The sequence below is a fragment of the Canis lupus genome, chromosome 17, assembly GCF_011100685.1.
Source record: "Canis lupus familiaris isolate Mischka breed German Shepherd chromosome 17, alternate assembly UU_Cfam_GSD_1.0, whole genome shotgun sequence".
NCBI lineage: Eukaryota > Metazoa > Chordata > Mammalia > Carnivora > Canidae > Canis > Canis lupus.
The window spans coordinates 48,208,991-48,353,169 of record NC_049238.1 but is presented as its reverse complement, the minus strand read 5'-3'; the positions used below and the strand labels follow the sequence as shown (position 1 = coordinate 48,353,169).

The 144,179-nt window shown below is 43.4% G+C and overlaps 1 protein-coding gene, 1 long non-coding RNA gene and 1 other non-coding gene across 10 annotated transcripts; 1 reads left to right on the top strand and 2 right to left on the bottom strand.

Moving 5' to 3' along the window:
• Positions 1-29,616: 29,616 nt before the first annotated feature.
• Positions 29,617-78,300, bottom strand: EVA1A (eva-1 homolog A, regulator of programmed cell death). Of its 6 annotated transcripts, none has more exons than XM_038561628.1 (4): positions 78,164-78,300; positions 54,096-54,218; positions 45,881-46,050; positions 29,617-30,872 (listed from the first exon to the last, which is right to left on the bottom strand). In XM_038561628.1, exons 3-4 carry the CDS (start codon positions 45,924-45,926, stop codon positions 30,499-30,501), a joined length of 420 nt encoding a protein of 139 aa, XP_038417556.1. In that variant the 5' UTR covers positions 45,927-46,050; positions 54,096-54,218; positions 78,164-78,300; the 3' UTR covers positions 29,617-30,498. The 6 variants fall into 6 exon arrangements, with proteins under 6 accessions (XP_038417556.1, XP_038417558.1, XP_038417559.1 ...); XM_038561630.1 differs by lacking the exon at positions 78,164-78,300 and adding an exon at positions 77,548-77,648; XM_038561631.1 differs by lacking the exon at positions 78,164-78,300 and adding an exon at positions 70,927-71,328.
• On the top strand, positions 75,264-131,864 carry LOC111090645. 3 transcript variants are annotated; one of them, XR_005372528.1, is made up of 8 exons: positions 75,264-75,724; positions 91,356-92,417; positions 96,185-96,406; positions 107,562-107,665; positions 108,682-108,788; positions 121,028-121,187; positions 131,160-131,240; positions 131,639-131,864. It is a non-coding gene; the product is annotated as an uncharacterized LOC111090645 (transcript). The 3 variants fall into 3 exon arrangements; XR_005372529.1 differs by lacking the exons at positions 75,264-75,724; positions 91,356-92,417; positions 96,185-96,406; positions 107,562-107,665; positions 108,682-108,788 and adding exons at positions 110,259-114,933; positions 115,441-117,893; positions 119,677-119,877; XR_005372530.1 differs by lacking the exons at positions 75,264-75,724; positions 91,356-92,417; positions 96,185-96,406; positions 107,562-107,665; positions 108,682-108,788 and adding exons at positions 110,259-114,933; positions 115,427-117,893; positions 119,677-119,877.
• Positions 100,308-105,577, bottom strand: LOC119869710. The gene is made up of 3 exons (XR_005372531.1): positions 105,444-105,577; positions 103,257-103,415; positions 100,308-101,475 (listed from the first exon to the last, which is right to left on the bottom strand). It is a non-coding gene; the product is annotated as an uncharacterized LOC119869710 (long non-coding RNA).
• Positions 131,865-144,179: the final 12,315 nt, after the last annotated feature.

Sequence of the window (144,179 nt, the reverse complement as noted above, 5' to 3'; positions counted from 1 at the left end):
CAGGAGATTTATGCTCCTAACCATTTACCATTCTTTCTTTTTCTTTTTTCTTTCATTGTGTTCAGTTTTCTGATTTGAATTTTTGAGGTACTTTGTTTTGTTTCTTTTTTGTTATTATTTTGTTGTCTTAGCTTGCTTCATTTAACTTTTTTTTCTTTATGAGGACACTTGATTAATGTGACTGATGACCCATGACAAGGTAGGTCTCTATAAGCCCTTCCTCTTCTTCAGGAGACTTGGGACAGAAATGTGCCAAGGAGGAGAGATTCTCAGCGATTAAGGAATAGAGCTAGGCTAGTATCTTTGTCATCTTGGGCTACCAAAACAAAATACCATAGACTGAGTGGCTTAAACAACAGAAATTTATTTATTTATTTTTTATGATTCTGGAGGCTGGAAGCCTAAGATCTAGGTGCCCTCTTGATTGGTTTCTGGTGAGAGCTCTTTTCCAGCTTGTAAACAGCCACCTTCTCCTTTGTGTCTTTTCTTTTAGTACACTAATCCCATCATGGGAGCCCCACCCTCATGACCTCATCTGAACCTAATCACCTCCCAAAGGCCCCATCTCCAAATACTATCACATTGGGGTTATGGCTTCAGTGTATGAGTTTGGGGGTGGAGGGAACATAATTCAGTCCTTAGCAGCCAGTAAAATCCTTCACCCAAAGGCCAATTTTTCTCATGCTGTTGCTGGGGCTGATGGCCTGGGTGTTTATTATGTAGAGGCCACATGGGCTATGAAGTCTACCACAGAGATGCTATAGCCAAATTCATCATTATACTAGAAAATAGGCTTCTAAGGTGGTTGTGAGGGCAATAACAGACCCAGCATCAGAGGTGGAAGAGTGCTTATCACTCTAAAACTTCACTGTGGCATAGCCCAGGTGGCTCAGCGGTTTAGCGCCACCTTCAGCCCAGGGCGTGATCCTGGAGACCTGGGATTAAGTCCCACGTCAGGCTCCCTGAATGAAGCCTGCTTCTCCCTCTACCTGTGTCTCTGCCTTTTTCTCTCTGTGTGTATAAATTCTCTCATGAATAAATAAATAAAATATTTTTAAATAAATAAATAAATAAATAAATAAATAAATAAAACCACATTGTCACCTGGGACACCCTTCTGATGCTTGCTTTAGAGATCTTGTTAGTGTTTCCTTTTCAACTCAGAGAGGTCAACCTCTTCCCACGGCCTTGGCAGGACTAGTGGATGTAAGGATGGTGTTCTAGGCAGTATCCTAGCCATCATGCCAGTTTTCCAAAGGAGCTAACTAAAGCTTTCTATATGGCAGTAATAGCATGAACATGATTAAGAACCTCCCACTCTCAGGTACCAATGTCATCATGATCACCTGGGCCAGGAAGGCCAAGAGTTGGTGCAGGAGGCATTGCTGACAATCTTCTCAAGATTGTAATAAGTGGTCATACTTCTCATGGTTCACGGCCAGTAAAACCATGGCAGCATCAGCAGAAGGGGCAGAGATGATTGCCCTTTGGAGTCTACCCTTTAAGTGAGTCCAGGTTTCTATAAGGTAGTAAAGACACTAGTGGACTCCAAAACATATTTAACACCAATATCATCCTCATTTGGTGTTGTAAGGTGGAGGCATTTTTCCCATTGATCACAAGCTTCCCAGTCTCAGCTTATAAAGTGCCATTAAATTTGCATACACTAGAGCCACAGATCACGTGTTTGAGGTCAAAGATGATGACAATGTTGCTTTGCCAATGTTGAATGCAACTCTCTCTGGTGATCAAGCATCTAATATGGCCCAATCTGTTTATTCTGACCTTCAACACCATGTCTGAGAGATGCAGTTGGCACTTCATAAAAATGCACAGCTGACTGTTGAGTGAGAATGAGTTTTTCTTAAAGAGGCAAAGATGGCAACATGATTCCATGTACCTAATATAACTTTTCTCACATTTTCAATGAAATAACCAGAGAGGAAATCAACTGTATTAGCACTGAAGCCCAGTGATGTGTGCCAACACATGCTAGATATCTGAAGGAATTACTCAGACTTATTGTGCAGAAGGAGTCCTTGGGGACTGACAGGAGACCCTCAAAGCAAATGTAGGGGAGTTCACTGGGGAAAGAAGTTCCCTGAGCCAGAGCAAGCGGCCCCTTGTGGCTCACAAGAAGAGTGCTTCACCTGTCCGTTGAAGCCACTGAAAGGTTTTAACCAAAAAAAGTGATGAATTGGATTCCTATTTTTAAGAGACTTAGAGACTGGTTAAGGAACTGAACTAGAATGGTGGCAGTAGAAATGGAATAAAGGCATAGATTTTCCAAATACATTAAAGGTACAGCGATAGGATTTGGTGTTGGAATGGATGGTAAAAGTAGCTGGGTGGTGGAACTGAAAGATAATTGTTAGTCACCTCTTTTTCTCTTTGTATACATCTTATAATTTTTTACAGTGAACACTGATTGCATTAACAACTTTTTAAAAACTGAAAAAAAAAAGAAAGAAAATCTTCCTGAATACACCAAAAAGGGATAACTAGATTATGTCCCAGATAGCTCCCAGAGAATCAACTTCCAAATAAGAAAAGTCGTCAAAAGAAAAGCAAAACAGATGAAACAGGAACAAGACTGCTAGCACACACATGTGGGAGGGCTCTCGGTATCCCTGTGTTTGCCGGGGAGTGATTGTTAGATTTTATTTTTCAGCACTGGAATCCTTTCTTCTAATAAAAAGAACCTTGCATATAACAGAGATCACCAGAGCATTGCTCTGGTTAAAGGCATAGGAGGCCCTGAGCCCCACCTGCTGCATTGACGCCTGAGGTCATCCGCCCTTACACCCCTTCCTCCCGAACAAAGGCCCATGAAAGCAACTACTATTTGGCTTTTTCTTTTCATTTCCCTGGCTTTAGGGATTGAAGCAGAGGCAGCTCTGTTTGATCCACGTGATATGTGGGTGACAGACAAAGCTGAGTGGAAGCCGGGTTTCAACCTGCAGCCTGTCACAGCTGCATTACTGCATTACTGTGCACAGGCTAGAATAAATGTATTTTAAAGGCAGTGCAGCACTGATTAGAAAGATGCCCTAAATGGGAAAGCAAGAAAAAGAAACCTTTTGTCTTTCAGAGAAAGAAAAGACAAATGAGAGATGAGAACATGACTTGGAAGCAAAATGTCTGCCCTAGGTTGGGTTTAAACTATGTTTCTTTAATCTTCTGGGTTTTTTTGTTGTTTTGTTTTGTTTTGTTTTAAGATTTTATTTACTTATTCATGAGAGACAGAGACAGAGAGGCAGAGACACAGGCAGAGGGAGAAGCAGGCTCCAGTGCAGGGAGCCCGACTTGGGACTCTATCCAGGCATTCCAGGATCACACCCTGAGCTGAGGGCAGCGGCCCAACCGCTGAGCCACCCAGGGGTCCCCTTAATCTCCTGTTTGAATCCTTACCATGACAAAGGACATCCAACAAGTCACAGCACTGAAAGAGGAGGCCAGTGCAGAGAAGCTTTACCGGCCGGGCCACCCACCCCATTGGGAATCATTACGCTGCCCGTCTGTCACTACCCAGACAATGAAGGGACATAATTGTTCCCACCACATGGAGTTTGCAGCCCACTCTGAGGGCTTATGAAGAAGGCTGGGAAACCATATGTTTCAGATCGATGTATCAGGGAAGAGAGGAAGAAGAAATTCATGTGAGCACAAGTTAGGAATGGGCTATTTCATCATCACTCACTCCTCTCCTTCTCCAACCCCAGGTTTCTATGGCAGTTGTTCTGCTCTCCATGACTGCACTCCTGGCCAGAGACGATGCCCTAGCAGGGCCACGCGCAGACTCAAACGGCTGATCCTAACACCTTATCCTCACTCCCAGCTGATTTCTCCAGGGATGGCAGTCCAACCTTTGCCAGGCCTCCAAATGCCTCGCAGGGGTTTATGGACTTGAAACTAATAACATCAGCTAATCTTTTTCAGGCAGCTAAAGAGGTAAGTGTTAAGACTTTATCTCACTCTTCAGTAGGTGGATGGATAAACAAACCCTGGTACATCCATGCAATGGAATGCTGCACAACTATAAAAAGGAAGAAACTAATGATGAACACATCCACTTGAGCTCTTCTCAAAGACATCATGCTGATGGAGGGAAGCCAGGCCCAGAAAGTTGCAATCTGTAGGATTCTATTTATACAACATTCTCAAAAAGATAAATTACAGTGATGAACACACTAGAGGCTGCCAGGGGTTATTATGGGTGGAGGGAGGAGATGGCTACAAAGCAAAGAGCCTGAGGCAGTTTTGAGGACCAAGAACATGTTTGTGTTCTGATCATGTGAGGGGTTACACAAATTTCTATGTGGGGGATCCCTGGGTGGCTCAGCGGTTTAGTGCTTGCCTTTGGTCCAGGGCATGATTCTGGAGACCCGGGATAGAGTTCCCACATCTGGCTCCCTGCATGGAGCCTGCTTCTCCCTCTGCCTGTGTCTCTGCCTCTCTCTCTCTCTCAGTCTGTGCCTCTCATGAATAAATAAATAAAATATTTTAAAAAATTCTATGTGTTTCAAATTTTGCCAAAATTCATAAATATTTTTCAAAAGAAAAAATCAGTTCGTGTGGTCCTTTTGAAAACAAAAGTTTTAACTGCTAAAAAAAAAAACTTTCTTATTTGCAAGGAGAGATGGCTGATCCACAAAAGGTAGAAAGTAGAAAATATTAAAATTACTCATAGGCAAAAAGGTATAAGAAAGAAATCAGAGTCCTTTTGGGTCCAGTTCTTCTAGCATCTGTGTTTTTATTCTTGGCTTCCATGAGACACACTTACATTCTTATCATAAATTGTTTTGTATTTCAGCTCGTTGAGTTAGGCTGTTCCATTAACAATCTGGAATCCTAACTAATTTAGTAAGAATCACTGGTTCAATGTCTCATTGGTTGTTCTGGAGCTAGTGGGTAGCCTCCCTCGCTACTAGCCTCACAGTAAACAGATACCTACTTTATGGACAACGTCACCTCAGCAATTATAAGCTTTACTACATTGATAATAAAACCCACATTCCAAATTGCTGACTCATTAAGCCCTAACCCTTGCCCAAAAGCCTCTCTCCCTAAGGTTGCCACATAATGCTGCGAGGGCCATTAAGTCTGAGACATTTTTAAGAGACATTTACTGTTATACACAGTTTAGCTGACCTTATGGGGATAATTTCCACAAAGCATGCCAGGAAAAGTCCCATGGTACTAGCCTGCTGGTGGAGTTTCCTTCCAGAGTGAAGGTGGAGTGAGGGAAGCCCAGTGTTCATACAGACCAACTGTTCTTTTCTAATACCCAGAAGTAACAGATACCTGGGGTATCCAACCAGCTTAATTTATGCCTCATGGAGATCTATTCTACCCTGCCTTGAATTCCACTAGAGAATATTATTCTCTAGATATGCAGTGAACGTATCCATTATTCAGGACTGCAGTTTTCCCCAGTAGTACAAAGGAGAAAAGGGAACTCTGCTAGGAGCATTCATTTGCATGTTTATTAGATAACTTATACACTAACTGTTAATACAGTAAGTGTATAAGGTAAGGTCAGGTAGAAATGAGAAATATTGAATTCAAAAGGAAAAAAAAATGTTTTTGTTTTCTTCAGTGTAGCCAGCACTTTGCTAGGAAACTAAGATGAATGAAACAATGGCCAAGGAGTTCATGGCCATATGGGGAAACAGACTTGCTGATAATATCTGCACATTGGAGGCAGACTAGTATTCCAAAGTGACACCTGGGAAGGAGGGAAGAACAGAGGTGGTACAGGGCAGCTGCTGGAGAAAGTGACACACGGATTTTAATGGATGAGTAGGAGTTTGCCCTGCTTGGAAGTAGGGAAGGGCTCTCTAGACTGAGGGAACACACAGAGTGCAAGTTGCATGAAACCGTGCGGTGGCGTTGGGAAACCCAAGGAGTCTGGAACATGCAGAGGTGCGAGAGAGGCAGGAGTCCCAGCAGGAACTGGGACTTTGTTCTCCAGGGAATGTGAGGCCGAGTGGGGTTTTACATACACAGGTGATATACACATTTTTGCATTTTTAGAGATATCACTCTGGCAGCAATGTGGATGACTGATGAAAGATGGGCTGAATCTAATGAGAAGAGAGTCAACTTTCTATAAGATATAATCCGAGTGAAAGAATGAGGGAGGGCAAAGTTAAGAGGATATATAGGCAGAGAGAATTGAATAGGTGGTGACAAATAGAGTCTAGAGTTTAAAGAAGAGAGACCAAGATGCCACTCATATTTATGATTAGGGATCACAGGCAGCTGGGGTATGATGGTGTCAAGGAGCAAGAGGAAAGATAGGAGGAGGAATGAAGCTGGGTAAGGTCAGGTGGATATGAGAAATAACTGAATTCAAAAGGAATGCTGTTTCTCTCCTCTACTGAGACAAAATAAATAAATCAGTAGGGAGGTCTGTCACTGGGATAGTTATTTTATTTTGTCTACATAGCAATGCACTGTGCATCTCTTTTATCCCTTGTAATTCATGTAGAAGAAACAAAGAAAGAGGAGCTCGAAGAGGCAGAATGAGGAACCCAGGGAATTTTTAGCAGACTGGGAAATAAAGCTTTCTTGTCTGAAACACTCCTGGCCAGCCATTAAGAGAGAGAGACAAAGCCACTTTGATATGAGCAACCCACCAGGTTGGACACAAGTTGCTAAAAGAGACCAATGATGAGAAGCTCAAAGGAGTGATTTTAAAATGCAGCAATCAAATCACTGTGCATAAGATGCGGTTTGGAAAAGTTCAAAACATTTCAGAAACAGTAGGCAAAGGCAAGTTCCTATTGACTATGAAATTTGTTCTTGGTCATCAAGATTTAGTGTAACCTTACAATCACTATTTTAACACGAAATTCTATTTTTCATTTGAAAATTTAAAAAAATATTGACTCGTATATGCCTTTTTGCTCCTGTAATAAGCAGAAAGATAAGAATAGCCACTCTGACAGATGGAGAGGCAAACATTTTATTTTAAAAGCTGATTTTGCAAAACAGAATTTAGGACTTAAAAACAAGTATTAGGGATGCCCGGTGGCTCAGCAGTTGAGTGTCTGCCTTTGGCCCAGGGCGTGATCCTGGAGTCCCCGGATCGAGTCCCACATGGGCTCCCTGCAGGGAGCCTCATCTCCCTCTGCTTGTGTCTATGCCTCTCTCTCTCTGTGTCTTTCATGAATAAATAAATAAATAAAATCTTTTAAAAAAAAACCAAATATCACTATATTTATATTCATAAGATTTATATTACAGTAGAAGCTCTCTTAAACAATCTCAGCAAATCAATAGCTAGACCAATATTCCCCATTCTCTTTGTAAAACACTCTAGCTCATACTCAGGCTGCCCCATTACTCTGTAAAATGCCCCACCCTTTGAGGTGTGAACTTACCACCCATCTTTGTTCCTCACCTAACTCCACTTGTTATTTTCTATCTACTATAATGAAATATTCCATAATCTGATAAAATATGATTTCAAAAAGAAAAAGTTGAATGCTTTAGAAAGATTCCATAAAGAAAAATGGCTTTAGAAAATTAATTCGGGGCAGCCCCGGTAGCACAGCGGTTTAGCGCCGCCTGCAGCCTGGGGCGTGATCTGGAGACCCTGGATCGAGTCCCATGTCAGGCTCTCTGCATGGAGCCTGCTTCTCCCTCTGCCTGTGTCTCTGCCTCTCTCTCTCTCTGCATCTCTATGAATAAATAAATAAAATCTTAAAAAAAAAAAAAAAGAAAATTAATTCGGTTGACTGAGACCACCATGAATAAGCAAAAGGAGAAATGAACACCTAGAGAGAATATATACAAAGCTTTTTTGCAAGTGTTTCTTGGTTCTCATTCCACTTTATAGAAACTTAAAACTGGAAATCCCAGGTGGTTCATTCAAAGTATGACCTAAGCAAAAAAATCACATAGAATTCTAATTACTGGACCTAAATGTTTTAAAAGCCACAATTTATTTATTTTTTTTAAGTAAGCTCCACACCCAATGTGGGGCTTGAACTCATAACCCTGAGATCAAGAGTCACATGCTCCACAGACTGAGCCAACCAGGCACCCCTAAAAGCCATAATATTATATCAAAGATTGCCAGGTAAATACATTTGCATTTTAAGTTAATCTAAAATATTTGACTATTTACATACAAACGTGACCTTTTTGTCCTTTACTTTAACCGAAATTTTGACTACCTGTCCATGTGTTGGTCCCCATGACAACTGATGAGAGAGCATCCTTGTATACAGCTTCAGTTATCATCAAATGTTGATGACGTCTCCCAAATCTCCTACTTTAGGACCCATTTATGACAGTTCTTACTGGATATTTCCATTTGGGTGTACAAAAAATAAACTCAGTATCCCAAACCATATTCACCCCCAGCTCCCCACCTCGAGCCTGCTCGCCCTCCTGTGTCTCTTATCTCAGTGGGCCCAACCCAGCAGACTTCATTCCTTATTTCTTCTTAGCCCATCATCACTAATCAATCCCTGAAGGACATGTGCTTGTATGAGAGAGACGGAAGACTCTTAAGAACCCCTCACATCTACATCATTTTCTCTAGCCACACTGCCCTTCTTTTACTCCAGGCCACTGTCAATTTTCTCCTTGATTAGGGCATCAGGCTCCTAATTGATCCCTCTGCTTCAAGTCTGCTCCAGTTCATTCCTTCTCCTTCCCTCAAAGTGACCTTTCTAAAATGTAAGTGTGATCATGTGAATCCCTTGATGAGTTTCTTGATTAAAATTCTATGGCTTCTCTTTGTTCTTATGTTAAAGTGCAAACTCCTTAACATGGTTACAAGGCCCTGCGGGGTCTATCCTCTAATTATGGCTCCAAACTGAGATATTACCACTTCACTTTCACACTCTAAACTCCAAGTAGAATAAACTCCTTTCCCTTCTAGGGACATACTAAGTTTGCTTTCTCTCCTCCTGGGCTTCAAGTAAACTTTTCTTGGTACTCTTCCCTCCCCATCCTGCCCCATCCCCCAAAGAAGTATGTTCTCCTGGATTACTTCCAATCACCTAATAATTATCCATATAGGCATCACATCCACAAAACACCCTCAGGACTCCCATTCCATGTTCCTAAGAGTTTCCCAAACACCCTGTACCTTCCCATCGAAGCACTTGTTACTCTGTCTTGTGATTATCTGCTTATGAGGACCAGAGTGATGTCTTTTTCACTGCTCTAGTCCCAGCACCCAATAAAGAGAACTTTTTTCATAAAGGATATTGAATGAGTGATTGAAGAAAAGTGCCCCCACAAAGTGGCCGTGGTCTAACAATGGAACCTCCATTTTTGAAGAATAATGTCCCTCACTTTCCTTGGAAGCTTTACTTTCTTTATTGCTCCTAGTACTTACGACTCTAGTGCTTAGTGCTCTAGTAGTGAGAATCTATTCCCAAGGCCTACAAAGGCTACATATCCTGAAATTTTCCCTCATCATCTACTCTTTTCCTCACATAAAAATAACAGGCTTCAGCATCCTCTTTTGGCATATATTCAAGTCAGCCATGAGCTGGAAATGTCAAGTTTTTATTTTATAGCCCTATAATAAAGCTATCTGCTATCAATTATGGAGGGCATAGGATTTCATCTAATCCAGCGGATTGTATTTTCTGTGAGAGGAAATGAAACATTCTTGCATTCATTTATTTATTGCAAGTGAACTAAATACCTACTGTATGCATAGTGATTGGCCCACAATCAGATAATAAATGGGTCTGTCATAAACACTAAACTTACTTCTATGGGTTAGACAAGGCATATTGTGGAGGAGCTTAATAGCTTTTTGCCAGGTTAGGAACTCAACACTCATCATTCTGAGAATTTTCTGTAAAGGGAACTAACCAGGTAATGACGACTCCAGGGACAAACAAACAGAGATGGGTTTGCTCTCATTGACCAAATCTTGGTCCAGGCTCTCAGCAGTTGTCTATTCCATGATCTTACTAACTTGTTTCACAAGGTAGCCTAAATTAAGGGTTTTAAAAAATTAATGGCCCAAATTTTTAAATACAGATTAACTTGGGGGAAGAAATGATTGTGGTTAGCCTTCCTCTCTGAATGGGTTGGTTTCTTGCCTGTCGCCACTCAGGTATTTTGGTCACTTTCAGATCTATCTATTCCCTGAAGGCTTTTAAGATTGTGACCCGTTGTTTCAAGATAAAGTCTAAAGTTGGCATCACAGACCTATTCAACCTCTCCCCGGCTCACCACTCCATCATCATCACATCTGTATCCCAGTGTTCTAATTTCTCTGAGTTAATGGAAAACAGCCACAACAGACCCTGCTTCCTCCTATCTCTCAACTCAGGAACATGCTGCCCCATCTGCCCAGCCAGCACCTGTTTACTAAGAATGAACAAAGAGGGCGCCTGGGTGGCTCAGTCAGTTGAGCGTGGGACTCTTGGTTTCAGCCCAGGTTATGATCCCTGAATCAGGTTCTGGCAATCTGCAAAGAGTCTGCTCGGGATTCATTCTCTCTTCTCCCTCTGTCCTTCCCCCCACTTGTGCACAAACACAGGTGTCCGTGCACGCAGTCACAATCTCCCTCTCAAAATAAATACATAAATAAAATCTTTAAAAAAGAATGAATGAATGAACAAAGGATTTGCGGGGTGGGGGTGGGGGGAGAGAAGCTATGAGAACCAGCTGTAGAAAGGCTACAGAATTTCTCCCCAGATAAGGCATTAGGAACCCTGCATTAGGAAGCCACAGAACATAGTACCTATCTGTGTCAAACCCGTGTATAGCCTGAATCTACAGCAGAATTGGCTTTAGAATAAACTTCTCCAATACAGGACGAGGTTAAAGGTACTTTGGCTTTGCCTACTGGCTTTGCATCAGTTTTTCAAATTGCTGCATTGGAAAAGCTGGCGACAGCCTGGTGTTTCAGTCAGGTCACAGCAACACTCAGCTCCTCTGGGCAAAGGACAAAGGAAAGCAGAAGGGGCAGAGACTTGGTGACAATTCATTCTAGGTCAAACCGGCTCAAGATCAATTGCATTATTAAACTTTTTTTTTTTTAACCAAAGATAAAAATTATTTTCTTTCTCAGTATATAATGTGAAGATTAGTATTACTCATTGTAAGTCTGGGCAGCAGTTGTGTGTCTGCCCAGTAGAGGGAAGTCTCTCCCCAATTTAGAAAGACAGTATTCATTATGTAGTAATGCTCAGATTTGGTGGTGGTGGGGGGGGGGATGAGAATAGAACTTATAAAATGGTTTGATATAAAATCATGCCAACCAAGGTTATGGGTGGTTTGAAGTCCGCCTAAATATAACAGACAGAAAAGGGAAACAGAACAACACAGCAACTGAGCTCCTTGAGATTCTTGCAAAGTTCTCTTCCATCCAGGCTATCTGGATTGCAAAAAAGATACACCTAGCCCAGTCCAAGAATAGAATGGTTAGCAAACGATACAGTGAATCTACCCTAAGAAGTTTAAGCTAGTTAGATGTGGAGGATTTCTACATTCAGGAATAGTGGTGGCCAATTGCATTATTTTACTATAGAATATATCTTTAAATAAACATTTTGAGTAATGATGCCTTGGCTAGTACCCAGGACTTTGAACCCATGCAACCTTCAGCACACCACATCCAATATGAAGAAGAGGCCTGACAAAGACAGGCCTCCTCTACTCTAAAATTATATGACCCCTTTAACACTGTCTCCTAATGAGTTAAGCTGACTTCATGAAGTCCCAAACTAAGGTTTGGCACCAAAACAGGCTTAGTGGTTTTCCTGGTCCTCTTTCCCAAAAGACTTAACTCTAAATTTAGTTTTCTAGGTCTTGTTTCTCTGACAGCAAATGAAGGTAGGCCAAACAAAAGGTAAGCCCAAGGACCAGAATAGCAGGGAGGTGGCTGCCCCCTAAAGATGGTGGGGCTTGTCTAAATCATTAAGAGCTATAGAGATAGTGCTTGAAGCCTAATGGATTTCCAAGTGTTTATTTTTTTTAAGTGCTTGAGAATCAACCTAAAATGGTATAGCCTATTTTATTTAATAGTAATATCAGCAAACACCCATATAGCACTTGCTATGCCCCAGGCTCTGTTCTGAGCACTTCTCTCATACTAACTCATGTGTTGCTCAGCATCCCTCTGGTACTACACCAATCTCCATGCTATGACTGAGGATACTGAGGCACATAGTAGTCACTCTGCTAGTAAGTAGTAGGGCCATGATTTGAACCCAAACATCTGGTTCCTAAGTCCTCTATTCTGGATCTCTAAGCCAGGACACCTCTCTAAATAGTACATCTTTAATTTAATATCTACAAAACATAACATCCTGTCAACTAGAAAATTGCTTTCCAACTTAACTTTTATGATTGTTCGTAAATTACATTTATTGAGGGATATACAGTTGACTCTTGAACAACACAGATGTGAATGGCACAGGTCCACTTATATGTAGATTTTTTACAGTACAGTACTGTAAATGTGTTTTCTCTATGATTTTCTTAATAGCATTTTCTTTCCTCTACCTTCCCTTATTGTAAGAATATAGCATATAATCTATATAATATACAAAATATGTGTTGACTATATATTATCAGTAAGGCTTTCAAAAGTAGGCTATTTGTAGTTATGTTTTGGGGGAGTCAAAAGGCATGTGTGGCTTTTCTACTGTGTGGGGGGGTCAGCACCCCTAAACCCTGCATTGTTCAGTGGATCAACATTTTAGTAAAGTTTGATGTAGCAGAGGAGGAGCTGGAACCTTCCAAGGTCTTAAAGTGGCTCTGGCCTCAGGCCCCAATAGCCTCAGTGAAGCCCTGGAGAATAAAGTGACAGAGAGTCACAGGAGAGAACTCTGCTCATGCTTAGGGCTTCTGCACAAGTGCCATTCTTGTCTCCTTGGCCCAGTAATATCCTTGCTGATCATCCTAGACTAAAGGCTGGCAAAATATTTCTGCAAAGGGCCAAAGAATAAAATATTCCAGGCTCTAATAAGAATGACAGAGACAATTTTGAAGAAGAAAAAAAAAACTGACAATATTTATCTACCAGATCTCAAAAGTGATTATAAAGCTATGTTAATTAAGACTGTGATAGTAGTGTGGGGTTAGATCAATGGGATAAAATAAGAAGAAAAACATTCCTGCTAAATAACATAGATGGCCTTGCAGAGCAGGGGGAGAAAGAATGGACTAGTTAATAAATGATACCAGGACAATTGGTTATCCCTGGGGGGAAAATAAAGTTAGGTCTCTAACTCATCTCAGCAATAAAAATCAATTTGACATGAGGAAAAAGCAGGAAGAACAAAATTTTTAAACTTTTAGAAGAAAATAAAAGAATATCTTTTTGCTCTCAGGGTAAAGGAAGGAATCTTAAATAAGACATGAATAAAGCACAAATCATAAGGGGAAAGACTGACAAAACTGACTCCAGCAAAATAAAAATTTATGTTCGACAGGAGACACCAACAACAAAATTAAAATTCAAGCCACAGACAGGAGATTTACAAAGCATATAGCCAACAAAGGGTGATATCCAGAATGTGTAAAGAACTCCCACAACTCAACGAGTGTAAAAACCAACCCAGTAGGGAAAAGGGGGAAGGAATATGAGTATTTCACAGGAGGGGAACCCTACAGGGCTAATAAATATGTGAAAAGATGATCACCATCACTAATAATCAGGGACATGCGATTTAATAAACCAAGTACTATTTCAGATACCAGAGTGACAAAAATACTACAGCTGATAGTACTATGTGTTGGCAAGGATGGGGAGAAAGGGGAGCTTTTCTGTGCAGATTCTGAGAGTATAAGCTGGCACAATCACTTTAGAGAAGAATTTAGCAAGATCTACTTAAGTTGAAGAGGCATAAAACTATGACCCCAAATTCAACTTCTAGGAATATACCTTTAAAAAACTCTAATCCATATTCCCGAAGAAAATATATAGAGGAATTTTTATTGCAGCATGGTTTGTAATAGCCAAAAATTGCATGTACATAAATGTACATGAATAGGAGAATGGATGCCTAAGTCGTGGTCTGCTGGAATGGACTTTGACACAGTGTTAAAAGTGAATGAAGTAGATTGAGATGTACCTAAAAACATAATGTCAGTGAGAACAGGCATACTGTGGAATAACACATACAGTTTTAAGATAGGGAGAACAGGACACCTGGGTGGCTCAGTCAGTTAAGCATCCGACTCTTGATTTCAGCTCGGGTTATGATCTCAGGACCCTGAGGTCAAGTCCCATGTCAGGCTTTGTACTGGGCATGGAGCTTGCTTAAGATTCTCTTTCTCCCTCTACTTTTACTCCTCTCCACCCCCTGCTTGTATGCATGCACTCTCACTCTCTCTAAAAAAAAAATAATAAATAAAATACAGAGAACATGCCAGATGTTATTTGTGGATTCATGCCTATGCAATAAAGTAAAAAACATGCAGATGAATAATACATTCAGGAATGCTACTTCAGGATGGTGGTTCTCTGGTGAAGGAAGGAGGGATGGCAAGGGGAAGGGAATATGAGGAGTCCTGCCTGTATCTGTTAGACATCTGATAAGGGTGGATGCTGTTTATCATATAATGTCCTTTTGTGTCTGGGGGAAATATATTGTAATAATAAAGAGGATTTAAAAGAAAACTAAGGTAAGATGTAAGGCCACAAACCTTCAATCGAGCACCAGAATGTCCAAAGATTTTGTAGTGGGTGGAGGAGGAAGAAGTTTCAGACAAATTTTGTCACTAATCAACAGATCCAAGGAACAAGGGTCTGTCAAGTGGTGGTAGGAGCTTAGTGAGAAATAATAGGATTGAAATACATCAATCAGGGTTTGCCTCAGACAGTCCCAATATATGCCTATTGTCCGGAGTGATTATTAATAGTGCCCCCCTTTCATTTTCAAAAGATCAATGATATGTTCGCCTAATAATACAGCACCTTCAGCTAGCTGCTATGCCTGCCAGATGATGGGTACCAGGTACGGGCCTTGCCTGGTAAGGTCACAAGGGCTCAATAGATGAATGATGAGCTGAACAGAAGCAAAACTCAAAAGAACAATAATAGTAGCCAGTCTTCAATGGATCTTTTATCTGAAAACTGAAGACCCCAAGGTTCTTTAGAATCATGTCAGATTAGAACATTGGTCTGTAGTCTTCTAATCTCAGAGACGTGGCTGATAGAGTAAAAAGGCCTATAGAGTTAGCTTACAGACTAGCAGAGCAAAAATTACCTGAATAGTTTTGAAAAATAGAGATCCCTAGGTTCCAATACCAGATTGATGATTTGAGATCTTTAGAGTTGTGGCCACAGAATCCATATTTTTTCCACTCTTCAGATAACTCTAGTACACAGATCCACAGAATTTTTGTCATGAAGATCAGGGCTCTAACAATTGTGCTACTTTAAATAGCTTCCTGATAACTAGTCTTATATACTCAATTTAAATCCACAGGTACCTGTCATAACGCATCCTCATCTCTTGTCTTAATGTAATGATTTTCCAGTCTTGTTATATACAACTTGCAACCAGTCCCTTCTTGTGGATGGATCTCCATATTCAGATTTAAAAGGGCTGAGACTCAGGGAAGAAGCATGCTGGCCATGTTTTCTCCTAGTCTTTATGAGAAGGCCTCCAGGAGTGCACTGGAGACAATGCCAGGTCAAGGAACACTTCCTTATTACCTTAGTCCAAACCCTCATGTCAAACTCCCACCTTGGTCATTGGGTAGAGGTATCCTGCTGTCTGGACGAGGCAGACCAAAGTGGACTCATTTCCCAAGACCTCATACTAGTTCCTATTGGGTTTCTAAGAGGGTAAGCTAGAAATTGCAGACCGAAAATTTACCCAAGCTGCAGCAAAATTTATTGAGAAGTACTATATAATTTTTTAAATATTTTTTTGCTTTTAATTTTTTTATTTGATTTGGTTTCATTTGTTTTTTTTTTATTTAGTTTGATATTTCTTTTTGAAAAGCATCCTCAGATTTTGCCAACGGTTTCCAGATTCCCTTTTGCATGTATTGAAGGCTATCTGAATATAGGAAGAATGTGGTTGTTAGCTGGATGTGCTAGTCAGCAATGGAAGATGCACACCGCTGGGATATCAGCTGAGCCTGACTGGTTGCCTTTTCAGTTTGAATTTTTAATTCATTGGCATTGGATTCTTGAGGAACCAGGTGATATAGTATAAGATACATGGACTCTTAGAAATTGTTCTCATCTAATTGGGGAATTTAAGAGCAATGTCAGATGTATCTCTATGATGATTTTAGATACTTAATTTGTTGGATAGTCTCATTTCCCTGTTTGGCACTTTTTTATTGTTTGAGGATTGGGAGAATGGTAAACTATAAGTACCTTATTTCTCAAAGGCCTCTGAGAATTGGGTCAGGCTAGGAATCTATTAGAAGACACATCATGTCCTAAGAGAAACCTTTTTTCACTGGCCTGATCCAAACTGACTGATTATCTCTTAGAGGTGTGGTCTTCAACCTCCAGTGAACACTGAATCACCTTGTGGAATATCTGAACAACATTGATAACCTACCCCCCACCCCAAGCTAATTAAAAGATATTGTCTGGAGATGGGCCTTCAACATCAGTGTTTTTATAAAGTTCCCAGGTGTAGTAGGGTGACTAATTATCCCAGGACGCCTGAGATTGAGGGAATTTGGTACTAAATCCAAGATAGTCCTGGGAAAAACCCTGATGAAGGGTCACCCTTGATGAAACCAAACTGCCATTGTGACCATGGGTCCTCAGTATCTGCTCTGTGGTACCCAAGACAGACTTTTCAGATCTTTCTCACTAATGGGATTCAGAACTCCTGGAGATGAGATTAGGACCTGGATGCTGTTAACTGTAACCTAACAAAACAATATGAACAAGATGTTGGTAGATGCAATAAACCTGGCCTAAGGAGGAGAAAAGAGTGGGTCTACGCTACCTGTGACAAAAGGCAGATCAATGGGAAATTATTTGAGATTACATGAAAAGAAAAGTGGTAGGAAGGGATATTTTTCAAATAATGTTTTTTTTCTTAACCTTGTTTTTTCTGATTGCTTTTTATTAAGAGATTAATAAATCTCCCTTTGCAAATCTGATATTCTGGGCTATTCCTCATCTTGGGAGAGCTGGGTTTCTTTTGTTTCAGGTGTTCTGTTTGGGTATGTTCTGTGTGAGTCAGCCAGTAAGAACATCCTTGTGCATGTGATAGCCCTGGCACCATCCCCACACCTGGGCTCCACGATTTGTGCCTACCTGTGGTTCACTTTGGTCTTCCCTGAAGCCAAGTCGGAGCATTTGGGATTTATTGCACTTCAATGTAAAGGGCATCTCGGCATACAGAAGAGAAAGCCCGAGTCTTTTAATAGGAAAACAAACTGCAAATATTAGGTAGATTTATAGAAAATGCAGATGCATTTGGAGTGAAGGCGAGCTAGATTAGGTATCTGCAACGAGGGCTGAAGCTTCTGCACTTGATAGCTAGTGCCTGCCTAGGACTGCATATCCCCAACACTTAGAACAGAGTCTCTGTGATGGTTTGTTCGCCATGCACCATGTTCTCCTCTCGTGACTCTCCTTTCAGATAGATTTTTCTAATACTAGCATTTCCTAGGCACTGGGAAAGGAATCTCCTTGCTACAGAGACATTAGAATTCCTTGGACCCACCACATGGATTTCCCAGCACTCATGAGCAGGTTCTCTATGCCACAAAGTGCCCAAATTACACCCCTGAGGGCAAACAATTCTGAATCAGAGCAAAGATTACATTTATAGACACAACTCCCACTTTTCTCTAAAGTGCTTCTTCCAGTTATTAAGGGATATGAGTTGTTAACTAAACTGGAATTAAAATGTAAAACTTAATAAAAATAAACTTAAAAAAAAGAAGGGATATGAGTTGTTAGTAATAGGCAAAGATTAAACTGGGAGGAGATTAGGCAATGGGGAGGGAGGTTATGAGCTACACAAACTTCTGTGCAAATTTCTCTTGACCTGGACTTGAAACATCACATTGCCTACTTCTATGATAAGTACAGGCATTAATGAAGTGTCCTCGTATTCTATGAACATGACCCATCTCTGGAAACCTACACTCGTAGTGAGAGGAGGAGTCCTGGAAATAATTAAAGGAGAAGATAAGCAATATTTCTTGAGTTTGTATCATATTCTAGACTTTATTCTTATTCTCCTATGCATTAACTCATTTGACTCTCATAATAGCCCTACAAAGTAAATGTTATCACCCTTATTTTACAGAAGGAAGGTGAAGCACAGAGAAGGAAATTAAAAAAATATTTTGTCCGATGCTATATAACCAAGAAGCAGAGGGCCCAGGTTCAGAGCGCGGCAGCTCCTACTCCTGATCTCCACTGGTTCCTGCTAGATTCCAGGGCCCTACCTCACAGCATAGCGTAAACTCAACTGCCGTACTGTTTATGTGAAGGGAGGGGGTGACCAGTCTGCTAAATGTTTGAAATTCTGAAATTGGAGAACTGAGAGAGAGAGAGAGAGGTTGACAACTAGTCAATTTTGGTGCAGCACTTGGGAACAATGCTTTGTACAAGCACCGTTCTACACATGTGGATGATTTTGGTTTTTCATCAGGGGCCTATATATTAGAACAAAAAAGATAAACAATTGGGTTTCTCCAGACTGGTACCCAGCCAGATGACATATAGCTCAAAGGTGACAGGACTTCTTGCCTGTCGTACGCTTCATGGGACTTGGGGGAACAAGCACCCTCCAGTCCAGAGAGCTGCAGGGAGAAGTGATACATAGATAGAAGTCAGGTTTCTATTAAAACAAGATATTGAAGGAAACCCTCAGGAAAGAGGTGGATAACATAGGATAATCTTTTTTTCTTTTTTTCCCCTTATAATGCATCCACAAGGTGGAGTAGAAAGGTTTGGAAATAAGAGGAAAGAAAGCAAGGAGTGTGCAGGATCCAGATGCCAGGAGAGGGTAGCCCACCGGAGAGCTTTAGAGGCATTTGGTGTTCCACAGATGCCCTGGGGCCAGAGCACGGTTTGGTCCTGGCTAGTTTAGGTTGAGGTTGCAGGTGCTGGCATCAGGCCTGCAAAAGCTAAGGCAGGAGCTGGCCAGGTCAGCAGGGGATGCTTCCATCCTCATTTCCAACATACCTTCTTTCCAAGAACTGCAGGAAGGATTGAGGGTGAGACAGGGAAATTGTGTGAAGTAGAGAAAGCCCAGGGGGGAAATGGTGCCTTTAGGCTGCCCGCCCACATGCCTCAATTCCAAAAAAATGTGACCAGCAAGAAAATAGATTTGCCCTCTACTCACTGTCATATACATGAGTAAAAACCAGACGATTTGAGCCAGAAGCTAGTGGGTACACCCCGGCCTCTCAGTAAAATATGGCACAGGTCTCTTTCCTTGTCCTCCCAGATCCTTCCCTGATACCTGGGGTCTTTATGCCAGCAAAGGGGTGCTGCAGGTCTTATTTTGGTTAATGCCTCAGGGCAGGATGTGCTGTGCTGATTTAGGGCAGAAGTCAGCTAACTAGGTTTTCACCTGTGATAAAAGACAGCCTCGCCTGCTTTTATTATTTTTTGTAAACTGTTCCACAATTTGATGCTCTGTTGAGAATGTCACTTTTGACTCAACTGTGGGACCTGACCCCTCACTGATCAATATTCTGCTCTGAGTTTCGGCCACCAGGAGGCCAGGCAAGATGAGAGAGCCCCTGCCCCCGCCAGCCTCGCGCCCCCTAGAGCCAGGGGGAATCTCTGTTTTCAGTGCGCTCTCAGGCACATTCCGGTTGGAGAACCACTGTCGGAATGTCCTGACCCCTTCTGTGGCTCTTTAATCGACGACTCCTTATCTTCTCCAAGGCCATTAGTAATTCACGTCTCAAAACCCATGCGAACGTAAGATCTGCAAGGAAAAGCCATTTGTCTGTCTGTTTACGAGTGTATCCCAGAACGTGCCACTTGTATAGTAGTCGCTTAATAAATATGTGTTAAGTAAATGAGATGTTTCTTGAATGCTCATGCTGTGTCAGACCCCGGCTAAGTGCTGGGCAGGCCACAGCACACCAGACCAGCACAGCCTGGCCCTCTCCCTCTCTGTTCACGGCTTCTGGGTAGGGGGAGGTCGGAGACTAAACAAGCAACTACAATAAAGTGTAAAGAGTATCATGATAAGGGGTGGTGAGAATAATAGCAGGGTTTGTAGATGTGACTCGGGGACAGCAAGGTCCAACAGTCCTCCTCTATCCTTCAGGTACAGGTGGCTCCCTTCCCCTCGCCCGACGCCTGAGAGCTCACACAGCCAGTCAGACCTGAAGGGACCCAGAGGCCAGGGACGGAGAAGGTGGGGGGCAGGTTGGGTGCCCCCTGTGGGAATGAAAAGAGATACAATAGGGTGTGGAAGAGCTCTGGGATGCGTTGGTGAGGACACAAGTCTGTTGCAATGTCAGCAGGAGGTGGGAAACTTTCCCAGTCCCTGCGACATCTGAAGCCTCACCCAAAGTAATAGTAAAAGCCAGAAAGTGAAAGAAGAGGGTGGGCTTGTTTAGAGCATAGCAAGAAGGGGCTGAGAAGCTTACATTCGCCCCCCTGGTGCCACAAGCAGGTAGGCAGGTGGAAAGAAGACGGACAGTGGGTGAGAATCTCACGGCCAGAAGTCAGCGTGGCTGTGGAGCCAGCAGGAGAGGGAGAAAGAGACCCAAGCCTTGTGGTCCTGTCCACCTCATCTTCAGTTTCTCCCTCTGCTTTTCACTCGGTACTCCATCTCTTCCTACAGGCAGGTTCTGTTCTCTTTGTTTTGAATAAAAAAGAAAACTGGAATTTGATCCTGCTTTCTTTCCTTTGGCTGCCTGTTATGAAAATTGTCCTCTTCTTTTTCTTGGCTACTAGGAAATTCAGAGCTAAAGTCAAAGTCCAATTAAAACAACCAGACTTCTCACTCAGTAAATTTGTTTCCTGTTACTTCTCCTTTTTAAAAAAGATTTCTCTATTCTATTTTAACAGCTGCACTGCAATTGTTTCTATTCTTGAAAGCTGCCTTAAATTTTTTGGAAATTTTATGCAGACACAAATTATAAATAAATCAAGCACATGTGTCCGTTTTCTCCCACACAGCAATCCCTTAACGTTCGCTCTATGTTGCCTCTTCTCTGGCCTTTCCGCAGTCCTCATAATAATCTCTAGTCACTCTTCACCGCAGACACCAACATGTCCCTGGAACTTCTCATTCCCTTCATATTTGTCTTGATTTCCACTTGCTGGCCTTGCTTCTGGCTCCCACCTCTGCCCTGACTCCTAAGTTAGCGTTCATTACTCTTCCCTGGCTCTGAGGCCTCACTCTGCCTCCCAGATCCTGACCACCATGACACCCATTCCACTGGAGGGGATTCAGAGCCATATTCCTTTTCACAAAGGTTTCCCCCAGGGAAATCGAGTATTCACTGGGGGACCCAAGTGGGACTTGGTTCAAGGTTTCTAACGTTCTGGCCCCAAATCCCAAACAGTGAAATAACTTAAGCAAGGTCTCCCTTTGTTTATTTCCATCCTGCTGTTTGGTAAATGTGTGCTCATTCATTCACAACTAAGGCTTTCAAGCCCAGCCACACTCATCCCACTGTTTGACAGTTGTGCTTCCCAAACCCTTTGAATCTTAAATTAGTGTCACTACAATGTTATGATTCATTGCTTTCTCGCTCAAGATTGTGACTGTTTCTTTTAAGCAGCTCTTCCATTAAGGTGGAAGAGCCAGCATAGAACACACACATATGTCAGCCCAAAGCCCCAGCTCTGTGGGTGGTCCCAGCCTAGTGTTCCAAATACAGCCTCTAAGAAGCAGAGGAAAGGAAGGTTATGCTTGTTTATCTTTTCTGAAAATTTAGCTCTCAGTGGATGTCTGTGCTTGTACACATGGGTTATAAGGATTCTACTCTCCTTTCCTTTCACTAAAAGACAGTAAAAAAAAAAAAAAACAATTGAAAGAGGTGCAATTGTCTGTATGTGATACTATCTCTGAGTACTCCAGTCCCAAAAATGAACTTTATCTCAGTCCAGTTTGACTAACATAGAGCGTGAAAACCATTCATTCATTCAATAAATGTTTGTTGAGGACACTGTCTTAGGAGCTGGAAATACAGCAGTGAAATCCTTGTGGATCTTACAATCCAGTGAAGAGAAGATAGACAGTACAACGTGAAAAATGATGTGATATTGGATTGTGCTAAGTGTTATAAAGAAAAATAAGACAATTTTAGATAGAATAAGCAAGAAAGGCCCTTCTGAGGTGTCATTTGAGCAGATATCTGAATGAAATGGAGATTTCCCCCCTTCTCTTGCCCATGGCAGACATCAATAATCAATCAGAGCCATCAACACTTTTCTGTGGAGCCATATGATCCTCTAAGCAGTCCAACCTATCACTGCCATTTGGTTGGTATTAACATGGATGCTTAGTCCTGTTTGCCATCCTGTTCTAAAAATACCTTCCTTTTCTAGAGAAAGGAGGAAAATGTAAGATAGAGAATGAATCTAGGGACCAGGTTTTGCCCGTCTTTAAGAACCTAATGATATAAGATCGATTATCTTCTTCCATTTTCTTGTCATAAATACAAGATGTTTCCATCCTTTTGCAATGTTTACTTTGTATGTTTCAGTTTATAACTCAAGTCTCCAGTGTTTTATGACCCATTCACAGTCATAGGGCTCTGCAGCTACCTAGCCTGATTTCACTGATTTCAGTGAAATCCTTCACAAGGATTTCACTGCTGTATTTCCAGCCTGATCCTATGTGCCACCCTTAATTTGTGAATGCTGTTATGCTAAAGGAACATTCTCAGACTTCAACGTGAAGCAATTGTAAATAACATGTTTTCCCTGACAAAAATCTGTTTCCTAAATAAAAGTGCTCTATACATACATTGGCCAATTTTAGTTTTATTTATTGAGCACCCACTGGGTGTCAAGCACAGAATGGATAAGATACATAATGTCTTACTGAAATGTACAAATGCCATTGGAAGATAAAGCAAAGTACTGTATGGGGGAAATCCAAATCTTATCCTCTCATAACCTTTTTAAAGACCCATGACCTTACAGATCACTACCTAGTGATAGCCAGTGACTTCTAGTTGCCAGTCCAGTGACAGTCTTCATTCTGCTTAACTTCTACTTAAACCTGAGGACCATTCTTTTTTTCTCTACAATTCTGTCTCTCAGTTCCTATGACTAAGCATTGTTCTGCCCTCTGTTCCCTCCCATCTTTCTCCTGGGGACCTCAGTCACTACCAGAGATTTAACAGTGCTTCATACAGGTGAGTTTCAAATACGTATCTCTGGTTACAGCTTCTCTTCGGAGTTACAGTCCACCAAGATATCATTCTGGAACCTAGGATTCTATATGTTTGAAGTCAAACACATCATCGCTGCATTCACTAGGGTCTTGTCTTTTGTGAGCGACAGAAATCCAACTTAAAGTAGCTGAAACAGGGAAAAGAGGAACATATTTCTCTATGTAACCATACAAGTCCTGAGCTAGATCCAGGAACTCAGGGTTGTCGATAATTTAAGCTCATCCTCTTTTCTTCTGCTTCCCTTCGCTTTTCTCCCGTCTTCCCTCTCTCCCTCCTTTCCTCCCTTTCTCAGTCCGTGTCTCTATCTCTTGTTTATGCATGTGTATGTGTTCACTTCCTCCTTTCTAAATCAGGCTCTCTCTATCAAAATATGTTCATATTATGGTTGCCATAAGCACCAGGCTTACTTTGATTACCTTAGCAAACCTAGAGAAAGAAGGAACTTCTCTTTCCCAATAATTCCATCAAAAATCCTACTATTCATTTTATTGAGCTAACTTGGGACACTGACCATCCTATAGCCAATTGCATGACTGAAATGTAGAGATATGCTAACTATTGATCTAAGTCCTTGGAAGCTATGGATTGGCTTCAATCACATGAATGGTAGTCTTTTATAGACAAGAAGAGAAAAAGGAGAAAGTATGCTGGATAGGCAAAAGCGACAGATGTCAACTACTCCCTCTAAAAATAAGTTTTCCCCACTGACTCGCTTTTTCTGTTAAAAGAGATTATATATGTAAAAACAGTATTTAAACTGTATTCCTTAAATGACATTAATCTTACTATTTTAATGCTATCACAAGTTTACATAATTCAGATTTCAACCCTCAGATCCCTCTTAGACTTCATATTTTTTTCTCCCTTGTCCCCCATCAACACTTAATCAGTGGTCAGATATTCTTGATTCTGTAATGAAACTATTAGTCTTCTACCTAAACACCTTTCCACAAGACTCTACCTTCTCCAATTCAGATTAATTTTTTTGAAGTATGTGTTGATCATATAACCTTCTGGTTCATAAATCTTTCCTTGATTTCCATTGCGTAAACAAATGACCAGTCTTAGCCAGTTCTCAAAGTCCAACTTTCCAGAAATTAGATCTAACCTACCTTTTAGGACTGAATCCCCACCACTTCCCTAAGTATGTCTCATGCCTCCAACTAAATGCAGCTACTCACTGCCCCTCATTCTGCCTCTGAAGCTTTCTCTGGCAATAATCTACAACCAGGATGCTGTCCCTCCCCTTCTTTGCCCATGCCCTCACCACTTTTCAGGCCCAACATCAGGACCTCTGTGGATGTTCAGAAAGGAACATTCTCCCTAAGACTGAATGCTTCAGAGAAATAAAGGCAGCACCCTCTTACCCAGTTGTCTATAGGACTAGCACTTTGTGTCTTTTCAGTCTTACTTTCATCATATTGTTACCTCATCATTTCTTACCTCCCCTGCAGACTGAGTTAGAAGACACAATTCTCATGGTGTCTTGAACTTAAGTACTCAGTAAATGCTTGCTGAATTGATACCAGTGGAAAGTCTAGAATTCATGCCAAAGAATCTCAGTGGTAAAAGAAAAAAAGTGCTTTATAAACGTTCTATTCTTTCATAGATTTTCCTCATATTAATAAACTCTTCAGATATAATCAGAAGTTATTTTATTTATTTGTTCATTTTTACCAAAAGAACAAATTTTCCCCTATTGGCAGACCGAGTAATCTGGCAGAAAATAACAATCAACACAATTAGTATTGCCACCTGATATAGCAACAGCAATATGCCTAAATTGCCTCTGAATTTCAAAAGAGCTTCAGGATGCCAAAAAACTTAGCATTCAGTCATTCATTCAGTGTACGTTTACTGAGCACATACTAAGGCATGGCATTGTGCTAGAAATACTGAAAAGACAGATTTATTGACCTCATAAAACCCAGAATCTAGGAGGAGACAGACAATTAAATAAGAAATTACCTGCCAAATACCTTTTAAGCACTGAGTATGTAAAAGCAGTTAACTCAAGAACAAACAGCCTGCCTCTTTATTGCAATATGTCCAGATTGATCCTTGGGGCTCCAATTCAAATTCAACTAGGGAACATCAGCATTTTTATAATTTTCCACACTTTTAGGTTAGGCAAAAGGGCAGAGTTGGACATCCTGAATTTCAAGGGCAGCTTTAGCAGCCTGTGCTGCCTTCCTGGTCCCTAGAGAAATCTTGCAATGGTTCCCCTCACCTAGAAGGAACTGGGGAGTTGTGGGCTACAGGCATCTTGGGGAAGGACACATTGTGGGCCACTGCACTCACATGCAAGTTGGACCAGAAAAGCTTAAAAACTACTCAGATATTTGAGGAGACAATCCAAAAGTAGCTTTGGATTTTCATGCTTTTATAGTCATATGGTTAATAAAAAATTTTGAATAGTAGCATCTATTTCAGTATGGACCCAAGTGTCTGAGAAAGCCTCAGGAATTCTATGTACTGGTGGCTCTTCAAAGGCCTGGAATACAAGCAGGAACTCACTCCAAATTTCAGTTATTGTTGTTTTTGAAGATTTTATTTACTTATTAGAGAGAGAGAGTGCGCACAAGCAGGGGCAGAGGGAGAAGCCAACTCCTCACTGAACAGGGAGCCTGATGTGCGGCTCCATCCTAGGACCCCCAGATCATGACCTGAGCCAAAGGCAGACATTTAAATGACTGAGCCACCCAGACACCCCAAATTTCAGTTTTAACCTGTGTTTTGCATTCAGCTTTATCGATTTAAAGGAGGTGCTTCCGAAAGTGTGTTCTATGCACCCCTAGTCCCAAGGAGCGGTGATTGGTGAGCTTCAGGACATAATATGAGAACTCTTAACAGATAATTGGTGTGTTTAGTGAATAGTTTTTGAAACAAGGACCCAATTTTGAACTCTAAGGGCTGTATCTGCAACAAATGACTGGTTGCTAAGGATATCATTGTGTGCAAATTACAAAAAAAACATAATGAACAGATGGATTCTTGGAGGGAGAAGAATTGATCTGAACGTAAGAGGCAGGTGGAGATAAATATTCTGATTGGAAGAGAAGTCACAGAGTTTACACGGCTGACATAAAAATACATCCTCATCATTTTAAAGGGCTTCCATCCTTTATCTTCTTCTGCCAGTGGAGACACCATTAGATTTCAGACAGATACCTGGCTGGAGGCCATGTGAAACCTGAGGCTAGCTAATGTAACTATGTCTCATCTCCCAGGCCTGCCATTTACCTCCCCCTGACTTCCAGTCACATTGCCTTCAGCAGTTCTTCCTTCCCTGATTACAGTTGAGCTCTTCCTTGGGTGCCTTTTCCAAATGCTCTCTAAAATCTCAATCTGCAATCAGCTACATGTTCTGCACTCCAAACTTCCTTTTCAACTTCTCCTCTGCCTCTTACCCAGTTGCCTATAGGAATTTCCTAAATTTTCTGAGACTCTGTGGTGAAGTCTATGATTCTTCTACAACCCAAGGAACACAGGGTTGATAAACATATTGTTTCCTATTATTCCTATTGCTGCTATAACAAATCACCACAAATTCAGTGGCTTAAAACAACACACATTTATTATCTTATGAGTTCTGAAGCTCAGAAGTCCAAAATGAGTCATAGGGCTAAAATCAACGTGTTGGCAGGGCTGCTTCCATCTGAAGATTCCCGTGGAGAATCTGCTCTTTTTCCAGCATCTAGAGGTTGCTCATGTTTTTTGGTTCATGGTTGCATCACTGGGAACTCTGCTTCTGTCATCACATATTCTGACTCAAATCCTGCTGCCTCCCTCTTATAAGGACCTGTGACATTGGGTGTACCCAGATAATACAGAATAATCTTCTATCTCAGTAATATCCTTAATTTAATCACATTTAAGTCCCTTTTGTCATGTCAGGTAACATTCTTGCAGGCTCCAAGGATTTGGACATAGATATCTTTCAAGAGTCATTATTCAGCCTGCCACAGTTGAGGAGGGGATAGAATTCTGCATTTTTCCTATTCTTTATTGATCTTTCCAGACCATTTCTTTACAATAGTGTCAGCAAACTTTCCATAAAAAGCCAAATGGTAAATATTTTAGACTTCCTGGTCAAAGCAAAATCAAGGATATTATGTAGGTACTTATGTAACTTATCATTTAAAATGTAACTATTTTAAGAGGTAAAAACCATTCTTAACTTGTAGGTGGTACAAAAACAGGTGGTAGGCTGGATTTGGCCATGAGCTGAAGTTTGCAAAATTCTGCTTTTATGATTTTTTATAAAGTACTTCCTTAGAGGCTCATGCTATTCAGCTAAATCACTTCTACTTTATCCTGCCTCTGTCACTTACAGATATCTTGGTCACTCTTCAAATACCCACTGATGAATTGCCCATCTAGAGAAGTATTCAAAAAGGTAGGAATAGCTACTTGAGTCTTGGATATGTGAAAGTCTAATTCTGCAAAATAATAGTAATATCACAAAGAGAAAATACCTTTCCGTTTATATATCTCTCCTTCCCATCAAAAGTTCCTGGTTCAGAAATGCATTCTTTCCATTTGAGTAATTCGCTAGGGTATATCCACATATGATACTGAGTAAGAACATTTTTTTTTTCATTCTAAAGACATATATAAGACTTGATGTCATAAACAGTATAAGGCATCAAATATTATCCATGAAAAGACCTGAGACTAGGGATAAAAACACAAATTGGGGGGAGTACAAAGGACAGATTTTAGTTCATCAACCTGTCTTTGACTATGTGGAGCTGGTTGCACAATTCTGATTCTGAACAGATTCCCAAAGAAGGGGTCTGGCCCCAGGCCCAGAGAAATCTTTCTTCTTAGAGCCTCAGAAGTTCCTTGTGTTCTTCAGATGGGAGCTGGAAGGAAAGGTCATTTTTAATTTCATTGATTCTGCTGGTAGGCCCTGATCTCTGCCTACTGCTGAAAGAAAGAAAACAAATAGGAACGGAGAGCTAGGAAAAGAGACTTTTGCATGGCTCTTCCCTCTCTCAGGGACTGTCCAAATGATGTTTTTTCCTGTAGAAAGGAGATTTTAAAATGCATCTGAGGATCAAGTGGCTCACATCAAGTGAGGCCAAGATGATCTTGAAAATAGGAACAATGAAGGATAGATGGTATCATGCTTTTGGAGGCACAAGAGGCACACCCCCAGTAGTTAAGCCTAATTTACAAGTTTTTCTTTATTTGGTTCAAGTCTGAGGGACTGGATCATTGGTCATCAATGAGGTTAAGAATAGCCATTGCAATTTCAAGAAGGAATACTCATTCCTTATAAACCTGTAAAAAAAATTTAAGACTCGGGGCTGGATTAAACTTGGAAAATGCCCTGAAAGCCCAACCACTTGGTCACATCTGAGTTAATGTAAAAGAAGATGAGAGAGTCTAAAGTTGAAAGAGACAAGAAAATGATTAACAGTAAGAGGAAAGAATAAATGAAGGCAAATAAAACAGACCTCCATAAACTTAGGAAAAATCATCTTTGTTGCAAACAGTTAAGGCTTTGAAGCTCTGTAGAACAGCATACTGCAATTAGCCCTATTTCCCATTCTCTGAGGCTTTCTGTTATTTCATTAATTCAAACGTTATCTAATGAGAAGCTACAGTGACACATGTCCTGCATGCACACTGAGAATATCGAGGTAAGGTATACGATTGTTCCCTTCTTAAGACAGCCTTCCAAGCCCTTGTCACATACGGTGGGTTACTAAAGCAATAGAGACCCAGCAGAGGAAGTCTCCCAACCATCTTTTCAGGCATGGTGACGACTGGTGATGATGCCAATGGACACCAATGGTGCCAATGGACACCAATGGAGATACTCTCAGTAGGAAGTATCAGGAGCGTCTAGACAGACTAAGGAACCCACTGCATGTCAAGAGAAGGGATCCAACAGAAATAGAACTCACTATTCTTGTCTATAAGGCTGGAGGGGGCTGCTTCCTGTTTGTACTCCATTTCTAAATGTGGTTCAGACTTGCTCTCTTTCTTCCCTGCGGACTTCCTCTCTCCATATGGGGCCACCATTGTATTTCTTGCCTTGGCAACCACTGCTACATTTTAAGTCTATCATCTGCTTAGCAACTACTCAGCTGCATTGTAACTATAACATGCAACATACAGCAAATGAAAAGTCCTTAGTCACACAGGGGCCATTTCTTTATTCTCTAGTTTCTCCATTTCTCCCAATTCTCCAGTTGTTGATAGGGCCTGGCACAAGACCGTAGCTACCTATGTAAAAGGGCTGCCATTTAAGGTAAATATGACCACAGAGATAGACATGAAACAAAAAAGATTTTATGTAATATTTATTATTTTTTAAATCTCATCCTAATTTTGGCTTTATTCCTCCTCTCCCATTCCCATTCTTTTCTTGGAAATCCAAACTTTTTTTAAAAAAACAAAATGTTTAAAATCATAATTATCTAGAGTCATAACAAAATGTCTTCTTTCCGAAAGGGGTGAAAACAATTTTTATTCTTATGCAGCATCTTCAGATACGCGTGTTAATATATATTTTATAAACTATTTAAAATAAAACCCTTCATCCTTTGAGGTTATTGATATTTTCTAGCTCACTGACACATCTCCCATAATACATTAATTCTACCCATTTTCATGAATGAGGTGGGAACTCTACTAAAAAATAGGATTTTAATCCCTGAGGTGCCAGTTAAAATGGACAAGGTTGCCGTCGCAACACAAGATTGTCAAAAATCAGCCTTAAATAATAATCATAAATCACGCTAGCCGGATGAGAATCACCTCCGTAGCATGGGGTCGTTTAGAAAATTGCATTTACGGGGTTAAGTTCACCCTGCTATTCCTAGCCCTCATGCCATGATACTCTTCCTTTTGTAAAGGAATAACACACAGCAAGGAAGTCTGCAGAAACCTCTGAGATCCTCAGAAATCAAGAGAAACCACAGTCCCGTTTCTCTAATTCTCCATCCACGTAGTTGGAGAGGGGTCTTCAGCACCATTCCGCGACCTGGAAAGGTTGATGAACTGACTTGGGTTTTCTACTTCTGCATACATCTAGTCGGGAAGGGAAGCTCAGGCCCCCCGTCCCCCGGCTGCAAAAGTAGCTCTGCTCCAGGCCTTCAGCAGAAGCGCGTTCAGCCGACGGACGCCCGCGCGCTGCGGAGCCTGGCGGGGGCGGCCCGGGCGCCGCTAGTAGTAGCGGTTCAGGCTCCTGGTGCCGGGGCCGTCGGGCTGGCCGTTCATCCAGATCTCCCGGATGATGCGCTCCCGCTCCTCCAGCCGCTGCGCGCGCTCCAGCTCCTCGGCCGAGGTGAACACGTTCTTGTTCAAAGTCCTTTCGAAGCGGCGGTGTCTCCGGACCGAGATGTCGGACGCGGTGTCTGAGCTGCCATCCTCGCTGTCGCTGCTGTCGCTGCTGCTCCCCCGGTCCTGCAGGAACTTCTTGCGGGGACGCGGCCGGCAGTCGGTGCGGCAGGAGAGCCTCATCACCAGGGCCGCCAGCGTGAGCACCAGCCCGATGCACACGCCGGAGACGAAGTACAGAGCGGCTCGCTCGGGGTTTTCTGCAGGAGGAGGAAGAAGAGGCATTTGAGACAGGACGACTCCACGCGCGGGGAGCAAATAGGGCCCCCCTTGCACCCCCCTCACCCCCCTCAAAGCCCCGATGGTTACAAACATTGCCTTCCCAAGTGAAAGCTGCATCGTGTATTCAAAACCTCAATGTCAATAAATGGTGAATGTGGGTACAGGGCTAACTGGGATTCTTTTCCTATATTCTTGCAACTTTAAATTTGAAATGATTTCAAAATGGGAAAAAAAAATGAAAGAAAAGTATTATTTAGGCTGTATTATAAGCAAGCAACTATACTTAGATGTCATTTGCTTAAGAGATTGTATGTGTTTAAGGCCTACTTTCACCTATAGGGGAAGATTCTTGGCTTCTGAATTTGCTCCTGCAATGCCTGAATAAACCTTTTAATCGCAGATGTAAGCAGCTTTTTTTTTTTTTTCCCAACAAATTTATAAATAAAACCAAGGACCAATGCCTCCTTTATTCTAACTATGCCATCATAGGCCTAAGTCAACAAATGTAGTCAGCTTCTAAGCTGTCCCCCACCTCTTAGTATGCAGACTCTTACACAAGCCCCTCCCTTTGAGGGCGGACCTAGTGGGCTGGACGCAGGAACCTATTTCTAAAAAACAATATGGATGAGTGATGGATGAGTCTAAGATTAAGTTACATAAGACTGACTTCCCACTTGCTTATGCCCTCTCTTTGGCTTTTCTCATTCACTTGCTCTGATGAAGCCAGATGCTACAGAGGGGCCCACATAGCAAGGAAGCAAGAGTAGCTTGTGGCGAGCTGCCTGCAAAGAACTGAATCATGCCAATGGCCATGGGAGTGAGTCCGGACGTGAATCGTGCCCTCCTGTTGCGGCCCTGGCCTTGCAGCTAAGCCAATCTCTGATTCCTGACCCTCAGAAATGACAAAATAAAGTGTTGTTTTGAGTCAATAAGTTTTGAGGTAATTTGCTCTGCAGCAATTGATAACATACAATCAAAGATGGAAAACCAGTGTAGGTATTTTGTGATGACCTTATCAGATGACTCTGGGGAGAAATGTGAGGTTTTCCTTGGTGAGAAAATAAAAGAATCATTCTGTTGATGTGCAATATGCTTAGTGGTCCCAGTGATGATCCCTGTATGATGTGCTCAACAGGATGAGAGCCTGTAGGTGAACAGCCTTCCCTTTGTGGGTAAGTACCAGATCATAGGGGCACGCCTGGACTTGGCTCCCAGGGCATGCTCAACCTGACAGGACTCAAGATGGCCATCAGCAAATTAGTCTTCCATAATCTATATTCACTGGTTAGTATGCATCAGAACACATATTGTTTTGTGGGTTTTTAAAGAATATAAGTGGGATCAAATATAATACATGTCCATTTTTTTTAATTTAAGAATATTTCTTAGAGAGATTTCCAGATATGCCAACAGCATTCTTTTTGACTGCTGTATAGACATATCAAAGTCTATTTAACCACTATCTTGTTACTATCACATAAATGGTTTACAATTTTTCACTATTATGAGCAATGCTAACATTGACATGCTTGTATCCTTGTACACATCTCTTTATATACATGTAGAATTATTTCTACAGGTTAGTTATCTAGCAACAGAACAATTGCATCAAAGGGCATGATAATTTTGAAGTTTTATGCATTCTAAAAAAAAAAAAATGTACCCAAGAAAGGTCTATCGGTCTAAACACAGCATATTGAATGCATGTGTTAACGATACCTCCTTCCCTCTGAAACTCCTTCCAAAATGACAGTGATGTGAATACAACAGATATAAATTTTAGGTACAAAGAGGAGAGGATAGAAGAAATAAAAGACACTAATAGCAGATACAAGAGTAGTCAACAAACAATGTAAATGTGGTGAAAGGGGAGTGATATCAATATCATAGCCGTGTAAAATATCCCTACTTTTTGTGTCCTTTTTTTTTAATAGTTAATTAAGCACCCATCCACAAACAAAAATGTCTCTGTGGGAGTCTTTGATCCAACAACATTGGCCAAGGAACCCAGGAGGAGTCTCGCCCACCCGCCCACTAGATCATCCAGTAATAGACCACAGACAGACTTTGGTTTGGACTGGGGAACTAGCAATCCCAACCACAACCCCTCCCAGCTGTGTTTGGGGAAAATTTTGAAAAGTGTTGACTTGGGCAAATAACCGTGGAAACAGAATTCCAGCACATAGCTGAAGGAAACAAACAAACAAAACAAGTTTCAAGGAACTTTTCCAGCAGTGCCCCTCCCCCCAGTAGACAGCACAGAACTGAACTATCCTGTGGCACCTCTCTGTGAGGGAAAAGGACAGCAGTGTGTGAGTGCCTGGCTACCCTAGCTTTGCCTGGATGCTGCATGGGAAACTTATTTCCCTCCAGCAACATCCAGAGTACTAAAGTGGGACCTCCATGACTGAGAGGGAAGATATTGGAAAAGAGGCAAGATAAGAATATTAAACGACATTATAAAGGGACATAGTTCATGCTGACTGTGCTCAGGATGTCTGGAGAAAGTCTACCTGCAAGTCTCTGGGAGAACCTCAGCCAAGGATCTTACTACCAGCTGGCAGACACTCCTAACACCTCAGGTGCTAAATTCATATCTTCCCTCACTCTAAGGTGGCTCCTTTCTCATGCTCCAATATTGGCAGCAAAAGTAACTTGGGTAAAGTGGAGTGCTATCAGAAAAACAGACCTGGATCTGTGGGCAAGAGAAAACACAAACTTGAGCTGTAGCACCATCTTCTGGAAAACAAAAGAGAGGTTCCTAGCAGCCAGCCAGGTGAGCTGTAAGATCCAGAGAAGACATAAAAGCTTAAGAATTCCGCCACAAGAGGGAGCAAGAAGTGTGGAGCAGGTGTATAAATACAAGGTCAGAGAGAACCCCAGATAAAACAGGATCAACAAACCATATATCACAACTAAAAACAACTAGTAAAGAGCTGAGGAGGTGTCTTTTACTTCAAAGGCAAAGCAGCAACACAAAACTACAAGGAACATGGAGAATCAAGAAGACGTGTCATCATCAAAAGATAATAATCCTTCAATGAAGATTTCAGAGACATGAAATCTTCTGCACTAGTGGATAAAAAAATTCAAAATAACTGTATCGGGGCAGCCCTGGTGGCCAACAGTTTAGTGCCACCTTTCATCCCCGGGTGTGATCCTGGAGACCCGGGATCGAATCCCATGTCAGGTTCCCTGCATGGAGCCTGCTTCTCCCTCTGCCTGTGTCTCTGCCTCTCTCTCTCTCTGTGTCTCTCATGAATAAATAAGTAAAATATTAAAAAAAACAACAAAATAACTGTTTCAAAGAAACAACGGGCTACAAAGAAACACAGGAGACACTTCAATGAAATCAGGAAAAAAAATACATGAACAAAATGAGAAATTTAGCAACGAGAAGAAACCATGAAAAGGAACCAGACAGAAATTCTGGAGCTGAAGAATTCAGTGATTAAAATGAAAAGTACAATAGAGAGAATCTGCAGCACAGTAGATCAAATGGAAGACAAAATAAGTGACCTAGAAGACAGTGCTTTTCAAATAACCCAGTCCAAGGCAAACAGAGAAAAAAGAATGACAAAGAGCAAAGAAAGCCTACATGATCTATGGGATTCAGTCAAATGTATAAATACTAGCATAATCAGTGTTCCAGATGGAGAAGAGAGGAGGAAGGGGCCATAAAGTCTGTTTAAAAATAATAGCTGAGGATTTCCCAAAACTGAGGAGAGACTTTGACATCCAAGTTCACAAAGCTAATGGATCACCCTATTATCTCATTGCAAAAAGACCTCCAAGCTACATTATAATGAAACTGTCAAAAATAAAAAAAAGAATCCTAAATGTATCTAGAAAAGAAAACTTATAGCAAAGGAACCCCTATTAGTGTATCAGTGGCTTTCTCAGAAACCCCACAGGCCAGGAGAGAGTGGAATGACAGAGTCAAAATATTGAAGAAAAAGTTGCCAACCAAGAATACTCTATATGGCAAAGTTATCCTTCAGATATGAAGAAGAAATAAAGACTTTCTCAGTGAAACCAAAGCTGAAGGAATCCTGCTTTACAAGAAATGCTGAAAGGAGTTTATCAAACTGAAGTGAAAAGATACTTATTAGTGACATGAAAACATCTGAAAGTATACAACACAGTGGTAAACCTAAGTATGCAGTCAGATTTAGAAGACTCTAATTCTGTAGTAGAATGGTATGTTAACCTCTAAACTATAGTATAAAGATTAAAGGAAAATATTGCTAAAAATAACTATTATAATCTGTTAATGAACACAATATATAAAAAGAGGTAAATGATGACATCAAAACTATAAAGGGGTATAAAAGGGTGGAGCTTTTATTTTTTTATTCTTTTAAGATTTTATTTATTTATTCAAGAGAGACACAGAGAGAGAGAGAGAGGCAGAGACACAGGCAGAGGGAGAAACAGGCTCCATGCTGGGACATGGGACTCGATCCTGGGTCTCCAGGATCACGCCATTGGCTGAAGGCAGCGCTAACCCGGGCTGCCCAGGGTGGAGCTTTTATATGCAGTTGAGCAGCTTTCAATATTTTACCAATGAGCATGATGTTAGTTGTGCATTTGTCATGTATGGCCCTTATTATATTGAGGTATGTTCCTTTTATACCAAATTTATTGAGAGTTTTATCATGAAAGGATGTTGTATTTTGTCAAATGCTTTTTTTGCATCTAAAAAATGCATGATTTTTTTGCATGATTAAGGAAACATATGGAGATGACATCACTAATCTTAAGAGATATCTGCACTCCCTTGTTCATAGGAGCATTATTCACAATAACCAAGACATGGAAACAACCTAAGTGTCCATCCACAGATGAATGGATAAAGAAAATGTGTTGTGACCTTAAGTACATTATGCTAATTGAGATTAAATCAAAGTAAGACAAATATTATATGATATCACTAATATGTGGAATCTAAAAAAGCCCTCCTTATAAAACAAACAGGGCATAGTTGAATAAGGGCTAGAGAGTGAGAGAATTGAGGATGTGTTATTTGAGGCTATAAATTTGCAACCAGTAGATAAATAAGTCCTGGAGATTTAGTGCACAGCATAGTGACTATAGAAAACAATATTGTATTAAAGACTTCAAAGTTGCTAAGAGACTAGATCATAATTGTTCTCACCATGAAAAACAAGATAATTAGATGATGTGAAAGACACTGTAGCTAATATTATGACGGTAATCATACTGCAATATATGAATGTATCAAGTCAACACCTTGTCACTTTAAATCTACACAATGTTATATGTCAGTTATATCTCAATAAATAATTAATTGATTACTTGATTTAAATGAATAAATAAATGTGCAGTTAAGGAGGATGAAACTGAACTCTGTCTAGCTGATATCCAGTAAGCACTGAGAGGATTGAGGGAGCTCTTGCTTTGAGGAGATTAACAGTTCAGCCAGGAAGCAGATCTACCCAGTCCAGTACTAAAGGGAAGAGCTTCTATAGAAGCATGAAGAGGGATCTCTGGAAACACAAAAGTGAGTGGAAAAGCTCAAGTTCAGATATGGGGATCTGAGAAGGCTTTCTAGAAAATATACCCAAATCCATGCTTTTACCAGGATGGAAAACCATGGGGCAGGCCTGCATCAATTTGAAACCTCATCTCCGTCATCTTTTAAACACTACTTACCTACCCTGCTGAATTGTGGTAAAGGTTAAAGGTATTACAGATGACCAGCATAAAGGGATTACCCAAGACCTTGGCAAAGATCGGCATTCAATAGATGATAATTCTATTTATTTATTTATTTTCTTCCTTCCTCCCTCTATCCCTTTCTTCCTTCCTTCCACATTCTCTCTCTCCCTTCCACCCATCCCTCCCTCCATCTAATCTGTTTTCCTTCCTCTTCCCTTCCTCCCTCATTCCTTCCTTCCTTTCTCATCCCACTGTTTCTTCCCTGTGAGTGTGTCTCCATGTTTTTCACACCCTGCCATCACCACTCCCCCATTACATAGGTTGACTTTGAAGATAGTTACCCTGCTTTATCTTGGGAACCACTATTCTCCCTCTAGCTTAACTAGTGCATCCTATCCTGCTACTCCAACCAGAAAACATACTCTTTTACCTACAACTTTCTCAGACATGGATTCCCAGAAGAGCCCAGTAAAAGCAATGAGAGAGGGCAAGGGAGTTTAGTGGGCCTCAATGGTTCCTGAAGAGATGACTCAGGGCTGATTTTCACTGGCTGATATAATTTGTTTTGTTTTTCTTCATCAAGCTTTTGCAAAAATCGAAACTGTAGCTCTACCGTGGTTGTTTTTTCTAGTCTCTGCTCCAGGTCACTTCCTCTTGGCCAGTGATCCAACCCTGGTTTTAGCCAAATCCAGACAGCTGTTAATTGCCCAGGAAATAGAGTGGGGAGGGCTATTGTCCGTTGTTTTCCCTCAGTAAATAAAAATAAATGTATTGCTGTATCTTGCTTCCTGCAGGTCATTGTTTTCATGCGCAGGAAGAGGCTCTCTGTGGAGGTCCTGGGGCTAATTTCATTTGCACCCTCAGAGGTCAGATCATGCCCAGCAGACTCTATAGGAGAGGAGTAGCGCCAGCCCAGGCCAGATCAGCAGGTCTCTTTGCAAGTATAACTGGTTTCCCTGCTTAGACTCTTGGCCTCAAAGCTTGCAATCCCTTGACTGGAAAGAAAAATGTTTGACAAATAGATTTTAAAGAGAGTAATGAGACTTTTGTAGAATCAGGAAGTATTCAGAGTATAATCTCTTCTCTGAACTCTTAAAGCACCGCAAGGATTCCTCTTTATAGGATTCTTCCCATCCTCATAGAAAAGCAAAGAGTCCCAGCAACACTTCTGTCCTCTCTGAAATGCTGGAGAAAGCTGCCCTCCTCTTCCATCTCGGACTTGTTCTTCCTAAGGAAGAGGGAGTGTGGGACAGTCGCTGCCCTCGGAGGCTGGCTCTGAAGTATACTCCTTGGCTTTTACCTCTTTCATCTTCCTTTACCCGTTCAGGCCATAGGCACTCCCAAAGGAGGCCTTCCTTTACCTTACCCATCAGCCACCCTGCTCACCCTCCTTCATCTACAGCAGGAAAGACCTATGGTCCTATGGCCCTAGAACTAAGGGGAGCTAGGGAGAAGGCCCTGAACATTCTTGGCTCTGGCTTAATGAATGCTGCAGTTGATACTCTATTCTGATGCTTTTCTGGCTCCTTGAGTCTGGAAGGGAGAAAGAATGTGACCAAGTAGCCCCTCAGATCTAAGCTGAACTTTATGTAGTTGTGTTATAATTAGTTATGTCATGACTATCTTTCCCATACAACAGTGAGAGATTTGAGGGCAGACTACCTAATTCACTATGGATTTCAAGAACATCCAGCACATTGTCTTGTTCAAGGTGTGTATCTCACGAATATTTATTAAATTACATCATGAACACACAATTTATAAAAGTCCAGTTAATAAACGTATTATACGTGGATTAAATATGTATAATTTGTGTGCACACATATAAATGTATACATGTATGTGTGTGTATAATGGTACAACTTCGAAAGAGTAAGGGATGAAAATATAAATCACCATAAGCTCACAACCTGAATATAGCTAGTGTGTCATGTAGTGAAGTGAATTTTCTTCTGTTCCTTCTTCCTATCATGTATGTATATATTTATTTATATTTACTTGGTTATGTTTATACAATTGGTATATTTTTATCTGCATACTTTTTAAACTTTTCTTGAAGACTTTTTAAGAGCAGTTTTAGATTCGCAGCAAAATTGAGAGGGAAGTACAGAGATTTCCCACATCCCCCCCAGCCCCCACATACCCAGAGCCTTTTGCCTTATTAACATCCCCCACCAGAGCAGTACATTTGTTATAATTCATGGACCTACCCTGACACATCATAATCACATAAGGTCCATAATCACACAAGGTCTAGGTGCTGTACATTCCATAGGTTTGGACAAATGTATAGTCAGAGTACTTTTGTGTGTAATGCTACTTCCTTTCTTGCTTGTTTGTTTCATGTGTTGCCTTATAATGCATTCTCAGAAAAGGAATCTTTGTGTTGGGAGGGGATAGATATTTTTATATCTCTTGATAAATACTGCCAAATGGCTTTTCAAAAGTAGTACATTAAGTTTTCTTGCCATCAGCTACATATGAAAGTACTTCTTTTACTAAACCCTCCCCAGGAGGGTTTAGTCCAACTGTTAAAATGCGTTCTAATATTATAGGTCAATAAATGGTTACTTTATTCCACAAACATTTACTGTTAGTCTACAGTGACTTTGGGGTCTAAAAACACAAAGGTTCTCGACTCTCATAGGATTTCCAGTATAAAGGAAAACAGAAACTACTTTCTCCAAACTCCAAACTGAGTTATGGTGGGTTAGGCTCTCTTCAGAAGTGGTGCTAAGAGACTACCTCTCTCAAGGCAATCTCATAGGAAAAGTGATTCAAATTCTGGTTAACTACTACATAGTTCTCATACCACTGTACTTACACATTCAAAGAATATTGGTTAAATGAAAAAAAAAATGATTCCCCCAAAACAGCTGCATTGAAAAAATTACTGTAAACAAAGTTAAAAGACAAATGCCAAAATTATGAAAAATATTTGAACTATGCCACTGAGACGAGGAGCTAGTATATAAAGAACACCTAGAAAGGCCGTTAAGAAAAAAGACCAAAAACCAATAAAGAAAATGGACAAAAGATATGAACAGTTCACAGAAAAAGAAATACAAATGGCCCTTCAATATATGAAAAGATACTCACCCAAAACAAGACTTGGCAGACTGTGGCTCATAAGCCAAACCTGATCACCATCTGTTTTGTTGTTGGCACACAGCTGTGCCCATTCATCTATGCTTTGTCTATATCTACTTTCATGCTAACAACACAGGAGTTGAATAGTTCAAACAGAGACTGTATGACTCACATAGCCAAAAATATTTATTATCTGACCCTTTCCAGAAAAAGTTTGCTGACCTGTGACCTAAAGAAACAGAAATTATTTTTTTTAGAGATTTTATTTATTTATTCATGAGAGACACAGAGAGAGACAAAGGCAGAGACACAGGCAGAGGGAAAAGCAGGCTTCACACAGGGAGCCCGATGTGGGACTCGATCCTGGGACTCCAGGATCACGCCCTGGGCTGAAGGCAGGGGTTAAACCACTGAGCCACCCAGGGATCCCCAAGAAATAGAAATTAAATGACATTGAGGTATTACTTTTCACTTTTCAGATTGTCAAAAATCTAACAGTTTGAAAATAGTGTTGCAGGACCTTCTTACGCATCTTAAAAAGAGTAAATTGGTAAAACTCCTTCAGGGGCACTTTGGTAATACTGACCTTAACTAATAATTTATACACACTTTGATCCAACAATTCCACTTTTGGGAACTTATTCTATAAATGCACTTGAACATCTATGTATGCCCACAGTTATTTTTATTGCAACTCTGCTGCCCCATTTGAAAAGATCTGAACCAGTCCCACTAGCCAACAGAGGACTGGTTAAATTATGGTTCGTATGTACAAATGAATAGTATATAGTCATCCAAAAGAATGAGGAAGCTCTCTATACACTGATATAACACATCTTCATGATAACATTGGTGGAAAAAGCAAGTACAAAAGAGTATGTATGATATGCTACCTGTGTATATAAGGGAAGAGGATGAGACTGTATGTTCATATTTTCTTACCTGTGCACAAAGAATTCTGGGAGAATGTAGAAAGACTTGATGATGGCTCAAACATTGAGACTGGTTGGAGGATGGGGCAGTTCTGGGATAAGACTTCTCACTATACACCTTTTTCTATTATTTGATCACTGAGCCATGTTTATTCACTGATTAGTTGAATACCTAACAAATACCAGACACTATTCTAGAGGCTGAGGAAAGAAACAAAAATCTCAGTGTTCCTGGGAGCTGATATTCTACTAGGATAGACAGTAAATAAACAAGGTAAATGAATAAAACAGATTTATGTTAGATGGTAATAAGGTGATGTAGAGAAGAAAACAGTAAAAATAGGAAGGAGGTATGAAGTGTCAGACGTGTGCTAGAGGGGAGCAAGCAATTGGAGTAACCGATGGGAATCTGAGAAGGTGACTTTTAAGGAAGAAACTAAAGGAAATGGAAGAGTGATCAGGAGAATGGATTATTAATTCAAAACATTAAATTTAAAGAGCAATTATTCCACTTAATCTTGCTAACAACCCTATTGGAAGTTATTTATGAGGTTATTACTATTAATGAGATTATTATCCTCATCATAAATTATTATATTATGATATCAAGGGGTTGCTTGCACAGAGTTGAAACAAGAAGTGTTAGCTGCTCCAATCCAATGCTGAGACAGAGGGAAACAAAATGTGTGAGTACATGGAAGGGCACCTAAGCCAAGGTGGGGGAGTGTGGAGAGAGGATGCAGACCCTGCAGACTGTGAGGGAGTTAGCCAGTGCAGGATTGAACAGCAGAACTCTTAGAAAAGGAAATGGCTGCAAAAAGCAGAGGTAAGAAAAGGCATAGCAAATGGTTTAGGGTAATTGCAGTAAGGTCTTGGTCAAGGAGTTCTACAACTAAAAAGAACACTGAGAAGTCAAGTTCAGACACTAAAAGCCCTGATAAGCCAAATAAAAAAACTGTGGGTTGGAGAACTCACACTATCCCTATATCTCTTCTCCCTTGCTTGCCTCTACACCATGTTTTCCAACCTCAGCACTATTGACTTCTTGGACCAGTTAATTATTTGTCATGGGGATTGTCTTGTGCATTGTAGGATGTTTTTCCGTTGCTAGATGCTAATAGCAGCACCTCCCAACCCAGTTTTGACAACTAAAAGTGTTTCCAGATATTTCCTGAAGTCCCCTTTAGGGCAAAATCATCCCTGGTTATAAACCACTGGTCTAAAGGTTAAAGGTTAGTCTTTGTCATTTTTTTTTTCAGTTAGATGGTCGGGTAACACAGTTTTGGCCAAAGAAATGTGAAATCTACTGGAACGCCTTTCCTTTTGTCAACCATCTTGAATGACAGCAGGAGCAAGAGTAGCCATGTTGCAGCCATGAGATGACAAGCATAAAAGAAAAGACATGAGAATCACAGAGATGCTGGTCCCTACATCTTTGAGCCAATGGACTACCTACCTCCAGACTTCTTGTTATGAAGGTAAGATAACTCCTATGTGTTTAGGCCACCAAGTTGAGGTTTTCTGTTATTTGCAGCTGAAAACAATCCTAAGTATTATACAATAGTGTTTGGATTTCATCCTAGAGATAATGAGGATCCACTACAATATTCTTTTTTTTTTCCACTACAGTATTCTAAAAGATAAAGAAGAATTATATCATCAGACCTACAGTTTGGAAAGATCATTTTGCTACAAAACATAATCTTTGCTATGAAGCAAGATTGAAGGCAGATAGACCATGGAAAATGCTATTATGGCAAGATAAGCAAAAACAGAATAGAATTTGGATCAATTCAATGATGGTGAGAATAAAATGGAGGGGATCCATCGGAGAAACATTGAGAGACAAAATGGTCTGATCCTAAGCAATTGGATATGGGCAGTGAGTAAGATACACCAAAGGCTAGACATCATACTTCTGGTGTAGGTGATGTCCTACATGATACACAAAAGAAAGAGCAATTGACAAAGAAGGACAATATTTCACTGCAGGCCAGGTTGAATTTGAAATGCTTATGATACCCACTCAAGTTGTAATGTTCAGGGCATTTAGATACACAGATCTAGAAGTCAGAAAAGAATAAGGGAGTGGTAATTTTTAAAATACACGTATGATATAATTCTAAATTTTAAATTCCAATAAAATAATATTACTTTTTACAAAAGTGGTATCAATGAAGTATAGAATACTTAAACATACAGCTAAGCAAAATAAAATTTAAAATATACACACTCATAAAATTGCAGCATCCAGATATAATTTGCAATAAAATGTACTGTCATACACATATGTGAATGTACAAACATAAATGGCCTTATACTGTAGATGCACTATGGTAACAGGCTTTATTCACATAACAACACATCATAAACATCTTTCTACTTTAATTAATATTCACCCGTTTTTCTAATTTTTTACTATTATAAACAGTTCTGAGATTAACTGTCCCCATAGTAAGATTTTTGCCCATCTCCTTAGTTATTTCCTTAGGATAAATTACTAAATGTGGAATGCTGGCTAAATGGTATACATGTTTTTAAGGGCTTTTGACAGATGTTCCTAAATCGCTCTCTAAAGGGGTTGTAGCAATTTACAATCCCATAACACTGTGAGTACTCACTTCCCCACACTTTCTCCAAAACTAAAATTATATACATAACCACTCAAATCTTTGAGAGTTTTACAAAATAAAAATGTTAACCTCATTGCTGTTTTTATTTGGCATTCGTTTCATTGCTAGAACTTGGGCCGTGTATGTTTTATCAGCAATTTCTATTTTTTCTTTGGCAAACTGCTAATCCTTGTTCTTTGTCTACTATTCTTTGGGACGCTGATCTTTTATTGTTTGGTGAGAGCTCTTTATCTGTTATAAACTTTAACCCTTCTTCATTAGTGCTGCATTTTTCTCTTAGTTTGCATTTGCCATTTAATTTTAGGGTACATTTGGATAAACAGGTATTTGAAATTATTAGAATTATCAGGTTTGAAATGGCTACTCTGAAGAATGGGAACAAGATGTTTCCAAAAGCAAATACTTGAAAGGTTCAGCTGAGGTTTGATACCATGAATTTCTAATGGCTTCGATCTGCAAAGATATAGCAGCATTTGATTACTTCAGTGCAGAGGGTGAAAGAGAAAGCAGGATTTGCTTAGAGTTAGTGTTTTGCCTGTTGTTTTAATCAGAAGGGAGTTGTGTGCATTAGCAAATATGCTGCTGAAGTGATGGGCCACATGGACAAAATAAGAGGCAACTGATGCTCTGGAAGAAATCAGGAGGATCAGGGGCCCCTGTGTAGTTGAAGACCAGATACAGCTGAGTGAGAACATGAGAGAGCTACAAGATTTGGACATTTTCTACAATTTCCTTCTAACATACTTTTTATTATTGCTTCCAATCCATTTGTTCTATTTTCTTCTTTTAAAATAATTATTTTTGTATTTGTTGTAATCACCTTCATATTTTAAATTCTCTTAACTCATTTTTCTTTACAGCCAGGGATTGTTCCCCGTCACACTCCAAATTAATTTTTAAGCCAGCAAGTCTATTTACTGGATCTAACACATTTTATTTTAGCCATTTTACTTTCCATTTCTTTGCATTTTCTTTTTACTTCAGCCTGTATTTATTTAAAAGGAATGTTATCTTCCAGTGTCCCAAACAATATTTAATTCCAGAATATAGGGTGGGAAGAAGAAAGGTTGCAAGGGAAAGAAAAACAGGGCCATGCCCTCTTTCAACCCTAGCAAGATCACAAGACACATGGTAAACACTAGACCATTCAATGAGTTACCACGTTCAGTGGGCCCAACTCAGGGTCATGCTGGCCAAAATGGAAAACCTCCAGGTACCTCCTGTGCCAAGCAGAGCTCCAAAGTCCAGTAGCCTGTATCTCTCCCCTGAGATATGTTCTTGCAACAGCTGATTCGTAAGTGTCCATGGAGGCCTTGGAACCTCTGGGCCCTCCCTGCCACCACCCACTTCATTTGGGGGATGTCTCACTATAGACTTAAGAGGATCATCATTCAATTGCTTGTGAAACATGATTCTAAGGTTTCAAACATCTCTTTTCCAACCTAGTGCCCTTGCTCCCCAATACACCTTCAAGAAAGAGCAAAGCTGAGATTCCTCTGATGTGCGGTGCCCAGGGAAGGAGGTCCCAGGGACCAGACTTTCTTAGGGAGGTGAGAAGCTAACCACTGACCTGGTTCTTTGCTGACTCAGGAAGGGAGAACCCTAGCCTTGAGGCCTGTGCAGACTATATGCTGCATCTTGTCACCTCTGAGAAGTCCTCCTTTCTAAAATCAGGTTGCATGTCATCTAAGATCCTTCCTCAAAGAGAGGCCATGAGCTTCCATTACCCTCAACCATGGCCTAGATTTGCCATTGTAAGAAGAAAGGTCAGGTTTTACATCTGAACTCTGAGGCCACCACACATCAACCCTGACTAGAGAACCAGAAAGTAAAATCAGTCCTCTGATTAGAGGAATTCTAATCAGAACCTCAGCCCCTTCCTTTTTATACAACATCCTGAGACAACAGGCAAAACAAAACATTGTGAAAACAAACTATCAAAAAAATTGTAAAACTCACTCAAGCAGCAGAAAATTGGTTTGGTCATTGAAACCATTGAGCATTTTCATGTATTTTTTTATTTTCAGCTTGGTTGAGGTATACTTTCAAGTATTTTTAAATGGCTCCTCTTACATGAATAGCATCTATTCTCAAGAAGGGATCTTGAGGAGACAGAAAGCCAACTTGCTAAGAGTATAACTTTGAATTAAGGACAGGACAAATATCAGGCTCTCTCAGACTCACACGCTTTGTGTCCTTGTGTCTCGTAGGAGGTTATCACACACGTCACACAGCCCCACAAGCACAGATCCCACACACACATACACGGGTGGGACTGAGAACCACTGCATAGAAACAGCAGGCAGGGGATACTCCATGAGCCTCTCTCACATGGAGTCAAATGCATAATGACAAGTAGACAATAGCCCTAGGCTACTTCATTCACTCACTTGAGCCCAAAGGAAACCAAACATTTTTAGCAAGATAAAGCTTTTAGTGTTCCACCCCACCAACACCGCCTGCCAAATTAGAGAATGCCAAGTTTGGCTTTCAAACCAGAAGATCTTTGATCTCACAATTCAGCACAACAGAGTCCCTCTGCTACGACTACGACTACGTAGCCTTTCTCTCCTAAGAATAAGGCCACTGATGGCCACCCAGGAGATAGCCTCAGCCCTCAGCCCTGGCCCAGCCAAGACTGGAAACTACCTGAGACAAAGGAATAGGCCGCTAGGATGTTGCTGAGCAAAGCCATGTCCACACACTCGGCAATCACCAGCTCCGTGCTACAGCAGAAGGGCAGCCGCGATGTGGCATCCGGAGGAAGCCTCCTGGAAATGCTTCAGCTGGATCAAGGTGGCACCTCCCTCTCTTCTCCTCTGTTTGGGAACACAAAGTGAGTGATGAGAACACATTCTACTTTCCTGAGGCCATGTTCCAGGTAGACTGAACTCAACAACAAAGATCCAGTCTCCTAAATGCCAGCCAGCCTTCCCAGACAGGGGTCTGGATCCTTGTCCCCTTTGTTCTAGTGAGTTTCTTGGCTTTCAAGGAAGCAGCAACTCCTTACATTTCTGTTTTTCCTAGACTTGCTCCTTTCTCTTCCCCATCTCCTCCCCAGTTCCCTTTTAACACTTTCCCCTCACCTTCCCTGGAACTTTTTATTGCATTCTGTCTGGCTCGCCTTGGAGGCACAGCCCATCATCACTTCAGTCACTCACTGTAACCCCAAGCGGCAGCCCACTCCTTACCTAGCTCTGCTTTTTCCTTCACTGACGGTCCTGGTGTACTTTGATCATTGTCTCATTGCACAGGTCATCAAATGTGTGTCTTTGGCAAGGGGTCAGAGCTGGCTGTCCCAAAACTGCCAAAGTGGTTCCAGTTCTAAAATGCCCACAAGAATTGGGAATTTGAGCCCACTCTCTGTCCCCAGTTCCAAGACTCCACCTGTGACCATGATGGGCCAACCACACATGCACACACACAACTGCCACAGCCTGCCCACCAGCATAACTGTCCCACAAAGGTTCAGAGTAGGGGCTTGGGATCTCAGTGTTAAGTGGCTTAGCCTCCGGCCGATGGAGCACATCCTCTCCCTATATGCTGCTGCTGCTGTGGCTCAGACCTGGCATTATCATTACCAAGTACAGTCAGTGAAGCTCTTGCTGAGATGAAAGGAGAAAAAAGTGGCAAAGACCCTGACAATTCTTATGCAATGCCGTTTAAGCTGAGGGCAGGAACTGAGTCACCATGGCTGAAAAGATGTCAGGTTGGGGAAAGCTAAAGAAGCAAAAGACTCCAGTCCTTGGAGAAGAAACAGGTTCCCAGGTGGGTCAGGGTCTCAGTAACATGTACCACACAAGAGGGTCTGGGGAGCTGCAATTCTGCAGGTGGAGGGAATGGGTCATAACAGAGAAGACAACTCACATTCTGGTGGATTCCAACAGGGTCAGGGAAAACCAAAGCAAGGGAAAAAAAGCCCAATCCACAGGTAAGAGAGAAATGACTGCAAGGTCCTTGGAGCAACCAGAGGCCCGAGAGTAGCAGGATGAGGAGCTGGAGCCTCAGGGGATCTGAGAAGGGGCCAGCTACTGCTGAGGGACTCTGCATCTCTGAGCCAGAGCCCTCGGCCTTCTTCAACAGCCATTTGAGTTCTTAAAAGGTCACAACCATATGACACAGGTGAAGAGTCGGAACCACCACTCTGAGCTCAGAGACTGTTCTACAGATGTGAGGACTTCAGGACCCAGGAAGAGAGTGAAGTCACTGGAAAATGTCTGAATGTGTAGTGGCACAAAGCTACTTCAGATCCATTCCCTCCTGTCTCCCCACTAATTCTACCATGGCACAAGTCTCACCATTTCATTTCTGAGAGTTTCTGAAGTAGTTTCTTCCTAATCCTTCTGCTAAACCCTTCTTTTGGCTCAGTCTAGCATACAATCTCACCAACAGGGTCATCTTTATAAAGTACAAATCTAATCACTTCACTCCACAGCCTAACCCTTTAACTAATCCCCATTCAACTTCTTAGCACAATACACAACCGTTTCCACAATATCTGACCCTTACCTTCGTAATTCACCTCCTACTTGAGTCTACACCCATACACATATACACAGAACTGTAGCCATGCCTAATGTCCAACATTACCAGCTTATTTTTAGTTCCCCAAACATACCACGTCCTTTTATCTTTTCATGTATTTGATCACACTTTTCCTTTTGCCTAAAATGCCTCCTCCTCCCCTTATCTGTCTAGCAAATGTTTCCTTTAAAGGAGAATTCGAAAGTCCTACAGCAAACTCAAAATCCCAGTGACTTTTTTTTCAGAAATAGAAAAATCCATACTAAAAGTTCATATGGAATCTCAAGGAATTTCAAATACCCAAAAGAATCTTGAAGAAAGAACTAAATTGGAAGTCTTAGACTTTCTGATTTCAAAATTTATTACAAAAATACAATAAGCAAAACAGTGTGGTACGGGCATAAAGACAGTATATGGACAGTAGAATAGAACAGAGAGCTGAGAAATAAACCCTTACCCCTTGTCAAATGATTTTCAACAAGGATGCCAAGACTATTCAATGAGGAAAGAACAGTCTTTTCAACAAATGGTGCTGAGAAAACTGAGTATCCACATGCAAAAGAATGAAGTTGAACCCTTACCTTCTATCATATTAAAATTTTAACTTGAAATAGGTCAGAGACCAAAATGTAACAGCTAAAATTATAAAACTCTTAGAAGAAAACACAGGAAAAAGGCTTTATGACATTGGATTTGAAAACGATTTCTTAGATATGACACCAAAAACACCAGCAACAAAAGTTAAAATAGATAAATTGGACGATATCAAAATTTAAAACGTCCATGCATCAAAGGACTCAGTCAAACAAAGTGAAAAGGCAACCCATAAAATGGAAGAAAATATTTGCAAATCATATATCTGATTGGGGGTTAATATCCAGATTATATAAAGAGCTCCTAGAAACTCAACAACAAAAAAACAACCTGATTAAAAAAACAGGCAACAGACCTGAACAGACATTACTCCAAAGAGGATACACAAATGATCAATAAGCTCATGAAAAGATGTTCAACATTATTAATCACTAAGGAATTGCAAATAAAAATCACAAATGAGATACCACCTCCTACCCATTGGGATAGCTAGCATTAAAAAAATAAATGAAGGAAGGAAAGTAGGCAGGGAGAGAGACAGAGACAAGGAAGGAAGGAAAGAAAAGAAAAAGAATGACAAGTGTTGGAGAGGATTTACAGAAATTGGAACCCTTGTATTGTGGGAGAGTAAAATGATGGAGACAGTATGGAAATAGGGTGGCAGTTCCTCAAAAAATGAAAACTAGAATCACCATAAGATCAAGCAATTTTTTGGGTATATACTCAAAAGAATTGAAAGCAAGGACTCAAACAGATATTTGTACACCACTTATTATAAGCATTATTCACAGTAGGCTGAAGGTAGAAGCAATTGAAATATTATCCACAGGTGAATGGATAAACAAAATTTTTTTAATAATAAATTAATTTTTTATTGGTGTTCAATTTGCCAACATACAGAATAACACCCAGTGCTCATCCCGTCAAGTGCCCCCCTCAGTGCCCGTCACCCACTCACCCCCACCCCCCACCCTCTTCCCCTTCCACCACCCCTAGTTCGTTTCCCAGAGTTAGGAGTCCATATGTTCTGTCTCCCTTTCTGATATTTCCTACCCATTTCTTCTCCCTTCCCTTCTATTCCCTTTCACTATTATTTATATTCCCCAAATGAATGAGACCATATAATGTTTGTCCCTCTCCGATTGACTTATTTCACTCAGCGTAACACCCTCCAGTTCCATCCACGTCGAAGCAAATGGTGAGTATTTGTCATTTCTAATGGCTGAGTAATATTCCATTGTATACATAAACCACATCTTCTTTATCCATTCATCTTTCGATGGACACCAAGGCTCCCAAAGATACAGATGCAATGAAACGCCGGGATACCCCGATGTTTCTAGCAGCAATGTCCACAATAGCCAAACTGTGGACAGAGCCTCGATAAACAAAATTTGGTGTTTATACACACACACACACACACACACACACACACACACAAATGGAGTATTACTCATACCCTTAAAAGGAAGGAATTTGTGATACATGCTACAACATTGATGAACCTTGAGGACATTATAAGTGAAATAATCCAGTCACAAAAGAACTGTAATGAACTGGAATACTCTGGGATACCACATGTATGAAATACCTAGAGTAGTCTTTTTCATAGAGACAGAAAGTAGAGTGAGGGTTGTCAGGGGCTGGGGGAAGGGAGGAATTAGAAGTTATTGTTTAGTGGGTACAGGATACAAAGTTTCAATTTTGCAAGATTGCAAGATTGAAAAGTATTCTGGAAATGGATGGTTGCACAACAATGTAAATGCACTTAATGCCATTGAACTAGAAGTTTAAAATGGTTAAGCTGATAAATGTGTGTTATGTGTATTTTGGCATAATTTTAAAATAATAAAAAATGTTATTGAGGTTCAGGAGTGAATTCTGAAAGTTGCTCCAATCAGAGGATCTGGCAATCAAGTTTTGGTTTTAAGCTAACAAGAATGGTAGCAGAATTATTTTATACTGAAAATTGAAGTCAATAAAATTATAATTTATTTCACACTATTAATATAGCTTAATTTTTTTCTTTTTTTTTAAAGATCTTATTTATTTGTTCATGAGAGACACAGAGAGAGAGGCAGAGACACAGGCAGAGGGAGAAGCAGGCTCCATCCCGGGAGTCCGATGTGGGACTCGATCCCGGGTCTCCAGCATCACGCCCTGGGCTGAAGGCGGCGCTAAACTGCTGAGCCACCCAGGCTGCCCAATATAGCTTAATTTTAAGTAAAAGATGTTATTTCACTTATTAAAAAAACAGATAGTAAATCATTGTAATTCATATTTAGAGATAAGAGGAAAAGCATATATCACATCAGTAGATGCAAAATTGTGTTTGTGTAATAGTCAATAAAAAATCATGATTGAGGGGGAAAAAAGAAAGGTCCACTTCAGTGAAGCTCCAATCAGACCCTTTTCTTTGGTTATCAAAGTATCCAGATATTTTTCTAATATTGCACCTATGATTTTGTAATTGGAATGATCGGTTCACAAGTTTTCTCCTAGATTGAAAAGGCATCTGCTGTATCTCTTGTCACCTAAAAATCTAGCATGGTACCTGATGAAAGGAGATTCTCAGTAAATGCTGGCTGGCTGAAAAACAAATAGAGTGTTCTGTGTAATATTCTAGGCATCAGTCTTTGAAGGGTGTTTCCAAACAGATCTGAAGGTGAGCTACCTAGAAAACCAGAGGATACCAGGGCTGACTGGCTCTGAGTGGGGTTCCAGGCAGGACACTTTGTCAGAACTATGAAAGGTTCACATACAAGAAGGAAGCTTTACTGTAGCAAAGAAATTCTTCCCACAGGTCTCCTTACACCCCAGGCACTAATGGGGAGGGTTGCAGGAGCTAGAAGCAAGAGGGATAAAAAAAGACAGGCCAAGGGTTAGGAAAGACAACCTCTGAATGGCCCATCCAAAAGAGCAACCGGGAAGATCCTCCACGGTCCACGTGGCACAAGTCAACCTAGAGCAGAGGTCAGTGCATCTTTATCTTTACCGTAAGGGGGCAGAGAGTAACTATTTCAAGCTTCAGGGACCATGTGGTCTGTTTCAACTACTCAACTTTGTCACTGTGGTACAAAAGCTACCAGAGACAATATGTAAATGAACAAGCGTGGCTGTGTTCCAACAGAACTCTATTGGCAAAAATAGGTGGTGGACCCAATTTGAGCCATGGGCCATAGTTTGCAGACCTCTGGTCTAAAGTCTTCCTACTTAATGGAGGTCCAAGGACCAGCAGCAGTGACATCACACGGGAGCTTGTTGGATCCATATAATCTCGGACAGCACCCAAGATCTTTGGAATCAAATTCCCATTTTATAAAATGCCCAGCAGAGTTTGCAAAGTGCTCTACCTAACCTCTGAGATCCCCTTCATCCTGAGCGCTAAGACTCTACAAAAGCACAAGCCCAGGAGGCACTTAGTGCCTTCTTCATAAATCTGACCCAGGGTACAAGGGCAAGTCCTCGCTGGCCCTGCACACAGGCAGTTCTCTGGGCAGTTACAGCACACCTTAGAGAGGACACCAAGACAGAGGGCACAACTCGGCCGAGGAGATTCTGCTCCGGACAGCTGCCAATGAGACATGGACTGCAGAAGCTAGAGAAGTGATGAACCCCAGAGCCGAACTGTAAATCCAAACCCTTCTCCCTGACTCTCCCTCAACAGGGATGGAACACCCCAGGTAGCTCCCAACACCTCCCACTGGTGATTTGCCCTATCATTAAAACTTTCCTGCATCTCCTATTGTGGTGGTGAATTTTATGAGTCAATATGACAAGCCATGGGGTGCCCAGATGAAACATCATTTGTAAGTGTCTCCAGACCAGGTTAGCACTCGAATCCATGGACTCACAAAAGTAGACCACTCTCCCCAATGTGGGTTGGCATCATCCAGTCTGTTCAGGGCCTAACAGAATGAAAGGTGGAGGGAGGAGGCATTTGCCCCCCTTTTTCCTGTCTTACTGCTTGAGGTGAGACATCTCATTTCATCTTATCCAGCCTCAGTTTGGACTTTCACTACTGGCTCCCCTGGTTCTCAGGCCTTCAGACTTGAACTGAATGATACTACAGGCTCTCCTGGGTCTCTAGCTTGCAGTTGAAAGATCCTGAGACTTCTCAGCCTCCATAATCACATATATATCTCCTACTGGTCGGATATATATATCCTCCTGGTTCTGTTTCTCTGGAGAACCCTGATCAATACACCTACCAATATAATATAAAAGTAAGCAGCATGAAGCATTCATCCACCCCCAAGTACAATTTTGTGCTCTGTTCCTCAAGGAAGTCCCTTACCACTGGTTAGCTCCTAGAATCGGTGACTCTCAACTTCGGGCAGTTTGCCCCCATAGGGGACATCTGGCTGTGTAGAAACATTTTTGGTTGTTGCAATTGCAGTGAGGGATGATACTGGCACCTAGTGGGTAGGAGGGAAGGCTATGCTAAACAGCCTATGGTGCACAGAACAGTCCCTCACAACAAAGAACTATCTGGCCCCAAAAGTGAATATATCAAGGCTGAGAGAGACCCTATTCTAAAACAAACATAACCAGAAGTGAATGGGTTCCAGGAGAACACCTCACTTTAATGAAGCCCTCAAGAGAACACATCAACCAATAGCAGTTTTATTAATTCATAACTGGAGAGTCAGCTGGCACAAGAGCTGAGTCAGGTCCCCTTCTAGACAAGTGGATCCTGAGGATTATCTTGGCAAGGACAAAATTACAACTACAGAGCTGCATATTTTCAAATCCAGGGCTTTCTCCTGATGATAACCCATTGCATTAACTGTATTCTAGGGGAAATTATGTTTAGAGGACACTCTAGGGCCAGTCAACCAGCATTACAGTACACTCTCTTTGAACATATCTCACCAATTCTTATAAATCTTACTGACAGCTTTCTCTCATCCCTGACTCAAAGCTCTTTTAATTAATTACCAACAAACTACAATACAATTGAAAAAACACAGCTGCTGGGATGCCTGTGTGGCTCAGTGGTTGAGCGTCTGCCTTTGGCTCAGGACATGATCCTGAAGTTCAGGGATCGGGTCCTGCATCGGGCTCCCCACAGGGAGCCTGCTTCTCCTCCCTCTTCCTATGTCTCTGCCTCTGTCTCTGTGTCTCTCATGAATGAATAAATAAAATCTTAAAAAAAAAAGAACATAGCTGCTGTCCATCACTTACGTCTTATAATTTTGTCTCCCTAAACACATGCCGGTTTCTTGATGTAGAAGACAGCCTGTCTATGAGCACTGTCTCTTAGACTGAGTGGCTAATTATATGCATTGCATGCTATCTTCACTGGCTTTCATTTTATTTTTTTTTAAGATTTTATTTACTTATTCATGAGAGACATAGAGAGAGGGGCAGACACAGGCAGAGGGAGAAGCAGGCTCCCCACAGGGAGCTCAATGTGGGGCTCGATCCCAGAACCCCGGGATCATGACCTGAGCCAAAGGCAGATGCTCAACCACTGAGCCAGCCAGGTACCCCACTGGCTTCCATTTTAGAGGTAACCTCATTCCCAGGGCTGCGGAATCATATTCTCTGGAACCTTGATTCCACTCATTTATATTGAGTATAATCACTGAATGTATAAAATGAAATGTGCCAAGGGATGATAGATTTCATCTTATACTTCAGTAGCAGCGGTGACTAAGCCGTGGTGTGTAAGCCGCTGGGCAGATGACTCTCTCATTACATAGTGTGCAGGGTGGTAAAAACTCATTATCCCCTTAGCTACCTGGGGAGAGACGTGCTGTCAGGGACACAGGATTATCTGGCAAAAATAGTTCATCCCTGGTGATGTTGGTGCCAAGCAGTAGAGGTTCTGAAACTTGGTTGGCCTCAGTTGGATTCTCAGGCTCTGAAAGAAAAGAGAAATGGCACCAAAAAAACATCAGAAAACCATCATATGCTCAAGACATCACATCATGCCATCACATCATCACATCATGCCTTAGACATCACGTCATGAACCTAGCAGAAAAACCCTGGTGATGTTTTCCTGGACCTCTGAAAAGATGGAAGAGCGTCTCCTGAGAGGATAAAACTCACTGCCAGAGTTTAATATGGAATTGGAGCCAGACGGCCAGAGAAACCAAACTCCCAAGTTCATAGCAGAAAGGGAAGCAAGGGGTAAAAGATCAGAGATGCATGCTTCCTCTTCCCTCTTGCAGCCAAAGCCCACAGAACAGCTAGAGTGGGATGTGTCCACATGGCCCCGTCATCAGTGAAGTTCTCTGGAACAGGAAGGGAGGAAATTTGGTTCCCAGATAGCAGTGCCCAGATGGGCCATGAAATGAGTCTCATGCAGCACTGTGTAGGCACAAAAAACCTGGAAGTGCTGATATGTGGATTCCTACAGCCAGAAGTCTTAAGGCCTTGAGCTAGGTTCAACCCAGCTAGGGAGGCCAGCAGGGGCCTCTGAAAGACTAGATCCCACACAGCCTCTTTATGTTGTGAGCTTCACTGAAAAGCGTGTAGAAGGAATGAAATCTGTCCTAGAGCACTAAAGCAGTCCCCTGTTCTACACAGACATGTGTGTGCATGTGTCGGCATCACTTCCTGCCGACTTCTGCAGCATCTGACTTCTGCTCGTTTATTTACGTCTTATAGATACTTATCCTAGCCACCTCAGCCTCCCATAGAATTTGTGGTACCTTTCTATCTCCATTTTCCTGGTGAAGAAATTAAAGGAAGAAGGAAAAGGAAACTTGAAGCACAAGATTGACAGATCTTTAGAGACTCAGGCACCAAAGTGTGGAAATAGATCTTTGAGACCCACTCACCCCCACCCCAAACACTAGTAAAAAACACACATGAACTGACCCCAGTGTGGCCACATGGCATCTGAGATGCAAAGGCTTGAATGGAAAAAGAGCTCCCATACCTCAGGATAGGAAGAGGATACACATGGTCCCAGAGAAATCACCGAGTAGAAAGAAATCTGCTTTTCTCTACAGGACTGATAAACACCAGTGGGTGACATACCTAACATGCTAACACGCCAGCCACTTGGCATAGTTTGCTCCACCAAACTTCCCCTCCAACCTACTGTAGCAAACCATTTTCAGGGACACATCCTGGACCTTACTGTCACCTGGAAAGGCGCCACTTCTGAAATCTGGGCTGCGAGTTCCTTAGGGGCAAGGATTATGTCTTCCTTCTGCAACTTGTTCCCAGGGCCTCCCACAGTTAAGAGTACAGAGCCAATGTTGAGTGACCGTGGGTGACTCACTCACACTCAGAAATCTCACTCTCCAACCAGAACCTTCTATCTTCTACTTCTCTCACCCCTGGAATCAAAGTAACTTCTCTGAGACCTCAGACTTCTTATAAAGAAAATCTTTGGGATCTAGGACCAGGCAAACAAATCTTAGCCTTGAATCCAAAATCACATTACAAAACAGATAATTGATAATTTGGGCATCATGAAAATGAAAAAGATTTCTTCTGTGTTAAGAGGATGAAAAGAAAAACTATAGTGTGGGGAGAGAGGATATATTTGCAAATCATTTATCTGCCCAATGGAATAGTATCTAGAATATATAAAGAACCTTCAAAAATAGTGACAACACCAAATGTGGACAAGGATGTGGAAAAAATGGATCACTCATACATTGATCATGGGAATGTAAAATGAAACAGACACTACGGAAAACAATTTGGCAGTTTCTTAAAAAACTGGGTATGAAATTATCATGTAACCCAGCAACTGCGTTGCTCCTGGGCACTGATCTCAAGAGACATGAAGACTTAGTTTCACACAAAACCCACGTAGAGCTTTATATTTACAGCTTTATTTGTAATAGCCCCAAATTGGAAATAATCCAAGTTTCCTTCAGTGGGTGAATGTTTAAACAAACTGTGGTACATCCATGACCAGGAATACTACTCAAAACAACAACAAAAAAAAGACAAACTTTAACTCATGCAACAACCTGGATGAATCTTCAAAAAAAATATACTGAGTGAAAAAACTCAATCTTGAGAAACCTGGGTGGCTCAGTGATTGAGCATCTGCGTTTGACTCGGGTTGTGATCCTGGGGTCCTGGGATTGAGTCCTGCATCAGGCTCCTCGTGGGGAGCCTTCTTCTCCCTCAGCCTGTGTCTCTGCCTCTCTCTCTGTGTCTGTCATGAATAAATAAATAAAGTCTTAAAAAAAAAAAACCTCAATCAGAAGGTTGCGTATTATATGATTTCATTTGTGCAACATTCTTGAAATGTCAAATTATAGAAATGGGAACAAATTGGTGGTTTCAGGGGTTAAGGAGGGGGTGGGGTCAGAAGGGAAGTGAGTGCAGCTATAAAAGGACAACAGAGGGATCCTGGTGGTGATGGGAATGTTCTGCATCTTGACTGTATCAGTGTCAACATCCCGGTTGTGATATTGTGCTGCAGCCTTGCAGAATGTTATCATTAGGGAAACTGGTTAAATGGAACATAGGATCTCTTTATTATTTCTTAAAATTGCATATAAATTTGAAATTGTCTCCAGGGCCATTCTGAATCATAATCTTCACATTAAAGTTTAAGACGTACTGATCTCAAAGACTCAACCAGGGGGACCTGGGTGGTTCAGACAGCTAAGCGTCCGCCTTGGGCTCAGGTCATGATCTTGGGGTCCTGGGATCAAGGCCCGCATGCTCAGCAGGGAGTCTGCTTCTCCCTCTCCCTCTGTTCCTCTCCTCCTCACCCCAGGCTTGTGCTCTCTCGCTCTCTCTCTCTCTCAAATAAATAAACGTCTTTTTAAAAAAATAAAAATAAAAAATAAAAGACTCAACCAGGGCATTGGGGGAAATTCAAAATTCTTTCTTATGAGCAACAGTTGAAGGGAAGAAAATTTCATCCGGGGAAATCTTGGAGAGGGAGATGGTGAGAGGCTTCTTCTAGAATATGAAGGGATTATGCAGGAGAAGTTACATTTGGTGCATGTGGCACCAGTAAACAAAACACAGGCTAATCAGGGGAAAGTGCACAAGCTTCAGGACTGATCAGACCTGAATTTAAACCCAAGCTCCATCACCACCTATCTTGAAGACTGGGCAATTAGTTGACCTCCCTGACCCTCCTTTCCTTTTCATTAAAATGAAGCTGATTCCTACCTGAATCCGTCAATCAGCATCTAAGCAGAGAAAGAGAAACTGTTTCAAATATTGGCAACAAAAGGGTGAATGCAGGGAATGGATTGCAATGGTAAAGACAGAAATTCAGGTGGAAGGTAACAAAGAAACTGAGGGATGAAGCCTCACATGATAGACAAGTCGGCGGGAATTGAAAGAACTTCTCAAACTGACATCTTTTTAAAGATGAAATTAGTTGGAGTACGGTTGTATGGGATGGGGGGCCACGAGGCAATTGGGAGATCAGCAATGATGGGCAGCAGACAGTTGAAGGGACAAGGGGAGGAGGCAGTGTTACCCGGGGCCAGGGACACCAGGAAGAATCTGGAGCAGTGGAAATGTGGGCACCACTAGAGGAGATGCTTGAGGAAGAGAGAAAGGGAGAAAATACTCTGGCCTCCTCCTTTCCTCTGCCCTCTAGCCTCCCCCTGGTGCCTCCATTGGCCAAACCCAGCAGGAAGCCAGAGCACCCTGGGGTCTGAGGAAGGCAACCGCTAGGTCAGCCCCTGCTATCCAGGGCAAAACAGGGATCAGAAGACAAATAGGCCCAGATCTGGTGCATTTCTGGGGTGTCTGTGAAGATACAGAGCGTGTAAATGCCTGACATATAGTAGGTGCTAAATAAATGATAACTCTAACTTTTATGCGCCAATGTTATATGCTAAGCATTTAAAAGCACATTTTCTCATCACTTTATATCTAAATATACAGCAACACAAGCTGGGATATCTGGCTCATGCTACATGGACTCTGCCAAGAATGCCTTTTTTGTGTTTTTTTTTTTTTTCCAAATGAGCTACATATCTGAGAAATGTGAAAAGCAGCCCTGTCCTAAAGTTTCATTGTATAAAGCAAATGTTGAATTTCCACAGCTGCTAGCTTCAGCCTACCCAGAGGAATAGTTTTAGTGAAATATTAATCTCTGAGAAAGCCACATTGGGGTAAGATTGCACAGTAATTCAAGCAGCATGTGCAAAATTTATTTAGTTTTGGCCAGGAATGGTTTTAATTATGTGAAATCTTCAGAATGAGAAGAAAGTGACTGAAGATGTTTGACTAAATCAGTCACAGAGGCTTTGGATGCCCCCAGCTCCCTCCCCAGTTTCAGTTTATTTCTGCAGGCTCCAAACCATACACACAAAGGAAGCTCCCATGGAACTGGATGATGGCATTGCCAGAACCCAGATGCAACCAGCAGTAAAAACAACCAAGACAGGAAACATCATCAGTACCAGTAGCGCAGAGACCTCCGTGTAGCATGAAGGCCAGGTGTCCAGCTGTGGGAAGATAACTAGGGTGGAAGAGAGAGAGGGGTGAGAATCCAGAAAGAATTTTCAAACCCTGGGAGACAAGATGCAAGATGCTTTTTCATTGAAGGTCCCAGGAGGGTGTAAGGTGCAGAGTGTGCTCTGCACCTGCCGGACACCTCGCATATCCTGGAAGTCACCTGGTGACATGAGGTGTTGGACTTGAAGTAACACCTGGGAGTGGAGAGAGGGCCAGGACCCAGGTCTAAGGATGATACATGCCCTGAGGACTGGGCTTGGCAGGTAGCAGAGTTGAGCCAGTCCTATGGGCCTTAAAAATGGCCACTGATCAGAAGCCACAAAGTGTCCCCTAGGCTGTCAGGACAAAGAAAAAACCCAGGAAGTTATCTTTAAAGATGAGCATTCAGCCTCTGGGTTCTGTGCATAAATGCCAGGGCCCTGGCACCAGCCTAGAGGCAGGGGTCTCTGTCCCAGGAGGGCCCATGTGAGTAAGAATATAAGAAAGAAGACAGGAATTTGAGGAAGAGATGAGCAAAGGCTGGTTCTGTGAGAAGCTAGAGATGGACACCACAGTTCTCATCATCAGCCCTAGGTCAGCCCATCAGGGGGTCAGTACTTACTGCCTCAAGTCAGATAAGCCTGGGTGCCAAATTGGGGTTGGTCCTAGCCAGGGTGAGTGGCCTGACCTCAAAGGGGAGTCCAGAATGCTGAGATTGGACAAAGGGAAATGGGAGTCTCCACTTGGATTTCCAGAGATCTTTCCAGCCCAGCATGTCCTAAATTCATTCTCCCACCCACTCGTTTCCTCTTTTTTCCACAGTGTTCATAATACCCTGAGCCTCTCAGTGACTCAGGTTCAGATTTGGGGGTTATCTTGAGCCCTTCCTCTCCTGTGCCCTGAAAACTCTATCTCATATCCCTTCTGACTCTTCATGCTCTCAGCCACTTGCCTGACTCAGAAATGCCTCCCTTTTCTCCAACCTCCCCTCCCTGCAACATCATATCCTGGTGCCAGGCTGAGCCCTAGGAAACAGTGTTCTTTTTTTTTTTTTGGAAACAGTGTTCTAATAATGCCACTCCTGTATCCCAAAATCATCACCTACAGGGTAAAATTCTTTCCAACACAGCCCTGTGCCCAAGCAAATGGAATCACTCCCTTCTTTGTATGCTTCCCAACCGGTTCTACCTCTGGGCTTCACTCTGCTGAAGGTACTTCTCCATGTTATTGCATTTGAATCCTACCCATTCTTGAATATTGACGTCACATCACCTCTTGCAAGAACATTCTTTGATCCGCCCCTGCATACATAATCGCTCCCTCTTTCGGAATCCTGTAACCAATCTTTTGCATATAGTAAAAGTGTGTGTTTTTCATACTTTACAGTAAGCTATAAGCTCTTTGAAAAGAGGAGCCTTACATATTTTCCTTCATGGAGGAGGCACAGGAAGACCCAGGAACATTGAGTTTGACCAGACTGTAAGACATGTAAAGAAGTTTGGAGGAATACCAGTGGCAAGGAAGGCTGGAGGCACACTGTGATCCTGGAGTAGTAACTGCAGGTGTGCGGAGTCCTCAGCCCATGTGTGCCCTGACTGAGCGCACCAAATGTAGAGGGAAAGGCCCATGACTGACCTCTGGAGGAAACCAGCCTGCCAGTGTCCGCTGGAGAAAGAAGAGACGGACATGGGGACTGTCAGGTGCTGGTCAGACAGCTTCACAACATGTGAACCACACTGGGCATGAAAAGAATTCCAGCCCTGTTGGTCAGCCACACCAACAAACATGTGCGTGAGTAATTCTGACCAAATCCTGTGTGGCTTTGTCTTTAGAATTGCCAGTAGGGCCGGACAGGGTGGGAGACTTGTGGATCCTGGATGAAGGCCATTAAAAAAGGTGCCCCACTTGCCATCTTATTGCTCAAGCAGAGACTTCGATCCACCACCAGAGGGGTTCCCCCAAGTCTAGTCTATCTGAGGCATCTACAAATGTGGGGACTCACAGAAATAATACCCCATGGAGGAGCACACAAATGGGAACAAGAAGCATTCCTAGACATCTGACTGTGGTCTCTTTGGGCCTCCTGGCCCCAAGCTAACTTCTCAGTCCACTACTGTTATTAAAACCAGAGCACTCAGTCATAAGGGTGGAGCTAAAACCCTCACAGCAGGGATTCTGGAAGTCCCGTTTAGTCCCTCAGGGAGGGGCAGGAAAGAGAAATGCGAGGTAAGGGGTGTGCCAGCCTTCCTTGGCAGGAATCCGTGTCAATCCTGGGGAGGCAGGCAGCTTCCACCCGAGACCTTCCTGATGGCTCTTCGCCAGGGGGAGCTAGTCCCACAGCCACACGCAACCTGCTCCGTGCCAAGTCAAGTCAACACAGACAAATGGTGAGCATCTGGAAGGTGAAAACCCCTGAGCTGGGCAGACATCTACCCGATTCTAACGAGGGGCTTCCCAAGCCAGCTCTGCAGCTTCCCTGAAACCACTTTACTCCCATACACTAGAGCTCAACCTACCTGTTTCAGAGGTTCTACAAATGTTTGACTCAAATTACGTTTTTAAAAAAAATGTTTTTTTAAACCACAAGCAGAGAGAGTCAAGCATGTGACATGCCAAATGTGAATGACCTGTAGACCCCACGAGCTACAGGTTAATATGCCCACTTCAGAATAAAGGTTCTCCTGCCAAAACCGTGCATATGTTTGAACACATGAAATGAGTTAGGAAAGCCACAATTCCAAAAATGTCTTTTAACAATTCAGACCCAAGCAAGTCTTCGCGTGCTGTAAAATCATACGTGCAAGAATGCTACCACCACTCCGGTTCACGTGTGCCATACTCCATGAAATACCAGGCAAGCCTCAGGGATATCCATGGGGTGCATGCTCCCATAAAGATATAATAGTAAACTGTGCAGTAATGAGGGACCAAACACAACATGCTGCACCGGGTATCACTGGTAGCTTTAGTGCTTGTTTTATTCTTAGAGTGCTTGGCAGGTTTCTAAAATTCCAACTCAGCAATGTGGGGCCATGCTGTGACCATTCCTCCTATAGCTGATAAAGTGAAAGTGATAACTGAAGTTTGGGCTCAACATGCCAAATTAATCTTTTTCTCTTTCTTTGTTTCTTTCTCTCTCTTTCTCTCTCTCTCTCTCTCTCTCTCTCTCTGGCTGTGTTAAAGGTTTTAAGTGATACTAGAGAGAAACAGGCATTGAAGTTTCTGAAAATAATTTTAATAACATAATTTACAATTCATAATGACACAGTATGTTTGGGGGAAATATTTTCTGTCAAACAAAGATAGAAACTGGTTGAAGAACTTGTTTATCTATTCCTTTCGATTCATCCTTTATAATGAAGGAATGCAAACAGTTGTCAAGAGTGTTAGTGCGTCAACATTAAAACCAATTTTTCCTATATTCCTCTCTCAAGGTTTGGGTCATTTTAATCAGAATAACCTGAATCTGCAAGGTATCCTGTTGGCTTTTTAAAAAAATATTTTATTTATTTCTTCATGAGAGACACAGAGAAAGGCAGAGACACAGGCAGAGGGAGAAGAAGGCTCCCTGCAGGGAGCCTGATGCAGGACTCAATCCCAAGACCCCAGGATCACTACCTGAGCCAAAAGCAGGCCACTGAACTCAACCACTGAGCCACCCTGGCGCCCCTGCAAGGTACCCTGTTTAAAAGTGTTATCACTTCCAGTGGCTGGCAGTCCCAATTTTCTCAAGGCCGTACAGCTAGTACAGAATACAGGGATGCATCAATAGCAAGGATGCTCTGAGGCTGCAACCATCATCCCAAACCCTCCATTTCAAGTTTTCATGTTCATTCACCATAACAGTCTCATTGTTTCTGTAAATTAACTGCACTTATAAGCTAGAATTATCACATAAAATTACATATACCGCAAACTATTGGCTTTTTTCTGTTTCACTCATTGACATGCCATGTAAGATTTCATTTAAAGAGTTTTAATGCTAAAAAAATTTTTTAAACCACTGTGCCTTTCCATACATAGGAGAAACCCAATACATTCAGTAGGAAAGGGTTAAAGAAACATCTTCTTGATCAGAAGGGCAGAAACTAGATGAGAGTTGGTGTGCTTCCTCAGTGCCTCAGGTACAAAAGTGGAGCTCAAAAAAGATAGTTGAATTAATCAATGTAGCAGAAACGGTGCATCCCTGGCTCCTAATATTGGGAGAGGGAGACATTTTGGAAATAGAGACACAGAAAAGGCCATGGAGGCAGTTTTGCTTGTCTTAGCAGAACCATCTTCCTACAGGCAAGGAAACTGGCCTTTCTTTGTGGGAAGCCAAGCAGACCAGAGTGATGACAGTGAATGGGTAGCCACCTATGGACACTGACCATAGGGCCAGCAGAGCTGAGGTGTCCACACACACAAGGGAAAGAATGTCAGGAGCAGTGGAGGTCTCCGGACTTGAGGTAGAAGAGAAATGGTGGCCAGATATATGACTTGGGGGTGGTGGAGCAGGGAGTCCAAAGGAAAAGTGCACCTGGAAGTGAGCAGAAGCAAAGCACAGACTAGAAATCATTTATTCATCCACTCACTCATTCATTGATTAAGCAACAAGCATGGTACCAGAAGCTGGGGTAACAGAGATAAACATGCCTCATTCAGTGTCACTCTGGGGGAAGGGAGTATTGTTCCCAAAGGGGAGTACAGGGAGCAAAGAGAGGATGGGGGTCATGGAGAAGAGGCAGCCCCAGATGTGAGTCTCAAAGAAGAAACAGGAATTAATCAAGTGGATAATAGCTGATGATGGGGAAAGGGGAGTACATCCCAACAGAGACAACATTCATGTAGAAAAACGAGATTTGGAATGGAAATCTATATAGCTGGGGAACAGGAGGTGTGTCAAAAGAAATGGAGAACAAAGTGAAAGGAAAGAAACAGCAAGAGATGATGCTATTGAAGGTCCTGGTGTGCTCTGCTAGGGAGCTTGGACTCTTTCCTGTCAGCACCAGGGAGCCAAAGAAGATGCTATGCTGAGGACAGCAGAGTATTCAGAATCTGCATGCACACTTCCCTTTGCAATTGTTTCACTCCATTTGCTTGGGTGGCCTCTCACAAGAACTCCCTGAGAACAGAAACTGTCCTTGTTTCACCTTTTTTCATCTTTACATTCTCAGAGCCTAGTGTCATGCCTGGAATACAACACGAGCTCAACATTTACCTTATATGAACCAGTACATGAATGAGCAGAGGGCAAAGTAGGGAAAGGAGAGCCTAGGAGGACAAATGCAGTTGAGTATGGCCTGCAGAGCACTGCCAAGTGCAGAGGCTGAGAAGTCAGGACAAGAAACCATCTGAAATGTGATAAATGAGTAACTAGACACAGCAGCACATAGGGAAAGCAGACAGAAAAGATGACCACAGGTGAAAATACCCTGAAGCAGGATCGGTCACCTTGGCCTTAGGAAGTAGTGCTGAAATCCTGGGCCGTGGTATGGGTTGAATTGTGTATGTACCGTGCCATTTATTGGTGGGATATCATTTCTAAGGAAGGATTGCCTTTGGAGAAGGGTTAAGGGGCAATCGTAGGGGGCTTCATAAGGGAAGAAATATCAAAGAATAGGTAGAAATTTTCTATATGGAAAGGGGATAAAGGTGTTGTGGGTGAAGGGAGCCTGGAGATGTTGCGGGGCAGGAGGTGGGGGGCAGTAGTGAAGGTGAGCCAGGAAAACAGGAAAAGGCCAACTCACACAACACAGACTTTCTCTTGGAGGCAGTTCACTGGAGGGAATGGTGAATTACCGAGGGGAGTGTTCCAAAACAAGTTACTGAGGGTCCATACCGAGGGTCCAGTAAGAATTTTCTGTAAAAGACCAGGGCATAAATATTTTAAGCTTTGCAGGTCATCTAAACTACAGGTGCTACAACTACTCAGCTCTGCCAGCATAGTGCAAAAGCAGCCATAGACAGGACATAAACAAGTGAGCATGGCTCCATTCCAACAAAACTTTATATATAAAAACAGCAGTGGGGCAGCCCTGGTGGTGCAGCCGTTTAGTGCTGCCTGCAGCCCAGGGTGTGATCCTGGGGATCCTGGATCGAGTCCCACGTCATGGGATGGAGCCTGCTTCTCCCTCTGCCTGTGTCTCTGCCTCTCTCTCTGTGTCTCTATGAATAAATAAATAAAAACTTAAAAAAAAAAAAAACAGCAGTGGGCTGGATTTGCCTGTGAGCTGTAGTCTACCAATCCCTGCCCTGGAATGATAATTCCGGAATTATCACTCCAGGTGGCTCACTGGAGGTTGGACTGGAGGATGTGGAGAGAATGGAGGTAGGGAGGCCAGTAAGGAGCCATTGCTTTAATTCAAGGGAATTAAATGAAAGATCCTGGTGAATCTTGGTTCCAGGTGACATGCTCCAAGGTAAAAGTGACAGGACTGCATGACCAATTTGATGGGAACATGCCTCATTGTTTCTTTAATGCTCAGTGGACTAGGAAAAAAAAAACCCTAGACGTTCTGTGTGTGTGACTCAGAATCATGCGCATGTCCTATGAGGTCATCTGCTGGTCAGAAGGCACCATGCTAGGTGCATTACATAGATTACCTCATTGTGTTAAGCATAATTCTTAAGAATATTAAGTTGCATTTCCTATTTTGCAAACTGAAGTTTAGAAATACTAAGTTGTTTGCCCAGAGTTACATAGCTGGTACGTGGTGGAGCTGAGATTGAACCCGGGTCTAGTGTCAAAGCCTATGCCATTCCTAAATGTTGTCATCTCCCCTCCTTGCAGGGTGTGGCATGAAGCCCTACTGCCTAAGCCTCCCTTCTTTCTGTCCCTGTGAAGACCCATTCTGCCATTTAAACTTCTCAATTAGCCTCTGGCACGGCAAGGACCAGACGTGTGTTTCAGCTGCAGAAACTGGTAGGTGTGAGCTTATTCTTCTGTGTTTGACAGGGGACGGGCAGCAAAACTCAAACCCAGACTTACAACTTACAGCTCTAACCTGATGATTTGGGCACGTTACCATATGGAGAAGACAGTGTGGCATTAGCTTATGGATTAGGAAATCCGTGAATTTAAGTGCCTAGATTAGAATATTGTCTGATTCACCTCCTGACACAAATACCCAGGAGATGTTTGTCAGATTGAGGTGACAGTATCAGCTAACGGAAAACCTATAGGTTTAAACCCTAGAGGTCAAAAATAAATAAATAAATAAAAATAATAAAAATAAAAAAAATAAAAAATAAACCTTAGAGGTCAAGGTTAGCCTCTGAAAGGACAAACCTGACAAGGTGTAGCTAAAGAGATCAATTCAGTTACCATCTCCATCAGGTTGTCTAGAAACCCTACTGATCATTAATTCAATATCGGTACAGATTCAGCTAGAGACAGTGTCTGCGTTGAATATTTTAAATAGGGCTTTGGAGACAAAGAATGGAGATATCCAAGAACAACTGAATTATCTCTTGGGCACAGCAATTCTTTGTGAGACCTAGTGACCAGAATTGGGTCACATGTTAAGTGGAATGACAAAGAGACCACTGTGACTGACGTGCATCAATCGCATGACCCACACCAAGCTTGACTTCTCAGTGAATGCTTCAACCCAAAGTGGGGCTCCTGCAGCAAGGAGGAGGGGGATATGCCTTTTGGGGGAGATAAACACCGGAGTCTGCCACAAATGTTGATATGCTTTGACCACCAGCCTCTATTGCTTTGCTAGGGCTGCCATTACCAAGTACTGTACACACTGAATGGCTTAAAACAACAGGTATTTATTGTCTCACAGTTCTGGAGTTCAGAAAAGGTATCAGCAGGGCCATGTTCCTTCTGGAGCATCCAACCTTCTGGGCCATAGGAGTACCTGAAGGATCAGAGAGGCAGTATCCAGCACATTCAGAAAGTAACAGCCTCGATGCCTTAGGTTCTTGCATTTGTATTTGACTTTTTAGTGAAATCATATTTTTTCACTTGTCCAATCATTTGCTTATTCAACAAACACCCTCATGCTAAACTGTCTTCTCAAAAAAAAATAAAATAAAATAAACTGTCTTCTCTCTCTCCCTGCTGAAGCATCCTGTTCTTTCCCAGTACAGGATTTACCAAAGTTTGTAATCATGCATTTCTTTGTGTTTCTATCTCTTGAATGTCTGTCCCCTAACAACTATGAGCTCTGAGAGGGTAGCAACTAAGACTGTTGGATTCACCACCACATTACCATCATGTAGCCTGGAGCCAGGGACATGGTAGTTGTTCAGTTTGTTGAATGAGCAAATGATTGGACAAATAAAAAAACAATGATTTCACTAATAAGTCACAAACAAATGAAGGAACCTAAGGCATCGAGGTTGTTACTTTCTGAACATGCTGGATACTGCCTCTCAGATCCTTCAGGTACTCCCATGGCCGAGAAGGTTGGATGGGCTAAAGCACCACTGATAGCTCTGTGGATATTTGGAGCGTGTATGCAAACCCTCATTCTTGGAATCAGTGTGGAACATGTACATGGCCTCCTCTCATATCAGTAAATTCAGATTCTGTGGAATTGGAATAAAGCCATATGCAGGATTATATCATTGAGTCCACGTTTGCTGAACTATATAGTATCCTCACTGTACCCTCCTGAAGAAGGACCTCCTCTATTCCTTGTCTATTGAGGAAAGATGGGCAAGATTCCTGCAGCTTTTTCCCTCTTTCTTTAGGGAGAGTGTCCCTGCCTGTCCAACACAGCCATCCAGGCAAAGGGTAAGGGACCTGGGTGGAACAGGGTGGGGTAGGAGTTAGGCTGGAATGACCCTTCCTTGGATCACTCACACCATGTCCTCTAGTACCAAGGGAAACTTCAACATTGAAATGTGACTCTTGAAAGATGTACTGTTTCACTTTTCTTGAAATCTGAAGCTCAAGAGCAAGCACATAACTCAACTGAGTTGGGGAAAAAATACCCCAAGGCCATTTCCAGTGTGGCCTTTCTGATTCTGCACAGTATCTCTCTGGAAGCCCGATCCATAAAGGCCCTCTGTGAAGGTATGTGCATTTCTCTGAGATGTATCCAAGAAGCGCAAAGATGCCATTTCAACCAAGGCAAATTTATGAAGTTGGCAGCCAAACCTTAATTGTAGCCTTGAGCCTCCGGGATGTCAGCACTGTGAACTAAGGCAGAGCTGAATTTTTTGTTTAAGTCAAGCTTTTAACCCTCTGTGGTGTCTACCTCTGGTCTGAACAATGAAAGAATCCTATGTATGAAAACACAGAGATTGTCTTTGGCTCTAGATCAATGTATCTTCTTAGGGCCTGTTGGACCTGTGTCCTTTAAGCCCGGTAACAAAGCATTTATAAGGAAATGTCAGCCTTTTCCATTATTAAGAACTTCGGTGGCAAGAGCCAAATCATCTAGGGTTGTTCTTAGAGTTCTCACCCCAGCAAATCACCTTATATTGCATCTTCCAAATCCAATAAGATCCAAGCAACTCTGTCTCCTTCTGTAGATTTATCTTCATCCCCATCTCCTTTCCCTCTGCTCAGAAGATCACGTGTCTCATGTCCATGTCAAAGTCGGTGCCCCTCCCCAGCCCCACACTGTGCTGAGCCCCTTCCTTCCTCTCTAGGCTTTGTGCCATCCACCGTCCTTACCACCCTGGTGTCTCCAGAGCAGACGCCAATTCCCTGTGCATGACACGGAGCCCCAGCACGCTCTGCTCTCTGAGAATATTTCAAAGACAAATCCAGTAGATGAAGTATAATATGTGAATCTGATATGATCTGGATTTAACACATGATGATTCACACAGGGCTTTGTGAAAAACATTTTCTCTACCCTCCCTAACCAAAATTAAAGATCTGAAACACCTATCAGGGGCTTCTTCAGTGATTTCCAACCACCCACATGGAAGCTGTCTAGAACATGGGAAAAAATATTAAAAACCTGTGTGAAAAAGAAAAATGAACATGGAGATACTTCTCCCAGTGTGTATAGTGCATTTATGGCCATTCAGTGGGGCTCACTCAGGCTCTGTCCCTCCCTTTGTATATGTTAACATGTTTTTCCATCTCTGAAACCCTCCCTCTACCCAAAACCTCTTTTTACTTCCAAAGCCAAGCTTCTGGAAAGAATTGCCTCTACTTGGTATCACTGCCTCCTTACCTCACATCTGTTCCTTAACTCACCTCATCTTTCAGAGTCCCCACACCAAGTCACCAATAGCTCCCTAATCCCAAAGCCATGGATATTTCACTTCTTTTCTTAGTGGATTTCCAAAACATTTGATGTTATGGATTCCTCCCTTCTAGACACTCTCCTCTCCCGTGTTCCATTCTCCCACCTCCTCCTACCTCTCTGCCCAGTCCCTCCCTGTCTCCCATCACTTAGAGGCCACCCACCTTGACAGCAGTCTGGTACAGATAGCACAGGTCCGGATCTGACTGTCTGGGCTAATATTCCAGGTCTATTACTTATTGCTACATGACCTCAGGCAAGTGACTTACTCCCTGTGCCTCCATTTAGTCATTTATAAAACAGGCACAATAACAGTCTTCGCTGGCAATGGTTGTTGAGAGGAGTAAGACACACAGGTATTTAGAACACACAGGATACACTCAGGAAGCATTAGCCATTGAATTCCTCTTCCTATCCACTCTCTCACCTTGGGCAACTGAGCCATGACTTCATTACCTCTTGTTAAGTTTGCCCTTGAACCTTCTTTAAGACTTCTTTCCTGAATGTCAAACCCATAAACCATTTGCCCACTAGACATGTCTCCCTGGCCATCCCTAAGATGCTTCAGGTTCAGTTTGCCTGAAACTGAGCCCATCATTTTTTCCTGAAAATGCTGCTCCCCTGCCCACCTCATCCTCTTCTCTCCCCACTCCTCCTCCACCTCCTTCACCTCCTCCTCCTCACCATTAAGTCTCCTAATGAATAGCCTCACTATCTTTCCTCTGGTTGCCCAGAACAAAATCCCAGAGTCATCCTAGACTCCCGCCCTTCCCTTACTCCCCCGCGCAATCAGTCACCAAACTCTGTCAAGTTTATTGCCAAAGTATTTCTTGAGCCTGTGCCCAATTCCTGCCCACCCCCCGAAGGCCAAGGTCTCTAGAGAGAATTTTCACCACTATAATCACATACTGACTATGGATCAATCACGTTAGCAGACACTTCACATACTTCATCTACGTTGTGCTGAGCGCCATCCTTCCATGAGGGAGAAATCAGGAGTCCCTGTCTTCAGATGAGAAGACAGAGGCTCAGAGATGCTTAATAAAAAGCTGCTACTCAAAGATGTTGTGGGGCAGGGATGTGAGACGGAGGTCTGTCTGACCCCAAACCTGGGGCTTTTACCACTCTTTAAGCCACAGTGGTCTCCTAACTGGTCTTCCTGCCCTACCTTCTTCCTCTCCAACATCTACTCTCTAGCCAGACGGGTCTGTTTTTACAATGAAACACTGAGCCAGCCCGTCCTCTGTGTAGGAGAGGAAACTATGGTAGCTCCCCAGTGTATACAGAATAGAATCCGCATTTCTTCAGCAAGACGCTTCCTGGTGTGATCCCTCTGCCCATTTACAGGTCGTCTCCCTCCTCCCCATCCACACTCTCTCCTCTGCTTCCTTGGAGCACCCTCTACATGCTCACTGGGTTGCGGGTACTTCCTCCTGGTCTGCCTGCCTGTGATGTCCTTCCCTTCTCATTGGTCTGGACCCCCCATCTCAGCCTCCCAGACACATGTACTCTCAGAGTCACCTGCTACCCACACCGTGCATGGGGACACCTGCATGGGCTCACCTGCTCGGGCTGCCCCCCACACTCAATGATTGCCTCTCACACAGAGCTGCAGTGCGACACAGCAGTCACTGAGGGGGCACCTGCTACATGCCAGGGCTCGTAGTAGCCTCCAGTGATCGGGAATCAACGGAACAAATGGCTTGCATTCACAGAACTTACTTCACTGAGGGAGACGGATAACAAAATGCTGTATTCCTATCTCTGAGCGTCCTATGTCCATGCTGGCTTGCTGAGCTTCTCGAGCAAAAAGAACGTCTTGTCCTTCTCCATGTCCCCAGGGCCTGGGACTGCACCTGGCACAAAGGGTGTCAGTACACACTAACAGCTCGAGCTGAGCGGACACAGCAAAGCCACAAAGCTGTCTCTGTGAGCACACAAGCCTATGTCCCCAGGGACACCCTTCCCTTTCACATGCACCTTTTCCAGACTCTAGATGTCCAAGTCATTTTTCTCCATATTTCTGCAAGATCCTCCTGGTGCACCCGGCTTTGACACACAACAGGGTCTGATGCTGGAGAATTTCCAGGCCAGCCATCCCTGTTCCACATAACTGACCTGCTGAGAGACGAAAGGACCAGGCCCACACAGCAGAAAAGTGGCAGTGCTAACTCTGCTTCCAGTGCTCATTCTGCCTCCCCACAGGCTTGCCAGCACATCTCACCATAGCAGGGAAGGGAGCTGCCACCAGAGGGTACTCAGCCAAGTGGCACAAGGGATAGGAGCTTCGAGAAAATAATGAATGTGCCTCCCAGTAAGATACCCTTCCTACCCCCTCCCATGGGCCACTGTGGCCTGTCTTGTCCTGACAAGGTGAGCGAGTAAAAGGACAAGTCAGCTGTGTTTGTGGAGGTGCCCACAGGAAGACAGCTTTAGGCAGCCCTTTTGATCAGGGATCCCTGTGCAGAAACAAGATCCCCTGACATCTGCTCCCTGCAGCTACTGACCAATCGAATGACACGGGCAGGAGGGCACAGGGCAAAGGGGAGAGGCTTACGTTACAGCAGGTGTTTTGTAAAAAGCCTTCTTTCCCACATAAGTTTATGGTTATTTCTCTGCTAAGCAGCATTTCCACCTCCTCTCTCCTTAGAGGACAAAGTGCAAGCTGCCCGGATGATCAAAGAGGAGGCCAGAGGAGGAAAACAGAGGTGCTGATCCCCAGAGCAGAGAGCTTCCAACTGCTTCAAGCTCCCAACAAGGTAAGGCCTGGGACATCAGGTAGGGGAGAGGAAAGAGGGAGAAATGAGGAGGATGCAGCCAGCCCCACCCCCAACTCAACCCCCTACATACCTGGACTTTGCTTCTTGCAAACTAGATTTCCTAAAAGCATCTTCAATGATAATATGACTGTCCCAAAACTGTCTGGGGCAGTGGTGAAAGGCTCAGAGTCCAGGGGCCTGATCAGACCCCAGGTCTGCCTGACAGCTGTGGTTGGGATCCTGATTCCTCCTCCAATACCCACCCCAGAAGGTGGTTGTAAGGAGCAATGAAAGCAAGTCCTTAACACCCGATCTGGCATCTACCCCAGGGGCTACTATTATAATCGCCGACTAGGCACTTCCCCTGGAGGATGATGCTCCTCAGAAGGGACCATCCTGCCCTCTGGCTCTGTTCCTCGACCCCATGATGGAGGCTGCCTCTGTACCCACGTCTTCTCTGGCATGGCACTAACACACTGCTGGGTTGGTTGGTTTTCTTGTCTATCTTTCCATTCAGGCACGAGCATCTTGAGGGTCGGGATGTGACTTTCATGCTAGGGCTTTCTTCATTCATCACTTAACTAAGTCTCTCCCATGCCAGGGACCCACTGAATGGTGAGTAGATGAGGGAAGTCTTGGGATGATCTTCAGAAACACCTATATCCACGGTCCAATCAGCAAGCATATGTACCCATCACCTGTGGTGAGCCTTCTGCGGAAGGCTTTGGGGTCAAACAGCACTGCAAATGTGAAGACACTTGGCACCCAGGCAGTGTGGTAGCCCTGGCAGTTGACCTACTAGGCCACATGCTGGATTTTATGTAAAACAGAGCTGATCAACACTCCACCACCACTCCTCCCTCTCCTTCCTATCCCCCACACCCCACTCTAAGTCCAGAGAAACCTAGCAATTGTTTCAGACTTGGATGCTCTAAAGGTAACGTTTCGAAAGCCCAGCCTCAGGAGGGGCCGTCCACACAATTCATCAGCCAGGGCTTTGGAAAGGAAACAAAGCAATCCACTACCATCACTGCAGGTTTGTTTGTGACTGTGGTTTCTTTACTTACTGGAGGCAGTGTCCCTCCCACGGCCCCTGGGCTCTGGTCCCAATGCCCTGGAGGAGACAGGCCAGTAGAGACAGGAGCGAGAGTCATCATTCAAAGAGCTCAGTACACCTGAGCGGAAAGTGCCCACTGCATTGTCTCCCAACAAACAGGAACAGACTGCTGTCCTGCTGAAACATTAGTCACACGCCCCACCCAAGGCCCATCACCAGTTCCCATCTTCACATATCTCCCCATAAGTCAGGCCCTTCCTTGGCTCTGTACCATGTACACGCAGTTTCCCATCTGTCACACCCAGGCTCCTCAGTCGTCCCAAACCCAGCAAGCTCCTAGTTCTCCATTAAGACGCAACTCCAACATCCTCTTCTCTCTGAAACCTCTCCTGACTCCTTGGTGGCTGGTGCCTTCCAGCCCCAGTTCTCTGCTCACATCTCTTACTGCACTTGACACATGTGTCCCTCACACATCACAGACTAGAACCGTGCTGATAAGGACTGCGTCCTCTTCGTGTTCGTGTCTCTGGCACCCAGCACCAGTCACTTAGCCCACACGTATTCCAAACCCACCCTGACACTTCAAGATCCCAACCAGGTTAGTCTAAACCAAATGCTCCTTACTGCACCAGATTTTCACCTAGAGGCAAACAGTGAAAGTAGATTTTCCCGGGAACACAACCCGGAGAACCTAACCAGGGTAAGGTATCTTTCTTTAGAACCAGACACCAAGCAGGAACCAGCTTCCTTAAGAATCTGCCTGCTGGTCAGTTAAGAGGTGCTACTCAAGATCGCAGCCAAGGTGTGACGTCAGAGACCTGAAGACCTGGCTCTGGGCTAGTTTATGTACTGGACCAGACCTTAAAAGCCTCAGTGAAAATGCAAGCGATGCCCCAAAGATCTTGGGTCTGACTTTTACTGCAGTCATTAGCACCCAGGGGAATCTGTTTCTCAGATCAGCCAGCCAGTCACCCAAGAGAGGGGATAACTCCAGGAGTCAGTAAGAGTGTGGTATCTGAAGGGGGAAGGCAGTGCTACAGGGAACCTGAGGGGTCTCTCATGTATTGCTGGGCAGGGAGGTTCTCACTCTGCTCCATCCTCAAAAGCAACCTCATTGGGATCCCTGGGTGGTGCAGCGGTTTGGCGCCTGCCTTTGGCCCAGGGCGCGATCCTGGAGACCCGGGATCGAGTCCCACATCGGGCTCCCAGTGCATGGAGCCTGCTTCTCCCTCTGCCTGTGTCTCTGCCTCTCTCTGTGTGTGTGTGTGTGTGTGTGTGTGTGTGACTATCATAAATAAATAAAATTTTTTAAAAAAAGCAGCCTCATTAGAGTATTTCTGTGACCCCTAACAAAACACCAGGCCTTGTGCATATACCTAACCTCATCCCACTTAAGTCTGGGGGACAACCCGCCAAAACAAGCAACTCAGGGACCATAGTTGTGTGGGTTAGGTGTGGATGAAGCCAGAATACACAAATGTGCAGGTATTTGTGCAAGGCCATCTGGCCTACAGAGCAAGTGGCCAAGGGAATAGGAAGGAAGGGGCTCAGCTTTCCAAGGCAGTGCTGCATTCAGGGAAGTAAAAGATTCCAAGTTGGGTGAAGTGATCACCTGTATACCTAGTCTCCAGTAGCACACATAACTCAAATAGGAGGTCAGTGACCAGTTCCAAACCTGGTTCTCCAAAATCCCACATGGGTCATTACATTCTCTTAGCAAGTTTTACCTGTAATATATAAACAGCCTTTGTAACGCTTGGAGAGAACACTTGGACTCTGCATCTGATCAAGGTGAGGTGGGAGACCCAGCTGGTGGCATTCACTCACCCACCACACATTCACTGACTGGTTTCACTGATTTTCACTGATGGATTTCACCAAGCTAGGCGCACACTGCAAGGGCCACGAGCTTGGAAAGGACCAAGCTGGAATCAGTCAGCTGATTGATCCCCAAGTCGGCACCTCTCTCCCCCAGGCAGGGGTACTGACTCCACTTAAGGCTCCATTTAGCATCAGGTTCACTGGTGCTGACCCAGCCCTGTGACAGAGGACTGACCCCAATGCACCGTCCCTCTGAGGCTGGGCTCTGGGCAAGGAGGAGAAGAAAAGAACAGGAGCCGTGAAAATCATGCACAGTCTCAGATCACAGGTGTGGTAGAAGTGAGAAATGCGATGGACTTCGGCTTTTAATGATGCACACAACAAACTTTGGCTCATGTTCACTGAGACGTACTACATGTGGGGGATCGAGCTAAGCCCTCTACCTGCGTGCGTACGTGCGTGTGTGCGCGCACACCACAGTCCAGATGTTTGTGTGAATCCTGGCCCTACCCCCCACTAGCTGCGTGACTTCGGGCAAACTGCTTAGCCTCTCTCTGCCTCGTTTCTTTGTCGGGAAAACAGGGCAATATCAGTTCAAACTTTAAAGGGTCATTATGAGGATTAAATGAGGTTAAAACATAAAATGCTAAACTTGAACCATGTCCTGCACGGAGTGGCAGTCGGGATTATCCCATTAGTTAGTCACACCAGCCTGCCGAGGGGACGGACTATTTCTTCCTATCTTACCAATGAGGCTTTGAGAGACCGAGTCCACTTGCTCAAGGTCCCAGAGTTAATAAGTGGCAGAGCTGGGATCTGAACGCAGGCGGCCTGGCTCCAAAGCCTGCGAGCTTCACCACCACCGTGAGTACGGCAGTGTGCGAGGTTCTGCGTACACAGAGACCAGCGTGGGGATGAGCAAGGGATCCCTATCCAGTAACCACTAGAGGGAAGATAGATGGAAGACAAGAGGCAGAGGAGGGCCAGAGCTGGGGCAGCAGAGAGCAACAGAATTGCTGCGGGAACTGAAGAATGCTACACTCCACTTAAGCTCTGGGCTCAAAGAACCAAAGAACGATGAGGAATTTGCCAAGGAGGAGGAAGTACACTGCAAAAAGTCGGGACCTAGAATGCCGAAACAGTAAGTTGGGTGGTGTGGCGGCCACCTCAAGAGGTGAAATAAGGGGGAGGCCAGGAAGGTAAGTCGAGGCCTAACCATGAACAGCCACGTGAGCCACGGCTGGAGGTGAGATGTTCCTCCGCATGACAGGGATTCTCACACCTTAACGTGTACAGGATCCGCCTCTGGTGCTTGTAAGACATGTGCAGGTTCCCTTCCCTTCGGTAAGCACTGGGGGGCCAACTGAGGGTATTAAGACAATGTCGTAGGTAGCCTGACCTGCTGTGGTTTTAACAACAGAATTCTGGCACTGGAATGAGAGGAGATCTAGGGACAGAGGCTGGTATAATCGTCCACACTGGAGCAGATAAGAGGATGAGAGCTGGGAATAACAGCACTCTTCATGAACTGATACATTACACCAGGGTTTCTCCACCTCGGCCCTACTGACATTTTGTGCTGGGTAATTGGTCGCCGTGGGGGGCTGCCCTGTGCATTATAGGCTCTTCAGCAGCAGCCCTGGCCTCTGCCCGCCTGATGAATAGCATCCTCCCCCACTTACATGTTGACAGCCAAAAATGTTTCCAGACATTGCCAGATATTACTTGGGAAGCAAAAATGGAAACCCCAGTTGAGAACCGCTTTGCATCCTCCCATCCCTACTTTACAGAGGAGGAACTCCAGTGGAAGAAAGGTCAGGAAGGCCTCAGCCAGATTCAGACCCTGGTGGTCGGGCTCCAGGGCCTGGGCTCTTAGGCACCGAGCTTAACTGCCTTTCCCCGAAAGAGACTCAAGCCAGCTTTCTGGGGAGATGAGAAGCCCGGATGATGAGAAGAGGATGAAAGAGTGAGGTTCAAAGGTGAAACCTCAGTGCTGAACTGAACTGAAAAGATAGTGGGTAGTAAATAAATTTGAAAAGAATTAAGATGCATTTGCTCGAAACAGAAAAAGCCTGATTCTCCATGGTATGAACTGGCGAGAGATGATGGGTTTTGCTCACTCTGGGTTACGGAACCCCCTACAGGGCTGGACATGGGATGTGTCCAGCTGGTACCTGGATCCTGCGGGGGGAGGGGGGGGGCCTTCCCAGCTATGTGGCCCTGGACACATTACTTAACGTCTCTGTATCTCATTTTGCCCGTTTGTAAAATGGGGGTGGGAGTCCCTACTCAGAGGCTTGACTTGAGAAGTTAGGCAGTTAATAAGCACAAAATGGCAAGCCAGACCGCCGAGAGCCATCCTCATTACCTCGCCGCCGCGCTCGCTCCCGCCGGGTCCGGCGCCCCCCCCCCCCCCCCCCCATCCGAGCGGCCAGGAGACTCGGCTCCCTCCGCACCAGCAGAGCGTCCCCCTGAGGCTTTAGGGGGCGCCAGCGGCCTTTCCACTCCCCAGTGCGCTCCGAGGTCGGGGTCCTGTGCCTCCAAAAGGAGCGAGCTCCCGAGTTTAAGGCGCGCCACCGCGCGTTCGGGCAGGTGGGCGCGGGGCAGGCCCAGGGTCCGAGCGGAGCCGGACAGAAGCGCCGAGATTCGGGGACGACCCGCTCTCCGGAGCCGGGCTGCCGAGGCAGAGGGCTCAGAGTTCGGGGGTCGAGAAAAAAGAAGCTGGGAGCGGGGGAAGCAACAGGAAAATAGGAGGAAGGGGAGGCAAAAAAGAAAGCGCCGGGAAGCAGAGCTCCCTGGGGGCCCAGCCCGCAACACCTGGGCGGGGGGTCGGGAACAAAGCAGCGGCTTCAGGTCAGACGCGCTCCGGGTGCTTCCGAAGAGGGGGCGCTCGGGGGAGGCCCGGGACGGCGGGGGATGCCCCGCGCCCCTGCGCCCCGGGGCGCGCTCTCGGGCGCCTCTTACCTTCGCCGGGGCCGCCGGGGCCGCGGCGCGCACTTCCGGGGGCTGCGCTCGGGGCGCGCGGGGCCGAGCTGGGGGACCCGAGCGACCTCCGAGGGGAGGAGGCGGCGAGGAGGCGGCGAGGAGGCGCCCGGGGCTCGGGCCGGCTCGGACGCCTCGGAGGGGATCCCGGCGGGGGGCCGCCAGGGCGGGCGCGGGGCGCGGGGCGCGGGGCGCGGGGCGCTGGGCGCTGGGTGCTGGGTGCTGGGTGCTGGCCTCAGCGCTCGCGGGCGGCCGCTCGGAGCCCCGCAGACGCCGGAGGAGCCCGAGTCAGCGGGAGGAAAAGGTTGTCTCATTTCCTTCGGTCTCCCCCCGCCTCCCCCCGCTCGGCTCCGGACCTGCCCTCCCTCTCCCCCGCCCCCTTCCCCAAGCCCGCTGCCCCCGTGGGCGCTGGAGAGACGCGGATCCTGAAGGGCTGCGGCTTGCGGCGCCTCCGCCTCCTCCACGCCGAGTCGGCTCGCGCTCCCCAAGTCCCCTGCCGGCCGGCCGGCCCTCTGCAGCGCCCCGGAAGGCTCCCACCAGCCGTCTCCACCCTGTCCCGGAGCTCTAGCTGGGGACGAGTCCGGATTTGAAAGCAGACCTCCAAGCTCCCGCCGCATCCATCCTCTCATTCCCGTCCCATCGCCGGCTTTGAGCCCCTGTTAAGGCACCCAACCCGGACAGGACAGAAGCACTATGTTAAATGTGATTGGCGCTTTTTTTCCCCCCAGTGGGGGTGTTTAAACCCTGATGCATAACCTCGAAGGAATGTCCATTTTGATCAGAAGGAGAGCAGCTAAGGTCTTTGTTTGGCCTTGCTCTTTCAGAGTTGAGGTTTTGTTTGTTAAATTCAGCAACTATTTATTGAGAGCCCGATAGGCGTTGAGCCGGGCCCTGGAAATGCAGAAATGAACCCGAAGGGCATGTTGTTCCTAGACAGTCGTGGTGGTGAGGAGTGCAAGCAGAGAGGTGGTCCAGGGATGCTACAGTCTCTTACTTTAAGAGAGGTCAGGGATTGGAAGAGCATTCTGTGGAGTGAAAACAGCATGGGCAGAGGCAAGAAGGAATGAGAAAGCCCCCCCATCAGGAGGCCGGCTAGCCGAGATCATGGCCAGAGCTGGGAATGGTGGTGGGGAAACAGGAAAAGAGCCAATCCATCAAGAAAGGATGGGAGCCCCAGGGAACAGTGGGGTGGAATTGATAGGCCCTGGTAACCAAGAGCTGCTGTAGATGAGGAGAGAGGGTGAAAGAAAGAAGTAACTTCCAGACCTCAGGCTGGAGTAACTGGGGACCCACCAGTGGAGGAACAGAATCCAGGGTGCCTTCTGGCGCCAATACCCAAATGTGTTCCCGAGATTGGTTGTATTAACATCAACTGGGAGCTTAGAACTAGGGACTTTCCAGTCCCACTTGACCTCCTGAATCAGAATGTGCATTTCAACAAGATCGCCAGAGATTCAAATATGCAATAGAATTGTGGAAGCACTGCTCTCTAGACCAGACTGTATACTGGAATGATCGTATATATTAGACTGCGAGGCCCCTAATGTATACTAGAAATACCTGAGGAGCATTAAAAATCAATATGAGGCTCCTGCTGCACCCCCACTAATGCTTATTTAATTGGTTTGCGGGTGGGGCTCCAACATTAGTATTTTTGATACGCTTTCCAGATGATCTAACACAGTCAGAGTGGAGAACCACTGTTCTAGACTTATTTGAGAGCTACTGCACTTAACCTTGAAATGCACTTCTTCAGAAAGGAAAAGAACACCCACGTGTAAATGAAAATATAAAGACTAGTTATCTCGCTCTCACAAGGAGGCGGTTGGTCCGCTGGAAAGGGCCCTTGTTTCCTAAACATATCAGGAGAGTAGATTCTAGCCTCAGATGGCCCTGAAATTACTCTCTGAACTTAGGCATGTGCTCCCCCTCTCAGGCACCTCTCAGGTGTCACTCTCCTTATCTGTGAAAGACACACCCGACTAACTCCAGATCCCACCCCCCAGCTTGCAAGGAGCCATGATCAGAGCTTCTCCTAACTCTCCAGCTTTATCAGCAGGCAGATGGAAGGCAGTGTTGACAAGTGGATTTTCCTGGTGGAATAGTATGTGTGTCGGTCCCATGCGCAGCCATCCATGCATGATCACGAGGGACCAGAGGATTGTGTGCTGAGCACAGGGCCACTCACATAACTGGTGCTCAATAAATGTGTGCCAAATATACAAATAAATAATTAAATACACTGATGCCAATAAATGGCATTGGCTTACTATAGTCTGGCCCTAATCCTGGGCCTATTCATTTCTCCTCCTAAACTGGAGGAAGGACATTTGGCAATGCTCTGACCCATGAACCTAGCTTTGGGTTTAAAACTGCTGTTAAGATCCACTAACATTTGTTGAATACTTAGTGCCCACAGGCATTGGGCTAAATACCCTGCTTAGGATCAGCTCATTTCATTATAATGAAGAAGATACTGTTGAGCCCCTGCATCCCCGCTGGTTTTAGGAATCACAGATACAGAGGGATACAGGGGGATGAAAGCTGCGTCTAAGGCAGCCCTTGCCTCTGTTGTGCAGCTCAACATAGGAGGCTCAGGAGCTCTTGGGAGTCTTCTAGGGGTCATTCTTCAGAACGTACATCCTTGCATAGAGACCACCTTTGAAAGGAATGGCTTTCGAGTGACTGCTCCAGGGTCCTACGGAAACAGATGCTCCCAGAAGCCACCTCAGGTAGCCTGTGGGCTATGGCCGAGCCCTGGGAAAGGCCTTCTCGAGACTGCTGGCTTCAGGGTGGTGCACAGACATCTGTATGTGTGTGCATTTGACATACACTAGCCTCTCAGCTGCCAGACCCTGTACCCAGCCTTTTCACCTGTATTTCTTTTCATCTTCACGCATCTTGACAGATGAAATGCTCTCCTTATTGTCTTGTTTTATAACTGAGAACACCGAGGCATCATGAAGAGAACACCTCTTTGTCCCAGCAGCTCCAGCTTCGTAGGGAGGACACCTTATTACCACTGCCCCTGCTGTGCACGTCCCCCACCAACACTGCCCCTTCCAGGGAAAAAGGAGTCCTTGTTTCAAGCCCCATTCATTCGTACGGCTACACATCATCAAAACTGCCTCATTTTCCCCACCGTAAAATAGTTGTCTGTCACTGCCTTTTTACTAAGGTGCTGTATGTGGCTGGACACCCCAGAGCCTGAGAGGAGATGAGGCGATATAAACCTGTAAACTAAGAGAAATCGAAAGTAATTGGGGCTCTTTATCCCAGGATGAAAGGATCCAGTACTTCACTGATAGCACAACTATCATAAAAGAGGAGATCTGTTTTCCATCTCTAAGAGGGCATAATGCAAGAATAGCACTACATGGGGGCACCTGGGAGGCTCAGCTGGTTGAGTGTCTGATTTGCCTTAGGTCATGATCTCCAGGTTCTAGGATCGAGCCCTGCATTGGGCTCCCTGCTCAGCGGGGTATCTGCTTCACTCTCTCTCTCTCTCTCTCTCTCTCTCTCCCTGTGCCCCTCCCCACTGCTCATTTTCTCTCTCTTTCTCTCTCAAATAAATAAATAAAATCTTTAAAAAAAAAAAAAAAGAGTAGCATTATACAGCGTTTCAGACTCTAGGTCAGAAGTGAAGAAGGGGCATCAAGCTCCCATGCCAGATGAGGGCAGGTGTTCGTGGCTGCCTTGCAGAGCTTGCTGCTCCTGGTCCCATAGGGTCCATAGGATTGGCCTGAAGAGTGGAGGTAAATGAGAACACAAGCCTGGATTGAGATCCATAGGCCTAGCTGGGCAGGGGCAGAGGGAGTCCGTGTGCATAGGTACAGTGTGCAGCTCTAGTTACAGCCAGGGGTGAGGAATTAGAAAAAGATAAAGGAAAAAAGAAAAGAAAAGAAAAAGATAAAGGTTCATCCCAGGAAACCAGGATCTGTGGTAACCACGGCATGGTCCAGGCCCAGGGCTGTGAGCTGGGCTCCAATGTGAACAGCCTTGCTGAGGGGGCTGCCAGCAGGCCTGGTCCTCCCTGCAGAGTACGCAGGGCTCCACCTCCCCACACGCTGATGTCGTGGGCTACAGCACATCCAACTCAGGAGAAGGTCTCTTCAGTTAGCACAAAGGAGATGTGGTCATGTTAACCATCAGTGAGGGGAGGCTGTGGCATTCTTTCAGGAACATCACGATGCCAGGACTGGATAGGAGGATGCCTATGTCTACGTCATCGCTGAGCCTCATCAATTAGCTTGAGTTTGACCAGGCCCCCCAGACACATTCCTGCTACTTGCACTTCCAAAGCTCGCATCCGTGTTTCTATGACAACAATATGACCATTTTACACAAAGTTCATTGTGGCCAATTTTTACTACTGGTTTTGCCTCAAACAAAAATATGACCTCAGATTTTGATTGTCCCCATTTTATTGATAAGGAAACTAAGGTACAACACCCAAAGGCAGACACCAAAATAAAGCCAAGCTACCAGCTGAACTCTCAAGCCCCTATGTTTCTACCCCAAAATGAGCTGCAATGAGGTATGTCCAGATATGCCCTCACCCTAAACCATCTGGCCCCTGTGTAGCCCATTTATCTATCAATGTAGTTCGGTTAACTGTCATTTCCTGGAGACCACCTACCCTTCATGGGAAATTGTCCAGACACCATAGACAACCTACACTTGACACTCAATCCTCACTTGAGGAGTGTTTTAAAATAATAAGCTGCGCTTTAGACCAGACCAATTGAATCAGAATCTTTGGGGGTGGGTGGGACTTTTTTTTCCCTTTTAACTTCTACAGGTAATTAAAGCATGCAATCAGTTTTAAGAACCACTTCTGTAGGAAATGAGACAAAATCTAGGTCCTAACAGGAGGAGTTTACAAAACAGTAAGAACCTCAGTCTAGTAGTGGATAGTTTCCAAAAGTCATCAGGAAAAGGAAAATATTGAAATCACTCCCTTGTCCGAAGCACATTAAGACAATGCCAAATTGACAAAAACCCCTAGATTTATCTCAGCCTTGAGTGAGTGAGGTCATCCCCACATGGTCAAGGGTAGGAAATCTGGTTCTGTCCCAAGAAAGTACAAATGATTGAAACCAGAATCCTTGCCCCTTCTCCTATGGCACTGCTATTTACAAGAAGCCTTCAAAAATCTAGCGCTTAAGAATTCCAGAAGTAGTAAATGATCTCCAGGAGTGTCAGAGCAAGGCAGTCGTGTAAAAGGAATAATGCAAGACAAAGGAAATTGCCTCATGGCCCAATGAGAGGCTAATAGATGTGCAGACAGAGACACCAATGTGTCACCATTAATGATGTCACTTCGGGAAAATCAGGAGGCCGAATTTTTTTTTTTTTTTTTTTTTTGATGCTTTGCCCTATGGTCATTTCGTATTTACTCATCTTACAAAAGTAAGCTTGAAAAGAAAATGTGTACTTGTTTAAAACGTTAGTTTGGAGAAGCAGGGCAATTTCTTTTCTGTCTTTCTTTGTTGTTGTTTAACTCACCGTCTCACTTTTGTCATTACATTCCCTGACAAAGTAATGGGATTTCTGTGAAAGCCCATGGATAGCCATTAACCAGATGGCATTTAAATTCATTCATTCCGCAACAGCCTACTGAGATGAAACCACTCGTCTTCATAGCATTGGCTACTAACACCTCCCAGGCACCAAAGGTCAGAGAATGCAGCACCGCACACGTACAGGCCAACCTTTCACCAACTTTTTACAAGGTCTAATGGATGCCTTTAGTCACCAAATAAATCAACGTTGACAGTTATGTCCTCTCTGAAGTTCTGATTTCCAGATGCAGACACGAAATTATAATATCCATGTTCCCAGGCTTTCTCTTTCTTTTCCCCAAGTGAAGTTTTACCTGTACAGAGGAATATGAGGGGTGCTTGGCACACCAGTCAGTGGTTTCAAAGACATTTTTTTTAAAGATTTTATTCATTTATTCATGAGAGACACAGAGTGGTAGAGACATAGGCAGAGGGAGAAGGAGACTCCATGCAGGGAGCCTGATGTGGGACTAGATCCTCAGACCCCGGGATCATGCCCTGAGCCAAAGGCAGGTGCTCAACCACTGAGCCACCCAGGCGTCCCTCAAAGAAATTTTAATAGAAGGAAAAAAACCTAGGGAATAGAAGCTATACAGATGAGTCCCCCCACGATGTGCTAATCACCTCCCCCACCTTTCTTAAAATGTTATGTGCTCAAAAGGGATGAGAAAATGAGAGGCAAGCATCAATTAAGCATGGTCTCTATTCAGTTTCAAAGTGGAAGCTTCTCTCTCATGGAATTATTTCCTCACAGGCCCCAGTCAGAAGAGTTGAAGTCTAAATACTCTTGGCTCAACCAGTGTATCTTACTTGGAGTGCTGGAGTAGAAATCAAAATATTTCTCTAGCCAGTTGCTGCTGCCCAATACAACCTTACCTCTGATTAACGATGGGTCTTGAATCAAAACATATCCACCAATTAAAGCATAAACATAGCTTAGTATAAATTTTGCATTTTTTCTTTCCCTCCATTTTCCAGAGGGAGATTTTCATGTGCGGGCTGACGCCTCCTTTACTTTCTTCATCTCTGCCAACAGGGTTAAATAAACATGAACGGAACTTTAATAAATCATTCGTACGAACACTCTCCAACCAACAGGAATCCACTATAAAAGTGACAGGTTTCTATGATAAAAACATGAAAAGATGTAACTATGAAGCACGTCTAATGAAATTGCTAATAGCTATTCTCTAAGAAAATGGAAATTTGATCTTTGGCCACAGTATACGTGACCCTAAAAAGTTACCTATAAGATAAATATCTTTCTACTTTTCTATTGAAAATACTGTGGATTCATTATTATAAAATAGAGACATCTTACTATAATTTTAGTCTCGTGACCTATTAAAAAATTACACTTCATACGTGGCCAATAAAGTCATATTTTTAGAGGAGTAAGAAACATTCTGTTCAAAACAGTATAAAATTTAAATTAAAGGGGTACCTGGGTCGCTTAGTCAGTTAAGAGTCCAACTCTTGGTTTTGACTGAGCTCTGTGTCAGACATTGTCCTCAGCTTGAGAGTCTGCTCTAGTTTCTGTCTCCCTCTGCCTCTGCCTCTTCTGCTCATGTGCTCAATCTCTCTCTCTCTCTCTCTCTCTCTCTCTAATAAGTAAATTTTAAAAATATTTAAATTAAAGTAGCCCAACCTACCAGCATAACTGAACTAGACCCTGAGTCCTTTCTCAGTACTTCCATATAAGACTGCCTGCAGTGATTCCAAATTCCTCCAAGACTTGTTTCCTATAATTGTGGAAGGTGTGAGCTTGAGAAATACATAGCCAAATTAGAATGAGTTGGTCTGAAAGATAAATGGGCAAACACAGGTCAGACAACAAAATGTGCCAAACTATTCATTTCTCTGAAGAGAGTCTGCTAACCATGTGGATGGTTGAGGGGACCCCAAACTACTGTGCATCCAACAGTGCATCCATTTAATCCGATCTCTGGTTCAGAAATTTCATGATAGCAAGTTCTGGAACATGGTGTCCTTATGCACAGGTGTGCTAGATCTAATCAAACCAAATGGATGGCAGCTGTTCATTAACCCTGTGCTTAAATTAGAGTGATTTCCATTACTAAACTGATATTTACAACTAGCAACCAGTCAGCCATCTGTGTCTGGGCACAGCTGATGGAGTTTGGGATCTACTTTGAGTGTGAACAAGGAGTCGAAGATTATGGTCCTAACAGAAGAAGAGACAAATAAATGAAAGGCTTGATTCATTTGCTTCACCTAAAATCCCCCACCTGGAATTCTTTAAATTGGCGATAATGTATTTACAATATGATCCATTTGCTTTATTTTTAATGGTTTACTGCACTTCTCAGAAGCATAAGGGTTTACTTGTAATGAGATGTACAGGGTGACAGAGCTTCCACACAGATGTGTGACCTGAACTCCCTCAGCACATGGGAAGTTTGGTCAGGTCAGGGGTCTTCCCTGTACTTCAAGCCCCTACTTGCCAGAACTTATTTTCTTTCTTTTCTTTTTCTTTTTCTTTTTCTTTCTTCTTAAAGATTTTACTTATTTATTCATGAGAGACACACAGAGAGAGGCAGAGACACAGGCAGAGTGAGAAGCAGGCTTCCTGAGGGAAGCCTGATACAGGACTTGATGTCAAGACCCCAGGATCACAACCTGAGCCAAAGGCAGATGCTCAACCACTGACCCACCCACACATCCCTTTTACCAGAACTTTCCTTCTCATTCTACTTCCTCTTCCCTTGTCTTTGATCTTCCCACTGCCTCCATCCCTTCAACTTTGAACATGCCTGAACCTGCTCCAGCATTTAAAGCACATTAATAAATTATTATTAAATGAAACTTTTCCTAACCAAATGTCTTGAACAAATGAGTATGTTTACTTCCATTACTTTCTTAACCTCCATTCAGTCCTCAGCTCACTGTGGTCTGGTCTGGCCCTGGCACTCCACTGAAGCTGCCCTCATCAAAGTCACCAACAGCCCCCAGATTTCAAACTCCAGTGGCTGCCCCTGAGCTTGTGTTGGTGACCTTCCTACAGTACTGTTCACCTCTGGCCCCTTCCATCTACACATGCTTGACCTTTCATTTCTTCCCTGGCACATCTCATAGGTCTCCTCCTTCCTTTGTGAGTTTCCTTAGCTGGCTTTGCTTCATAACAAACACATCTGTCCTTGTCACTGAAATCCTTCTGGGCTCTCTCACCTCTTCCAGGATAAAGTCTAGATTCCTTAGCCTGGGATGCAAAGCCCTGTGGGTTGGCCCCTGCCTGCCTCTCCCACTCATCCAGAAACAACCTGTCATGCTTTCACCATATCAGCCTCTTCACAGACTCCCAAACCTGTCATTGCTGTTTCACTCTTCTGGACCTTTGTACAAAATGTTCTTGACTCCACCCCCATCTTCCCCTGAGGAATTTCAGCTCATCTTTTAAGACTCAGAACAAAGGTGAGCAATTCTGAGAAGGCTTCCCTGCCCTCAAAATAGAGGCAGCACCTCCCCTGGAGAATCTGCAGCACCGGTGACATGTCTACATCGTGAGCTCTGAGCTCATGCCTTGCCGGGATCCCAGTTCTGCCAGGGCAGTAGGTGATTGTTCATCTGGCTCCAGAGTTTGGCACCGTGCCTAGCACCTAGTAGGTGCTACTACGTGATTAGGGTGCAAGAGACATCCCATACTTCTATTTTTTTTTAATTTAATTTGATTTGCTCTGAGCTTCCTACTCTGTCCATAGGGAAATGTCATCTCAGGCATTAATGGGGCATGCCACCTCCCCAGGGTCAAGAGAAGGTCCCTGGTGACTTATACCATTAAAAATATGCAAAAAAGTTCCCTCCAGACTCTGTGTATACTTGTCACCACCCTAGGTTTATTGTCTAAGCCGGCATGGAACCAGGAGGCAGGTTCTGCTGGGGCCTGGGACTTGGAATTCCTTTCCACAGACATTCTCAGGGCTGCTGCCCTTAATATCTAGTTATTTCTATACCCCCTTCACTCCTCCCCTCCCCCAGGCAGCACCCATCATGGGTGCTGTGGGAAAGCAGACTCCAGGTATTCACACTTTATGAACATCCCAGTGATCCCGTCCTTTCTTTCCTGTTCAGGGACTCCCTTAGCTTCCAGTCAGGATGCACACCCTCAGAAACTCGAAGCCACCCCTCCCCCCACTGCACCTCCATCCTCCCGCCCCCCAATTCTCACCCCCATGCCCAACACAGAACACCACTGCCATTCCCTTCAATGATTACAGGCAGCTAAAACAGAAACACAATGAGGATGCTTTCTGTTAGAAAGTCTGTCTTCAAAATAATAATAATAATAATAATAAATAATTAATAAATAAATAAATAAATAAATAAATAAATAAATAAATAGAAAGTCTGTCTTCAAAGACAAGGACACACCAGGATCTTCCCTACCTTCTTGAGGCAGAGAAGAGTACAGCCAAGAGAATAAGATAGAAAAATACATCTCAATAAATTATTCTGCTACACAACCTTCAATGACTTTGCTTCATCACTTAATTAAAGGCAGAAATGTCCATGAAAAGCAGTAAGAATGAACTTGCTCTCCCAAAGAAAGACAGCTCCACCTGGCAACCCTCCTCATTCAGACGAAGCTTCCTTATTCCTTCCCCAGGGAAAGAGACCTAAAGTCTCTGGGATCCTCTCGTCTGTGGCCCAGAACACCACTCACATGGCCAAGTTTATTTAAACTGCTGACTTGGATTGCTGACATGGGCATTTACAGCAGCTGCACTAACTCACTTTCTCTCATGGATGATTTTAATCTCTTTAATTTTTGCCCAGCCTGTGAGAAAACTGAAAGCATGGTTGGGAGGGGACAGGAGATAGGAGTTGCAGGTCAGGAGCTGAGTGGTGGTTAAATCCTATGGGAGGAAGCAAACGTGTGTGTAATCCTTTCAGGAAAACAAGCATTACTGGCGAGGAGAAAGCTGCCAATGTAACTTTGTTCCAAGAATAAATAGCACATTTTCCCTCAGTGTTTGCTTTTCTCTCTTTGATCCCCTGAAACCCTCTGGAAATGCTTGGCCAGCATTTTTTTCTCCCCTCTGAGCTGCGAAGAAGGAGCCACAAGCACTCTCTTGAGATTCCTCAAAGGGAGGCATAAGCAGGAGGCATAAGCTGGGGCTCCCATGCAATCCTGGAGCCAGGAGACCGGTAGAAGCTGAGGATCCAGGCATTTTGGTGAGGTTAAATCACCACAGACATGCCATGGTGTTTCCAAACATGTCATCATGATGCCCAGAAACTGTAAAAAGGGGAGTAATAACAGAGGGTCTCTGACCCAAGCCGCTGGGAGCCTTGAGAGTTTGCAAACGGAGAGCAAACGCAGAGCTGGCTGGGGTTAATATTTAGCTTTGATCCCAGGCAGTGGTAAATGCCTGCACACAGAGAGGCTGACAAGAACATGCCCTTGCCATGGGGAGTTTATGGTTCAAATGCTCTAAAAACCACAGTCCATAGCTGCTCGGTTTCCCCCTCTTTTCCCAGATAGTTTCACTTCGAGGGAGTTGTAGGCAGGCCAACACCGATGAAGGAAAAAGAAAGGCCTGGGTGCCAAACAGACCTGCATTCAGTTCTGGTTCTCCCACTTCCCCGGGGTGAAGGAAGGCTAGTACTCGGTTTCCTTGTCTGTCAGCTGGGGATGATAATGTTGACCTTCTAGAATAGTCACGGAAAATGTATAAAGTGATGCATGTAAACTCAGCGTCGTGCTTGACTCTCTAAGTGGTCAATACATGTCAGCTCCCTTCTACCTCTGTCTCCCCACAGTATATCATTCAAATAAGACAATACTTCCTGAGTACTGGTTAATGGTAAGACCTGTACCAGGCTTTTGCAGAAAGCCAAGAAAATTAAAAAAACAAAACACTCACTGGGAAGTTACATACAACATTAGTATTCAAGTCTGGAATTAACAGGTACCTGTGTTGTCATAAAACTGTGCAGGAGGCACTAATCAGTGGCCGATCTTAACAGTCAGCTCTTACGGGGCTCCATAGGGTAAAGGTATCTAAGGGAAAGCTTTATGGAGAGGAATGGGCTTACTCTGAACACAGAGGCAAAGAATAATCAGATGTATTTTGGAAACACTAGCAGATTTATGCTCCTTAGGATCCCCTTAGGGGAATTTTGGAAGCTACTTAGAAAGGAAATTGGGGAATATGATTGATTAAAAATGATGGCAAATTCTTTGTGGCTATTCCTATGGAAAGGTAGACTTTACTTTTCCTATTTTTGAATCTGAGCTGGTTCCAGATTCAAGACTGATTAACAAATAGAATGTAACAGAAACATGGGGTGCCAGTTTGAGACTTAGACTTGGGTGCCTCTTTGGGACTTAGACTTTAAGAGAATCAGTAGCTTTTGCTTCCTGCTTCTTGGAACTTTTGCTCTTGGGACACTGTCTCTTAGAATCCAGACACCATGCTGTGAGAAGCTCAAGCCATCTGTAGAAGCCATGTGTAGGCTCTTTGATCAAAGCCCTCACTGAGCTCCCAGCCCACAGACAGTATTAAAGCTAGCCATGTGAGCAAGCGATCTTACATATTCCAATCCAGTCAAGGCCCCAGATGACTGTGGTTGATACCACATGGAGCAGAAGATCCACTCAAGTGATCCCAGTCAACCCACAAAATAGTGAGAGACAATAAAATGGCCCTTGCTGTTAAATACAATTTGGGGCTGGTATGTTATATAACAATAGATAATTGAAACAGGAAAGTACTCATGGGAGGCCTTGGCCAAACAGCAAAGTGTATACTACTTCATCATCATATCATCATCCTTAAAACTGTTAATAAATGATTACTATGTGCCAGACACTATGTTATAAATTCTTTTTTTTTTAATTTATTTATTTATTCATGAGAGACACAGAGAGAGAGAGAGAGAGAGAGGCAGAGACACAGGCAGAGGGAGAAGCAGGCTCCATGCAGGGAGCCTGACATGGGACTCGATCCTGGGTCTCCAGGATCAGGCCCTGGGCTGAAGTTGGCACTAAACCACTGAGCCACCCGGGCTGCCCATAAATTCTTAATATAGTCTTAAAACATAACCTGCTTTCAAATTTGTGTGGTAGGTACTATTATTCATATTAAAGAGTCAAGAAAGGGAAAATTTAGAAAGCTTTAGAAAGTTGCTCAAAGATGCAATGGAACACCGGGACACCTGCACCCCGATGTTTCTAGCAGCAATGTCCACAATAGCCAAACTGTGAAAGGAGCCTCGGTGTCCATCGAAAGATGAATGGATAAAGAAGATGTGGTTTATGTATACAATGGAATATTCCTCAGCCATTAGAAATGACAAATACCCACCATTTGCTTCAATGTGGATGGAACTGGAGGGTATTATGCTGAGTGAAGTAAGTCAGTCAGAGAAGGACAAACATTATATGCTCTCATTCATTTGGGGAATATAAATAATAGTGAAAGGGAATAGAAGGGAAGGGAGAAGAAATGGGTAGGAAATATCAGAAAGGGAGACAGAACATGAAGACTCCTAACTCTGGGAAATGAACTAGGGGTGGTGGAAGGGGAGGAGGGCAGGGGGTGGGGGTGAATAGGTGACGGGCACTGAGGGGGGCACTTGACGGGATGAGCACTGGGTGTTATTCTGTATGTTGGCAAATTGAACACCAATAAAAATAAATTTATTATTATTAGAAAAAAGAAAGTTGCTCAAGATTATACAGCCATAAAATAGTAAAGATGAGGCTCAACCAGTCACATCTGACCACTCTCAAATCTGCCATCTTCTTTCTGCAGGAAGAATAAGCATTGGGCATGGTGATAATCTTGGGAGATACAAACAACACTTCCAGCCGGAAATCGGCAACCAGTTTGAAAAACAGAAGCTGAGGCCCCTGACTGACTCAGTCAGTAGAGCATGCAGCTCTTGATCTCAGGGTCATGAGTTAAAGCCACACATTGGGCATGGGGCCTACTTTAAAAACACACACACGTATACACACAAGCTGCCTGGGCTTGTCAAAATCCAGCAAAAAAAAAAAATGACAATGAGTCTAACTCCATTATTCAGTGACTGCATAGGCACAGAAGACAGTATAGGAAGCAAAAGAATGAAAAATTTTTAAATAAGGGGTTGGTCAGGAAAATAGAAGCTACTTGTATTGGTTTCCTCTTCCTGCACCATCATACCCCTTTCAAAAATCTGAGTGGCTTAAAGTAACAATAACCATTGATTATTTGTCAGTTTCTAGGGGCCAGGAATTTGGAAGTGGCTCAACTGGGGAATACTAGCTTGGATCTCTCAGGAGATTGACTGGGGTTTAGATCATCTGAAGACTCACCTGGAACTGGAGGATCCACCTAAGGCCCCCTCACTCACATGGCTCTCAGATTGCTACTGGTTGTTGGTGGAGTGCCTCGGTTCCTCATCAGGCCTCTCCAGAGGCTGTTAGTATCCTTATGACTTGAAACCTGGCTTTTCCCAGAGTAAGCCTTCCAAAAGGCCAAGACAGAAGCCACAACGCCTTTGTGACCTAGTCTCGGAAGTCACACACCAACCCTCCCACCTGACTCTATGGCTCACGCAGAGCCATCCCTGATTCAGTCTAGCAAGGACTCCACCAAGCCATGAATACCAGCAAAAAGCAACCACTGGGGCTATCTTCCGGGCTGACTAGCACATTCCTTGATCTAATCTAAAGACTTAAAAACAGGACATTTGAGGATTTCACGTCTGTTTGCAGGACAAGAGAACAAAGGTCAAGGAGGTTATTTGTGATTATCTCAGCCTGTATCACCATCATAAGAGGATCTGAAGAGCTTACTTGGAAGCTGCTTCAAGTATCAGAAAATTTTGAGAAATTTCTACCATCCGTCTTGGCCAGCAACTCTGGAGCAAGAGATTCTCTAGAGGCCACTGTTGGCTATTTCTGCTGCCTATCGTCCCCAAGGGGTTCATTCATGGGAGAATACCCTGCAGCTTCTGAGACCCTCACATCTCAGCACACATGGCCTCCCCTACTCCTCTGCCTGCCAACCTCAGGCAAACGCCTTTCATTGACACTCCTCTGAGATCATCAAGAGAAAGCAACTCTGGGAAATGTCATTTCTGACCTTTCCTTAGCGATGCAGGGAATCTGTGGGTGGAAGCAGGTGGTGCTGATGCTGAGCTGGCGACAGGTGGTCCTGCCGAAACTTTAGGGGGTTTTCAGTCCATGAAACATGCATTATACTACACATGTTGGCTTGAAGTTCTACCTTCTGCTCCAAAGACAGTAAAAACAGTTTAAAATGTGTTTAAAGTAAGGTAAGGCACGCTCACAATCAAGGTAAACATTTCCATGAATGAACAGGGGGGTGAAGCCCCAAAACTTTGGATCCAGAAATGGCCAGAGAGGGTTAGAATTCTACCCCTTTAGGGATGTTATGGATTGAATGTTTGTATCCCCTCAAAATTCATACGTTAAAACCCTAATCCTCATGTGATAGGATTAGGCATGGAATCTTTGAGAGGTGATTAGGTTTAGCTGAGGCCATGAAGGCGGAGTCCCCATAATGGGATTAGCACCCTTAGAAGAAGAAAAACCAACTCTCAGTCTCTCCAGGAGCACACAAAGACGTCACGTGAGCACACGCTTAGAGGGCCACCATCTGAAGCTGGAAAGCCAGCCCTCCCTCACCAGGAACCCATCGGCTGGCACCTGGATCTTGGCCTCCAGAACTCCGAGAAATAAATAAATGTTGTTTAAGCCATGTAGCCTATGGTGTTTTAACATAGCAGTCGGAGCTAAGACAAGGAATTTCAACTCTTGAAGGGTGAAGGGACTTAAAAAACACCCCGTGCCCTGACAAGAGACCAGAGCTAGGCTTGCTGCATGAACGAAGGCTACTGGAAATTGAGGCTGTGGCTTGTTCAAGTGAAGTATCTTTGGCCTTGTTCCAAGTGATTGTCACCCAGCCACATCTTGAAGATGACATAGGCCTTACGAATATCATCTCCTCACTGAAATCCACAGCTTTCTTATATTAGTTTCATCTTCTTTTATTTTTTAAAAAGATTTTATTTTTTTGACACAGAGAAAGAGAGCTTGAGAGAGAGAGCACAAGCAGGGGGCGTGGCAGGCAGAGGCAGAGGGAGAAGCAGGCTCCCCACTGAGCAGGGAGCCTAACATGGGGCTCTATCCCAGGACCTTAGGATCTTGACCTGAGTCAAAGGCAGATGTTTAATGACTGAGCCACCTAGGCACGCCTAGTTTCATTTTCTTAACTCTTTCAAATTATTTCATTGGATTTAGCAATAGATTTTACAAGCTTTGCCTCATTTCTTACATCCCATCTCTTTAGTACAAATTTGCATATCTTCTTGCTGAAGTATTTCCTTTAGTAACTTTCTCCAAGGGTCTATAAAAATTAAGTGCTCATGCTTTTTAGGTTTCTGAAAGTATCTTTATTTTCTCTCCTCTTGTACAATAACTTGATTGGGTACAGAATTCTAGGTTGGCAGAAATATTCCTTCATAACTTTAAAGGTAGTATTGTCTTCTGGCATCTAGTGCTACTAATGAAATGTCTTTTGTCAGTCTAACTAGGGTTTTTTTTTTTTCTTTTCTATTAACTGGTAACAATTTCTCTTTATCCTTCAAGTTCTAGAATTTCCACTAATATGTCTAGTTGTGAGTTTATTTCATCCTACTCAGAACCCTGTCTGCTCTTACAGTCTTAAAACTCATATTTTTTTTATAGTTCTGACGTTCTGTTACTATTGCTTCTGATTTTCTGCCATATGCCATTTCCTTTATTTTGTACTTATTTATATCCTATTTCATTTGTGTTGGAAACTTTTTGCCTGCCTTCCACATCACATTCCTATTTTTAATCTCTTTAGCTCTATAGCTTTCCATGTGATTCCTACTATACTATATCCCAATTCATCAATTGTCTCTAAAGAGTTCCCAATCTAGAGCTTATCTTATGTATTGATTTGTATTTTTTTAAAGATTTTATTTATTTATTCATAAGCGACACACCGAGAGAGGTAAAGACATAAGCAGAGGGAGAAGCAGGCTCCATGCACTGTGCCTGATGTGGGAGTCAATCCCTGGACTCTGGGATCATGCCCTGAGCCAAAGGCAGATGCTCAACTGCTGAGCCATCCAGGCCATCCCTGATTTGTATTTTAAATTTCAGAGAATATACTGACACTTCCAGGATTTCTGATTCTTCTTTCTTTTCTATGCCAAGATTTTCCTATGTTTCCTATGTTCAGGATTCATATCCAAATTGTTTTTGTTTCACAATTCCTATTCTCCTTTATGAATATTATTCTGTTCCTTAACTCTTTGGATATTATATTCATTTATTTAATAATCTATATAGAGTGCTAGCATATATTATTATAATATTATACATTAATATATACCTAGAAAGGTACATAAATTAATATTATACATTAATTCAATATGCATTAAAACTACCTAGAAAGGTAGTTGAGTAAAAGTCAGATGTCCAGAGTAAGACAGTAAGAAAGAGAAAGACTTCAAATTTATTATAATATTTTACTTATTTTTTAAAAAGGGTAAATTTGAAGGAAGAAGTAGAAGATATCTGTTACAATATTCTTATGAACTCAACTTATAAATTCTGTGCAATTCTAATCAGAATCTCAATAAGGCATTTTCAATGAAATTTGTTCTTTTCTAAACTACATAGGAAAAAACAAAAAGCCAAGATGTGGCTAAAATAATTCTGGAAAAGAAAATTTGTTGTAAGCTATCTAGGCTTACTGTAAAGTTAAGACAGCAAGAATAATAGCCCAGAGATGGACAAACAGATCAGTGGAATAAAATAGACCAGAAATAGACCTAGTATAAAGTAGATGTATAAAGATGTATAAAGTCCTTGGGTATGAAGTAGATGAGGCATTATAAATCAATGGGGAAAAGGCTATTTAGCATATGGAACTGAGACAACTTAATTTCTATCTAGAAATTTTCATAGCTAAAAAATACCATTGAATATCCATTTAAAACCATTCAAACATAAATTCCAGATTGATTTTAAAAAGGACAGTATCTGTATCACCTTGGAAAGGGAAGGAACCCCTAAACAAAGTACTAAAAGTGAAAATCATAAAAGCCCAATTAATTTGATTAAATCAAAACTGAAGCTTCAGGACAATAAAGTCCACTTTTTTTGAGAGGGACCAGTGTTTCTTCCTCATAGCTGCTGAGTCACATGAATGGGATGATTAGCATATGAAAACCAGTACAGGGAAAATGAAACAAAATAACACTGAGCTTCCATTTAACATTTCTCAATAGGACAAAAGCTAAGAAAGCCTGACATATTCCTCTTGGCTACAATAAAGAAAAACAGGAATTGTCAAAACTGCAAATGCAAGTACTATTTGATTCAAGCACTTTGGAGAATTGCTCCATAAAAATTGGAACCTGGAAGTTGACAACACAGGTTAATTCCTCAGGTGTAATCCTGCCCCTACACTCTAGAAGAGACCTCTGTTTGCAAGCATAAGATCTCAGAAACATCCCAAAGGTCCATCCGAAGGAAAATAGCTAAGTACTGATATACATAATAAGATATCATAACACAGTTAGTGACTGAATTACATATCTTATATATCAGCAAAAGTACATTTCAACAATATAATATCAAGTGGTAAAGTAGCATAACACTGTGTGCTGTATGAGACCATTTCTGTACATTTTATGAAAAACAATAATATATTGTTTGTGAATATATATGTATGTACATTTTACATGACAGATTTGTGGTAGTCCTTGCTTCTGGGGAGGAAAGGAGGTGAATGGAACTGGGGATGTGAGCAAAAAATAGTTCAACTTTATTGTAATATTTTATTTCTTTCAAAAGAAAAAGACTAAAGCAAATAGGACAATGAGTTTCCATTATTTGTTTTTGGAGTTTGGCACATGCTCATTCTCTGTAGCTCTTTTGTATTTTTTCCCCAATTAAGAAATAGAAGACCTACTGCCCTTGCTATCAGAACACGTGAATCCGTCAACATGTTTCAATGTTTTCCTATGTTCCTATGTTTAAGATGCACTGAGTCAAACAGAAGAGCACTGAAGCTGGGCTAACCTAGAAGCCTCAGAGTTTCTAAGAGAAGAAGGCCATAATGGAGCGGTGACCCAGAGCTGGTCAGAAGGCTCATATCCTGCGAGAGCCATGCTAAATGCCACCAATCTGTCAACTTCAGCTGCCTTAAAAGGAGTCTTCTCTTCCCCAGAACCTATCTACCTCACACGTTGATCATGGCCAGGTCAATCCCTGGGCAAAACTTAGGAAAACCTGACCGGGGCTTCATATAGGATAGAGCCAAGTGATTCATAAAATTTGCAGCTGTACTAACTCTGAAACTAGAACATGGTTTCATTCGGCAGAGTTCCCTCAGAGCCAGGATTACTGAGGAGGGCTTTTTTTTCTTTAGCAAAAGCTCAGCCCCAAGGGATTTCATGACCTAATCTGGATGGTTCTCAAACTCTTTCTATACTAAATTCTAACCCTAATTATGCTAGAATGGTAAACTGGTTCCAATTAAGTAAAGTTAATTCTCCGGGCCGAAATCTATACCATGCCAAAGTACCAAAGGAACGTGCAGAATATGATCAAGGAAGTAGTTAGTAGTTCCCAAAAAATTAAAGTGGAGATTATTAAAATAGTATCCAAAATTTCAAACGGAGTGAAAAGCAGATCCCAGGAATTATACCAATTAGATGGAGTCTAGAACCTTTTAATGACTATGAAAATAAAAATATGACAATATGAATGAAAGACAATGTTCACATGAGTTTTGAAACCAGGCAGGCCTTAAAAGCTGGCTTCACCCTTTAAGAGAAATATAAAGTTGAAAATCTGTTTATCTTCCCTGAGCCTCAGTTTTCTCTTCTGTAAAATGAGGTTATTAATATTTATTCCACAGGATTTTTTGTGAAGATTATAAGTGGTAATGAATGTAAGACATTAAGCATTGAAACTACAAGTGCTTGTTGCTCAATAAAAATTAGTGGTGATGATGATCATGGTGGTGGTGGTGATGATTTATAAGCATTGAGAGAGAATGCAAAGATCATTAAGGACTGGGAAAGATATATTAATAGTTGTTACAGATGGATTTCATTTACTATTTAACTTATGTCATTGATTGATAAACCAAGGAAATGCCATTAGCCCTAGTATGTCTTCATTTTAGCAGAGTCTTTCATTATATTATATGTCTGTATTCAAAATGATATCATGTTATCTATGAAGAAGAATCTTCGGTCTGTGCCAAGCCACTAATTTTATGACCAAGGTGCTGCCTCGTTTAATAGTTTATTGATAATTGATGGTTTGGGTCAATTTATAGTAAAGATATTTATACATTTAGGCCTCCCTATATTTGGGAGGCCAATCTGATTGGGACAATCTGTATTTTGTTGGAGATAACAATTGTATAAATTTCATTATCACCTCTCCTAAGGAAAACACTTTAATTAACATCTCCTAAAAGAAATTAAATATTAAAGAATAAGATTTTGTTGGGTAAGGCTGAGCTTTGGAGAGCCATAAACCATTGTAATGTAGAGATTTTTCCACTAATCCCTCCCATTGAGAATGCATGGGTTAAGATAGATCAATAACCCATGCATTTTATTTTATTTGAACAGGAAATATTCATATCATATGATATCATCAACATTTCCTCATGTTATTACCAACTTTTTATTTGATATTAACATTTTATTTGAATAGACATTCAATATGAGGCAACAAAGTGATCTAGCTGCCAAAGGAGGTATTGTGATCATGCGCGTGTCAAAAAGCCAAGTGTTGAAGATGGAAGTAGTGGCAATTCTACTGTATTTTTTGTTGATGAAACTTCTTGAGTTTTGATCCAGTGCTAGACAGCAAACCACCAATGAGATTCTGACAAGCTGCAAGCAATCAGAGTTGTGAAGCTTTGCCAAGTATCACACAAGGAGCAAGATCATATGAGGAGAGAGATCATAGGAAAAAAACTCAAAGTGATCAGACTGAAGAAAAAGAAATGTAAAAGAAATGTGATAAATCCAAATATTTCAAAGAGGAAAACAGTTAAGCATCCTGCCCTTGGTTTCAGCTCCGGTCATGATCTTAGGGTGGTAAGATCGAGCCCTGCATCGGGCTCTGCACTCAGCACTGAGTCTGCTTCTCCCTCTCCCTCTGCTCCTTTCTCTCTCTCTCTCTCTCTCTCTCTCTCTCTCTCTCTCCAAATAAATGAATAAATAAAATCTGTAAGAAAATAATAATAAAGGAGGAAAATGCGAGGGGGGATTATGACTCAAGAATCCTACCCACAAGGCTGCCATTTATGAGTCAGAGTCAAAAAGACATTTATTAGCTATGCAACGACCCAGAAAACACACAACTCAGCTCTTTTTCCGAGTAAACTACTATTACCATGTTTTAAAAGTTAAATCCTAAAAGTTTTATGGTATCCTGGATTGCATCCTAGAACAGAAAAAAACACCTTGGTAAAAAAACTAGGGACATCTGGAAAAAGTCTATATTTGAGTCAATGTATGGCACCTATGTCAGTTCTTTTGTTAAATGTACCATGAGTCTAAGGGGTTTATTCAGATTTCTTTTTTAAATATTTGAATTTCATGTTGGAGAGACTTTCCTAGAGTTTGGAGTTTAGTTCTAGGCAGCAAACTATCAGCCTAGGAAAATAATTTTTGAAAGCCATATGCACAAAGATGTTCATTACATCATTATGTACACTCATGAAAATTTGGAAACAATGATATAGGAGCTATTGAATTATGGTACATCTCTATGATTACGTGTCTTGAAGCCATTACACATGTTTGTGAAGTTAGTATTACCATAAGGAAATATTTATGATGTAATATGAGATGGAAAAGCTGGATACAAATCTGAGTTGTAGCCCCAATTGCCGTGCAATCTAAGTGAATAGAAAAAAAAAAAAAGACACTAAAAATGAATACACATTTTCTCTGGATACTGGGTTCTTTTTCTTTTTCTCTAATAGGTATTATATGACTTTCATAATAAAAAAAAATCCATAAAAAGATTCGAGCTAGTTTCATTTAAACGGTTTAGAGGCCAACCTCTCCCCTCTCTCCCCCAGGCTTTGCATGACTATATAATGTTGAAGGGCTGCAAATTAATGTCTGAGGACTGTACAGCATAAAACCACTCATAAGGATTTTTTTTTTAGAACATGACCTATGGCTTAATCCATTAGAGCTGAAAAAAAAAAGTCTGTATTGCTTCTAAACAGTCACAAATGGCTTAAAGGCAAGAGGGCCAGCAAGATAGAAAAGTATGCCAAAGATATCTCAACTGGAGAGGAGTGTCCCATTTATAAAGATGGAAAACAAGGCCAGGGGTGAGGGGGATTAGAATCTGTCACAGATCTTGGACAAAAAACTAAAATCACATTTTAGTGCAGACAAATGTTTGTAAAATAAGTGTGGCAATAATCCAAGCTGAAAAGCGTATATTTTAGGATGGCGTTTATCCAGAGTAAAGATTTAAGTTTCATTACCAACAATGCGTCATGCAGCCATCCCAAAAAGACCAAGGAAAATCCGAGTCAGGGAGCTGAAATGGCCACAGGCAAAACACAGAGCACAAAGTACACAGGGATTGCATTGGATCCTGTGCAGCCTTTGCTTGGATGAGCTGGTCATTCCCTCCATGGGGGCTCCTTACAGAATGCTGATGAAAACAGAACCTCAGGCACAAAGATGAAAGAGAGCATCATCCCATTTATATGGGGGGAAAGTCTGGCCAAATAATACCAGCACCTGCACCCATCCTGCACAATCATCCTTGGGCATTTAGTCGTCCTCCAACTGTTGTGGAAACCAGCCATGAGTCAGAATCCCTCCAAAGGCACCCGCATCCAGCTGGGTACTTTATTTTCCCGGTGCTGGGCCACAGATGTATGTGAACTGCATGTAAGTGTTACTGATAATGCATTTGTTAGCCAGAAATATGGGCTTTTTAGCTCTAATACCATAACGCATCGTTTTTTTTTTTTTTTTTAGTTTCAGTTTTTAAAGATTTATTTATTTGAAAGAGGGAGAGAACATGAGCAGGGGTAGGGACAGAGGGAGAGGGACAAGCAGGCTCCCTGCTGAGCACGACCGCCCTCCCCACCCCCCCATGATAGTGACAAAGAGCAGAGCCCAGGACCCTTAGATCACCACCTGAGCTGAAACTCAACAGTTGGCCACTCAACCAACTGAGCCACCCAGGTGTCCCCTTAAAACACACTTTAATAAATTTTGTTTCCATAAAACAGTTAGAGGCCTGTTACTAATGTGAGTTCAATTTCACCCCTGTTAATTATGGAACTGGTATCAACAGGCTAGTTGTTATCAAACATAAGGAATATATTCGTAGTTTAGTCTACTAGGTTTATCACTGTCTCCAAAACCTCAGGATTATGACTTCTTCCTGGTGGATACACTTTTAACCCAAACAGTCAGATTGCTGGAAGCTAATGTTCAGCAGTTCTGAATATCTTGAAGTGTCCATTCCAAGAGTAGCTACAGAAACATAATGATTCACATGCATTTTAAAAATCTAAGACTTTCTTTTAATACTATGAATTCATTTCCATCAAATATCTGCAATTTCCACCAATCTGTATTCTCTCTGAATCCAGGGCAGTCTGATAAAGGAAGATATGTCCAATTTGATTTCAAAATATCTTTACTTCCTTCAATAAATGAGAGGTCCTCATGACTCTCTCTCCTTGCAGTTTCAAGGTTAGTGTATTCACATCTTGTCATTTCAACGAGGATGTAAAATTCTCCCAGCCATCAAGAGCCTGATAAATAGGGTCTCTCAGGATATGTTCAATTTCCTCAAATTGGTGATCTGAGAACAAAGTCAGTTAACCTCTTCTGACTACATTCAATAAAATAAACTTTTATTCTCTGCTTCAAGTTATTCAAATATCTCTCAAAATACCATCTGAAGAAAATTCAGCCTCGTTCCCTTTTTCTTTCTCGTCGTGTAAGAAAATAGATACCAACATTCACAGGAGAAAATTTCCAAATAGGTTAATGGAAACGATTCAAATTATCTCACCTATCTTCTCTGTTAACCTAAATGTCGATGCCAGTTCTACTTCTCATTGTGGAGGCTGGCCTGTGACTCGTGAACCAAATTTTTTCAAGGGATTGTGTATATTGGTCGGTAGGGGCAAGACCCAGGATCACTTCAGGCCCAAATAACACATTGCCTGAAGCTCACTGAGATGCAGAGTTGGTCCTTGTTCATCGTGTCCCAAGCTTGTAGGTAGAAGGAGCTAACACAGAGTCCGGGCACCTGAAAGGGAGGCAGAGGGGAAGGAGAAATGAAGGGCTGTTTGCTGAGGCCCACCACTCATGAGCAGGATTTTCCCTATTCACCGGAGGCATGGTCTCATCAAGGAGAAGTTGCAAGGGCACATATTTGTCATGGGCATGAGCAATTTACACAAATATTGCCCCCAGCCACAAGCCACAAAGCCAAGGCTGTTCTGTGAGATTTACGGTCTGTTTGTTTCCACTTCGCTTAGCCAGGTTTTTTGGAGGACAGTTTTGTTCCCAGAGGACTTACTAGTGAGGGCTGAAGACTGTTGCAACTTAAAAACTGACTAGGATACGAATATGTAAATGATATTCAAAAACAATGGACACATGCAGCTCCTAAGTCAGGATAGGGCCTTTGGGGAAATTCCATACACAATACTGTCAGAGATAAATCCAAAGATAGATTTTTTTTTTTTTTTGCACTGTCTGGGTTCCTTCCGTCTATCTACACTGTTTTATGTAAATAGTCTAGCATGACTGTGGCTAGATGAGAATATTTACATTAATGAGACAAACCCTCTAACCTCCCCGTACTCTGCAGCTCAAGAGAGGCATTTAATATTTCAGAAGTATCTGATGGAATAGTGCAATATAAATCACATCGGATGACTTCTGATCTTCTGATTCAAGATAGCTGACAGATTTTGCATGGCAACCTCTGCTTCCAAATTCTTAGAAAGGCTTGTCCACTCTAAAAAAACAAGATGTGCCATCTGTGAACCAGAAATCAGGAAAAAAGTCACTAAAACTTGGAATACAGATAGGGTTGGATTGAAGAAGAAAACCACAACCCCAATGCACACAGGAGAGGGCACCTACAAAACGCAAAGCAAAAATAGGGCACAGCCTACCAGGAGGGTAGGAAAGGAGGGTCCTGCAATCACTAACAGAGTTCTTATTTAGGCTTTCACAGTAAGAGACACCAAGTGTGTCTTGTTCCAAGTGTGTGGAATCCTTCCTCCTTCCATCTTCCCTTCTTCCCATCCAAGCCTCCCACTTGGATTGATCCACTTGGATCAGACAGCAAACAACAGAGCTATCTGTGCTTAGGGACGAGCATGTGTGTGTCAACAGAGAAACAGACTTTTGCCTCGGGCAGCTCACAACCCCCAGCAAGTATGCGGAGCTCTCTCGTGCCTAAGAGGCTATCAGGGTAACACACCTGACAGCAATTTGCTCCTCACTAGGTGCTCCGTAGGCATGTTGGAGTATGAGCCCAGCAGCGTGCAATGCCTCTCTCTCCTACCTCTCACCATGTGCTATGCAGGCTAGTGAGCAGGTAATGCATGCATCGCAGTTAACAGACAAGAACATGTACAAAGAATTGCTCACCATCACAAAACATCAAACATTGGAGGAAAGCTACACCTTCACAAAGAGCCACCAGACCCAAGGAATACAAGAACTTGACTAATGGATAACAGAGGCAATGAGGCAGCCAGAAAAAACAACCACAAACGAAGTTGAAAGAAATACTCAAAAAATCATTGCAATGAATGTGACAGATAAAGGAAGAGTATGCAGAAAAATGTAAGAAATGCCAATAAATCAATAAGAAAAAGATAAGCAGTCCAATAGGATAATGAGAAAAGATTCTAAGGAATTTCTAGAAATAAAATATAAAAACAGTTTAATTTCACTGTTAACTGGAGAAATGCAAATAAAGTATTTTCACCTTTGAGATAAAAGTTTCTTAAAATAAAAGGATGACAAAAATAGTGAGAAATGGCTGCTCTCATGTAATGATCTACTCACTTGGAAGGAAATTGAAGATATCTATTAAAATGAAAGTTCCAAGATGGTTTGTTTCCCATGGTTTGTGGATTCCAGCCAATACAGTGTGACGAAAGTATTGGGGGCTGCTTCTAACTTCCAGAAAATGTCCTTAAAAGAAGAGTCTTCTTTTTCTTCTCCCTAATCCATAGATTCAAAATATGTGTGAGAAAAGTCAAAAGAAGCTGAGATTGGGCAGAAGATGCAAACTAAGAGCTCTGGGAATTATGAAGGCCAGTGGTAGCTGATCACAGTGTGTACCACATGCTTCCTGGGTTCATTTTGACTTGCAGGAACTAAGTTTCTTGCCTGCAGTGGCCTAAGTAGGACAGGAAGTACAGGAAAGGTGAAAGACCACAATATAAAAGTGCAAGTGTGCCAGGGCATGGAGGAAATAAACCTATGAGCCCTATCTGTGAAAGGCAGCGAGAAGACAAACTTCAAGTAACCGTTGCCGGTAATAATGGAAGAGGCATTGACAAAAGGACAGGTAGCAACCACTGACTATACAGCTTTTAACTGCATGGGTCCTCTTATGTGTGAGGTTTTGTTTTTTTGTTTGTTTGTTTGTTTGGTTTGGTTTTTTCAAAAAATACAGCACAGCATTGTAAATGTAAAAAAAAAAGTTCCAAAATGTTGGCAAGTATGCGGAGGAAGGGCAGCCACTGTTGGTGGGAATGCCAGCTGGTACAGCCACTCTAGAAGAAGTATGGAGGTTCCTCAAAAAGTGAAAAATACAGCTACCCCATGACCCAGCAATTGCACTTCTAGGTATTTATCCAAGGATGCAAACATAGTGATCCAAAGCAGGCACCTGCACCCCAATGTTTATAGCAGTAATGTCCATAGTAGCCAAAATATGGAACGAGCCTAAATGTCCATCAACAGATGAATGGATAAAGAAGATGTGGTATATAGAGACCTTGGAATATCACTCAGCCATCAAAAAGAATGAAATCTTGCCATTTGCAATGATATGGATGAAGCTAAAGGGTATTATGTTAAACAAAATAAGTCAGTCAGAGAAAGACAAATACAAATATGATTTCATTCATATGTAGAATTTAAGAAATAAAACAGATGAACATAGGAGAAGGGAAGGAAAAATAAAATAAAATGAAAATTGAAAGGGAGGTAAACTATGAGAGACTCTTAACTAAGAAACAAACTGAGGGGAGTGTTGGAGGATGGGGTAACTGAGGGATGGGCATTAAGGAAGGCACTTAATGTAATGAGCACTGAGTGTTATATGTAACTGATGAATCACTGAATTCTGAAACCAAATAAATAAATAGGCAAAAAAAAAAGTTCCAGAGTTTTGACAAAACCATTCCATTTTTCTGTATGAAATCTACAGAAACATTCACATATGTGCACAAATCACATGTAAAGATGTTTGTGGCCATTCTATTTGGAATACAAAATCTTGGAAATGACCTTAATGTCTTTAAATAGATAAATTATTACATATACTATTGCACATCCATGTTATAGAAAATAATGAGGGACGCCTGGGTGGCTCAGCAGTAGCATCTGCCTTCGGTTCAGTGCGTGATCCTGGGGTGTCAAGATCGAGTCCCACATCGGGCTCCCTGCATGGAGCCTGCTTCTCCCTCTGCCTGTGCCTCTGTATCTCTCTCTCTTTGTGTCTCTCATGAATAAATAAATAAAATCTAAAAAAAAAAACAATGAGATTTCTCTATACTGACATAGAAAGCTCTCTAAGATATGTTGTTAAGTGAAAAAAAATTTTCAGACAGTAGGTACACTAGATTCCATGTATGTAAAAAAAATTAAAATGCAAAAATACTACATAATTTTACAGGTACATTCATGTATACAAACATATGTATAAAAAATCAAAGGAATACATATATAATTTTGATCACAGCAATCCACCCTGGAAAAGAGAATGGGAAATGGGAGTTAGCAAAGGAGGGACTTCAGCATTATTCGCAATAATCAAATTATCTATTAACTAAATATATATGCATATTACTTGAATAAAGTATTAAAGATATTAAATTCAGAAACCAAATTCAGAAACCAAATTCAAACATAGATCAAATAAGGAAATACTTAATTATTTGTTAAATAGTGAAATAAACCCACCACCTTGAATACCCAGAAGCATTGGGGACTCTTTGCAAAAAAGAAAGAAACACCTACTCAGTTCCCATTCTTCTCTTAAGGAAAGGAATGCGACCAGTGACAGGTCGAAGCATAGGTGCAGCATCTCATGCTGGCTCCTGAGACAACGCAGCACTTCCTCTCTTTGAATACCAGGGTTCTCAGCTTTTCTGCTACAAAATGAGAGAAAAATGAGCTCTGAAAATAAAATCTTAATATAGAGCACAACTTTGCTGAGTGTAGGAAACCCACGTTCATTTCACTGACAAAAGAGGATCTCACACCAGTGGCTTTTCAGAAAAGTCAAGAAACATGCCTTGTTAGAAAGCCTTTTATATTATTTATTTATTTATTTATTTACTTACTTACTTATTTTAGAGAGGGAGGCAGGGGGAGGGGCAGAGGGAGAAGGAGAGAGAACCCCAACAGGCTCCATGCCCAGCCTGGAGCCCTACACGGGGTTCTATCTCACCATCCTGAGACCATGACCTGAGCTAAAATCAAGAGTTGGTGGCCTGGCCCACTGAGCAACCCAGGCGCCCTGCCCTTTATTTTTTCTTATTTTTTATTTTTGTAAGAAAGTCCTTTGAAAAGATAGTATTACACAATGTATTTTAGACATTTAAGTCCACTTTTTAAAAAATTAGTTTATGCCCCAGGATTCATCATTATCAGATCCCATGTGATAGGGCAAACAAAAGCCATTACTTTTCAACTGATAACATCATGTTCTCAACACTTACTGGCTGTTCTGAGACTACTGACACGTCCCTGACAAGTTTACTGGGGGAAAAAGTGTTCATTCATGCAAGACTGGCAATAGAACTTTGTGATTAAGAAGTCTTTAAAGAAGAAAAATATTTATTTTATTTTTTTAAACATAAGTAAATTATTTTATTTATTTATTTTTTATTTATTTATGATAGTCACACAGAGAGAGAGAGAGAGAGAGAGGCAGAGACACAGGCAGAGGAAGAAGCAGGCTCCATGCACCGGGAGCCCGACGTGGGATTCGATCCCGGGTCTCCAGGATCGCACCCTGGGCCAAAGGCAGGCGCCAAACCGCTGCGCCACCCAGGGATCCCGAAAAATAATTTAAATTAGCTATGGGGCATGATCCTTCCCAGTAGACAGAGAGAAGAGGCTTCAGAATGATAAGCCTACCATCTCTGGCTTTATCAGTTGGTTAGCTAGAGTATGTTATAATACAGTCTTCCCTAAATTTCGGTGGCTTCAAACAATAAAAATTCCTTTCTTGCTAATACCATATGTCCGCTGTAGGTCAGCTAGGAGGCCCTATACGTCATTCTCACTCAGGGAACTGTGCTGTTAAAACAACCCAGAACATTGTCACTCACAATGTAGTTTGTGAGAGAGAATTCTGGAGGGTTTTGCACTTGTAATAAAATGCTCTGGCCCAGAAGTGACACATATCACTTCTGCTCATTAACCAGAGTTATTTATATGGTCCCATTCAATCATGGGGATCCAGGAAATGCAATCTTACTATATTACAAGAGGAGAAAGCCATAAATATTTAACAAACAACATTAATGATTAATGAATTCCTTTTATTTGCACACATTTGCCCAGTCCAGGGACATCAGAGACATCCAGGCCAACACCAAGTTAAATGAAGTGTAAGTATTTTAAGAACACAGGATCCCCAGGTTGGCTTAACTGCAGAATAGAAATAACCCATCACACCCAGGGATTTTAATCTAAATAGAAACATTCCACTAATATCTAGTTTAGGATAATCTGTGCACACAGGTAATACTGGGACATTTTTCCCAATTGCAAACAACTCAGGATCAGTGACTCTCAAAGCTGGCTGATCTTCAGAATCACCTGGGAAATAAACAAACACAAAGGAAATGTCTGGGTCTCACCCCCAAAGATTCTAATTCAATATATGCTGAAATGTGCCCCAAGAATCTATATACCCAACCTCCAGATCCAGGGATTTTCACAATCATTAGATTTGGTAACTTTTGCTGAAAACATTTAAGTCCAGCAGACTTTGTGCCCCAAACGTAGTGGCTTAAAATAGCAACAAGTGTTTCATTTGCTCAAAATCTGTGTTTTCGGGGATCCCAATCTGTGTTTTCGGCAGGGCTCTGCAGAGATGGCTATTTTTGTTCCATGTGTTTCTAGGAAGGAGTACTTGACTGGAGCTGAAGGACCCACTTCCACGTTGGCCACAAAATACTGAACGTCAGCAAGGGCTGTTGACCCAATACCTCTCCACGCGTGTCTGTGTAAGATGCTACTTGAGTTTCCTCATGGTATGGTGTCTGGGCTCCAAGAGTCCATGTTCACAAAGCAGGAAGTAGAACCTTCTGGTCTCCTAATGCCTGAGTCCAGAAACCGGTACAGTATCACTTGGGCAGCCTTCTATAAGCTAAGTAGTCACAGAGCCTGCCCAGATTCGAGGGGAGGGATACAGTTCTCCTCCTGTGGGTGAAGTGTCAAAGAATATGCAGCCATCTTTAATCTGTCATAGGCCCTGCTCTGCCCTTTGGGCCTCACACTTCTCACCTGTGAAATCAAAGACTCAAACTGGATTATCTTTGAGGGCCTTACTAATCTCCAAAGGCTATGAGTCACTGAATCCGATGCATAATTTGCTGACTGACAAAGAAGCCCAGACTGCGAGTCCATGCCCTTTGTAAACTGGCATGCGGTGACAGCTGAACAGAACCTGACAAACATGCAGAGCTCACGGGCAGCAATGAGCCTGGGCACTCAGGCCCTTCTGCATTTCCTGCTAAGCTCACCACTGTTTGTTTTCCTAAAACCAAAATTGTGTCCTAATTCCTAGAACCTGACAGCAGCTGCCCTGAGGGCTTCCTGACTGTCCACACCATTCTCACCCCATCTCTTAGGCAATAATTCCTAAATTAAACATACAGGAACTTCACAAGAAATCTCACCAGGAGATTGGCAAATCTCACAAGCGCAGCAAAGGGCTTCAGCGGGTGGGTGGGCTCTAGTCCCAGACATGGTCTGGGTGCAAACACCCCCAAGACCACATTCTAGAGCAAGAACTTGAGTAAAGTGACTTCATCATTTTAAGATTTATATTCGTCTTAAAATGACGATATAGATAGCACCTATCTTGCAGAGTTTTTGCAAGTTACTTGAAATAATGCATATTAATCATTTAGCACAGAGCCTGATCCATAGCAGGCACTTGATAAATATCAGCCATTGTTTTTTATTAAGTCATAATGCAAATAATCACTCTGGCTGTTGTTTGTTATGCATTTTCCAGAGCCAGAGAAGATGGGTCTTGCTGGAATGAGCAGGGTTAGCCCAGCACTGCCAATCTGCAGTAGGCCTGGCCACTGATTGTCGGGATCCCACAGGGGAAAAGAAAAGGTGAGGTGCGAGCGTCTCACTCCTGCTCACACTGTATCGGTGGATGGAGAGTGCCACATCGGCTGGGCATTGCTGGTCAGTCATTTACTGATCCCAGTGTGGACACACATCTCACATCCTAGCTCACCCAAGCTTGGAGATATTTGTTGAGTGTCCACCATAAGCCTATCAGATGCATTGGTTGCAACAAGGAAGAAACCAGCCAGGGACCCTGCACAATCTGTTATTTACCATATTTGAAAGGCACACCTTCCAGAAGCCCTTGGCTGAGTCATTCTGATCTGCCCTGACTTTCTGTCTCACATTCGAGACTCTGTAGCTTTCTCTGATACCCAAGAGCTGGCTTTGCAGCTCTCTTATGGCTGAGTGGGTATGTGTGATGGGAGGGGAAAGACTGTATATGCTCTGGACAACACTTTTATGGCCATATGGGAATATTTTGGTGATGTAGTAAAGTGTAATTCCTCTGTGTTATTACAAAACTGCCAGCTCATTTCTGAAGAAACGCAAAACACAAACAAGCCAGCCTTGTTTGCTTTATCAATGCTGTACTGTAGTGCTGAGTTTAGGGAGGCGGCTGCCCCAACAACATCTCTTAAAGTCCCTGCTGACTCCTACAAGAGATGGCTGCAGGGCTCCAGTGCTTCCTGAATAAGGGGAAAAAAAGCTGTGTCAAACGTAGGGAGAGAGATTCAGACGTGAAAGGACCAGGCAACAAAAAATACACGCTGGTACTTCAGTGGGTGATGGTCAGCCCCCGGCAAAGGAAGGACACAGGCCAGCTCAGTGTCAGCCATGCCCAGAGTCCCTCTAACACGCATCACACTTTAGCCCTTTTTCTCAGCCACCACCATCCTACGAGGGATCCTCTGCCCTTTACAGCCCCTTGACCATGACTTCCCCTGGGAGTCTCTTCTCAGGCCCCTTGCCTGCTTGCTGTGATCACCTCATGCTTGTCTCTTTGATGGCAGATTCTAAATAAAGATACAGCCCGAGATCTCCCCTGAGCCTTCACTCCCATCTAACCAGAGGGCTCCTGGATACCTCCACCCAAGGTCCCATGGACCTTCAAACTCAGTGTTATGGGTTGAATTGTGCCCCCCCCACCCCGCCCCATACCACCACCACCACCAAAGGCTGTATTGATGTCCTAACCCCAGTGCCTGTGAATGTGACCTTATAGGGAAATAGGGTCTTTGCAGATATAATCAGGTTCAGAGGAGGTCATGGCAGTGGGCCCTAATCCGATATGACTAGTGTCCTCAGGAGAAGAGGAAAGTGCCATTGGAAGACACATGCAGGGATCCCTGGGTGGCGCAGCAGTTTGGCGCCTGCCTTTGGCCCAGGGCGCGATCCTGGAGACCCAGGATCGAATCCCACGTCGGGCTCCCGGTGCATGGAGCCTGCTTCTCCCTCTGCCTGTGTCTCTGCCTCTCTCTCTCTCTCTCTCTCTGTGTGTGTGTGTGTGACTATCATAAATAAATAAAAATTTAAAAAAATTTAAAAAAAAAAAAGGAAGACACATGCAGGGAGAACACCACGTGAGGACAGACACATAGACCAGAGCCCTGCAGCTGAAGCCAAGGACGTCAAGGACACCGAGGACTGCCGGCCACCACCAGAATCTGGGGAGAGGGAAGGGAGGATGCCACCCAGAGTCTCAGAGGGAGCTGGCCCTGCCCACACCTTGATTTGGAACTTCTACCCTCCAGGACTGTGAGAAAATTCCATTTCTGTGGTTTGAAGGCATGAAGTTTGCAGCACTTAGCAGCCCTAGGAAAGGCATAATCTCAACATGGCCCGAACAGAGCAGTTCTCCTCTTTCTGCTTTTCTCAGACTTGCTTCTCTTCTGGTCATCCGTGTTGTAATAAAGAAAACCAGCTGCAGAATTGGAAATCTGAGAGTCCACTTGGACTCCCTCCCCGTCCTCATGCCAGCCCATCAAGTGCCCAGTCATGTCAACTTGACCTCTTTTTACTGCCCCAGTCCCTGCCCTGGCCTAGCCTGGTGCCTTCGCCAGGGAGGACTGTAGAGACTTCCTTCCTGTTGTGCACACTTGGCCAGTCTCCCTTCATCTGACATCATCTGACGCCCCCACCCTCACCTCCCCTTCGAGTTCTGCTGGTATGATCTAAGCCCTCTCATGTCATACCCCTGCTCGAACCTTCCATAGTACTGCCCCCTCTAAACTCTAAACTCACAGGCTTGGCTTTCAGCGACCTTTGTGAATGATTTGGTTCCGGAATAACTGCCTCCATTTATCTTCTCACATACTCCTTTCCCCAACCTTGAACTTTATGCTGGTGCAATATTAAATCACTTGAGGTTTTCAGACTATGTCATGCTCTTTGATGCCTCCATGCCCTTGCAGGGGCTGGTCCGTGTGCCAGAAACATCACTCCATCCTCTTATTTCCTGGTAAATTTCTGTTCATACTTCAAATCTCTGATTAAATGTTTTCTCACTTGTGAAACGTTCCAAACTTCCCCCACCTCCCCAGGCGATTTTGGGCAGCTTATGTTCCCTCAGACCTGTAATGATAATTATCTTCTTACATTATAACCGGGCTGTTTATATGCCTTTCTCTGCACCATGCAATTTTGAGGGCACAGGCTATGTTTTTTGCTTTTATTTCTGACGCCAGGTATCCATTTATTCATTTCATCCTTCTTTCTTGTATTCGTTCAACAAACATGTACTGTGTTTAGTACCTACAGTGAGCTAGACAAGGCACTAGGGATACCGTGACACTTGCTACTCCTGCCTCTTGGTAATTACCATCCACTAAGTTAACAGGGGACTAAGGGGGAAGCCCACAATGCCACAATACCAGAGACATCGGTACAGGAGCTATAAGAATGGGTAGGTGGGTACTTTGCCCAGCCTACGGAAGGAGGTTCAAGGTGTGCGGCATGAGCAGAGTGCAGTCAGGAATGCTCCTAGGCCTGCACAGCTGGAAAACAGAAGGGAGAAAGGCAGAACAAAAGGAAATAGAGGCTGGTACTGCCTGTGGACACCAGATCCCAGGGGCCTTGTAAGTCCATTAAAGAAAATGGACTGTATCCTGAGGGCCCAGTGAGTCACTGAAGTGTTCTAAACACTTTGTCCCTTTTTTCCCCCCTTTAAAATTGCCTTTACCCAATTGCTTTTAATTAAAAAAGCAAAAACATGATTCTTTTAATAAGCATAAAGGCCAAAGATACAGAAACAAGAAGTTAAAATTCATGCCATCCCATGCCCTTGCCTGGAGGTAGCACACTCTGTGAGGGCGCCCTTCTCCCACTGGAGTAAGTACCTGCACACACAGAACGGGCGTGTGTGTTAAGTCTTATTTGCTTTTATTCAAATTTTTTATGAAAAGGGATCATAGTATACACACTTTCTATAACTTGCTTTTGCACTTAATAGATTAACATCTCTCCAGATGAATATGTTGGTAAATCTAACTCTTTGTGGTAACTACATGACCTCCCACGGCATGGAGGCACCATGTTTATTCCATTATTTTGTTGGTGGTGGATGGCTATACATTGCCCTATATTTTGCCACAGCAAAGAGTGCTTCTGTCAACATCCATGTCCATCTATTCTTGGGTACTGGTATTTTAAATCTACTGGAATAACTGCCCAAAACAGGGTTGCTGAGTCAATGGTGGCATTTTGAACTTTAATAAGCATTGCCAGGTTCTTTTTCCTGGAGGTTTCAGCATTTCATATTCATATCAGCAAAGTGTAAAAGTGCTCATCTTCCTACATTCTCTCAAGCACAAGATGTCATTGGTGTTTTAAATTTTTGCCAATCTGACAAATAAATCATCAGATTTGACTTTCTCCGACCAATCCTTTTCGACTCCACTTAAATCTTTATTTTCTTTCTGTGAATTGCCTGTTCTTGTTTTTCCCTATGCTCCTCCTGCCTTTTGTCATTTTATTACCAGTTTACATGAGCTTTGAGTAAATTAAGGATAACATCTTTTCGTACATGCTACCCATGTTTAGCTGAATCTATCCTTTGTCATTTGACTTTCCTTATCGTGTTTTTTTTTTCTTAAAATCTGAAAAAAAAAAGCAAGCATGTGTCCTTTCTCCCCCCTTCAGTTCTGTGGATTTCCACAATTATTAAAAATATTCCTTCTCCTCCAAAGTTACACAAATTTGGAAATTTGGAAAGTGAATTTTCCACTAAATTTTCCTCAAATATGTTTTGCGTTTGTTTATTTACAGTTACATCTTTAAACCAAACCCATCTGAGATTTACTGCTGCCTATGAGAGCAATACGTAGGAGGTGGTGTCTACTTTGCTTTTTCCTCCCAGATGGAGAGCTGATTAGGTCAACACCATTTCTTGAATCAATCCTAATTTTCCCACTGAATTGAAATGTCAACATACTATGTCCATTCCTGAAATCTAGCCTCTTTCATTATTCCATGGGCCTATTCCATTATTCCATTTATTCATGTGCCAAAATATATTATTTCAATGACAATTACTTTATCTTAAATTTTAATATTTGGTGAGGTAAATGTTCTCAGTTTTCCTTTTCAGAATTATCTGTCAAAGTCCACAAGTGAACTATTACAATGATACAGTATAATTATGCTTTTTAATTAAATTCCTCTGTGTTTCAAAGAGGATGTGGTTAAGAGAGTCTCAGCAGATTCTGGATGGTGGCACGAAGGAGCACCAAGTCACTCATGAAGCCTCGGTCATCACAGGCACCCTTGAGAGCAGCCCCACACGCCACCAGTTCTCGCCCGCCAGACTATCTGAAAGTACCTCAGAACTCTGGACCTTGGTTGCTTTTTTTTTTCCCCACAAGTTCCAGGGATCACTTCACTCAGATCCTAGGGGCAGCCTGCCCCTGCCCTCCTCTGGCAACTCTGTCCCAGGCAAAGGGCTGCCTGCTTGGGGCTTTCCTTCCATTCAGGTTCCTACCAGCTCTCGGCCCAAAGGCATAGAGGATCAAATCCCTGCACCGCTAGCTGCCACTCCTCAGCCACTCAGGAGGCTTCCCTGGGCCATACTCCTTTTCAGCACAAACACCCTCCTGCCTGCAGATGTCTCCCTGCTTCCAGGCCACCCGCTGATCTCTCCCTGGGGCACCCACCACCCCTGAGCTTTTCTGAGGTACAGTACTCTGGCGCCCTCCTCATAGGCATTGCGGATGGTAGCAGGAGGGCAATAAAGTCAGAAACATGGTGTTAGGGATTGAACTATGTCCCCTGAAAACTCCTGCCTTTAAAATCTAACCCCCAAGACCTCAGAATGTCGGTCCTTATTTGGAAATAGGGTGATTGCAGATATAATTAGTTAAGTCATTAGAGTGGGCCCTCATCCAATATGACTGGAAGCCTCATAAGAGGGGAAATTTCAGACTCAGAGGCACATGCACAGGGAGAAAACCTTGTGAAGATGAAAGCAGAAGTTGGGTTGGTCCTGCTAAAAGCCAAGGAATGCCAGAGATTGCCAGCAAACCACCGAAAGCTAGGAGAGAGGCTTGGGCCAGATTCTCCCTCACAGCCCTCAGGAGAAATCAACGCTGGTGACACCTTGATCTTGGATTTCTAGCTTCCAGAACTGTGAGACAATAAACTGCATTCCTCAGGCCCCCTATTCTGTGGGACTTTGTTACAGCAGCCCTAGCAAACTAATACCCACAGCTGACACAGCTAAAGGCAGGCTGCCTCCCCTCTCTCTGATCTTTGCTAGGGTCAGATGACAAAAAGCTTCAGAAACTTATCTTGGGCCTCAAGGACACTTGGCCCCAAGAGCCTTGCTCTCACCTGGGATGGAAGCACCTCAGGCCACCCATTACCACCCCCAGCTCAGACCCTTCACAGAGGCTGGCTGAGGGCTGTGACTTCACAGTGGGGAGTGGAGCTCAGGAGGGGAGTGTGGAACCTAAGCTTCAGGAGTTCAGCAGGAAATGAGGAGTTAACAACAGTCCTGCAAACTACTGAAGCATGGCATGCTGAGGTTTCTGTGACTTATCCTCTGGTGCCTTCCCACTCTCTATCTGACTCTCTTGCACAGGATCCTCACTTCCTGAACTGTATGGAGATGACCTGTGGACATTTATTAGGACTGTGTCCAATCATTCCTCCTGCCACCCCAGGGCCTAGGCCAGTGCCTGCTTCACAGCAAGTACTCAATCTTTGCTTATTGGATGGATGGATGGATGGATGGATGGATGGATGGATGGATGGATGGATAAGTGAATGAACAAACAGGCAAGAGGATTCCTTGGGCTAAACTTTCTGTGGTACATGATTCACCAAAGCAGCTGTGAAGTCATTACCTCAAGGAGCTTCTGGGAACTGAGTAAGCCATTGAGTCCCTATGGATCCCTGTTCTTGCCACATGGACCCTGCATTCTTTCTCATTCTCTCTGGGCTGAAAGTTTCCCAAGTGCCAACCACCACAGCAAGGCTTCCAAGTTCCCTTCTATTAGTGCTCCCTCCTGGCAGCTCTTTACAACGCTTTACACAAAGGAGGTTTAAATAGCCTCTGGCAAGTCTCCCTGGAATTCACAGCCAACCCCCCACCCCCACCCCAAAAGCTACCAAAAGCTTCAGATAAAACCTAAAGGGGAAATTCTGCATTTAAAAATGGGTCCCTTTTCCTGGGCTTTTGACAGCTTCTTCTCTTTAGAAAGCACAAGATCATCTTGAAACAACTGTCCCAGGGAAGACATGTGAAGAAACAAAACAAAATAAAGCCCCGAGGCCGATGTGTCATTGTATTCCAGAAACTTCCACAGAGGGGAATTGAGGAGGATGGCTGCCAGAGCCTGGGAGAGACTGCAAGAGACACTGGGGACTTGGGAACTGGAAATGGCAAGAAAAGTGCCCTGAGCTTGGCCTAACTTGGCTCTTAAAGAGAACCCCACCACTCATTAACCAGCCCTAAAACCTGCTAAGTGAAAAAGAAAAATAAATGAGCTCATTAAAGCCAGAAGGAAGGAAGACCTGGAGGCTTAACCAAGGAAATTCCCAACACCCAGTCAGAAAAACAAGGGGGTGTGGGGCACAATTGGGTTCATAGCCAGGGGTAGGGGCCGGCCCCCACACAGGGGGGTTGAGTCCTCTGGTAGCACCACCGTGGAGGCCTGGAGACAGGAGCCTGTAGGGGAGAGCTGTGCTCAGAGTGCGGCTGGCCGGGAGGCTCGGGGTGGTTTACCATCCAGGCGGTCCAGGTCTTTGGTCACACTGGCGGGGACGCCAGTTGGGAAATACCAAGGGAAGTTCCAGGAGCATGACAAATTCAGCCCGGACTGTGGTAACTGCCCATGACCAACACAGCCTCTGGTTTGGCTTATGAAGGCTGCTCATCACTTCATCTTCTCCCCCTTGCATCAACCACTGACTGAGGACTGGCCATCTGTGTGCGGGCACCGCGCCTCACACACTTTTGGACCTGACTTGGGCTCGCCCCCACTGCCCTCTCTAGGTGCCTGGCTCCTGGCCCAGCTTCTCCCCCTGGCCGTGACCCCCCGCCCTTGGAGGGAGATCCCTTCACATCTCCTTGTTCTCCAACGGATGGGGCTCTGATCATTCCTGGCATCTGCTTCTGTCTTGTAAAAGAGAATTCCCCTCCCACCATGGCAGCCCTAGGTCTGCACAAACAATGAATAATGCCTTGAATAATGTCTGCTGCATGGGGCCTGGACAAGAACAATGGGAACACAGATGAGGGAGTACCTAACTCCACCTGGTGTTAGGGGAGTCATGAGAAAAGCAAGCCCTCTTCTGCAGAGGAGATGGACTTTCCCCACATGGAGTAGGGTAGAGAGCCAAAGCAGAAGAGCAGTGGGGGCAAAGACACGGAGATGTGAAAGTGGATGCAGATTAACAAGAAGCCCACGTGCTACCAAGAAAAAGAAGCGGTTGTGCTCATTCTGTGCCCTTGTCCCCACCTACTCTATCTGCCAAGGACCGGCTGACTCACAGGCAAAGCTATCACTTGTCTAAACTTGGGATTTCGCAAGGACCCCCTGAAATAGGCAAGATCCATTCCTAGCTATCTTCTTGCCATCCTCTTCCAAGACAGATATCATTCTTGAGAGGCAACATAGCACGATGGGATGAGAATGAGTCGTAGAGTCATAGAGTCCTAAGAGTCCTAAGATCTGGATTGGAATCCCAACTCTGCTAATAACTAGCTATATGACACTGGATTGGTTCCTTAAGTTCTCTGAGCCATACTTTCCCCATCTATAAAAGGGGGGGGGGGTAATAAATACCTACTGAATAGACATGAGGATTAGAAATAACATATGCAGTACCCCCCCCACACCCCGCCGCCGGATGCTTTGAGTTATGCCCACGTTCAAAGATAGCAGCCAGTGTTATCCTGGATTGTGGGATGTATCCTCCTGCCCTGCTCCCCTCAGTGCCTGGCTCCTATTCAGTAAAGTGAAGAGGTGGCTTAGTCACTGGAATGACATCCGGCACTCTGTGACTTCCATCTCTGCAGCAAGAACTCTAGGTTCCCCACTCTGCATCTCCACGGAGTCAGTCCACCCTTTGCCCTTGGAAGCTTTAAAAACGAATTGCCATGCATGAAGGAGCCCTTGGAATCTAAAGTCACTTCCTTAAGTAGGAGGGGTTGGACACTGCGCCAATTTCAAAGGCGCTCCCAGAGGTCTGCTCTGGAGGTCAGGGCTGCAGACTGTTCCAGATCTTAAAGCGTGTTAGACACAGTTTTCCTTTGAGGCAGAGTGACTTACAAGAGGGGGGGCCTGCGAAAGATTAAAAGATCACACCTGTAGTTCCCTGCTTTCGTGAGACAAGTGCCAGCCTCTTTCTTCTTGGCCTGGAGACTCAGAAAACCAACTTGGCCTTCATGGGCTGTTAAGCAGAGGTGGAAGGGAGGGGCAGGGAAGAGATGGGGCGGCCCGGACTCCCCTAACCGGTCACCCAGGGTACTTTTCTTAGAGGTCTAGGTGGATGCCAGGAGCTCGCTGCCCAGACCGGGAGACAGAACAGCTCACCCTGCGTTTTGAGTCGAGAACAAAGGCGCGCTCGATTCCGGGGAGCCTGCTGCCCCGGGGCTCCTGGGACCAGCTGGCGGCCCTGGAGGCGGGACTCAGCCTATGCGACCTCGTGAGCTCAAGCAGGGTCACCCCCGGCTGAGGGCGGGGGTCGGGGGGGGGGGGGTCCTCGCCAGGCCCTGGGAAAAACGAGAGAGAGGCCCACGTTTGCACAGCAAGCTGATGGTGCAGTCTTACCCATTCCCATACTCTGCTGGGTTTAGTCCCAGCAATAGCCCCACCTAAAAATGATGGCTTAAAGGAGATCCCAGGTGAATGGAATAAAGACGGCTTCGACGTTAGGGCTGTCCAGTCCCCTCCTCCCCGCGGTTGTGGGATCCCCACTCTCAGAACAGTGAACTCCCCCTGCCTGAACTTGACTGTCCACTTGCAAAGGGGGGTTTTCAGAGACCTGGCAGACGGGACTTTGTCTGTCCTTGTCTCACTGGGCCCCACAGAGTTAGGTGTGAGCCAGGCCCCGTATCAGAATTCACAGAGGAAATCTCCAGCAGGTTCTGTGATCCCTGAGCCCTGTCCCCTAATTGAGAATACAGAGAGGTCTGTGCAGTGTCAAGAGAGGAGGGGAGGCGCTGTGAAAAGATTTCTTTGCAGGGCGCTGTGGCCAAGTACCCACTTCCTTTTCAAGGAGTGTTGAGGGGTGGCCTCCTCAACCTTGAGCCTGACCAGGGGCCTTCCATAGATGCACCAGAAGATCCCACCCTGTGTTCACACAGACCGGGGGTGCAGAAAGTGCTCTGAGAGTTGAGGCAGCCTGGGCAGCAGGGACAGGACAGGGGAGGCCGCACAGGACAGGGCTGCCTTCCTAGGACTCATCAGTGAGGACTCTGTGAGTGACCGGAATAGTGAGATTCCATGCACAGTGGGCCACCAGCGAACCAGGGGCTCAGGGGAATGACATCCAAAGAGACAGAACACAATGCCCACGTCACAGGGGCTATGGTCACAGGGAGCTGCAGGGGGTCTCTGAAGAGTCCATGAAGGCAGTACAGGTGAGAGCCTTTGCTTCAGATATCTGCCTCTTGAGGAGGCTCCCTCAGCCACACTCCCACCACAGGACACCCTGTCGTGACCCCTAGTTATTTCACCTTCAACCGATTACCAGCCTTCATCAGCACGATGTGGGGACAGGAGCTGAGAAAGTGAGAAGTTGACCACCGGCCTCTCAGCAGGTTTTCATCCATCTGCTACAGCAAGGAGGAAGGGACAAGATTGAATACTAATTTCCATTCTGATTTATTATTATTACTATTACACAAACTAGCCTTTCTAATTATTTGAGACCATTCACAACTGAAGTGACTACAAGATAGTTATTGCCTGAGTGAGAACAGAAAAGGCAAGAGTCCTGGGCAAATTTTAAAAGGATGGTAGGACAAAAATAAAAATGTATTTTGGGGAGGAGGGCGGGGGGTGGGGGTGAATGGGTGACGGGCACTGAGGGGGGCACTCGACGGGATGAGCACTGGGTGTTATTCTGTATGTTGGCAAATTGAACACCAATAAAAAATTAATTTATTATTTAAAAAATAAATAAATAAAAATGTATTTTGATCATGTCCCACCCAGGTTTGTTCAACATAGATGTTGCAATGTATGCAACAAATCTTTCCCAGGCCCTCTCTCTGTTCCATGCTCTGCTGGGGAACTAGAGCCTCTCCCCTCGATGGCCCCCCAGTCGTGTTAGAGAAAGTCTAGTGCCTCTGCTGTGACACTTAGTGGGAACAGGAAGTAGACCAAGGCCTGGGCATCACTGCAGCCTGGGTGCCCCTGAGTTCAGAGATCCCTGAGGCTCTCTCTCTTCCTCTCTCTCTCTTTCTCTTCCTCTCCTCACCGAGGACTCCGTGGTGATGGCCTGCCCTGTGAGGCTCTCCACGCTCCGGGAGGACGCCACCCTCCAAGGGCTGCCCCAAGCCTGGTACTGCTCTTCAGGGGCAAAGACTGAAGTGGAAGCTCTGGGTCTGAACTGGCCTGATTCTCCCTATCACAGCAGTCCTCGGCCCTCTCTGCCCCACCACCATCCCCAAGCCATCTGCCAGGTACCATCTCCGCCCCCCACTACTCACATCCCTCCTCTGCCAATGAGTGCCCCTCACACTCCCATCCAGTGTGCAGTCTTCTCAGGACCCTGACCTGGTTCCAATCACCTCCCTGCTGCTGTCACACAGATCAATCAGCAGTGACCATCGTCGGAAGCCCCTCTCCCTTCCCTCACATCCTGCTCCCGCCTAGAAGAGAGACCGTGTTGTGATCCTCACTTTACAGGTGTCAGAGGCTCATGACAGGTCGTGACGTGAATACTGAGTAGCGGTGTCAGAACCAAAAGGGATGTCTCTGGTAAAGACTCTTGGAGGGAGGGACATTTGAGCTGAAACATGTAGGAGCAATCAGAGTGAGCCAGATGAAAAGGGAGATGGGATGGGAAGGTCATTTCGGAGTAGAGTTCGCTTGAAGGCAAGGAACCAAGAAGGGTCATGACCCATGACACGCTGTAATTTCTTCACTAGGAGTCCTTAGGTGCCTCCTCATCATGTGGAGCAGAAAACCTGTCTGTCTCCATGCCCTACAAAGCCCTGCTCTCTCTCCAGCCTCGGCCGTACCCCCAGCAGGCTCCCAGCACCCCAGATGCCTTGTACTTCTCTCTGTGCAAGTAGGACTGCTGATTTCACCCTGGGTCCCTCTACACGAGCATGTCCCCCCTGCCTTCCTGGCAAGATGCATCTCAAACTTCAGCGGCTCCACAGACCTCTGTGACCTCTGTAGACACAATTACACTTGCTTCCCTCGGACCTACACACGCTGCCCTGACACATGCATTTTTAGATTTGTCGACTGCCCCAGGGACTGCGAACAGGGTCCTCACAGGTCAGGTCAGCACATTTCCACTATGTGTCCCCGGCCCCCAATCCCCCCCACTCCTCCACCCCGGGAGCTGGGAAACACCTGGCACAAAGTAAGTATTCAAAAAAAAACTAGGAGAGGGGTGAGAAAAGGGGAAGAGAGGGAAGAAAGTGGCCAAGGTATGTTGATTTCAAGGACCCACCACTGAGACCTAAAGTACTCATGCCTGTGTTGGAACTCAGAGACTCTTGTAAGGTTTCATTAGGATATAAGCACACCTCACTTTTGTGGACATAAATTTCATTTTCAAAACAAGATAAGGTGACAAGGGAATGTCTATATTTGCAGGGTTACATGGCATTTCAGAATCTCTGCCCGTAACGAACACATCCTTGGGAAGATGAAAAGTCTGGTGCTGTCCCACATCTACCGGCTCCCAGAGGCCACTTCAGCCAGCCTCTGAGACTTCACTGCACACAAACCACGTCTACTTTTAATGCTCCAAAGGGTACTTCTGCTTATTTGTTTTTCTTGCAAAATATCCAGATTAGCTTTCAAAATTGCAGCTACATCTAAAGCAAATAACTTAGAAGAAAGGCAAGGGTGGGTCACTGAATAATTATTACCTGGCTTGTCCCCAGCTGCGTGTATCTCGGCCCCATTCTCCAGCTCAGCCTGACATAGCTGCAGAGTTGTTCAGTAAATGGCCCTAATGTCCACCAGCAGGGTATTGGCCAAATATACTGTGGTGCAACCACAGGATTTACCACTCTGCAAGCATTGGAAATGTGTTGAACGTCCATGTTTGTTGACATAGGAGAATGCTCCTGACGTCTTGCTAGGTTGATACATACACAGTTCTTTGTGCAGAAAAAAAAGAATCTGAGATATGTAAACCAAAATAGTTATTATTTTTGTTTCTGTAATTTTAAGAATTTTTTAATAATGATCTCTTGCTTGTTTAATTTTAAAATTTTAAACTTAATGATCAAAGCAAAAAGATTAAATATATATTAGAATTCATTTATGCTCGGTCATATATATATTACAAGGTATTATATCACAAGGGAGATTTTACAAGGTCAGGAGGCCTACAGCCCCCAGCTTTTGTCACCTGGCAAGATGCCACTCCTATTTTAAGACTAAGCTCGGGGATCCCTGGGTGGCTCAGCGGTTTGGTGCCGGCCTTTGGCCCGGGGCGCGATCCTGGAGACCCGGGATCGAGTCCCACGTCAGGCTCCCTGCGTGGAGCCTGCTTCTCCCTCTGCCTGTGTCTCTGCCTCTCTCTCTCTCTCTCTGTGTGTGTCTATCATGAATAAATAAATAAAATCTTAAAAAAAAATAAGACTGAGCTCAATTGCTCCACTTCTGGGAATTCTTCTGACCAACTTTGTATAAATCCCTTTGGTCCACTGGGCCACCCCCTACACCCCAGCAACCACTATACCTAATGGTTTTCTCATAGCATGCTCTGAGCCCTTGGGAGGGGATTATTCAACCTCTGGTCCCTGGTTCTACTTGGCACATTGAATAACCAATGACCAAATACATTGATGTGTGATGTTGGGCAAGTCACTGCTTTTCCATAAATCTCAGCATCATCATTGAAGTGGGGGTCAATGTGCCCATCCCAAGAGTTGCTGTAAGGATTGATCTGATGCTCTGTGCATTGAAGAGCATGGTAGAGATCAGTAGACCCCACAAGGAGAGCATATTCAACAACCAGAACCCAGAGTCGACGCCACAATGTGTCTGCTCCCACCCTATGCTGCAGGCTGTTGCCTAATGAGACAGAGAGTTCCATTAAAAAGTCACTTTGTCCAAGCTGTGAAAGGGAATTATATGCATGTGTTTTTGTTTGGTTGTGTTGTTCAGTGAGAATATAGCGGTCCTTTCGCCTCCAGCTCTCCCGCAAGATCTCCACCAGAGGGCAGTGCAAGCACAGCCAAACTTGGGCCTTCCAGAGCTGGGAAGGACCCCGGCTGGTAGAACTGGGTTCTTACCATAGCTAGCATCTGGCTTGAGCAACACAACTATTTTATTTTTGTTATTTTGAATGGAAAGTCTTCTAACCTATGTCATAAGTCAACAAAACACTGTAACAGACTTTTGAAAAAAGATTTTATTTATTTATTCATTTGAGAGAGAGAGAGAAAGCATGGGGGTGGGGGGTGGGAGGAAGAGGGACAAGCCGACTCCCTGCTAAGCACGGAGCCCCGACTCAGAGTTTGATGATCCCACAACCTAAAGATCATGACCTGAGACAAAATCAAAAGTCAGACAAACTCAACCGACTGAGCCACTTAGGCACCCCTGTAAACAGACTTTTATAACCGTTTTGGGTTGTTAGGCTCGCTGATTTTCTTTTTAGGTATTAACGTCATACACAAATAGAAATGATAGCTAATATTGACTTGAACCTTACTATGTTGGAGACATCATTCAGAATATTGTACACATATTTGCTCATTAGACCTTCATAACAATTATAGGAGACGGGTGCTATCGTTATTCCCATTTTCCATATGAGGAAACTGAGGCCCGCAGAGGTTAAGTGAAGTGCCCAAACTCACAAAGCACAATATATAGACCCTAGCACTGTGGCTCTGGAGCCCACATGCTAAACATTGCATCACAGCTCTCCAGCCACATAACACAAAGAAAAGCACACGATGGAGAGAAGAGCTGTGTATGGACTGTTCATTTGTTTCTTAGTCCATTACGAAATGAGCACATACATATTATAGAACATGTTGAAAATAAAGTAGAGAGAAAAGGCATCCTAGATCCATCAACCAGTGTAAATACTCTCATTTATTCATAATATCCAGTAAAATAATAGATAAATTTCATACACCAGTAAAGTCATCAGTCGATGTGTGGTAATGAAGGAAATATGACAAAAAAGGTTATTATTGTGGACAATGTCCACAATGTGTAGGACAAATCTAGCCAGATGACATAGTCTAAATCAGGATTGTGTGTCTCCTCCCTGCAACCCTGCAGGAGCATCACTGAGGGCTCCTGGCCGTCCCTACATGTGCACTTACGATCGTCCTTTAAACGCCCTAAAGTTCCCTCTGACTCCCTCTCTCCCTGGGCATGCTGAGAATTCCCTGGCAGAGTCTCTGCAGGAGACACTTTTCTAGCTGAGCTGCTGCCACTCCCAAATGCTATCAAACATGAATGAAGATTTACAAAGCCACTAGGAATATTCGGGGCCCATTCACAGGACACAGTGGTCACTCCTAAACCTGCCCTCAAAACTCTTCCCTCTTTCTCAAGCTGCCATGCATTTGCTTTTGCTCATTCACTCATGCATCCACCCAGTGAATGTTTATGGAGTAACTCCTGGGCATCAGGCCCTCCACCCTCAAGAAACTGAGGCCTAATAGACAAGACCAATGGCAAAAGGTGATAGGACTGATCATTGTACAGACCAGGTGTGAACAGCCGCATGAGGGAAGGGAACAGGTGGCTGTGATTTCTCACAGTCTCAAGCTTGTCAACTTGCAGGACATCTGATGGAGATGAGAAGGGTAAGACGTCCAGAATGGGGAATGAGCCGGGGAAAAGGCAAGAGTGACTGTAGACAGCAGGAGGGGCACATGAAAGGCCTGAAACCTTTGGGATCCAGGGACCCCATCTCCCGGGCTACAGACGAGGGGGCACTTGCCAGAGATTGCACCTGCCCCTGGAGACTGGGGCAGGCACCAGGTCCAGGGAGGTGTGGGCTCCAGGCTGGTCTCATGTCCAATAAGAGGACATGAGCAAGATAGTCATGGGGAGGAACACAGCATCCTTGCCCTCAAGGAATTCACAATGGTATAATGAGATTATGAACTCCAAAAACTGATTTAGCCTGGGGGAAATGATGAGATGACAGAGATCTCACTAATATTTTCCTAGCAGGCTTGTGCAGATATAAACATGTTGACAACTACTTTGAGAATTTCAAGTTCCGTTTTCTGACTGTTGCCCTTCTCAGTAAAGATAGAAAGAGCAGGCCAGGGAATATTCATGTTCTGGGGACTACAGGAGCAGAATGAACAGAATACATAGGCCAAATAGGATAAGATCTTCTTTAAGTTTGAATGGATGCTGGGGTTTTTGATCATAAATTATAATTTCTTTCTTTATTGGTTGCTAGCAAGGATCAAGAAGCTTCATTGATTTACTACATCTATTAATTTACCATGTATTTATTTTTCACAACCACTGCATGTTTGACTTTCAACATAAGCTTTGGGCTCTTACCCCAGGGGATGACAAGCTACATCTCATGGGCCAAATCTGACCTGCCCCCAATTTATTTATTTATTTATTTATTTATTTATTTATTTATTTATTATTTTGTTTTTGTTTTTGAGATAGAGAGTTAGAAAGACAACATTAGTGGAGGGGAGGGGCAGAGGGAAAAGGAGAACTAGACTCCCCACTGAGCAGGGAGGGAGCCCAACGATGTGGGGCTCAATCCCAGGACCCTGGGATCATGACCTGAGCCAAAGGTGGACACTTTACTGCCTAACCGACTGAGCCACCGAAGCATCCCCTGCCCCTTGTTTTTATATCGCCCATGTGTATTAACCATGTATTTTATTTGCTCTATTCTGATGCTCTGACACCTGGGGCCTGGTGTTCCCTGGGTTAGCCCTTCCCTAAGAATTACAATTCTTAAAGACAGTAAACAAATAAGCACACTTTTCAAATATAAACCAGTCCAGAGCTCACAACCCCAACCACCTGCTTTACTGGACTCTCACACTCCAGGTCACCATCCACCCGCCCTCATCACCCCAGAACCTGGTACTAGATAACCAAAGACAGATCCTACACCCTAGAGCCAGTTTGAAATTATTCAAACTAGGCAATCCTAAACCTGCTTACCCTGACGCACTCATTCTCTCCCACAGAAACCACAGGGAAAGCTTTTGCCTGCATTTCCCTCATTCCTCTGGAGTGACCTTGATCCTTCCCTGTGTGTGCTCCCCATACCATGACATAGTGGGCCCTCTCCTCTTGGGGACTGTAACAAACTATTTTTTAATGGCAATCATCTGATGTGCAGGCCCTGCCAAATTTTATTAAGTTCAAATAGATGCAGGGGCTTCTGCATCCATTCAAATTTTCTATTGATACGGTATATTTTAAAAACATCATTAGCTAAGAGTGGCTCTTACGTTCTTAAACAGTTGAAAAAATCAAAAGTAGAATACTTCATGACATTTGAATATATATGAAATTCAAATGTTATTGGAATCCAGTCCTACTCATTCATTTACATATTATCTCTGGCTGCTTCTTGCACAGTTGAGTAGTTACGACAGACACCTTAAAGCCCATAAAACCTAAAATATTTACTGTCTTCACAGACATAGCTTGTTGACCTCCATAACATAATCCATAGTTGTTTTATTTGCTCATTGAAGCTATGAGCTTGTATCAATTGACCCAGTGTTCTCTGTACAGGTGCAGATCCCTCTCACAGTTTGAAAGATTCAGAATCTCTGGATATAGCTTTCTTTAGAGTCTATCCCAAATATCTGAGCCTCTAATGTCTGATTTTTTAAAAATTGTCCTCAATAAGAAGAACATTTTTCTTGTGACTCAGAACATCCAAATAGATAATAGAAACAAATTTCATGAGACGTTATTCATCCTTAAAATGTCTGGATCATTTTGATGGTTTCTACTCTCTTCTCCATTTTTAAAATACACTGCTCACAATCTACTGTTTTCAAAACCCACTCATGAGTCGATGTGCACATTTTAATTAACATCATAAATCTAGCTGAGTCAAATCCAAATAACACAAAGTGTTTCTCTTATAGACGCTCCACAGAGGAAGACAAATATAGAAACAAATAATAGCAATAAAGTACAAAAAACATAACACAAGTTTAAAAGAATGCTCTAGAAGCAAAGAGGAAAAAAGAGCTAATTTTTTTTTCTTAGAGCTGTTGGACAAGGTTTCATGGAGCAAGTAAGATTTGAATTTAATCTAAAAGGATGGTCAGAAAATCCTTGGTAGAGAAGGAAGAGAAAGGCAGGATTCATGCCATATCAGAAAAACATGCTCTCTAACAAAACCTCCCAGAAGGCCAAGGACAAGTCTTATTCCATTGTTCATTTCCAGCGCCTAGAATGTTTGGCACTCAGTAGGTAATCACTAAGTGTTTGTCGCAGGTTGACCTACTATGCCCCAGATTCCATAGTATCTGCTTCTAAATTTGAGTTTTTTTCTTTCTTTCTTTCTTTCTTTATTTCTTTGTTTCTTTCTTTCTTCTTCCTTTCTTTTTACCACTTTTCACTTCTATCATGTTCATTTTTTAAAAAATTCATGCAACTAACTTCTGTCCAGGGCATACTGGGAGTAACATTTGAAATAAAGATCCCAAGTTGGTTTCTATTGCTCTGTTTGCCAGGTTTAATTCTTAAGAAATTCATCAAATCCATACTGGATGGCTGCCTTTCCACCTTGAATCCCTTTGTCTGGTCTACCATTTCCAGACTCAAGGACCACAGTATGAGTTCTAAGACCTAGTGAGGCCAGAGAGGACTTCCTGCTCCACACTTCCTTTCCCAGAGCTCACCCTAGGCCCACTTGCCTCCTCTTATTACCCTGAAGCCAAGAGGAAGTGTGTGGATTCCTGCCTCTTGTGGGAACACTGGTTCCCACAAGGCTCTGCTCCTTATGTGATGCTATGTGCAGTCCAATGCCCTCTTCAGGATTCCTGCAGATTCTTCATGATCTCCTTGGCTGCTACCACTCCCTCCTGCCTTTTCCCCATTGCCTCTACTTATATGTCCTTCATCTTCCAAAACCCTCCCTCCTTTGTGATAAATTCCCTCCCTGAACCAGGCAGGAAGCAGGCATGGTTAGTTGATTCTAAGGAGCTAGTTATGTGAGCCAGTCTTACCCAAGTTTTGCCATGCCAATGGAGCTGGAGGAAAAATTGAAAAGCATCATGCTCCAGAGAGTTTCCAGGCCCAGGAAGAGAAATGTGTCCTAAGCAGGGACTTGAGGTGACCAAAAGAAGACAAAAAATAAGGGCAAGGGCAGGATGGTCATTTGAGATGTGAGTGAAGTTGGCTCTCCTGAAATACGTTGTAGAAACACCCCATGAGATTCTTGTGTAGGATTTCAAGAATGAGACAAAGACAGAACCAAACATTCTATAGCAGAATTAGATTATTCCATAGCACAATGGAAGGCTTGATTCCTTTAAATGATAAAGATGGTGGGTTTCCAGGTCGTAAAGGATCAAGGAGAGGCACCAGGAGTAGATGCTCCATCACAGCAGGCTTGATATGGGTATCTCATGCATCTTCCATACAGGAACTGCTTGCCAGTGGTCAGTTAGGGTCAAATGGAAAGTCTGAACTGCTCAACCACAGTTTGATTCAAAGTAAAATCGTCAAACAAAACAAAACTTTCCACTTATACTGGCCTAGAAAATGACAACATTGAATATATTTCATCCCAATTAGTAGATAAAGGACCATGAACTTGAGTGACCCTGTGAAGATAGACCCTAACAAAACTATTGGAATACTTTCCTGACCAGTGAACAATGGAACAGACATACAGACTCACTTAACCCTTAATTAGCATCACTACTTAAAAAATCACTAGCTGTTCCCCAACTGTAGAGTTTTCACTGAATTTTTCCCTTGGTATATGCTCTTTGCCTGGCAATTTAATAAACTTGTGTGCTTTTAAGTGCTCTGATTGTTTTTATCTTATTTTTTTTTGAGACTAAACGAAATATGAATTATGCTTTAATTGTACTGAGTTCTAGTACCTGTAGGATGAGTCTTGGGCAGAGGCTGCCAGGTGTGTATCTGAAGCTAGGTAGAGGTGTCTGGAAGGGAGAAGTAGACCAAGAAGCCATCAGCAAAGAGGTGTTAATTGAAGTCATAGATAAGAGAGTTCAAGCTCCAAGTTGGATGTAGAGATTACTTAAAAAATGAAATGAAAATCTAAAAAAAAAGAATAGAATCTTGACTACGTGGGAACATTTTGTCTGAGAAGATAAGGCTTCTGTGGTGCCCTGGGAGATTCTCTAGATGATGCAAAAGTAGAATGTGTGTGTGGATGTGTGACCCTTTCATTGAAAGCTTCTACTATTCTCTACTGGCAGTCAGTCCCCATATGCCCGGTTGCTTATAGTTTTAAACTGAGTGTGTTGTTTCTTTCCACATCTATAATTCTTTTTCCAGATCCTCCTTCAGAAACAGTGGAGTCATGTGGCCATGTCATGATAAAATAAGTATAAATGTTTCCAGGAATCTCCTCATAGGTTAGCATGGCGGTGCAGCATTGATAAGAAAACAAGATGTGTCAGGGAGGAACCTCAGTCTTTAGATTCCTATAAAAGAGGTGTAGCCTCATCTAGCTTTAACTTGGTTTCTATTTGGAGCCCCAGCACCACCAGCATTACTGCTGTTCCATAGGAAGAGCAGAAATTCAATCCCAGTAAATTCCAGTCCATCCCTGCCCCTCCTCACAGGTCTCTGACTCTGTAGTTGTAGAGAATTAACTACTGATTCCCTTGCAGGGGTGTCACTGCTTGCTCACTGGCCGCAGGTGCCCTAAGATCTCTCTGGAGTCCTATCACACTGTACTCTCCCCACTCACCCAAGAACTCTGCCCAGATAACATCATGCATGAGCCTTCTCTTGTGTAGGATTTCAAGAATTTGACAAAAAGATAGAGCCAAACAATCCTCTGGGCCTCTGGGACTCAGGAACTAGTGGGAGGCTGTGGCCATTTCTTTCCGCAAACTTCCTAACTCTTTACACTCTAACACCAGACCTCTCCTAGCTCCCTTACCCTACCCCACACACACCCTCCCTCTCAGCCAAGGGAACTCTTCATTCTGATTTTAGCTCTACTGTGATATTTACCTTCAGAGGGATCTCACTTAATCTCCTTAGGGAGTTTGGGCTTTAGCCAGAGACTGGCATGCTATTTCCTGCTAATGCTCTTGCTTCTGAGACAATCAACTTAAACTAAGCCCAACTTCTTGGACAGTGGTGGTTTGGGGCACAATTCAGAAAATTTAAAAAGGAGGGACACCTGGGTGGCTCAGCAGTTGAGCATCTGCCTTCAGTACAGGGTGTGATCCCAGGGTTCAGGGATCTAGTCCCATATTGGTCTCCCAGCAGGGAGCCTCCTTCTCCCTCTGCCTATATCTCTCCCTCTCTCTCTGTGTCTCTCATAAATAAATTAATAAAATCTTTTTTAAAAAAATTAAAAAGGAAATATGCAAGAGGAAAAAATATCTCAAAATATTATTCTAATACTTATTTATTTGTATTCCCTCAGAAGTGGAACTTATGTCTAGTTCAGATCATTTCACTGTAGCTGAGACTCACATCAACTGCCAACTCACTACCTCCGCTCTTGAATGTCCAAGAAACACAATGATACAATGTACTTTGTGCTGTTTTGAGCATTAAGAATCTCCACTGCCATTGAACCCCTGCTCCAAAGGAGGATTAGAAATAACCTCAAATCTACACTTAAACCATACCAAGTTTACTCCAGTGTGGTAACATTGACTTTCTTTTTCTTTTTTAAGATTTTATTTCTTTATTCATGAGAGACACAGAGAGAGAGAGAGGCAGAGACACAGGCAGAGGGAGAAGCAGGCTCCCCACTGGGAGCCCTATGCAGGACTTGATCTCAGGATCCCGGGATCACGACCTGAGCCAAAGGCAGACACTCAACCACCGAGCCACCCAGGTGTCCCAACATGACTTTCTAGTATCTCTTCACCACAGAAAGGAAGAGCCCTGCAGTAGCTGGGAAGCTGGTTGCGGTGTGGCGAAGAGCTACAGAGTTAGGGTCCTGGTAGCAGTTGGATGATAATGGCTTCAAATTGGTTCTTGGGTGGTACTATGCTAATTAGGTACTTTAAGACTTAAAGTTTCTTTAAGAAATAATAGAGTTCAAAGTGCTTTGTTAATTTGCAGAATGCAATTGTAATAAATATATTTTTCTAAAGGTCGTTGGGGGTGGGGAGTGGGAGAAAGCTCCCCATCAACAACATGGGAATAGACTCTCCAGTCCCCAAAGAGGCAAAGACAGATGCTAGGACTACACCTTCAGGCACCGTTCATATAGCGCGTTATCAGAGAACTGTGTGAACAGCGTGAGCCAGGGGTGCCACCTGGTGGAGCTAGGTGCTTGCTGTTGGTGGTGGTTCTTTTCTTCCTTTAGGGAAGAATGAGAGGGAGAACAGAGCTGATGGATGCCTTTCTGACGTAATTGCTTGCGTTTTGCCCTTCATTCTCTTGGTTTGTTCCCTTCCCTTTTTAGTAAAGGGAAGAAGTAATATCTGGTATGTTCCTTTATTCCAGTTTTCTTATGCAATAGTAAGGGTGTATTTTGTAGCAAAATTCTCAAAAAGGTAAATTAAAGGTTTAATTCCTTCATGACTACTCATGCTTTACCAAAAATTTGCTTTCTCAGGCAAGGCACTTCTTTTCTGCCGTATAACAAGATATTGATACTACTTGTTTCTGAACCTGTATCTTCTCATTGAATGTCTACGTGAGTACATATGGATGTCATTATTTTTTAGTCTATGTATAGTATCTTAAGATAGGAGGAACCATGGTATATTTAGCTATTGATGTGCCATATATTTTTAGCCATCAGATTTCTTTCAATTCTTAATTGACAAACAGCACTGCAGTGAGCATTCTTGTGTGTTGTGTATATTTGTGATTTTTTGGGGGGAGTTAGATTAGAAGTGGAATTACTAAGTCAAAGAATATGTCTACTTTAAGTTCTGAGATACTGTCAAATTTCCTTTCAATTCAGACTAAAACCATATACCGTTAGCAGCGTGTGGGTAATATCTTGTCCTCACTCGTGTTTACTCTCTCTCTTTCAATCTAGAGAGGAAATAATCTTTCTTCTTTTTCTTTTTTTTTTTTTTTAAGTAGGTTCTCCGCCAAACATGGACTTGCAATCACTTCCCTCAGATCAAGAATCGCATGCTGTACCTACTGAGCCAGCTAGGCAACCCAAGGGAGGAGATAATGTTACTGTTGCTCTAATTTTAATTTCCCTGATTACTAACTAGACGAAAATTGTTTTCTTTCTTTCTTTCAATATTTTATCTATTTATTCATGAAAGACACAGAGAGAGAAAGGCAGCAACATAGGCAGAGGGAGAAGCAGGCTCCAGGCAGGGAGCTCGATGTGGGACTCGATCCTGAGACCGTGAATCACGCCCTGAGCCAGGGGCAGGCACCCAACCGCTGAGCCACCCAGGCATCTCTGTTTTCATGTTTCACAGTCATTTATGTTATTTTTTGCCATGAATGTCTATTAATGTGTTTCATATATTTTAATATTCAATTGTATGTTTTTGTTTTTCATACTTAGGAGTTTTTTTATATATTCTTTCATTTTGTTTATGGCATCTTGTGTTCTTCAGAAATTATCAATATTGGTATGATCAGGTTTATCGATCTTTTTCATGCTTTTTTTCATTTTTGTTATAAGAAGATTTTAAATATCTTTTATACATATGTAACTGGAAGTCTATACCTTTTGACCCCCCCCCCTTCTCCCATTGCTACCATACTCACTCAGCTAGAGCAAGGCAGAGGGAGAGTGTGCAGATGGCACACACCTGTCTCTGGCCTGGGAGGGTGTTCCAGCAGGCTCTTCGCCGTGTGTGTTAGATTAGATGCCTGTTCTCAGACTCACACTTTAATATATGCAAACAAGGGGCACCTGAGTAGGCTTAGCCAGTTAAGCATCTGCCTTCAGCTCAAGTCATGATCCCAGAGTTGGGGGATCGAGCCCTACATCCGGCTCCTTCTTGCTCAGCAGGGGAGCCGCCGACTTGCTTCTCCCTCTCCATCTGCTTACCGCTCCCCCTGCTTGTTTTCTCACTCTCTTTCTGTCAAATAAATAAAATATTTTTAAAAATAAAAAAATAATATAAGCAAATGAGCCTCTTTCACCTAAAGTCTGAGCCCTATCACTGTTTCTGCCCTGGGCCATGGGGCCGTAAGTCTCAGCCTATGGGTGCTTTAAGAGTCGAGTCTAGTCTTGTGCATCTCAGGCACACAAGCTCTTTGGTTTTCAAAGCTAGATGTTTGGGGGTTCATCTTTTAGATGTAGGTCTTAAAACTAAGGGTGCTGATGTAGGGTTGGAACCCTTCACTCCTCAAGGAGATGCTCCAGATTTTGAGTTTCGTGTCCACTGCTGGTCATTGCACTGAGGGTAAGGTTCACAGCAAGATTGTGTCCTCCCCGCTCTCCTCCCCACTTTGAGGTGATTTTCTTCTCTTTGCCCAAGGTGTAGTCGTTGTTCAACTAGCCTTTGGACTATTTTCAGAGGAAATTTTTTTCATGTGTAGCTATGGGCTCAGTATGTCCATAGGAGGAAGTGAATTTAGGATCTGCCTATGTCGCCATCTTAAACTGGAACCAATCAAAAGGTATGTGTGTTTTATATTTTCTTCTATGACTTCATAATTTTTTATTAATTTATTTAACCTTCAGGAGCCTACTTCCATAATTGGGTAAGGACCTATTTCAATCTTTTCCCATAGGTATGGACACAATTTGTTGTTGAGTAGTTTATACTTCTTTGAATTGATTTGAATAGCCAATCTTTTTCATGTGCTAAATTCCAAGGTCAGAAGAGATACCTTAGCTAGAGATAGAGCTGTCCTTTCCTAAATGCCAGTAGCCTTTTCTCCTTTGAAAACCCTTGGAAGAGAGATCAGTAAGGAAGTGAATGCAAATCTACTGAAGAAATGATGAAGACCTAAGCCAGAGCAGTGGCAAAGGATCCAGAGGAGGGGGTGGGTCTGAGGCATATTTATAAAATAAAACCAGCAAGACAAGGTCTTGGATGGTTGATCCAGGGTAGGCAAGAGGGAGGAGTCAGTGAGCATTCCAAACATTGTAGTTTGGGCAGCCGAGTGGCTGAGTATTTCACCCATCAAGATAGAGATAAAGAAGTGGATCTGGGTAGGTAGGACGTGATTAATTTAATTTGGAACATGGTGAATTTGAGTTATCTGTGGGAAATTGTGTGGAGATGCCCAGCAAGCCAGGAGTCTCTGGACATGTAAGAAACATGTGGAGAAAAATCCCACACAAGAGACTGAGAGGGAACAGCCAGGTTTGGGAAGCACTCATGGCCTACATGGCCACAAGGACAAGTAGCACCTGTGGGAAATAACCCACTAACACACACAGACCTCTGGCCGCACAGTCTGTGGCTGATAGTCCTGGCTGCCGCAGAAACAGCATGCCCTTCCTAATGTGAGCTGGACCAAACCTAGGCAAGTGTAAATTTAATAACACCGGAACCTTCATAGCTTCTTTCTCTCCTAGGGGAAACAGTAAGGGGAGGAAAGATACTAAAACCAACTAATCATCAAGTTCTATCCCCATGTGGGTGGATGGCTAGGGATAGGCATTTAAGCCACAAGCCCTTCTCACTGATCTCTATCTGGGATAAATATGATGCAGATTATAATTTTTGTCAATGTCACTTAAAGTCCTCAGCAAACACAGCTTCAAGCTCCCCCTACCTACAGATTGCTGCGTGTAACTCCTGCAACAGAACCCAGGGGCTGCCACTAATCCTATCACTGCTGCTTCCTAGACCTCACATTCTTGTCCATAATGCTTCCTGGGATGTGTCAGCAATACTGAGTCCAGTAGGAAGGATTCTCAGAACATTGCTCCCAGCAGAGAAGGACTGGCCTGCAGCCAGCTATCAGGCCTTGATTTGTAGATTAGAAACGTGCCTGCCTCTAAATTCTTAACAAATAAATACCACTTGATATTATTCAGGAGGATAATTTCTTTGTTCACCTTTTTTGTTTCTTTCACTTGTTCTGATTGGAAGTCTCCTTTCTGCTGGCTTTGGAACACCCTAACTTTTCCTTCCACATGTCCCCTGTTCATTAGCCTCCCAGCTTTATGTCAAGGAGTTTATACTGGATTCTAAGACTCATCTTCTCTCTCATTGCCATTAACCATTCTCTCCCCAGACTCAAATCAGGGTAGACATCCAAGCTGTAAGACAAGTCTTTGCTGGGACATTCAAGGACGGCTTTCCGAAGGGGGTGGCATCTGCATCGAATGGGGAAGATTGGACAATTTCTTGAATTCACAGCTTGTATTTATTTCAAAATATCTTTGCTTATTTTTCAAACTGCAATTCTCTCAACACCACATCAAATTCTCCTAGGGTACCCATTAAAACCACAAATTCCTGTGCTTCTCCCCAGATCATTCAATCAGATATCTCAGAGTGGGACTTAGAAATCTCCAGAAATACCTGAACAATTTATGTACACAAGACCTGAGAAACACTATTATAGGCTGAGAGCTTTGATAATAATCCTCCAGTCTTATTTTTTAAAGATTTTATTTTTTTATTCATGACAGACACAGAGAGAAGGCAGAGACACAGGCAGAGGGAGAAACAAGCTCCTTGCAGGGAGCCCAATGTGAGACTCGACCCTGAAACCCCGGGATCATGCCCTGAGCAGAAGGCAGACACTTAACCGCTGAGCCACCCAGGTGTCCCTCCTCCAGTCTTATTTAACTCAGCCTCAAAGTATCTGAGTAATGCATGTAATGCATGGTGTTTTTCTCTTCTCTTCTCTTCTCTTCTCTTCTCTTCTCTTCTCTTCTCTTCTCTTCTCTTCTCTTCTTTTCCTTTTCTTTTCTTTCTTTTCAACCAACAAGTGTAATTCTTTGGATATAATCTCAGCCAGATGCTCAAGACATGCAGTAGACCAGATCAGTGGTTCTGGTTGGGAAGGAGTAAGGATTGACCTTCCACCCTTAGACTCTCACATTCAGCAAATTTTCTCTCTTCCCTGCCGTGGAAAGCACTGATTTGGGGGAGCTGATAGACCTGACTTCAGCTAAATACTCATTTAGTTTAGTGAAAGTGACTTTGGACAAGTCATTAAACTCTGCATTCTTTGCATATCCTGGGAGCAGTAACACCTAACACAAAGCTTTCCCCAGCATGGTCTTGACCTGAAGGCACTCGCTTGCTTGGCTGATGGTAAGGCCCATCAGAGGAAAGAGCTGGAAGTGGCATTAATTAATGCCTTTTTAGTTAGATTTCTGCAAAGATGTATTCACCACAAGTTCAAAGATGTATTCACTACAAAATTCTGTCTCCACAATCAGCAGCCCTTCACATTTTTTGATAAATTGATCAAAGGAATATTGGTGCTGTAGGCTAAATCTAGTAGCTTGTAATTGACTAGGAAGTGGTGTTTTGCTAATGTGGAACTAGGAGACTAAAGTTTTCTTTAAGAAATACTAATCAAAAGGTGTGCCTGAGTGGCTCAGTAGTTGAGTGTCTGCCTTTGGCTCAGGTTCTGATCCCAGAGTCCCCGGATAGAGCCCCACATCAGGCTCCCTGCTCATCGAGGAGTCTGCTTCTCCCTCTGCCCCTCACCCCACTCGTGCTCTAGCTCTCTCTCTCAAATAATAAAAATCTTTTAAAAAATAGTAATCAATAGAGTCCAAGAAGTTTTTTTTTTTTTTTTAAGTTTTATTTATTTATTCATGAGAAAGAGAGAGAGAGGCAGAGACACAGGAAGAGGGAGAAGCAGGCTCCATTCGGGGAGCCCAATGTGGGACTTGATCTTGGGTCTCCAGGATCAGGCCTTGGGCCAAAGGCAAATGCTCAACCACCAAGCCACCCAGGTGTCCCCAAGAAGTTTTTTATTGAAAACAAAAACAAACACACACAAAAAACCAACTTGTGGGGATCTCTGGGTGGCTCAGTGGTTTAATGCCTGCCTTCGGCCCAGGGCATGATCCTGGAGCAGGAGACAACACAACCTAAGCCAGATCTCCTCTTGGTTTATCTATTTAGTTGTTCAACCCGAACACTTTCTTCCTTTGTAAGATTATCAAGAAAGATGTTGACGTCTTCTCGTATACTTTCTGCTCAATTCATTTTCCGTTACATTTTTAGCCTCACAAGTACATCTTTGCTAATGATATCAAGATATATAAATACAGTAGTTTCCTTCCAAGGATTGCACACAGATCAAGCAATCATTTTTCCCACATCTTTATTTATTATTTATTTATTTATCTATTTATTTATTTATTTTTAATAATAAATTTATTTTTTATTGGTGTTCAATTTGCCAACATTCCACATCTTTAATTTTGAAAGGTAAAATAGCATCTTATTTAGCTATTACAAAAAAAAAAATCACATGACTTCGTTGACTTCTATAATAGTGAACACTTGGTTTAAAAATACTTGCTTGAAAAAAAAAAAAAACTTGCTTGAGGTTTCCTCAGGATTGGTTTCCTGAGGGCAGAAGCCTGAGCTCTCAGTGCCTAGCAGGGTAGCATATCAATATATATTTAACAAACTGAATGAAGGGTAAATGATGAGTAGATGATGGAGCAACATAAAGAGCTTTGAAATATGACACAGCTGGAGAAGCAGGGGCCTTCTGAGCTCAGAACTGAATGTGGTGTCTGCTATAGAGATCAGTCCTTATTCAAAACCATTTTGGGGAGACTTGCCGAGGTTTGACAGCATGCTGGTGAAAGGCAAGGGCTTAGAAGTGGATAATTGCAGGCTCTGTGAGGAAACTCCCAGCACATTCTGAGACGGAGGGCGTTAGCACCATCTCAGGGGCACCTGAAGTATCATCCTTAAGATTTGGGGAAATAGAGAACCCTAAGGGACCTTCCTAAGTGAGTAATCCCAGTCCCGAGTAGTAGGGCCAAGAATGTGTGAGGATTTTGAGCCACCCCTAACAGGAGCATCTGTGTCACAGTTTTAAAAATATTATTGCCTGAATGTGAGGTGTGGCTCCAAAGGTTGCCCATAAACCTTGCTCTCAACTTTGGATCCATTTTGTAGAACTAAATTAACCATGAAGTTGATGGGAAATATAAGTAGGAGGTAGATTTTACTCATGATTTATTTTTTCACCTTTCCTGTCCAACTCTTCTGAATAGTCTGGGGCCGATTCCTGCAGTCAGCTCCTTCCATGGTTGGCATCTTGCAGTGATTTCCCCATCCATCTTTCTGTACCCCCAACAGTGGGCAGACTCCCCTGCCCACACGTTGTGCATCCCTCCACACCCCAGCTCTCCTTCTTCACTAGCAGCTAGATCTGCTAATCTCTCTGGATCAGGGGGCTTCAACCGCTCCTCCAAACAGCTGTCTCTACTCCTATCTTCCCAGGGAGAAGCATATCTCCTTGGAGTCCTGAAACCCATGAGCTCTGGGTTTCCCTGGGGGTGGAAGGAAGAGAGGCCAACTCGCATCTTTAGACACACAAAGGAGGCTTGCCTTCCAGTGGGGGTGGGGGAAAAACACTAAGACTTACTAGCTTTGTCTCAGCAAGTTACTCTGTAACATCTCTGCATAGTATTTTCAATCCCTGGACTCTGGGGGTGCCTGGCTGGCTTGTCAGTTCAGCATGTGATTCTTGATCTCAGAGTCATGAGTTCAAGCCTCTTGGGCATAGAGCCTGCTTAAAAAAAACAAAAATCAATCCCTCCACTTTCGTATGCTCTCTAAAAAGTACTAATTAATTTAACACCAGCAATGCGGCTTCCTACTAAGTGGTGCTCACTAAGGTTCACTCTCTGGAACTGTATCTACTGCCAGTTGTCAGCTTCCTCTCATCAGACATGCCAGGACTTTGGTGCTGGCTGACCATCCATCTGCTGTCTCCCCTCTTCCATCAGCTTGTCCACACACCCAGTTTCTTTCTCTCTGGCAGCTCCAGATGGCAGCTGCTTCTCTGGATACTATAGGGCTCATTTTACCTATAATTACATGTGCCCTAGAAGGTGCTGTTCACCAGGCCTCTGTCCTAGGTCCCCTTCCTGTCTCACATCCCCACCCCTCTGCCTCTCTCTCTCTCTCTCCTGTGTGTGTGTGTGTGTGTGTGTGTGTGTGTGTGTGTGTGTCTCACAGGATCACGCCCTGGGCTGAAGGGATCCTGAAGGGATCCCTCTTTCTTTCTTTTTCTTTCTTTCTTTCTTTCTTTCTTTCTTTCTTTCTTTCTTTCTTTCTTTCTTTCTTTCTTTTTTCTTTCTTTCCTTTTTTTTTTTCTTAAGATTTTATTTATTTATGAGAGACACACAGAGAGAGGCAGAAACACAGGCAGAGATAGAGGCAGGGTCCATGCAGGGAGCCTGACACGGGACTCAATTCCAGGTCTCCAGGATCACACCCCGGGCTAAAGGCGGTGCTAAACTGCTAAGACACCAGGGTTGCCCCCTTTCTTTCCTTTAAAAAAAGATTTTTTTTTATTTATTTAGAGAGAGAGCATGCACACTCGTAAGCAAGGGGAGGGGCAGAGGGAGAGAGAATCCTATGCAGACTCCCCATTTTGCGTGGAGTCAGATACAGAACTTGGAGCTCCATCCCACGACCCTGAGCTGAAATCAAGAGTTGGATGCTGAGCCACCTAGGCACCCCTCCAGTTGACTTTCCTGCTTGGAGGTGACATATGCACCTCAAAGTCAATGGTTCCAAAGCAGCTTGGCCTGTTCCCCCAAATCTGCTCCCCACTCAAGCCCCCATTTCAGCACATGATGCCACCACTCACTGAATTGCCCAGAAAGAAATCAGAAGCTTCTCCACACCCTGTCAATTAGCAAGGCTTGTAGATTCTTTGTCCTCACTTCTACTGTCACTTCCCATTGGCCCTCAGATGCCTGCCATCTGATCCAGGGCACTGTCATGTCTTGCTGGGGTCACTGCGTCTACCTCTTAAATCATCTCCCGAAAGGGGGCTGCTATCCATTCTCCACTCTGCAGCTACAAAGACCTTACCAAAGTGCAAACCTGATCTTGTCATCTTGTTTTTTTTGTTGTGGGGGTGGGGGGCAGTGCTCGTCTGGGATATAAAACCCTTGTAGTTTTTTTTTTTTTTTCTTTAAATCTCTGAATACCCGTCAGTGGCCTCCTAAAGAAGAAATCATTATGACTTCCAAATCCCTTCATGCCCTGGTCGCATCTCCCATCCTCATCCTCTCAGGAGCTAGAACTTTCCGCCTTGCTGTGTGGCGCTGTATCCACCAGAGGACGGCCTAACCATCAGCGCTGTGGAGCTCTGCCTTTCAGGGCCCTGAGAATGCAGTGTTTTCCAGAGAGCTCGGGGCCTGATCCCTGATGTCATCCATCTCGGGTTGCTGAAGGAGGCAAGGGAAAAAGAACTGAACCACTGAAAGAATATCATTTGCTCCAAATGTTATTAAAATAGGAAACAGGAATAATTAGGGACTCCATTGGGAGGGTGGTCAAGTTTGGTTTGCTATGTCCCAAGATCAAGGATGAGGAGGAGGAACAATCTAGAGAATATTATAACGATCTGATTTTTGTAGTAAGGATCTCAGTCATCATACATTTTTAAAAATATTGGCCACTGGTTTGAAAATATATTTATATTGTCCAAAACAGGAACTCAACTTTCCAGAAAACTTGTCCAATATAGTGGAGATTCCAGAACCACCTGTAAAATAGAGCATTCTACATTCATTCATCCATCTTCCAGCTGGAGTCACCTCTTTGTGTATCAGGGAGGGAGGGGAATAACATTCTCTAGTCTCCTGACTTCCTCAGTTATGTACATTGTATCTTCAGGACTCATCAATTCTCCTTCCTGCTGAGAGAATCCTCCCAGCTGGCCTAGTCTGAACAAAATGCTCTCCCACCTGCCTCAGCTCGCCTCCATCCCAGCAACCAACACTCTGTATCTTTCTTCAGAGTAAATTATTTCTCTACATCCATCTCCATGACTGGCTCACAGCAGGTGCTCCATATTTGGGGCTATGTACAATATCCAACACATGGACTGTGTGACCTTTGACCAGTCATTACTTTCCTGCAAGCCTCAATTTCCTTGTTGCTTCGGAATAACACAGTCTGCAATATTGTGAGAGGCTTACTCAGAGTTTATGCATATTCGTAATAATAGGATTAGTTAAGCAAAGGGCCGTCTGGAATATCAGAACCTGGTATATTTGCTCCAGGGTTTCTTCTCCAACATATCTCCTGGGGTATTTGCAGAGGGTACCATTCAGTCGAAAAAACACAAGCCTTCTGAAGGGACTCTCCAGAAAAACTGTGGTGTGGACCTCCAACTTCCCGCCTTGCTGTGTGGCGCTGTGTCCACCAGAGGACGGCCTAACATCAGCGTGTGGAGCTCGGCCTCTCAGTCCAGAGAATGCTCCTTTTCCCGAGAGCACAGAAGCAACCTGCCCCTCCCCAGCCATTTGGACTGAAAATCCTTATAAAGTGCATCACATGATGTAGTTATTAGAAGTACGTTGTTATCATGGCTTCCTGTGAGTTAGCTTCACCATTTCCTGTCACTGTAGCTATTAGCTTAATTCAGGACCAATGCTGCTTTTCAGTCATGTTGTAGAAAAATTTATGTAAAGGAAGAACCAGCCACAGTCTGTGCATTCATGTTTTAGAAATAAAGCAGATTGCTTTCCCATTTTATTATTTATTTATTTATTTATTTATTTATTTATTTATTTATTTATTTTAGGATTTTATTTATTTATTCATGACAGAGACAGAGGCAGAGACAGAGGCAGAGGGAGAAGCAGGCTCCATGCAGGGAACCCAATGCGGGACCTGAACCCGGGTCTCCAGGATCACACCCCAGGCCGAAGGTGGCACCAAACCACTGGGCCACCGGGGCTGCCCTGCTTTCCCATTTTAAAACCAAAATACCTTATTTCAGAAGACTTAGATGGAAAAATCAAAAAAAGTGCAGAGCCTCCTGACCCCTTAGCCTCACCACTTTTGTCCTCTCTGCCTGTACTTAACAAGAGCAAAGATACTCCAGGTTTTGCGCTGGGCCTCAAAAGTGCAAAAGTTTAAGAACTATTAGAGGCACTAGAGCGATGAGTACAGCGATGAGCTTGCCTTTAGGGGGTGAGCAATCAGATGGGGAAGACAGACAACCAAGAGATGATTATGATCAGGTGTAACGAGCGATTTAATACAAAAATGCACAGGTTCTTTGAGAGCACGCAGTGGAGGCCAATTTGGCTTGAGTGATGAGAAATGCTTTTTGGAAGAAGGACCAATTAAGTTGGATTTTGAAAAATCATGTATAATGAGGAGGTGTGAGTAGAGGGAGCAAGAAACCAACAGACAGAAATATACCTTCCTCTTTCCATATCCTAATGGACAACAAAATTCTGCCCCCCCCCCAAGGGTTTATAAGCACCCAGAACAGCGCCACGTACACAGTAGGGGCACAGGAAAAGTTTGTTAAATATACCAATATGAATCTCTAGATTTGCAGGCTACTGATGCTCCTATGATTTTTTGTCTCTATGCTACTAGCTTCCCGCAGGTGTTCATATGGCCTGCTCCTTCACTTGGTTCACATTACCCACTTCATTCTCTTACCTTTCAGAGCATTTACTACCCCCTGATATTATTCACTCTACCTATTGCCTGTGTCCCTCACAAGACTGTAAGCTTAATGAGGGCAGGGGACTTATTTTTCTCACTATGGCATCTCTTGTGCCTCTAACAGTTCTTAAAAGACAGCAGATGCTTGATAAATATTATGTTGAAAAAGAAAAAAGAATGAGCATGAGTCATCAACCCTCGCTTTACTTTGTGACTGAAAAGTACATTTTTTAAAAAAGCAAACAATGGAGTGAGGTTGCTATAACATGTTGGGACATTTATTGGGACATACGATATTTTATTGGAGAACTCACAAATAAAATAAGAGAAGAAAGAAACCCAATTGTACCCATTCAGCTCACATTCTCTTCCTCTTATTTATTCCAAGGAAAAGAAAACCACCCATGACAAGTAGTGGCTGTCAAAAAGGAAATTTCATGCTCAGGGGAAAGTGAAATCTCCCACCATCAAACCAGCATACTACAGCTTCAAGTACACTTTTCTTCCATAGGAAAATTGGAAAGACTGAAATGAGTTCACCCATCAGCATCACCTCAACCCTTTCTTGTTTCTGTGGTATTTTACAACTCTGCAAGTTATAGAAAACTGGTAGTAATTCAGTAATTCTTGTCCATAGAAAACAAATAGCGTTTGGTTAGACCTCAAATGTGAGGTCACCCAGTGGCATCTATTTGTGAATTCCCTCCAGCACTTCTTCTCTGAATGTAAGTGTGGGCAACTTTGAGTCCCCTTCAGACTAGTTATATAACACCCTATTGCTTTCCTCAATAATTAATGAGCTAAATAGGACATTTCACAAGTGTGTACTTTTTTTAAAAAAGATTTTATTTTTTTATTCATGAGAGGCGCAGAGAGAGGCAGAGTCATAGGCAGAGGGAGAAGCAAGCTCCCTGTGGAGAGCCTGATGTGAGATTTGATCCCAGGACCCAAAGGCAGATGCTCAACCACTGAGCCACCCAGGTGACCCTTCACAGGTGTTTATTTTATATTTGTATGAGAGCCATGATTTTACATTTTTAAAAAGATTTTATTTATTTGAGAGAGAGAGGGTGTGTGTGTGCAGAGTGGGGGTGGGGGGATGCAGAGGGAGGGGGAGAAACTGAGAGGGGAGCCCGACTACAGGCTTTATCCCAGGACCCTGAGATCATGACCTGAGCTGAAGGCAGATGCTTAACCAACTGAGCTACCGGGTGCCCCATGATTTTATATTTTTAAAAGAATAATCATTTAACACTTGTCACATATTAGGAAAATATCACCAAAAGTATTATCATATTATGCAATGCACTTTTTCAGTGGAAGGAAAGTCATTTGCATTTTCCTGGTAAAGGGAATTTTTTTCATCCCTATGAATTAAGGGGATATAATGGGGGGCTTTACAAAACACCCCCTTCAGATAGCAAAACATCAACAAGGTATTCTGAATGCTGTTGAGAACTACTTTTTGGTCCTTAAAGATCGGACATTTCTCATGAACATGTTGCTGCTTGATAGCCAATCACAAGCTTATCTCTTTATGCTGTTAATGCTATTCTGCAGAACATCCCAAGATAGTTTGTTTGTAGTGGATATCTACATGCAAAAGAATGAAATTGGGCCCTTACCTTACACTCTATAGAAAATTTATCTCGGGATCCCTGGGTGGCTCAGTGGTTTAGCGCCTGCCTTCAGCCCAGGGCATGATCCTGGAGTCCTGGGATCGAGTCCTGCATCAGGCTCCCTGCATGGAGCCTGCTTCTCCCTCTGCTTATGTCTCTGCCTCTCTCTGTGTGTCTCTCATGAATAAATAAATAAAATCTTTTAAAAAAAGAAAATTTATCTCAAAATGGAGTAAAGACCTAAGACATAATAAGAGGTAAAACTATAAGACTCTTAGATGAACACATAGGAAAGACACATAATGATATTGGATTTGGCTATTTCTTGGATGTGACACCAACAGCAAAGTCAACAAAATTAATAAATTGGACTACAGCAAAATTACAAACTTTGGTACATCAAAGGAAACTATCAAGACAGTGAAAAGTCAA

Bases quoted from the DNA above. Each gene is read 5' to 3' on its own strand.
- EVA1A (XM_038561628.1), bottom strand. From the start codon at position 45,926: ATGGCTTTGCTCAGCAACATCCTAGCGGCCTATTCCTTTGTCTCAG. The intron at 30,873-45,880 runs GTAGTTTCCAGT...CTCCTCCTGCAG, and splicing joins GGCCTATTCCTTTGTCTCAG to AAAACCCCGAGCGAGCCGCT.